General features: G+C 43.1%; 3 protein-coding genes and 1 pseudogene across 8 annotated transcripts; 2 read left to right on the forward strand and 2 right to left on the reverse strand.

Moving 5' to 3' along the window:
- Positions 1-9038: 9038 nt before the first annotated feature.
- Positions 9039-24054, forward strand: LOC129014290 (golgin subfamily A member 6C-like). The gene is made up of 17 exons (XM_054451545.2): positions 9039-9241; positions 10926-11045; positions 12960-13040; positions 13895-13933; positions 14221-14454; positions 14551-14657; positions 15701-15787; positions 15895-16002; positions 16196-16283; positions 16678-17207; positions 17483-17551; positions 19399-19490; positions 19646-19961; positions 20050-20146; positions 20235-20338; positions 20428-20581; positions 20644-24054. The coding sequence occupies exons 5-17, from the start codon at positions 14313-14315 to the stop codon at positions 20862-20864; spliced, it is 2115 nt and encodes a 704-aa protein (XP_054307520.1). The 5' UTR covers positions 9039-9241; positions 10926-11045; positions 12960-13040; positions 13895-13933; positions 14221-14312; the 3' UTR covers positions 20865-24054.
- A 6391-nt stretch (positions 24055-30445) lies between these two features.
- Positions 30446-30765, reverse strand: HIGD2B (HIG1 hypoxia inducible domain family member 2B). The gene is given in 2 exon segments (XM_054451546.1): positions 30446-30519; positions 30522-30765. Coding segments are annotated over 2 exon segments (318 nt in total).
- Positions 30766-32479: 1714 nt separating this feature from the next.
- Positions 32480-40480, reverse strand: LOC129013865 (small nuclear ribonucleoprotein F-like; annotated as a pseudogene).
- A 131-nt stretch (positions 40481-40611) lies between these two features.
- Positions 40612-92482, forward strand: BBS4 (Bardet-Biedl syndrome 4). 6 transcript variants are annotated; one of them, XM_054451548.2, is made up of 16 exons: positions 40613-40696; positions 49294-49345; positions 63500-63579; positions 66030-66093; positions 69058-69169; positions 70562-70634; positions 76560-76613; positions 78294-78421; positions 81989-82043; positions 83650-83718; positions 85344-85496; positions 85594-85765; positions 89146-89215; positions 89860-90001; positions 90781-90982; positions 91502-92482. In XM_054451548.2, the coding sequence occupies exons 1-16, from the start codon at positions 40673-40675 to the stop codon at positions 91609-91611; spliced, it is 1560 nt and encodes a 519-aa protein (XP_054307523.1). In that variant the 5' UTR covers positions 40613-40672; the 3' UTR covers positions 91612-92482. The 6 variants fall into 6 exon arrangements, with proteins under 6 accessions (XP_054307525.1, XP_054307523.1, XP_054307522.1 ...); XM_054451547.2 differs by having other exon boundaries at positions 40654-41009; XM_054451550.2 differs by lacking the exon at positions 90781-90982 and having other exon boundaries at positions 40612-40696.
- Positions 92483-105562: the final 13080 nt, after the last annotated feature.

Raw genomic sequence — 105562 nt, forward strand, 5'->3', positions numbered from 1 at the left:
GAGCACCTGGAGCCCAAGAAGCTGCCCCTCACCTTTGTGATCCCAGGGACCCACTCCCTGATCATGATGAAAGCAGACCCAAACCCACTGAGGTGCCTGAAGGAGCAAAGGTCAGCCTCTGCCTCCCACAGCCTCTCTGATGGGGAGGATGTTATCCCAGCAGCATGAGCTGAGAGCAGAATTGGGAGGATGGGGGGTTTTCTCTGTGGGTAGCTCCTGGCTCCAGGGTGGAGCCCTCTTAACCTGGCTCCTCCCCTGTGACTCTCCTTGGCCCCAGGCAAAGAAAGCAGCTTGCCAGAGGTCACCTGTCAGGTAGGGACAGAGTGGACCCGGGTTCTTTCTCACCCAGCTGCAGCCCCCCTCCCTGCTGCCCCTTCTAAGAGGTGATAGAGAACCTGGCAGGCTGTGCCCCATAGAAGAGTTCACTTTCCTTCTGGTGAGGGATGGGAACCAGCTTGAGGCAGGAGGGATGAGGGGTCTGGGGGCTCTCCCAGCCCTGCCTCACATTTCAATGATGGCACCTGGGCGGCAGCATGGTTTAGGCTAGACAAGGCAGTCCCTAGGTTTATAGCCTGGCCTCGGGCAGAATGCTGCCTTGCCACCTTCTCTTCTGCGTATCCTGATCGGGCACCCTACCTAGTTAAAGGTCCTTAGGCCTCCTGCCCGCTGGGCGTTGTCCCCACTCCCTGCCCAGGCACAGCCTTGTCCTGGACTAATCTTCAGAGATTCTTGTCCAGCCCACAGCTTTGCTAGACATCACAGGCTGGCCCAGGCCCTCTGCCCAGCACTAACATCGCTTTTGTGAGTCTCAACCAGACTGAGCTGCAGCTTCAGGGTCAGGGTAGGCTCTGACTTAATTGATGTGACCCAGGACAAGGGGGTTTATTGATGGTGTCACATCTGCTTAAGTTCTCGACCTCTATGGTCTTTTTGGGGCACGATACCCCTCTGTCCCATGCTTAGGTGTGCACATGTGGCCACAAGTGCCTTTCCTACCACCATCCCTACTTGAGGCCAGTGTCCAGGCACCTGTGGCTCCAGGCAGAAGGCTGAGTGCAGAGCCAGGTCTGGGCGGACGTTCTGCAGGGGCTGCAGGAGCTGACAGCCCTGACCACCCAGCCTGTGGCCATCCATTCCCCTTCACCATGGCTGGCCCTTCGTCCACCAGCCTTCCAGGGGCCAGGCCTGGGCCCAAACTGACTTTTACCTGCCCCTGGTCCCCCTTGTGCCTGCCAGGTTCTTGGCTGAGTATTATGGTCTTGCCCATTTCCTTGACTATCCTCAATAAGAGGTTTATAGAGCCACTCGGGAACATCACATCTCCTGTCTACCAGGTCCCCACCAGAGACAGGACTGCCTTGGCCCGGGCCTGGGATAGTCAGGAGTCACACTCACCTGCTGGGACCTAGCTTCAGCGGCTTCAATCTGGGCAATGGCCTGATGGGTGGCTGCCCCTTCCCCTCTGCTTGGGGGAGGCAGGAGAGGAAGGTCAGGCAGGAGATCTGCTTCCTGCCCACCTGAGGCTGGTTAGAAGCAGGGCGCCCACCTGTGCCTGTCTCACCTTGCTGCAAGGGCATCGGAGGCTGAACTCCTCTCCTGATCTCCTGCAGGTGTGGATTCCAGGTTTCCAATGGGTGTCGGCGTGGGCTCCAGTGCTCTCCTGGCCCTAGGGAACCCTGGGCTCCATGAGACCTTGGCCTAGCCGGATTGTTTCCCACACTGTCACCTCCCCACACTGTCACCTCCTCAAACATGAGGCTGCATGCTCTGTGCCCTGGGTGGGATATTGGAAGGAGTGCTACCTTCCAGGTTTGGATCACAGTAAAGCCTCTGCCATGGGGATGTGCTGGCGGAGACAGATGGGGTTGAACCAGCCCTGTCACTTTGGCCTTGGGCAAGTCACTTGTGCCTGTCTTCCCTTTCCCCAGCAGCCAGATGGGAATAATAGCACCTATTTCACCTGTACTCAAGTGCTCACTTGTTAGCGGGAACTGAGTCCCGGAGGAGCTGCAGGCAGAGCCATCGAGGCAGCACTGCAGCTGGACCTGGGTCTGAGTCCCATCTCCTGGCTGTGAGATGCATCTCTCCCTCTGTTTATTCATCTGAAGGATAGGGCTGTGCTGTTCTGGGGTCACTGTGGCAATTCAGCTGGCCTGTGTGAGTTGGTGGTGGCCTCCTGAGGTGGTTTGAGGTGGGCTGGAGGTGTGACTTGAATGCCCCCTCGCCCCCACGGTGAAGACCCACTTAGGGAAGACTCATGTGTCTGTATGGAAGAACCCACGTTCCCTGCCCCTCAGCTGTCCTCTGTCTCTTTCCAGCCCCTTCTGCTGTCCTGCAGGCTCTGGCAGTGGCCATCCAGCTTGGTGGCCATCTGGCTGATCCACTCTTCCAGGTGGACCCTCTCTCCTCACATGGTGAAGGTCCCATTGCACCACCTCCAGAGAGGCCATGCTACCCCGAGAGCCTCCTTTCCCTGTTACCCAGCCCCCACCCCCAGGTAGTGCCACCTCCCTAAAGCCCGCTGTGTCCACCAGCTGTGTTTGAACTCTGTCTCTGCGCAAGGCCTCATGCAAAGCCTGAAACAGCCTGGCTTGTAGAGGGCCAGGAGACCAAAGCTTGAAGAGAGAGTGACGGTCTCCCAGAGCCCACTTAGCCCCTCAGCCCCAGGGCTGTGTCCACGCTGGTCCTGGCTCCAGTGAGCCAATTCTCTCCCGTGATGCCTGTAAGGGCTCTTGTGGTGATGGAGGTAGTTGGAGGGAAGAAGGCTGCCTTAACCCTCCCTCCCTGAGAAGGCCCAACAGGGAACGTTTTAGGCATCAGGGCATTCTGGGGAGCATCTTCCAGGGACCCCTCCTACACCCTGCCCTGCTCTGGCTCTCTAGTCAGAAATTATAGTTGCTTGGACAGTGGGGCTGACCCAGGACAAATGCATATATTAGGCTGGTCTTTGGGGTGCTGGGGTGGGGACAGGGGTGCTTCAGGGATAGGAAGGAAAGGCCTGTGTGTTCCAGAATACAGAGGAACCTGTTGCCGGCTGCAGTCAACCCCGATGTGATGATCTTTCTACCCGCCTTCTTTGATGTCTTGGTGCTGGCTGCTGTCTTTGGCCAGGTAAGCTCATGGTCTGGGCTCCTGGGGTCCCCTCATTGGGCCTGCCTGCTGCCTGCTGGTAGGGGAGACTTTGGGCCAGGATTATCCTTGGCTCCCTCTTCCAGGTCATGTGTTCAGAGACCATTCCTGGGTTCCGCCACCGCCAAGCCTCAATGGTGTCCTGATGGGCACAGGAGCTGCTGGGGCTTTCTAGATTAATATCCTTGAGTATCCCTGTGTTCCTCCCTACAGTGGGGCTGCAGGGGTCGGCCTCAGTCTCTGTCCTGGGAGCCTGCCTTACCTTTCACTGATGGCCCCACACCTGCCCTGGAAGACCCCCCACACCCAGTGGCTCTGATCCACTGTAGAGCAGCCAGGGCCCCCGTTGCTCACACCCTCTGGCCTGAGGCTGACTGGCTCTATGGCTGGGTTCGGGGGGTCAGGGAGGGGGGTGGGCCTTGCCCTCAGCAGCCTCCATTCCCACTCTTCCTCCTCTTGTGGGCTCTACCCTGGGGCCCTCCCAGCTCCTCACACCATATGACTGTCTAAGTATCTAGAAATCAATATTTTAAATACCAACTTTGGATTGCTTCATGACTTTTTCATACCCTCAAAGGGCCAGCATTTCTCTTAGGACTGACAGTCTCTCTAGCCCTGGGCTGGATGAGGCAGGCATAAGGGTGCCCCTGCCCCAGCCCTCTTTGAGGAGGGCTTCCGTCCCCTTCCTGCCACCTGGCAGCAGGACCACGCTTTGGTGGCAGGAGGGGCAGCAGAGACTGCAGATCCCTCAGCTGTGCCTAAGTCCTCTGTGTGGTTTAGCTGTGTGTGCTGGGGGAGGCTCTTGGTCACCATTTCCCCCTCTGTAAATGAGACCGATACCTGTGACATGGAGGGCGGGAGGCTGGTGTGAGTGCCAAGCACTTGGAGCAGGGCCCTGAGTGAGCATGGACGTGGGAACAGGGGTGTTCCTCGACTTTATGCACCTTGGGGATGGAAGCGGGGCTCCCTGCGTGGGTTGACAAGGCATTGCTTTCCCCCACCCCACCTCTGTCCCAGCCCTGCAAGTCCAGTCCTTGGGGGTTTCGGAGGGAAGAAGCCCTGGCTGTGTGACCTCCGGCTGGACCCTGGCCCTCTCTGGCTCTGAGCTCCGGGGAAAGTCAGTGGTGTTGGAACTCTGGATTCATTCCTCAGGGTTGAGGCACTGTCTGTGGAAGCCGTGGGGCAAGGTGAAGGCGGGGAGAGGAGAGGTTTGGAGTTCGGGTTTCAGCAGAGGGAACAGCAGCGTGAGGGGTCACCTGTGTGTAGAGGAAAGGGAATGAAGGCCAGGAGTGAGGAATGAGTGTGAGTGCGCCCAGGACGGTGCTGCGTCTCCTCCCACATCCACCTGGCCCTGGGGGAGGGAGAAGAGAGGCCACGAGACAAAGGGGAAACTGAGTTGGGTCCACACATGTCCTTCCAGGACCTGGAGGCGCCACTGTCTGGCCCTCATGCAGTGGGAAGTGGGGGAAGGAAGATTCCCTCCCCACCCCTCCTGTTCTCTGTCCCAGGTCTCCTGGCCTCCCGTGCTCCTAAGTTCAGTCTCTGTCGGCCCCCAGCATCATTTCTAGGGTTGGTGGGAGGCAGCTGGGAACAGGCTAGGGGTAGGTGGGGCCTGCTTGGGGGAGTCTGATTGACTGCCTGGGCCACTGCCCACAGTAGTGGGGAGCTTTTCTGGCTCACTGACTGCACCACCCAGGCGCTGCCAATGACAGCCCCCGGGGAGTGTTTGCAGAAGGCCTTGGCAGGGGGTGTGGTGGACCCCACCCAGAGCAAACAATTGGGGTGGGGTCAGGGAGAACTGCCCTCCACTTACCTGTCTGGAGAGAGTCCTCTGTACCGCACTGTGCGCATCTAAGCTCCCAGGCTGAACACCCCGAGGGAGACCCTCCACTTTAGCACCTTGACAAGAAGGGCGGGGACACTGGGATCAGGCCCAGCCCCCTGGCCCCAAACCCTGCAGCCCCAGCTGGAGGATGAGGAGATGCTGGGCTTGGGTCGGGGAATCAGGGGTGTAAAGGGGCCTGCTCACTCCTCAGCTTGGCTCAAAGGCTCAAGGCGTCAAAGGCTCAACCTGCCCCTCAGGAAGGAGCCCAGGCCCAGCCAGACACTTACCAGGACAAGGGCGAATGTGACGTGCAGGAGGCCTAGAATGAGGAGAGCCATGGCATAGCCGGGGATGGAGGTGTCCAGGGGGCTGGAGGCTTTGGGGCTAGGAGTGCCTGGAGCAGAGCAAGAAGGCTATGGCCAGGCGGGGCCCTGCCTCCCAGACTTCTGAGAAGGCACAATCTGGGCCCAGAAGGTGCTGCGGTACCTGTTATATGTCATGGACCAACCTCAAAAACATTAGCTAAGTAAAAAAGCCAGACACAAGACCACATATTGTATAATTCCACTGATTTGAAATGTCCAAAAAAGGCAAACTGATAGAGACAGAAATGGGCTGATTTACCTCAAGAGGCAGGGATTCAAGCTCTCTAGACTACATGTGATACATCCATGAGAAAAAATAAGGAAAAGAAAAGAAATTTAAATAGAAATAAATGAAAGTAATACTTCTCCCTGATTATAAAGAAAATCACATTCTTTTTGTAATAATTCGGAAGACAAAATATGAAGAAAAGTATTGAATTTTGCCACTCAAAACATTCTTGTTTGTTGCTTTTTATACTTTTTTAATGCACATAAACACTTTAAAAAGTAGAATCATAATATATAGTCTTTTGTCACCATGTTTTGGGCATATTTCTATGGCAGTAAATATATCCTTGGCATCATCATTTTTAAAAGCTTGATGTATATTAAGCTAATCATTTCCACCCCTGAAGTAAATGTTCTTATATATATATTTTAATGGACTCAAGCAAGCATTTTTGGACTGAATTCATAGAAGTAGGATTTCTGGAGGACAATAACAAACAGTTTGAGGATTTTTAATAAAATTTTCAAATTATCCTGCAGAAAAAAAAGGTTCAGTTTATACTCTCACCAACAGGGGCAGAGCTCCAGTTTCCGCCTTTGCTTTGCCCTCTTTCCTGGTATTTAAGCAGAACATCTCATTGTTTTCATTACATTTCTTTGGTTTCTAGTGCTTTTGAATTTTTTTTTTTTTTTTTTTTTTTTTGAGATGGAGTCTTGCTCTATCACCCAGGCTGATGTGCAACAGTGCGATCTGAGCTAACTGCAACCTCTGCCTCCTGGGTTCAAGCAATTCTCCTGCCTCAGCCTCCTGAGTAGGTGAAATTACAGGTGCCTGCCACCATGCCTGGCTAACTTTTGTGTTTTTTAGTAGAGACGGGGTTTCACCATGTTGGTCAGGCCAGTCTCAAATTCCTGACCTCAGGTCATCCACCTGCCTTGGCCTCCTAAAGTGCTGGGATTGCAGGTGTGAGCCACCAGGCCCGGCCCTGAATCTTTTTTATATGCTTATTGGCCATTTTTGTTCTTGTGGGAAGTGCCTGTTTCTCCATTGCCTATTTTCTGGCCAACCTCCAAAGTCACATTTCACTTAATTTTTATCCTGCTGATTGAAAGCATTTTAACTTAGTGATTTTAATGTAAATAGGAGCAGGACAGACTGTAATTACCTATGTCTTGCTCTGCCACCCAGGCTGGAGTGCAGTGGCATGGTCATAGCTACTGCAGCCTTGTACTCCTGAGCTGAAGCAATTTTCCTACCCCAGCCGCCCAAGTAGCCCAGCTAATTTTTAAAACTTTTTATAGAGATGTGAATTCACTATGCTGCCCAGGCTGGTCTTGAACTCCTGACTTCAAGTGATCCTCCCACCTTGGCTTGCCAAAGTTCTGGGATTACAGGCGTGAACTACTGCTCCCGGCCGAGAGCTCATTTTGTTTGCTAGTGGTGTGTTCTTGGTATCTTTTCATATTTGAGGCTTTGGTGCTAGTGCTGAAGTATTACATTCACTATCCAGGGTTTACAGGACTTTTGTTTTAATATTGAACAGGTGGAACTGTTTAGTTCTGCATCTTTGCATGTATACAAAATGTGCCTACCAGGACTCTGCTTTATACCCATTGAAAGTGAGAAGTAATACAGTGAAACTGCCTGGCTAGAGGTTTTGAAAGAATGGAGTATTCTGGTTTAATTCTATTAACTTGGAAGCATGAAGGTGAAAAAAATTCAAAACTTACATTTCCTGTTAAATGCAATTTGAAAATACAGCCAATGATTCCACTTTTCTTCTCTGGTAAGTTTGGACATTCCGATCTACTTGGTGTTTTATTATAGAACTGCTAGTGTGCCTGAGACTTACATTGGGAAGATACGTTTTTAAAACTTGAGAGGTAAGAGGGTGTAAATGGTACTGTATGAGATCAGGCTGGATGACAACTGACACTTGTAAATATACTTTTTAGACTAAATCTCTGATTGCCACTTGTTTTCTTATTTAACTCATAAAAATAGAACACATTGGACGGAGGGTGGGAGCAGGAAGGAGATTTATGTCTTTTAATTGCATGTCATTGTTTCATATCAAGACAGAACATGTGGTATCCCTGGCTTTGGACCTACAGAAGGAAACACATTTTTCTACCTGCTGTATGCCAGAGGTTCTTGAACACCTGGAGGGATTACTGCAGCACAGATTGCTGAGCCCTACTCCAGAGTTTCTGATTCACCAGGTCCAGGGTGGGGCCTGAGAATTTGCACTTATAAAAAGTTCTCAGGTTCTGCTGGTGCTGCTAGTCCAGAGACTACATTACTGAGAACCACTCTTGTCTACTAACTGTAAATTGTAGAACTCTAGAAAAAAGCTTAGTTTGGTGTGGGATAAGAAGCTCACAGGTTATGGAGCAAATCATGAAAAATTCAACCCTTGATCCCAGCCTAGTGTGGAATTCAGGTAACAAGCAATGCACAGTGACATAACACAATTCTTGGTTTTCGTGATTGCAAGTCATAGCCAAGTATCAAGTGAGAAATTCAGTTTCATTTGCAAGGCTTAGAGAGGCCAGGTGATTCTAGAAAAATAGGCCTTGTATTTGCTTTAAACCGGTAAAGAGCTTTGAGTGCTTATTAAATAGAAAGTTTTGTGTTTTTATTTTATTTTATTATTATTATTATTTTTGAGATGGAGTCTCACTCTGTCACCCAGGCTGGAGTGCAGTGGCGTGATCTTGGCTCACTGCAACTTCTGCCTCCCAGGTTCAAGTGATTCTCCTGCCTCAGCCTCCTGAATAGCTGGGATTAGAGGTACCCACCACCACACCTGGATAGTTTTTGTATTTTTAGTAGACACAGGGTTTCATCATGTTGGCCAGTCTGGTCTTGAACTCCTGACCTAAGGTGAGCCGCCACACCTGGCCCAAAAGCTTTGTGTTTTTAAAGATATTAGACATGTTTCTTGTTTTAAAAAAATCTTAATAATGTAGGAGAGTAAGAGAAATGTTTTTCCAAAAGAGAGAAATCCTTGTGATTATTTTACCTTATTGGAATGTTGGATAATATAGTCTGCTTCATTAATCATCAAACATACTATGGATTTTCCATTTTTATACGATTTGTGTCTCAATTGAGGTAATACTGGTAATTCTTGGACTCCATCTGAAGATGAAAAATGTAGGCCAAAATCACAGACCATGCATAGAAGCTGGATAATGAAGACAGCTCTGGAGGAACACGTAGACACACACACACTGATACACATATATATAAAGTATAAACACATGTATATTTTAAAGTTTATTTTTAAAGTTTTAAAGCAAAAGCCAGCCCCTCCCCTCTCCTGGAGTGGGCGGCCCCTCCCCTCTCCCAGAGTAAGCAGGCCACACCCCTCGCCCCAAGTGGGCAGGGACAGCAATTGCATGGACAGCTTCCCTTGTGATGCCACAGGTTCCTCTGGACACACTGCTGCCTGGCCACACCTCCTTTCCCTTTCATCTTTCTCATTGACCAATGGGCTTGGAGCATTAAGGCCACGCCCCTATTCTGTGTTCTAGTGGGGTCCTGGTTACGCCTCCTCTGGCTCAGTCACACAGCTGCCCAGTAAGTGACTGGAGGTGTTCGCTGATGTGGCCCCAACCCTGCCTCCCTCCCCACCCCATGATGTTAGAAGAAACTCGACAGAGCAAATTGGCAGCAGCCAAGAAAAAGGTAAAACACACCAGGTCATGGTGCCCCAACCGAACCAGAGACCCCTCTGATGACAAGGCCACTGCCAGAGTCCATATCACTCTTGAGGCACACCAGGCTGGGCCCCCCGAGCCTGGTGCCTCTGGGCTCCCCCCACCAAAGTCTTGGCAGTCAGCCCCACCCCTTCAGCAAGCAGCCCAGCCCCTGTCCTCACCAGTCACCCCAGGGTGACTTTGGGTGGGCAACTCCTGGGGATCACCGCTCCATACTTGGCCCTCACATCCTGCCGCCCCAAGCCCGACCTCCCTGGGTTCTTTGGGCATACCTCTCCAAGGACCTGGGTCCCCCAGCTGCAGCCCCAGCCCCTACATTGCCAGTCATCCCTCGGTGACTTTGGGCTGGTGATTCCTGGGGCTCCCTGCTGCAGACTCTACTCTCTCCTCCTGCTGACTCAAGCCTGACCTCCCTGGCCTCTTTGGGCTGGCATCTCCAAGGACCTGGGTCTCGGCCCTACATCCCCCTCCACCATCGTGGATCGGCAACTCAGCCATCACACTGATGTGGTTCCCCCAACACCCAGGAGGAGTGGAATGTAGTGATGTCACAGTCCCCCTAGGAACTGTCATTACTGCTGCAAGACCAGACTTTGATCTTACGACCCAGTGCCCTTGGCATTCTCACCCCATTTCTAGTTCCTCTGGTCACAGCACAAATTTCCAGCTGGAAGGGGAATGGGGACCATGGGACCTACAAGCAAGAGGTTTCAGGCTGCCTTACTCCCTTCACATAGACATTGGCAGTGTGAAAAGCCTACACTTCGCCCATGAGCTCAAAATGTTGACAGTTTCTCTGGATGGCAATGGGAGAACGGGTTTGGTTTGGTTTTCTCCCAGGCTTCTACTCTCCAGAGAGACTTTAACATTTTTTTCTGAGTTCTCTACCTCATATTCTAATTCTCCATGGTTCTGGGACCAGACTGCCCTTTAGTCAGTGGTCTCTGAAGTGAGATTTGCTCATCTTCTGTGGAATAGATCTTGGGAAACTGAACTTGACAGCTTGAATCTTCCTCATATCATCTCAACCTGGGGCACTTTGTGTGCCACAGGATAAATGTAGGAGATCTTTCTGAAGCATCAGTTTCCCTTGATTCTCTTGAGAGACAGAAAACATTAATGTACTTAGGGATGACAGTCACATAGGTTTCTAAGAGTATACCAGACTTCTCTCTGAAATGAGGCTTGGGTTGTCCTCTTTCTGATAAATTCCTAGATTTAACAAAAAAAGCTGCCTTCTGTCATGAGGACACATTGATATAAAAGTTTGAGAGGTACTGGTGCACTTCTTCACACTAACAGATGTGTGAGGATGTATGACTCTAAACCACACAGTATAGAGTTCCTGCCTACTTAATGTTTACTTTTCTACCTCTGCCTCTGATTTCGGTCCCTGGCAGCTACTGATTTGTGGCAAAACCCCAGAACTTGGAGTCAGAAGACTGAGTTTAAGTTCCATTATTGCCCCCCTACTTTTTTTAGCCATATCGTCAATCCCTCTCAGTCACTAAGTGATTGCGACAACACTTTGTACAGTTGTTGGTGGCATTAAATCAGATGATGTATAAGAGTATTTTGTGAAAACTGTAAAGGAGGGTGTGGCTGTAGGGGCTGGTAGTTCTCATGAGTATTACTGCTCTTCCTTCTCACAGTTAAAAGACTATCAGCAGAGGAACAGCCCTGGTGTTCCGGCAGGAGCGAAGATGAAAAAGAAAAAAACTGGCGGTGGCCCTCAGACAACCACTTCTGGTGGTTGCCACTCACCTGGGGATGTGAGTATTGGCTGGCCAGGCTCCTGGGGACAGGGGGCCCAAGGGGCAGTAGAGGGTAATTGTTAAGGTTGCTGGGTACTGGTTAAGAATTCTGGGTTTGAGTCCTGCCTCTCCATCTGCTAGGGATCTGATTTATGGCAAATTGCTTGAGCTCTTTGGGCCTCTCTTTTCACATCTGTAAAATAGGGGTAGTATGGTTTGACTTCCATTTGTGAAGTTTAAATGAGACTTCTTATTGTCGTTGTTTTTATGTGAATCCCTAGTACATGCCTGCTGTAAACACCCAAGACACCCAGGAAATGGTCATTGCTGCTTGATTTTCCTCATCCCCAGTCTCAAGGGACTGCTGGGCCAATGAGTACTGTCACTTACCATCAAGCTGTCCCTTTAGGAGTCACTGAAAGGGCCCCAGGTTGTGGTGAGGAGAGTCCCAGGCACTAGGAGTAAGAGAAGATCTAGCTTGCCACCAGCTTGGTGGGTGACCACAGAAAAATCACTTCTTCCCCTGGGCCTCAGTTTCCTCCTCTGTAAGATGATACTGGATAAGATCAGTGTCTTTCAAACTTGTTTTTTAGCTGGAGCCCCCTTAGTTCAAGTGAACCCTTACTCAGAAGTCTGTTTTTTATTTTAATGGAATGGAGGTCTGGAGCTCTACCAGATTCATCGCCCATGTCCTGGGCCTGAGGAGAGGGGTCCAGTGAGCATATTAAGAGCTGCATTGGTCAGCTGACTCCACTCTGTGACTGCATCACTCAGGGGACTTTTCCATCTATTTGTTCCTGCCCCTGGCAAGGCAGCAGGTGGCCATTTGGAAGAATGGCACAGGCCATGGTTTTAATCTCCTCTGCTCTTCTTCAGTGTTTCCTTTTCCTGAACCCACATCTTCCTCCTACCCTGACTTTCTTGCTTCTCTCTAAGTCACTTCTGTCTTTCGCCCCCTGCCCTTGTTTTTCCCTTGTCACCTCCTGTAGATTCAGGACATTCTGAAGGTGCTGGTGTCCAACCTTAACCATTCCAATGGGGTAGCGCTCCACCACTGAACAAGTGGAAGGTGAGGCAGTGCCGAGACCCCTCTCTGGCTTGCTGCCTGCAGCTGTGCATGCCCCTGAGGCTTCTCTGGTTTGGGGGATACTTTGCCTCTGGCTTATTTTATGTTGCTGCCATTAACCTTCAGCCTGTTTATGTCCACTTCTTCACCTGCTTGATTGATAGGGTTTTTTCCTTCCCTGCATCTTTTGTCATCTTCAAAATGATGAGACATACCTTAAAGTTTAAAAATAATTTGGGAATAATGTACAGAGCAGGCATGTGGGATTTAGGGCTTTCTTCCCCCCTTTTTTTGTGACAAAGTCTCACTCTGTCACCCAGACTGGAGTGCAGTGGTGAAGTCTCGGCTCACTACAACCTCTGCCTCCCGGGTTCAAGCGATTCTCTTGCCTTAGCCTCCTGAGTAGCTGGATTACAGGCACCTGCCACTATGCCCAGCTAATCTTTGTATTTTTAGTAGAGATGGGGTTTCACCATGTTGGCCAGGCTGGTCTCGAACTTCTGACCTCAAGTGATCCACCGTCTCTGCCTCCCAAAGTGCTGGGATTACATGTGCGAGCCACCATGCCTGGTCCCTTGCTGTTTTTATACTTTATGTCCATAACTGTTTCCCATGTAAGTTTTTGTTTTTTTGAATTTCTCATTTTTATTACCCCTGCATCATCTGCCACCCTGAAGGATCTGGAAGTAAGAGGCCCTGGGCCGAGGTGCAGTGACTCTGCAGACCAGCCCTCCAACCTCCTCTCACAGCGGGGGCTGGGTGCCCCTCTGCCAGCTGAGACAGCCCACACACACCCCAGCCCTAATGATTGTTCTCTCTACCTTTCCCTGCAATTGTCCTCCAACTCCTCTCTGCATGCGCCTCAGAGCCGGTACCAAGAACTGGAAGTAGCCCTGGACTCAAGCTCCGCAACAATCAATCAACTAAATAAAAACATAGAATCATTGGTAAGAGTCCAGTGGGGTCCCCTGATTCCATGCTGCCAATCCTGGGCCTTAGTTTCCCCTTGGGGCCCTGAAGAAAGGGGCTGAGGGCCCCTGGTGCAAAGGGCAAATGGGGAGCTGGAGTACTCAGGTCTCACCTGGGGGGACCCCAGAGCAAGGAGCATGCAACATGGCTCTTCTGTTGCTGCCCTCTTTGCTGACTCTCTCTTCTTCAGACATCTCTGCTCCAGTCCTTGCTACACACACCCTGGGGTTGTCGCCTCTCAGGGAAGTGAGGATTGTCAGGGGCCCCATATTTCTGCCCTGACTCAATCCCTAATTTGCTCTTTGAGTCTGCACAAGCCACCTCTCCTCCTTGGGCTCATGTTTCTGGAAGAGGTAGAGAGTATCAAAGGTCTCTGTTAGCTCTGAGAGTCCAAGATTTAAAGGCCCCTAGAATGGAAACCTCAGGGCCAAGGGCTCCTGTCTGTCCTTTTCTGTCCTGTATCTCTGCCGTGAAGAACCGTACCTGGCCTGTATGTGCTCAGTAAATGTTCCTTGAATGAATGCACCTTTCTAAATCACAAGCTGGCAGAAGGGTGGGCCTTTCTCAGACTCCGTCTCTAGAGGTTTATGTTCCTGTACTTTTGAGAGAATCCAGATTCAGACTTTGAGTTCTGTGGCTGTGGGCAAAAACCAACAAAGACCCACACCCTCTGTCCTTGGGAGCTTGAGGAGGGTTGACCAGTTCATGTTGCCATTGGGTCTGAGAACTTTGCCTTTAAAATCCATTTCTGGCCCCTGCCTACCGCTTCCTGGTCTGGGGAATAGAGTTGAGGGGGCCACCCTCAGTCACCTGAATTTGACTCTCCCCACAGAAACAACAGAAGAAACAAGTGGAACATCAGCTGGAAGAAGTAACGTGATTTCTTTGTTTGCTCACAACATGACTGCTGGGTTTGGGGGGCACTCAAATGTAGAGGCACCAGTCTCGTCTCACCCACCCCCAGCCTGGGAAAGAAGGCTCACCCCTCAGATTCCACCCCATGCCCACAGGGTCCCTGATAACCTGGTCCCATGGGTGGGCCTGTCCTGGGGCATTGGTGGCCCTGTCCTGGGGCATTGGTGGCATTCTGGGGGCATGTCTCTTGCTGTGCCATCTCTGCCTCCCCCTGGTAAGAGCTCTGTCTTCCTCTTCCTATAGGAAAAGAAAACCAACAGTGAAATACACAAAGCACAAACGGAGCAGTTAGAGGTGAGTGGGAAGGTGGGGAGTTTTCTCCTGTCCTTCAGAGAATGTTTCTTTCCTTCTCTTTCAGAGCTTGCTTGGCTTTTCTCCCAAACATGCAATTCCAGACAATCAACATTCTCACGTTGGAAAAGGCAGACTTGAAGACCACCCTTTACCATACTAAACGTGCTGCCCGACACTTCGAAGGTGGGAATCTGGGCACCCTGTCATCCTTCAACCTGGCACTTTGACAGGTCTTTAAGGGGAGTCCTTTGGGTCCCATCTCAACCTCTGTCATTACAGAAGAGTCCAAGGATCTGGCTGGCCACCTGCAACATTCTTTGTGGCATATTAAAGAATTGGAGTGGGCTCTCTCTGCTGTGTCTACACAGCAGCAGGAAGAGGACAGGGTGAGTCCAACCAGCAGCCCCATCCCCTGGCAGCCTGGCTTCCCAGATGGAGGAGTGAGCCTAAAGGTCCCTTCTGCAGGTTGGAGTGTCCTGCCCAGAAGGCAGCATGCTCATTTCTCACTGCTTTTGTGTATGGTTGTTAGAGGTAGCCTGGGGCTGAGTCAGCTGCTGTGGGTGAGTTGGGGGGCACTGTGGGGAGCGAGCACTGAACGCAGAGCTTGGAGGCCAAGTGCCTGCCCTGCCCTTACCTGGTTGTGGCCTTGGCCAAGTCCTAGGTGGGGTATTGGGTACTTGTACTGTGAAGGTATAGTAGAGTACCTTTAGTATGTTACCATTTCTGTAGAGAGAGGTAAGGGGTGTGTGTGTGTAGTGTGTGTGTGTGTGTGTGTCTGTACATACTATGATAATATACATAAAACATGTCTGCAAGTGTTCGTAAAAAACTCAGGAGAGAGTAACAGGGTGGCTGGGAGACACTTCCCTTCTGTACCTACTGAGTTTTGGACTATGCAAATGTATCATCCTTTCAAAAAGTGAACAAAAGATTAATTTCCCCCTTTCTATCTGTGCCCACACCCCCAGCAAGAAAAAATGGGCTTAGAGAATTGGATAGACCTGGGTGTTCAAATCCCAGCTCTGTCTAAGTGATCTTAGGTAAGCACTTGACCTTGAATACTCCATGTTTTTCATCTACACAATAGAGGTAATCCTAGTAACTGTCTCACATGGTGTTTGTGAGGATGAAATGGGATTGTAGCATGGAACCTGGTGAAGCACTCCATGACAGTTCAAACAGTGGTAGTAATAACAGTAATAACAACAGCAATATTATCTGATCTCTTTGGGCCTCTGTTAGCCAGCTGTAAATTCAATTTCTTTCCCTGTCCCTTCCAACTTTACTGAGTTCTTTTGAAAACCAGACCATGGGCTTGGAAATGCCTTGATCTTTACTGACCGAGTTGTATATTAAGCCTAGCATTAGCCCTTTTAAGGGGCACTGCCCGGGCTCCCCAGATCGAAACTTCTCACTCTTCACCATCCAGTCCTCGAGCTGCAGTGAAGCAGTTCTCCAGCGGCAGTTACATCAGTCCATAAAGGAGCGGGCACTGCTGAACGCACACGTGACACAGGTGAGACTTTGCAGAGGGAAGGATGTGGAAGGAAGATGACTCCAGGTGGCCAGGAGCAGCTGAAGACTAGTGACAGCCCTTCCTAACTTCTGTGCCCATTCTTGCAGGTGACAGAGTCACTCAAACAAGTCCAGCTAGAGAGAGATGAATATGCTCAACATATAAAAGGAGAGAGGGCCCGATGGCAGGAGAGGATGTGGAAAATGTCGGTGGAGGTGAGACCTGACCCTTCAGCCCCCACTTTAGATAGGTCACTGGATCTTTCTGGGCATCTGTAAAATGGGAATAGTACAGCCAGAGGTGGTCATGGGTCTGGGCTTTGTGGAGGTGGGGGCAGAGAGGGAGATGGTAGCCTGTCCAGCCACCAGCCCCTCTCTCCAGGGCCCTTTCCCCCTGTGCTTTGGGCAGGCTCACACATTGAAGGAGGAGAAGAAGCGTGACACACATCGGATACAGGAGCTGGAGAGGAGCTTGTCTGAACTCAAAAACCAGATGGGTAAGATGGGGCTGTTGTGACCTGGGAGCAGGACTGGCATCAGAGGGCTGTGGGGTGCCTTAGAATGCCCCAGAGAGGTGGGTGGATGGAAGGGCTTTGAGACAGAGGGAAAGAGGTCTGTGCCAGGAGACAGCAAGTCTTGTCATCCCCATGAGCCTCAGGGTCCCCATCAGCAAAGAGGGAGGAGTGCCCGTTGTCAGCCACCCACAGTGCTCTCTATCTGAAAGTGGCTTGGAAATTGGCTACCATCGGGTGCGAGGAATCATTAGCAGTGAGGCCAAGTTTGGGAAGCCTGAGAGGAGCTGTGCATCAAGAGAACGGTTGGTTTTTTTTTGGGGGGGGGAAGGTGGTGGTGGGGAATCCAGAGGCCCTTATTGTCTGCTTCCTTTCTCAGCTGAGCCCCCATCCTCAGTGCCTCCAGGAGGGCCCTCTGAGGTGGAGCAACTACAAGATGAGGCCAAACATCTGAGGAAGGAGGTGGAGAGTTTGATGGGAAATCTTCAATCCCAGGGGGAAAACAATCAGGCTTTGAGTCTCCTGAGCAAGGAACAAAGGGAGAGGCTTCGGAAACAGGAGTGGAGGCTCCAGGAGCAGGAGGAGAGGAGGCTCCGGGAGCAGGAAGGGCTGTGTGAGCAAAAGGAGAGGCTTCGGGGGCAGCAGGAGAGGCTGCGGGGGCAGGGTGAGAGGCTGCAAAAGCAGGAGGTGAGGCTGCGAAAGCAGGAGGAGAGACTGCGAAAGGAGGAGGAGAGGCTGCGAAAGCAGGAGGAGAGGCTGCAGGAGAAGGAAGAGAGGCTGTGGGAGAAGGAGGAGAGGCTACAAAAGCAAGAGGAGAGGCTGCGAAAGCAGGAGGAGAGGCTCGCGCTCTCCCGGAACCAGAAGCTCAACAAGCAGCTGGCCGAGCCACAGTGCAGCTTCGAGGATCTGGTGGGTTGCCCCACCTGGGGAGCCTGCCCTCATCCCTAGCCCTCCAGGCCTTTGTTTCCCCACCTGTAAAATGGGGCAGTGTAGCCCTCACATGAAATGGTACTTCTAAAGGTACCTGTGAGCCAGAGCTCATCAGGCCCTGCTCTGATGGCTGTCGGGGAGAGGGGATGATTTTTCTAAGCTGCCTCTACCTCCCCGGGGACATGGGAGGCAGACACCAAGTTCAGGGGTCTCCAGCTGCAGTGAATGGCCACTGATTGCTTCTTTCTGTCCAGAACAACAAGAACAAGAGCACACTGCAGTTGGAGCAGCAAGTAAAGGAGTTGCAGGAGAAGCTGAGCAAGGTGAAGGAGACGGTAACCTCCACCCAATCCAAGAAGGGCTGGGAGGCAGGCACCAGCCTCTGGGGAGGGGAGGTGCCAGGCCAAAGGCAGCTCTAGCTGGGGGGCAGGTGACCCCAGCATCCTCCAGGGCAGCCCTATAACAGTTTCTTGCTTCCTGCCTTCTGACTTTTAGAGGTGGGTAGCCCTGGACTCCTCCCAGGTCTGGACATCATTATCCCAGCTAGAGGCAGGGAGCCCCCAATCATAGGGGAAGAGACAGTGGTATAAGAGGCTCCTTATGCTGGGGGCGGTGGCTCACACCTGTAATCCCAGCAATTTGGGAGGCTGAGGCAGGAGAATCACTAGAGATCAGGAGTTTGAGATCAGCCTGGCCAACATGGCGAAACCTCATCTCTACTAAAATTACAACAACAACAAAAACTTAGCCAGGCACGGTTGTGCATGCCTGTAATCCCAGCTACTCAGGAGGCTGAGGCATGAGAATCGCTTGAGCCCGGGAGGTGGAGGTTGCAGTGAGCTGAGATTGCACCACTGCACTCCAGCCTGGGCCACAGAGTGACACTGTCTCAAAACAAAACAAAACAAAACAAAACAAAACAAAAAAGCCTCCTTAGATTCAAACTGGATTCCGGCCTCGGTTCCACTGGTCACCATTCAACTACTTTTCATCTCTAAGTCTCTGTTTCTTTAACTTCAAAAGGAAGTTAGCATTTTCCTTGCAGAGGTGCTGAGGATTGAATGAGAGAATACATGGAAAGCATTAGGCATGTAGCACACTTAGCAGATGGTGGTTGGCTCCCTCTGCTTTTCCACCAGTCTGTGGCCTACAGTTTAAATGGTGGGAAGAAGGATGTGAGATTTGATGCTGAGGAAGGAGGCATGGGGTTCGAGGCAAGGGAGGAATTCTCTAAGGCCTGCAGCAAGGGGCCAGGGGCCTGGGCAGGTGACAGAACCCCACGGTGCCCTCGCTACCCTATTAATGGGCCCAGAATCTGGAAGCCAGCCACCACATGTCCTCATGCCCAGGGTCTTCCTGCAGGTGGAGCTGAAGAGCCAAGAGTCTCAGAGTCTGCAGCAGCAGCGAGATTAGTACCTGGGTCACCTGTAGCAGTACGTGGCCACCTGTCAGCAGCTGACCTCTGAGAAGGAGGCGCTGCACAGGCAGTTACTGCTGCAGACCCAGCTTGTGAACCAGCAACAGCAGCAGGAAGCTCGGGGCAACGCGGTGGCTGAGATGGGCCGCCAAAAGTTGCAGGAGACCCAGGGGAGGGAGTTGCTGAGGACGGGGCCCTGAGGGGGATGACTTGGCAACCTCTGTGCCTTCTCACTCTGTTTCCCGTCCCCTTAGGAGCACCTAGAAGCTGGCAGCCAGCAGAACCAAGAGCTAGAGGCCTAGTTGAGCCTCATGGCTCTCCCTGGAGAAGGTACAGGAGACCACTCAGAGGAAGAGGAGAGAGCCCCAGGAGGAAGGAGGGGGGACTGTTAGCAGCATAGGATTGAGGAGTTGGAAGAGACCTTTAGAACAACTGGTCATTATGCTGACCAGGTGTCTGCACTGTGTTCAGCATCAATATGGTGATCTCCTGGGAGCAGGGGGCCACTGGGTTGCCTAAGGATGAGTGAACTGGCCCAGATCAGAAAGGTAGTCGATCAGAACTCCCGCACCGATGGGTAATGGGACTATGCCTGGGCAATATAGCAAGATCAGGAAAAATAAAGAACAGCCGCTCATTCCCCTCTGGGGAGGGGCTGGCTCAGGGTTACACAATGAGGTAGGCGACAGAGGTGGCCCCACAGTACCTTCCTTGTTGGGTTGTCTGAGGACCCCTCTGGCCACCTCCCCATAGGAGATGGAGGAGGACATCTGGACAGTGAGGAGGAGGAGGCACCTCAGCCTGTGCCAAGCATCCCAGAGGACCTGGAGAGCCAGGAGGCCATGGTGAGCCTGACTTTTCCTGCCCCCCTTTGCCACTTTCATCTGTGGTCCTTCCCAGACCCCCTTATGCTTTTGGCTTTCCCCGCCTTCTGATTTCTGTGGACCCTCACCCCTTCCGGGAGCCAGTAGTCAGACACCATTTCTCCTGTGACTAACAGGTGCACTCTGAGACCCCAAGTGAAGGGGCTGTGCCCCACCTCCCTGCCCCATTTGTTCTGGGTATGCCCCTACAAGAATACTCAGCTCTTGCCTTCAGGTGGCATTTTTCAACTCCCTGGAGCCAGTGCCCAGGAGAAGCAGGCATGGCTATGTGGGCAGCGGAAGGTGCGAAGGCTGTGCTGCCAGCACCTGGCTCACCTGGTGGCCTCGGCCTGGAAGGAGCCAGAGGCAGAGGCCCTGGTCCCAGGGACCGGGGGTGAGTTTGTGTGTAGGGAGATCTACCGGGCCCTGCAGGGGGCCATGGAGAAGCTGAAGGTGAGTGAGTCCTGGCATGGGCCAAGAAAAGTGGGGGCGGGGCAGCACAGGTCACTCCCGAGATGTGACCCCATTATTTTGGCTCCAGAGCGGGTTTATGGACTTCCTGGAGGAGAAGGCGGACAGGAAGGAGCAGGTCGAGAAACCAGAGCTTGGATTCATCAAGCTCTCTGGAGCAACAGAAGGCATGAGTGAGCGGGAGGCCAGGGCACGGCAGGGGGAGCTACAGGGCCGTCGGAGGGGCCCCAGCATCTGAGCCTTGTCCTCTCGCAGGAGAGTACCTCACCATATATGAGAGCCAGGGGGTGGTGCCAAACAGGCGGCACCGGGAGAAGGAGGATGTCATCAGGCTGGCCCAGAATGAGGAGGAGATGAAGGTAGGGTGTGCAACATCTCTGCGCGGATGGGGGTGGGTGTGGGCACTGGCGCCGGCTCCGGCGTGGCAGCTGAGCACTTCTCCCTTCAGGTGAAGCTGCTGGAGCTGCAGGAGCTGGTATTGCCGCTTGTGGGCGACCACAAGGGGCATGACAAATTCATCGCTGCTGCCCAGAACCCTGCTGATGAGCCCCCTCCAGGGGCCCCAGCCCCCCAGGAGCTTGGGGCTGCCGATGAGCAGGGTGGTGAGTAGAGCCCTCAGGCAGGGTGGGCAGGCAGGAGCAGGGGATGCTCAAACTACGCTCAGATCCCTGCCTCCCCTTCTCCAAAGATCTTTGTGAAGTGAGCCTGGATGACAGCGTGGAGCCTGCACCAGGAGCGGCCAGGGAGGGTTCTCCCGATGACAACCCCACTGCACAGCAGATCTTGCAGCTGCCTCCTGTAATGCAGGACACCCAGGAGCACCCAGGCTTGCCCAGCAAACCCTGCATGCCATTCTTTTACCGGGCAGCCAAGAACAGGAGATAAACATCATCATCATCTAAGAGCTGGTCAAGAAATTTAAAAACAAAAACAACAAAAAGTTATGGGGTTAATCTCCTACACAATTCATCTACCTCATTTGAATGTTAGAGCCATTCATGTTTATTTGTGTTTCTAATTTAGTTTAAATTTATTTGTAAAAAGTTAACGGAGAGTGGATCTTTCCCTGATGTTAACTCTAGCATCCTTTAGCATTTTTATTTTTTACTTGATAATTTTAGGTCATTAGCATGCATATCGAGTTTGCCCTTAGGTGGTGGGAGTTCAAACATACAAAGACCCACTATTTGCACAAAACTATTCTTGCTGGTTTGGAATAGACTGCCATGCTTTTTTAATGTTATTGCAGCATGTATATTCATTATGGAATTCAGATAAAATTTGCTTATGTTCTGCTATTGTGTTTGATCGAATCCTAATCACAGTGAGCCCTTCATTAGCTCAATATGTGGTTTGCCCTCAAGTGCGCACTGTTTATTACTTTGTAATATGCCACTGTGAGTACTGACATTTAGAGTTGTTTAAAGGCTGAGAACTGGAAACAGCCTTTCCCCTATTTTCTGTGTATTGGGGATGGGCGTAAAAACATTTTGTGGAGTTTTTTAAAATCTCACAGAAGAGGAAAGTGGCCTGCTCTGGCAGGTGTGTGTAGGATAGAGTGTGTTTCATTTGTTCTGGTGCCAAGAATGAGCGCTGTACTATGGTAGTTCCCTTAGGATTTGTATGTGCTCTGGGCTCATGAAGATATTGCATCATGAGCTGCAGCAGTTGTACTCTTTCTCAGTGACCTAAAAAGGGATTATTTCTGAGAAATGAAAGGCTCCCATCTTTGACTGTGGATGTGGAAAACCTTTTCTAGCTTAGAGCATTTATATCTACAATACATTTTAAAGTCAGAGTTCATGTTCCCTGTTTTAATCACATGACTACATGTCCCAGTACACAAAAGGGCACTGGTTGGCATTCTTCTTAATGTATTTAGTAAAGATCATAAGAAATCCTTTAAGAGTTTAAATGTCCCTGAAACAGGCATACAGGTTCTAGTCAAGAATGAATTGGAGTGAAGGAAAGCTGTGTGACACCTGGCATTCTTCTATGTTCATGGAGCTTCTTTGAGGCTAGAAGATTGGTTTTACCATCTAGACTTCTCTGGCTAATACGTATTCTTCAACCACATTGGTTATTCTGACATAGGAATTACTTATTTTCCTTGAATGGAAAACACTGTAAAAATAATAACCACCATTATTAAAACCAATATATGTGAGAGTACTTAGTTGAAACAAAAAGGAGTTTTAGTAGACAGTATTATACTACATTTGAAAATCAAGGAGAAGTTTATGCAACTTAAAATGTTTACAAGCTGCCATGCAATCTACTGTTTGTGAATGTCAAAGTATTATGAGGAAAAGTGTCTATACAATCACAGAGTTATATTTCCTCACAAAGTTCTTTACGAAGAGTGAAATATGTTTTTATACCTCTCGGTTTCAGTTAGAGGCATATTTTGTGCCATATTTATGTTAATGTGCCTATACATGATGAATGAATTATTTCAGTCATACATTGCCTAAATCATAACTTTATGATGCTTGGGAAAGAATCAACAGCTAAAACTTCATGAAGTCCTAATGTCTGTGTTCCAAATACGTCACATTATTAGGATGTAGGGAGAGATATGTGTGTGCTTCCTGGGGTGGGCATTTCTAGTTACTAGACCATCTCCATTTTTAGCATTTGGCATCCTCATGATACTTTTATACATATGACATTAATAGGAGAGCAATAATATGATTTTACAGATGGAATAACAGATTTGCCTGCATTCACTGAAAGGGTCCAAATATTAATCCCTGTGACTTCAACTGACTCTTCCAAATTGTATGAATTTATCAATGTATTAGATAAACTCAGTTTCAGAATTATAAAGAAAAAATGTTAGACCAACTAATGTGGCTAATTAACAGTAGTATGATTTCTAGCCGGAGAGTTTAAAATGGACTTAAAGTCCTGTTCTTGCCTTTTATTTTCTGAACTTGCTGCTTTTGCATTCTTTGAGTTCAGTTTAAAGACAGTTACTTTAAGTCTATTTTAGACCCTTGGGCTAGAAATCGTACCACTGTTAATTAGCCACCTTGTTTGGTCTAACAGTTTGTCTTTATAATTCTGAAACTGAGTTTACCTAATACATTGATAAATTATTTCAAAGGTATTTTTATAGTTCAATTCACTTCACTTTTACCGTGATACATATAAATGACTAGGAATGACCTTCAGATAGCGTTTAGCATCTGTAACCAATCTGACAATAATGTGTTCATCAGGTACCTATGGATTAAATCACACACTGGCATATTTAAGCTGAATGTCAGTCTGGAAAATAAACGTACTATATTAACTGAAATACCACTCTTTGTGTAGATATTTTGTCATTTATTTTAGAAAAAGCTAAAAAGAATAGAAATTGTATGATAATAACTTAAGTCTTTCTTCAAAGTGCATGCGGTCCTTTGCAATACCTCATTCAGTCAAGTATTTGTTCTCTTCCTCATTCAGTGTAAGGCAGCTTTCAATTTGCTTAGAAGGCAACATTAGAAGGTTAGAGTTTATCAGAAACAAAGAATTTTAAAGTGTGAGTTCAACTGAATAAATTTGAATTTCTGTAGGAAGTAAAGAATTAAAATACCTATTTAAAGATTGCAATATATAAACGTTTTTAAAGTATTTGATTAAACCTGATAGGTTTTCCAGAAATGAAAAAAAAAATCGGTTCTAAAACCAAAGCTTACATTTAGAAAATGTGAAAATATAAATCAGCCCTATCCATAATATAGTTTCTCTAAAACTTTATCTTAAAGAGTCATTTTAAAAGAATATAACTTTTCATAAATGTAACTGCTATCTTAATGTTTTGAAATAAGTTAAAACACTTTAAAATATGAATACTGTAATTTGAAAGAAAGAAACTGAGGGAAGGAAAAGTAGAGAAAGGAATGCCAATTCCAGTGCAAAGCTGTATTTGCCAAGTTTTCTTAGAATGACTTTTACCGATTTATGAATTCTTGTAAACAGAGTGTATAATGGAAATACTGAAACACTGTTGCTTAAAGTGGCACTATTGACTGCTACTGTGATGCTACTGTAATGTAATAAATTATTAAATTGTTGCAAAGTACTGTTTTTGCCTTAAAATTTTATGTCTTGAAAACTATAGTATTAGAGGTATTGAGACTGTGCAAATGCTGGGCACGCTTGGCATGAGATAATCAGTTTTTATTTTTACAAAATTGTAATGTAACTATGCAAGTGTGTTTATTAAAAGAATACAAACTAAAAAGAAGTTATGGGATTTAGAAAACATTGTAGGATGAAAAAGTTATGGGATAAAAAATGTAGAAAAGTCATAGCAAAAAATGTTGTGAAAAAAGTATTTAAAGTTTTATGAAAAGTTTAAAAAAGTATTATGAAAAAGAAGTTATGGAATTAAAAAATAAGTCATGAGATATAAATAAAAATAAATAAAAGCAGGCCTCTGTCAGCATAAGCCTGGAGAAGTGGGGCTGGAGTCTCTGCCCCCACCATGTCCCTACCATCCCTTCCTAGTCACCCCTTCACCATTAGGGTAGCAACACAAGACCCCTGTCTAATGGGGAGAGACAAACAGACCCTTTGCCACCTTAACCAGGACTGAGTCCTTAAATTTCTGAATGATGATGATTGTTATTGAAGAGCCAGAGGCTGGTGGAGTTGGTTTGTTTGGAGGAGGCCTCATGGCCTCCTACTCTCACCAAAGCAACTTTTCCCTCAGGGGGCTCCCATCTTTTTATTCAGAGAGGCAACTGAGGCGGGGACAGTGGGGCTAACTGTAGAGCAGGAGAGGGCATGGGCTGCTGGGGTGGCCCCAGTGTACATATAGTATCTGTGTATCATTTTGTATATTCCGGGGGATAGGGCCACCCCCTGTATCGAACCTAGTGGAGGTTGGAGCTGGCATATGGGGAGGAGGCTCTGATCATTATTTGTGGCTGGGAAACTTATTTATTGATAGCATAGGACAGAGGAAGGAGGCGGGGATGGGATTGTGGCTCCCTGTGGATGCGACTCCTGTTTATTTTGCTTTTCATTTTGGAATAAATGGATTTAGCCATACTGCTCGGGCTGGTGTGTTCCTTTTTCCCTCACTGGGTCCTGGAGTTTGTGCCACTGAACAAGGAGCCCCAGAGTGTCTGAGCATGTCCAGCTGGGCTGTTGGGGACCTTCCAGGCCTGTTACCTGTATGCTGCCTAGTGACACCTGGTGGATTTCATGGGGACTGCCATGGCACCTATAGGGCACAGTCTGGCCCTGACAGCCATCAGGCTCAGAAGCCTGATCTAGCGGTGGCCGGAAAGACAGATACCAGCACCCAAGGGCACTGACTTCCATCCACCCCAGGCGTCTTCCGTTCCATCCCCCTGCCTCCTTCTCTCTCTGTCCCTCCAGTGCACCTGGTGACCTGTTCTGTCTGTCCCTCCAGAGTGCCAGCTGCCCTGCAGGCTCCTCGAGGCTGAGTTCATGGCCCTGCCCCTAGTGGCCAGAGCCGGCTTCACAGGATAACAGCCAGCTAAGCTCCAGGGGCTTTCCAGGAAAAGTGTCCCTTGAAAAGGGTGTGGCCTTTTCACTGCTCCCAACAGCACCCTAGAAATGGCTTGGCCTTTTCCCTCCCCTGAGCTCCACAGAGAACACAGCCAGCAGAGGACACATTCCCTGTCATACAAGGGACAGGAAGACTGGTAGAGATGTCAGGCCACAGGCTGCCAGCACAGCACCCCCATGCTTGGCCACAGGAGTGCTGGAGGAATGGTGGGGGCTGGCTGTCCACTGGCTGGACATGACAGGGAGACTCACTGGAGGTGGTGCACTTTGGAGGGGCGATGTCAGGGGACATATTTGGGTCTCAGTAAAGAGATCTGTTCTTTTTAAATTTCTGCATCTAGTTGCCTATACCCGATGATGACACATAGCAACTTATTTTTTACTTTCTAAAGACAGGATATCATGCAAAGAGATCAAGCTGCCCTTCTATAAATATAACTCAATTGCCTTCCAGCCATAGGCTGCATGCTTCAAGTTGTTTTCAGAAATAAGAAATGGGTTGATCTGAACCACTTATAGCCTTACATGGAGAGTTCCCACTGTGACCTGTAGCACATGTGAATTGACTTGCTTAATGTATGAAACGAATGGAAATGAGATGAAAAATCCTATTCTCATGCAAGCCCGTTGGGTTATGCAGAGACACAGTAGCACAGACACAGCCCTAACTACAGCCTGCCCTCCAGAAAACATGTATCTGTTCATATGGAAATGACACAAGTCTAGTGCTTGTCTGAAAGTCATGCAGCAAAACAAAAATGTCTCTGCAAAACCGGGGAGAGTTTTTTACAATGACTTTAACTTTGAGGGTGCTCTTTAGCAGAGGCTTTTGATAAAGGAAGAATCCTATCAACCAGGATCACTGAGGAGGAATGAATTTATAACTACTTTTTTTAAGGCTAGAAGAGACCTTAATTAAATTCCTTCTATTTACAAAGGAGGGAACTGAAGTCCAGAAATGACAAAAGGTTTGGCAGCTTTAAAGAATCCATCCAGCCCCTCCATGAAAAGGAAATAAGCCAACATTGAGTTTCAGTATTCTAAACTTTTGGAAAGTGGTAAAAATGAAGGATATTGAACAAAAATACTAGTTTTTTTCTGTCTTGTTCAGTTAGTGTCAACATGCTGTAAGTTTTCATAATTTTTTTTTTTTGAGACGGAGTTTGACTCTTGTTGCCGAGGCTGGAGTGCAATGGTGCAATCTCAGCTCACTGCAACCTCCGCCTCCTGGGTTCAAGTGATTCTCATGCCTCAGCCTCCTGAGTAGCTAGGATTACAGGCATGCACCACCACGCCTGGCTAATTTTGTATTTTTTAAATAGACAGGGTTTCTTCATGTTGGTCAGGCTGGTCTTGAACTCCCAACCTCAGGCAATCCACCTGCCTCAGCCTCCCAAAGTGCTGGGATTACTGGCGTGAGCCACTGTGCCCAGCCTATTTTTTTTTTTTTTTTTTTTTTTTTGAGACGGAGTCTTGCTCTGTCGCCCAGGCTAGAGTACAGTGACGCAATCTTGGCTCACTGCAACCTCTGCCTCCCAGGTTCAAGAAATTCTCCTGCCTCAGCCTCCCGAGTAGCTGGGACTACAGGCGTACACTGCCATGCCCGGCTAATTTTTTTTTGTATTTCAGTAGAGACAGGGTTTGACTGTGTGGCCCAGGCTGGTCTCGAACTCCTGAGTTTAGGCAATCCACCCACCTCAGCCTCCCAAAGTGCTAGGATTACAGGCGTGAGCCACCGCACCCTGCCTGGTTAATTTTTATGATAATAAAAATATTCTCATAAAATTTGGGAAATTCCAAAACCTATGGAGAAGAAAATTTAAATTAGTCATAATCCCACAATTTATTCATTTGCTTATTTGAGCAACAAATAAAAGTGCACACCTTATTAAGAGCAGGGCATGTTCCAAGACTGACTATCCAGAAATGATAGCCTCTAACTGATTCCCTTCCAACCCGTTTCTCAGTGCACTACTAATAATAATTTTAAAATCAGATTATTTAGTTTTGAAATCTCCTTTTCACCTAATATATCATAAGTCTTTTCCCAGGTTATCAAATAATATTCCAAGCTATGATTTTAACAGCTGCATAACATCACATCATATAAATTTACACTGATTTATTAAACCATTCTACTTGGGACATAATAAGATGATCTATTTTTCAATATTATAAATAATGTTGCATGTAATATTCTTTGGCCACATACCTGACTATCTTCGAAAACTTCCCTAGAATTCAGATTGTTAGGTCAAAGCCTTAAATATTTTTAAGGTTTTAAATACACAATACTCAACTGCTTTCTTGAAAGACTGTAATAGTTTTACTTCTACCAGCTACAAGAGTGTCTTTCAGTCATACAGCAAAGCCCACACCTCAAAACAATGAGTATTAGCTTAAAAAAAAGTCATTGTCAACTGAGTTCAAATGGTTTTTCCTTTAATTTGCAGTTCTTACTTGGCAATGGTAAGTCAAACTTTCCAAAAAAAACTTTGTTCTCTTTTTTCATAAATTATATATGCACGCTTTTTGTCATTTTCTATGGAACTGTTAACATTTCTTCTTAGCATTCTAGTCTTAATATTTCTCAGTGAGGGATTTTTCTAACTGCATTCTGAGATCTAGCCTCCTGGCTGGGGAAGCAAGAGGTGGGATGGAGAAAGGGCGGGGAGTCAGAGCCAGGCTTGTTCTCTTAGTCCTTCCACAATCACCAAGGTGTGACCTGGGCCAACTCTTGGTATGTCTGGGCTTCAGTTTCCTCCTCTGTAAATAGAAGGGTCTTAATTAAGGTCCCTTCCAGTCCTATAAAAGGGAGTTAGAGATCCGTAGTTTCAAAGCTTCTTTCGCTATCATGATTTGTGATCAGCTTTGAAGGAGGTAGTGCTAGTGGGTAAACATCAAACCGTAAGCTTGTTTCCCCAGTTCTAACCTACCACTACCACCTACCACTGAGAAAATCATTTCAAGGCTCTTAGTTTCCTGATCTGTAAATGGAACCCTCGTTTTACAGATTTGTTGTAAAAATTATGTGAAATAATAGAAATCAGGCCAGGTGCGGTGGCTCACGCCTGTAATCCCAGCACTTTGGGAGGCTGAGGCAGGCGGATCACCTGAGGTTGGGAGTTTGAGACCAGCCTGACCAACAGGGAGAAACCGTACGTCTACTAAAAATGCAAAATTAGCCAGGCGTGGTGGCGCATGCCTGTAATTCCATCTATTCGGGAGGCTGAGGCAGGAGAATTGCTTGAACTCAGAAGGCGGAGGTTGCAGTGAGCCGAGATCACGCCATTGCACTCCATCCTGGGCAATAAAAGTAAACTCCATCTCAAAAATAATAATAATAATAATAGAAATCAAAGTGTATAGAGTATAATATACCACAGACAGGCGGGATGCAGTGGCTCATGCCTGTAATCCCAGCACTTTGGGAGGCTGAGGCGGGTGGATCACCTGAGGTCAGCAGTTCGAGACCATCCTGGCCAACATGGTGAAACCCCGTCTCTACTAAAAATACAAAAATTAGCCAGGCATGGTGGTGAGTGACTGTAATCCCAGCTACTTGGGAGGCTGAGGCAGGAGAATAGCTTGAACCTGAGAGGTGGAGGTTGCAGTGAGCTGAGATCGTGCCATTGCACTCCAGCCTGGGCGACAAGAACAAAACTCTGTCTGAAAAAGGAAGAAAGGAAGGAAGGAAGGAAGAGAGAGAGAGAGAAATAAAGAAAGGAAAGAAACAAACAAACAAACAAACAAAGAGGGAAGGAAGGAAGGAGACCATATTCATACTAGTAGCTGCTTATGACTAATAGAAGTAAGGATGAGGATTAGAAGGGATGTCAACTTTATAATACATTCTTTCCTTTATATAATAATAATGAAAAAGACAGCCAGGCACAGTAGCTCATGCCTGTAACCCTAGTGCTTTGGGAGGCTGAGGTGGGAGGATCATTTGAGCCCAGGAATTTGAGACCAGCCTGGGCCACAGAGCAAGACTCCATCTCTACAAAAACTTTAAAACAATTAGCCAGGTATGGTAGCCTGTGCCTCTAGTCCCAGCTATTAGGGAGGCTAAGGCAAGAAAATCATGTGAGCCCAGGATGTCGAGGCTGCAGTGAGCTATGATAGTGCTACTGCACCTGCACTCCAGCCTGGGTGACAGAGTGAGACCTTGTCTCTCTTTTTTAAAAAAATGAAGCAAATATAACAAAATATTAACAATAGTCAGTGTTGATTCTGTGGTAGGAACATAGTTGTTTGCAAGATCATGCTCTGTACTTTTCTGTATCTTAAAAAATTTCCTGGCCAGGTGCGGTGGCTCATGCCTGTAATCCCAGCAGTTTGGGAGGACAAGGCAGGCGAATCACGAGGTCAGGAGTTTGAGACCAGCCTGGCCAACATGGTGAAACCCCATCTCTACTAAAGATACAAAAAATTAGCCGGGCGTGATGGCGCGTATCTGTAATCCCAGCTACTCGGGAGACTGAGGCAGGAGAATTGCTTGAATCTGGGAGGCAGAGGTTGCAGTGAGCCGACACTGTGCCATTGCACTTCAGCCTGGGTGACAGGGCGAGACTCCATCTCAAAAAAGAAAAAAAAAATTCCCCCTTCCCATACAAATATGCCTAGTTCATAAAAGCAATCCTAAAAGATTACATACAGTATGTGTGTACTTTTTTACTTTTTTTATTTTTAGAGTTTATTAAGCAGGGGAGTGGAGGGGAGATGTGGCACAAATAGACATATGTAACATTCAAACAACAGAATCTGGGATTTTTGAAAAAACCTTCCAGTTATGGTTACAGGAAGGGTCACTTCCTCCCGCAACGACACAGGGACCTCTCAAAGGAGAGGAAAGAGTAAGTCCCATGTTAGGGCCATTGGTTGCTCCTGGGTTTTGGAATGATTTCTGCAGAGTTTTCAAGACCCTGGGCTCAGGGTGGAGACTTTATAGAGGTGGCAGCTAGACCCAGCATGATGGCTGCGATGGTGAAGGCCTGGGCGGCGTCCGGGTGTGCATCATGAGCTGTGAACACTGGCTGTTGCCCTGGTGGAAGCAGTAGAGGCTGCTGGTGAGGACGGCTGCCGTGCACAGGCAACCTATGGGTACCACCGGGTTCTTGCAGGTCTTGCGAAGGAAGTTTTCCTTGAAACCCTCTGGATTGCTGTAAACAGTGGCGCTAAACCCCTCAAAGATGGGAGGCTTCAATGATTCAAAGGGGGCCTCCGGAGTCACAAAGCCGGGAGTCGCCATGCCCAGGCCACAGCTGCAGGAGAAAATCCTTTTTTTTTTTTTTTTTTTTTGAGACGGAGTCTCGCTCTGTAGCCCAGGCTGGAGTGCAGTGGTGCAACCTTAGCTCACTGAAACCTCTGCCTCCCTGGTCCCAGTTAAAGCAATTCTCCTGCTTCAGCCTTCCAAGTAGCTGGGATTACAGGGACATGCCACCACGCCAGGCTAATTTTCGGATTTGTATTTTTAGTAGAGATGGGGTTTCACCATGTTGGCCAGGCTGGTCTCAAACTCCTGACCTTATGATCTGCCTGCCTTAGCCTGCCAAAGTGCTGGGATTACAGGTGTGAGCCACCATGCCCAGCCTACATGTTTTATATAATGTTATTTGATATAACAACTTGGAAAGGACAAAATTATAGAAATGGAGAATAGATTAGTGGCTGCAGGGGTTAGGAATGGGGAGGTGGTGGAAGGAGGTATATGTTTATTAAAGGGTAATGACAGGGAGGCTTACGGTGATGGAACTCTTTGTATCTTGACTATGGTGACAGATACACAAAACCTACACGTGTGACAAAACTGCACAGAACTAAATACACACAAATGAAGTAAAAGTGGGGAAGTCTAAATCAGATTGGTGGACTGTATCAATGTTAACATTCTGGCTGTGATATTACACAATAGTTTTGGAAGATGTTACCATGGGATAACTGTAGAAAGGGTACATGTAATCTGTCTATTATTTCTTCCGACTGCAGGTGAATCTACAATTATCTCATAAGAAAAAGTAAGAAGAGGCCAGGCGTGGTGGCTCACACCTATAATCCCAGCACTTTGGGAGGCCGAGGCAAGCAGATCACTTGAGGCCAGGAGTTTGAGACCAGCCCGCCAACATGGTGAAAGCCCATCTCTACTAAAAATACAAAAATTAGCCGGGCATGGTGGCACACTACTCAGGAGCTACACAAGAGGCTGAGGCAGGAGAATCGCTTGAACCCGGGAGGCGCAGGTTGCAGTGAGCTGAGATCACACCACTGCCCTCCAGCCTGGGTGGGCAACAACAACAAGACTGCAAGGGAATAATGTTCTGTTTGGGAAAGAGATTGCATGTAAATAGGGGGTCTGGTAGCTGGGCGTGGTGGCTAACACCTATAATCCCAGCACCTTGGAAAGCTGAGGCAAGAAGATCACTTGAACCTAGGAGTTCGAGACCAGCCTGGGCAATATAGCGAAATTCTGTATCTATAAAAAATGAAAAAATTAGCCAGGCATGGTAATGCATGCCTGTGGTCTCAACGACTCAAAAGGCTGAGGCAAGAGGATCAATTGAGCATCCAGAAGTTGAGGCTGCAGTGAGCCATGACCATGCCACTGCACTCCAGCCTGGGCGACAGGGCAAGACTGTATCTCTAAAAATTAAAAAAAATAAAATAATAAATTGAATATATAAAAGTAAATAAAAATTAAAAATAGGGATCTGGAGCTGGTAGGGAAGAAACAGAGCTCTATGGGAGAAAAGAATACTTTCCCTTGTTGATATATGGTCTGTGTCCCCTTTTTCTCCTCTTACTTTCTTTCGCATTCTTGCTCTGATTGACTTCTTTCTCAAGTGCCTCTTCTCTCTGACTTTCCTTGTGTGATTATTTTCCTCAACTCATTATTTTCCCTCTTTGCTTTGCTAAAAGACTCTATCCCTGCATCTTATTCAGAGCACACTGACTGCACTGGACAGGAGTTACAAGAGGGAAGAGGTACTCACAGAATCCTGGGTTTCTAAAACACTTAAGCTACAAAAGAGTCCAATAGTCACATATTACACAGAGGAAAACTGAAGTACTGAGAAGGGAAATAACTTGTGTCACTCACAGAGGGAATTTTTGGTAAAGTTGGAATATGAGCCTGGGACCCACTAGGACAGCTTCCCTAATTTTCTTTTCTTTTTTTTTAGACAGGTTCTCACTCTGTCACCCAGGCTGCAGTTTGGTGGCATGATCAAAACTCACTGTGGTCTTGACGTCCTGGGCTCAAGTGATCCTCCTGCCTTAGCCTCCCAAGTAGATAGGAATGCAGGAGTGTGCCACCATGCCTGGCTAATTTTTTTGTATTTTAATTTTGTAGAGATGAGGTCTGGATATATTGCCCATGCTGGTCTCAAACTCCTGGACTCAAGTGATCCTCCTACCTTGTGCTCCCAAAGTGCTGGGATTAGAGGTGTGAGCCACTGCGCCTAGCCCTAGTTTCTATAATTTTCAACAGACAGAGCTCACTAGTTGGAGAAAAAGAGATTCCTGGGGGCAGCCAATTAAAACACAGAGAAATTAGAGCAACACGGTAAGAGAAATAATATGATCAGGTGCAGTGGTTTGCGCCTGTAATCCCAACACTTTGGGAGGTCAAGGCAGGAGGATCACTTAAGTCTCGGAGTTTGAGACCAGCCTGGGCAATATGGCAAAACCCCATCTCTACAAAAAATAAGAAATTAGCTGAGCATGGTGGCACATGCCTGTAGTCCCAGCTACTCAGCAGTCTGAGGTAGGAGGATCACTTGAGCCTAGGAATTCGAGGCTACAATGAGCCATGATTGTGCCACTGCATTTCAGCCTGGGTGACAGAGCAAGAGACTCTGTCTCAAAAATAGAAAAGAAAAGAAAGAAAAAGGAAAGGAAGGAAGGAAGAAAAAAAAAGAAAAAGAAAAAAGAAAGAAGGAAAGAAAGAGGGCAGCCAGGCACAGTGGCTCACGCCTGTAATCCCAGCACTTTGGGAGGCCGAGGTGGGTGGATCACCTAAGATCAGGAGTTTGAGAGCAGCCTCGCTAACATGGTGAAACTTCATCTTTACTAAAAATACAAAAAATTAGCCGGGCGTGCTGGCACACTCCTGTAGCCCCAGCTACTAGGAAGGCTGAGGCAGGAGAATCGCTTGAACCAAGGAGGCAGAGGTTGCAGTGAGCTGAGATTGTGCCATTGCACTCCAGCCTGGGCAACAAGAGCAAAACTGTGTCTCAAAAAAAAAAAAAAAGAGAGAGAAAGAAAGAAGAAAGAAAGGTGGAGGGAGGGGGGAAGAGGAAAGAAGGAAGGGAAGGAAGGATATAGTTATTAAGTAGTTATGAGCCAGAGTTATAAACTAGCCAGATGGTTTTGTGATAGGATTTGGGTAGAATGAAAATCTCAAGAGGTTAAATTCCTAAGAGGCAACTCTTCTCTCTTACTAACTATGGATTATTTTAAATGCACCAGATACCCCTCCTCAAGATGTAATGTTATACCGTAAATGTTATGGGGAGAAACTGCCCAAATGAACAGACCAGCGCTCACACTGAGAACAGGAATAGGGAGTAGCCTATTTTGAGCCTACCTTTTTAAAAAACACTTGCATTTTGGGAAAATATAAAAAAAAATGTCCAACAGGGTTGTCCTGTTGGTACCAAAAACCTTCAGAAATTTCAGAGTATAGGATGTTGGTAAGAAGCACCAAAGCAGAAAGTACCTCTTTCTGCATGCGAGAAACCATCATTTATGTGAGAGTGATGTTCCCTAACACAAGGAAGGGTCTCTGCTAAGCAAGTGAGGGGTGGAAGGAGCTGTTGCCAGAGCTCGCCAGAAGCATCCTGGTAACCAACTGCTGGTCCAAACATTTCCTACTTACATGGAACAGTGGAAAGTGCCAACAGAGTTCTCCCAACGAATGTCTTCATATTCCTCATAGATTCCCTGCTTTTGCCTGGGCAAAATAGTCTATCAACCAAAGTTTAGGTTTTCTGATCTTCTTCCCATTCTTACCCAGCCGGTGGAGTCTACAGCCTAATTCAGGTTTGACCTCAGTAGCTAGAGGAAAAGTGGTTAAACAAAATAAAGAAGTTAGAAAGGGTTAAACAAAATAAAGAAGTTAGAAGCTGATTTACCTTTAAAAATAACAAACTTAAGTTCTTGTCTACAGTAAGTTTTATGGATCAAAAACTATTCTGACTTCTTATCTCAACAGATATCCTACACATATCACACATCAGCATACATATATGCCTTTTAGAAAATTATCTTATTAAAACTTGAAGGAAAAATGAGATCATGAATAAACTGGACATTTTAAAAAATTTATCTTTCATAACTTTTCAATCTAATATCTGTGTATTATAATCATTTATTGTTTCATGTACTAATTCATCTATGTATTTACCAATCAATAAATATAATCTGATATGCACTATGATAAATGAGGTCAAAAAAAAGGAGATACCCTGATCCACACAAGATATAAAGATGAAAGGCTGGGGGCTGGGTGCGGTGGCTCACGCCTGTAATTCCAGCACTTTGGGAGGCTGAGGCGGGCAGACCACCTGAGCTCAGGAGTTCAAGACCAGCCAGGCAAACATGGCGAAAACCCGTCTCTACTAAAAATACAAAAAATTAGCTGGCCGTGGTGGCAGATGCCTGTAATTCCAGCTACTCAGGAGGCTGAGCCTGAGGCACGAGAATTGCTTGAACTCAGGTGGTGGAGGTTGCAGTGAGATTGTGCACTCCAGCCTGGGTGACAGAGTGAAATTCTGTTTCAAAAAAAACAAAAGTGCTGTATTGAGGACTGAGACCTGAGATAGTGAGAGACAGGGATGTACAACTTGAGTCATACTGTGGACTGACAGGATGGGAATAGCTAAGGGACTGTCTGAGGTGGGGATGCCTGTCTGATTCACTGGTTACTGCCTTGTTTATGTGACTTTGATAGCACTTAGCTTCTGCTGTTGATACTCAGTGGGAGATACACCTAAACCACACTGACAGCATTATTCTGAAAAGGAGAAGTTGCCAGGGAGTGTGGACCAGTAGTCTCAGTGGCCCTGTACTCTCCAATCAGAAGTGTAGACTTCTTAGTTCTTCTTCCCTGTGACTAGCCTTCAGGTGTAATTTCCAGTATATAGTTCCTTATAAATTCTATAGCTCAGGAGAATAAATAAGAGGCTCCTTTTCCAGAAAATCCAGTATTGGTTTTCCTCCTTTGGAGGCTTAGAGTCAGAACTCTCATGTAGGCATGGCAGGATCCATGGAGGTGGCCACATCTCGCTTTTTTCAGTGACTATTAGATTCCACAAGACAACCGCACAGCTAAACATAATTAAAACTTAGGTTTTATGATATTTGTTCCTTTCCTAAAACCCTCAGTGACTCCTTATTATCCATAGGGAACAGATAAGCTAAATAAACATGAACTTTTTTCTCCAAGCAAAACATTCTCCCCAGTGAATAGAAAATATTGTTTTCCTGTGTTACCTTGAACCAAAAAAAAATTTTTTTTTTGAGGCAAAGTCTTGCTCTGTCGCCCAGGCTGGAGTCCAGTGGCGGCGCGATCTCATCTCACTGCAACCTCCACCTCCTGGGTTCAAGTGATTCTCCTGCCTCAGCCTCCCGAGTAGATGGGATTACAGGTGCCTGCCACTACACCTTGCTAATTATTGTATTTTTAGCAGACATGAGGTTTTGCCAGGTTGGCCAGGCTGGTCTCAAACTCCGGACCTCAAGGGATCCATCTGCCTGCCTTGGCCTCTCAAAGTGCTGGGATTACAGGCATGAGCCACTGCACTTGGACTCCTTTAAAATTATTATTATTATTATTATTATTATTATTATTGAGACAGAGTTTCATGCTGTTGCCCAGGCAGGAGTGTGGCAGTACCTTGATTATAGACGCAAGTCACTGGGCCTTGGGATTATAGACGCGAGTCACTGGGCCCGGGTTTCTTTCCAGTTTTAAAGTATTATTTTTAATTATCCAAAATAAATGTATAGTAAATACTCTTCTTATAAATCTTTGTTTTCTTGATTGCTTCCTTAGCATATAATTTCAGAAATAGAACTGATCAAAGGGTATGCACATTTTTAAGGATTTATAATGCCAGATGCTTTCCAAAAGATGTTAACAACTTATTGAACTGACAGTATATAAGGGTGCTATAGAGTAATTTATTTATTTGAAAAACAAATCTTTATTGTGTAGAAATATGTATTTTAAAAATCCCCCAGAAAAGATGCTCTTCTCTCATTTCCCCATCCTCTTCCTCTACTTCCACACCTCTGATATAAAGGACATTATTATATCTTATTAAAACTTTATCCACACTAGGCATGGTGGCTCATGCCTGTAATCCTGGCATTTTGGGAGGCCAAGGCAGGCAGATCACTTGAGGTCAGGAGTTTGAGACCAGCCTGGCCAACATGGTGAAATCCTGTCTCTACTAAAAATACAACAATTAGCCGGGTGTGGTGGTTGATGCTTGTAATCCCAGCTACTTGGGAGGCCAAGGCATGAGAATCACTTGAACCTGGAGGTTGCAGTGAGCTGAGATCACACCACTGCACTCCAGCCTGGGTGACAGAGCGAGACTGTCTAAAAATAAGATAAAATAAAATAAAATGAAAACTTCATCCAGATGTCTAGACAACACTTTAACTATGTATTCTTCTGTATTTGCAAGTTACATGTTCATATAGCCATCTACAGATACCAGTTAGCCTTTGTAATCCATTCCCCACTTAAGTTTCACCATCTACTGGCTTTTCTGTTAATCCCTTGAGGAAAGGTTTGGAATTGAGGTGCAAATCCTTTATAAGGAGAATGCTGCAGTCTATTCGCTATTCACCGCTGACCAAGCTGCCGCCTGACCCTCCTGACTGCAGCAGGCACCCCCAGACAGTCATGTAAATGGACTAGGCCTGAGTCTGTAGTTCTTTGCTCTGAAAAAGGAGACGTAATGGCTTCTACTTTCTATTTATCATTTGGTGGAAATAATAGAAGAGTTTCTCTAGAATGTTTTTTGATCTGGTGGTTAAAGGGACCTTGGACATTTAGTCCCTGAAATAAATTGTTGCATCTCTGAAGGAAAAGATGAAAGTAGTTTCTTACACTTTAGTGAAGAAGCCTTTGGAAAATTTTGTTCTAGATGTTGTACATTCTCTGTAGAGGAGTTTTGGGGATTCCCCAAATCAGTAGAACTAAAGGATAACTGAAGAGAACAGGGAGTGACATGTCAGATTGAGAATCAGTCTTTTGAAAGTGGCAAAAAGAATATGTATTAAAAGAAAAAATAGAAGATAAAAAGAATAGGGCAGAAGATATTAGCTTCAATTCCTCTTTTTTTTTTTGATCCTTGGGAATGATTTCTTCCTAGACTGCCAGTGTTGCATAGTAACCCTGCCCATGAAGAGGACTGGAATACTGAAAAACTGCATGAAACTAAGCGCTGTGGGTTGGGCAGGGTGGCTCACGCCTGTAATTCCACACTTTGGGAGACCAAGGTGGCTGGATTGCTTGAACTCAGGAGCTTGAGATCAGCCTAGGTAACATGATGAAACCCCATCTCTACAAAAGATACAAAAATTAGCTGGGTGTGGTGGCATGAAGCTGTAGTCCCAGCTAGCTACTTGGGAGGCTGAGGTGGGAGGATCACTTGAGCCTGGGAGGTGGAGGCTGCAGTGAGCCGTGATTGTCCCACTGCACTTCCACCTGGGCAACAGAGCGAGATCCTGTCCCCAAAACAAAAAAACTAAGCACTGTGGATTAGAAATGAATAATTTTTCATCTTTATATCTTTTTTTTTTTTGAGACAGTCTTGCTCTGTCTCCCAGGCTGGAGTGCAGTGGCACGATCTCGGCTCACTTAGGCACGGTGTTTAATTAATCTCTGAAAAGTGGAGAATTTAGCACCAGGCATGGTGACTGTTGCCTATAATCCTAGCTACTTGAGAGGATGAGGTGGAAGTGTTAAAGGTGGAGGGTGTCCAGGTTCTTGGTGTCTTGAAAAAAGAATTGGACAAAATGCACAAACAAAGCAAGGAAGGGACAAAGGAATTTACTGAACATGAAAGTACACTCCAGTGTGGGAGCGGGCCTGAGCTTAGAAGTTCAATGGCTCAGTTACAGAATTTTGGGGAGTTTAAATACCCCCAGGTGATTCCATGGTTACTTCGGGTATGCCTTATGTAAATGGAGAAGATGAAGTAAAGTTACAAAGACACCTATGGCCTATGCCCTATGGCCAGAATATTACCTATTACAGCTGAAGTGTGAATTGGCCTTATGTTCCCTACCTCCAAACCCTATTTTCCTGCCTCAGGAGGATTACTTGAGCCTAGGAGTTCAAGTCCAGTCTGGACATCATAGTGAGACCCCTGCCTCTGAAAAAAAATTTTTTTGAGACAGAGTTTTGCTCTTGTTGCCCAGGCTGGAGTGCAATGGCATGATCTCGGCTCACTGCAACCTCCACCTCTTGGGTTCAAGCAATTCTCCTGCCTCAGCCTCCCGAGTAGCTGGGATTACAGGAGCCGGCCACCACGCCCGGATAATTTTTTGTATTTTTAGTACAGACAGGGTTACACCATGTTGGCCAGGCTGGTCTTGAACTCCTGACCTCAGGTGATCTGCCCACCTCAGCCTCACAAAGTCCTGGGATTACAGGCGTGAGCCACCGAGCCCAACAAATTTTTGTTTTTTAGACGGAGTCTCCCTCTATCGCCCAGGCTGGAGTGCAGAAATGCGATCTTGGCTCACTGCAACCTCTGCTGCTTGGGTTCAAGTGATTCTCCTGACTCAGCCTCCAGAGTAGCTGCGATTACAGGCGGGCACCACTATGCCTGACTAATTTTTTGTATTTTTAGTAGAGACGGGGTTTCACCATGCTGGCCAAGTTGGAAATTTTTTTTTTTAGTAAATGAAAGGCAGAGTATTTATCTGAAAAAAGTGAGAGACCAATAGTCTCATGGGATTGTTATAAAGATTAAAAGAGAGAGTGTTACTGAAATACTTAGAAGAGCTGTTCTTCTATTGCTGTCTTTCCCCTTGTATTTGGATAGATTACCGTACTTGTTTCTTCTATGTAACTCTAATTGTCAATGGGGTTCTCCTTCTCTTAGAGACCTGAAGAAACTTGTCTTAAATGCTTTCCCAGTTAATGAATTGGGAGAGGCAGACCATATGTCTAAATTACAAGGGCGAGACTTAAAAGTATGAATTGGGGCTAATGTCAGTGCTCAGGTGCAGGGATCCTCCGTTTTGTTCATCACACAGCTCCCGGCACTTTAATAAATGAGGCTCAAAGAAACGACGGGCTTAGGTCTTGCAGCAGTCAAATTCAGAACTCATGTTTGATTCCAAAGCCCACACGTTTTCCTAGTTTAGAAACACTAAACATTTAATTCACCGCACCGGCGGCCAGACAGGTAATGGAAAACGCCTTAAGTATGTTAGGAAGGGAAGACTGTGGTAAAAAGGCGAAGAAATGTTTATCTACAGTCGCAGCCGCTATTCAGATCTATTTCACTGCCTTGCAGAAAAGGCCGACTGTCGTCTCTTTATCCCATGGCCGATTTCTTGTGAAATCTCCTAACTTTTAAATATTTCCAACCAAAAGACTGCGGTTCAAATGCAGCCCACCGGGAGCGTGTTTGCAAACTCTGGAGTAAACAAGAGTGGGAAGCTGATAAGGTGAGTACCTCAGTTCGATAGTGATAGCCAAGAAACAGGGAGTTTTGTACCTAAGGCGAGAATGAAATTCTCCGCCGGAGGGTCCCGGAAGGAGGACTGAATTAAATGCAGATTAGAGTCAGGGCAGGGCAAGGTGGCCGGAGAACTAGACTGCCATCCCAGGTGACTGGCCCTATCCAGCCAGCGCGGCCGGAGGTATAGACCATGTACAGACCACGGCGAGGGGTGTTAGGGGCTTCTCGGGATAAAGGCAGCGAGTGGCTGCGCATTCCCTCCCCGACTCTTTCAGAGGTAAGCCTTCTGTGGAGCAGACCCTAATCCTCCCCCCGATTCCTTAGGTCACTCGGCGATTTACTTCCTTCCCCGGCTCCTCACAGTCCTCGGCAGCCCTACGACTTCCGCTTGCCTCGTCGTCTGGGAAACCGCCGACTTCCGGCCGCGTAGCAGTGGGCTGAGCCAAAATGGCTGAGGAGAGAGTCGCGACGGTGAGCGCCGAGATTCTCTTTAGCTGCCCGGCCGCAGGGCAAGGCAGCCTGGCGGGTGGCTTCTGTCCCATGCAGCGGTTCCTGGAGAGAGGCGGAGCTGGGTGCCGAGCGGCTCAGGGTGGGCGGGGCGACACGGTCCCCTTTCTACTGTCCCGGGAACTGGTCGCCTGGGGCAAGTCTGGATACTTAGCAGCAGAGGTCCTGTTCTAGGACTGTAGTTCCTCTTGGGGTGCGCTGGACGGAGAAGGGAGACTTTTCAGCAGTAATGGCTCTTACCCTAGTCCCATCTTTTTCTCTCTCGGGGGTTTGGAAGGTAATAACTAGCATTTGTGTAGACCGTTTCTGTTAATCCCGTGAATTGGGAATTTAACATGAGGACAGCCTGGAAGCTTGCAGCGTCACTGCCTTCTGCCAGTGGAGCAGGACTATGTTTTTTCTGTGGTGATTAAGTTTAGGAAAGTACGGTTTTGGAATTCAGCTGAAGGCTGAGTTGGGCGTTAATTCCGCAGAACTGCTAATATAGAGGAACCTGATGAATTCAGGATGACCTAGTCGCTATTTTTTGAGGCATATATCCATAATTGGATCTAATTTCGGTAAAGTGCCAAGTGTGAAGTCTTGTTTACCTTGCTTTAGTGTTGGGTTTGAAAGCCTGTTCTGTCCATTTGTTAGAATGATTTTAGGTATTCGGAATTTATTGTCTTTGGAAAAACGCCCTGGAAAACAGTACAATAGCAGCCTTTGGCTGTTTTACAATTTAGTTTTGGCTAAGCAGCAAGGTTAGTGTTATTGTTAGAGGGCCTTTTGTTTGTTTTCTACTCTCATTTGCAGAGTAGTCATATTATTCTAGTCTAATTAGAAAACTCTGAAGACAGAAACTTTTTTTTTTCTTTTTTGAGGAGGAGTGTCGCTGTTGTCGGCCCGGGCTGGAGTGCAATGGCGAGATCTCGGCTCACTGCAACCTCCGCCTCCCAGGTTCCACAATTCTCCTGCCTCAGCCTCCGGATTAGCTGAGAATACAGGCGCTTGCCACAACGCCCGGCCGAAACATTTTTGTTAAGCTAAGAAATTTAAAATAGCTAGGCTGGACTTGGTGCATCACGCCTGTAATCCCAGCACTTTGGGAGGCCGAGGTGAGTGGATCACTTGAGGTCAGGCGTTTGAGACCATCTTGGCCAACATGGTGAAACCCCGTCTCTACTAAAAATACAAAAATTAGCGGGGCATCGTGGCGCTCGCCTGTAATCCCAGGTACCTGGAAGGCTGAGGCAGGAGAATCGCTTGAACCCCGGAGGCGGAGGTTGCAGTGAGCCGAGATCGTGTCATTGCACTCCAGCCTGAGCGACAGAGACAGACTCCTCCTTAAAAAGAAAGAAAAAACAGATTTTAAAATAATTAAATAGGCCAGGCTCAGTGGCTCACGCCTGTAATCCTAGCACCTTGGGAGGCTGAGGTAGGTGGATCGCCTGAGGTCAGGAGTTCGAGACCAACCTGGCCAACTTAGTGAAACCCCGTCTCTACTAAAAAAATACAAAAAATTAGCTGGACGTGGTGGCGGGCGCCTGTAATCCCAGCTACTAGGGAGGCTGAGGCAGGAGAATCTCTTGAACCCAGGAGGCAGAGGTTGCAGTGAGCCGAGATCGTGCCATTTCACTGCAGCCTGGGCATCAAGAGGGAAACTCCGTCTCAGAAAAAAAAAAAAAAAAGTAAATAGCATGGTTAATGTTACTGGGTTTTAAATATTAAAAAACATAGGAAAGAAAATACTTCCACTCCAGCCTGGGTGACAGAGCGAGACTCCATCTCAAAAAAAAAAAAAAAAAAAAAAGAAAAGAAAACACTTCTACATAATCTTAAAGTGTAAAAGATAACGGGTAGCATAACATTGCTACAAATATAGCTTATTCTCTAGTGCTCATCACAGGTGTTTGTGTAATAGAATATGAACTTGAGTCTGTGACGGCAGAATTGTCCTGTACATTTGAATGTCTAATACTGTTTTAAAGAGAATAGCTTTTGTTTTGATATGACTTTAGCAATTAAGCCTGAAGTTAACTGTTTTCATTGTTGTCAAATTTATTGCTAGTAGTGTTATGTTTATAGTAATTTTCATCTTTTCAAGTTACCAATGCATGGAAATTTGAATTTCTGTCCTTTTTGGAAGTGGTATTTTATCTTTTTTTGAGACGGAGTCTCACTCTGTCGCCCTGTCTGGAGTGCAGTGGCGTGATCTCGGCTCAGTGGAACCTCCACCTCCCGGGTTCAAGTGATTTTTCTGCCTCAGCCTCCCGAGTAGCTGGGGTTACAGGCCCTCACCACCACGCCCGGCTAATTTTTGTATTTTTGTTGAGACGGGGTTTCACCATGTTGGCCAGGCTGGAAGAATGTTACAACTAATTGCTTTTCCTCTCAGAAGCCCCTCTCTCTTACTAGAGAAAGCTGTTGTCCTTTGTTTCTTCTGCCTATTAAACCTCCGCTCCTAAACTCAGGAAAAGAAAAAAAAAAAAAAAGAATGTTACGACTAATTGACTTGGAGGGACTTCCATGGTGTACATTTAAATAAAAGGTAGATGTGAAGTGGGGTATATTATGTGATCTTAATTTCATAACACAAAGGAAAACATATATAGATCTGTAGATAGGGATATATGCATATGGAGGAGAGAAAAGGAAAGGACTCAAAACTCACAGAGAATTTTTGAAGAAATGTATAGGTAAAAATCTAAGAAGGCTACAGTCAAGGCCTTGAGGCCAGAAGACACCCCATCAAAACTGAGTAAAACTAGCCCAGTGTGGGACACAGAAATTCTAATATGCTACCAAAATTACTTACGGATTGCTACCAGTTCCTTAGAAGGAAAACTGAGGACTGATATTTGTATTTTCAGTATAGTTTAGAATTCGTAAAAAATGAACAAACAGGCTGTACTTGGTGGCTCATGCCTGTAATGCCAGGACTTGTGGAAACTGAGGCGAGAGGATAACTTGAGTCCAGAGGTTCAAGACCAGTCTGGGCAGCATGTTGGAGCCCCATTTCTACAAAAAACACAAAAATTAGCCAGACGTGGTGGCACGCGCCTGTATTCCCAGCTACTGGGGATGATCATCTGAGTCTGGGGGAAGTTGAGGCTCCAGTGAGCCATGATCATGCCACTGGACTCCAGCAGGGGCGGAGTGAGACCTTGTCTGAAAAAAACAAAAACAAAAAATGAATGAACAACTAGCTCTGGCTTTCATGATTTGTGCTTATAAATCTTTATTTATTTATTTATTTATTTATTTATTTATTTAGAGATGGAGTCTCACTCTGTCACCCAGGCTGGAGTGCAGTGGTGCGATCTTGGCTCACTGCAACCTCCGCCTCCCGGGTTCACGCCATTCTCCTGCCTCAGCCTCCCGAGTAGCTGGGACTGCAGGCGCCCGCCACCACGCCCAGCTAATTTTTTGTATTTTTAGTAGAGATGGGGTTTCACCGTCTTAGCCAGGATGGTCTCGATCTCCTGACCTCGTGATCCGCCTGCCTCAGCCTCCCAAAGTGCTGGGATTACAGGCGAGCCACCGCACCCAGCCTATAAATTTTTTTTATAATGCCCTGGTTCCCATTATTTGATGTATTTGGATAAATACCTGTCATCCTGTAAATTAAAGGATTAAACTGATAAGAGCAGAAAATGGAAATTAGTAGACTAGTTGATCTGGCTCAGATACAGTGCCTGTGTATCAGGTGCTCCATGAATATTTGTTGGATGAATAAATGATCATAAAACTATATAAAAATGAAGAAATAACAGAATAAAATAATTTGTTCTATATAAATCCTATGAAAGAGGTTGAGTGGGCTAATAGAATCCTTTCCATCTCAAAATGTTCTGGAAAGTCTTGAGTAAAAGACTCATCAAAAAAATAATTCTACTTTGTGCAGAAAGAAGGGTTGCTGACCTTTGAAGGTGCTTTTTGAGTCTTTAACATTCTTTAGTAATATATTCCCCAAAGTTAAGAAATTCTAGTTAGATTTTAAAAAATTGAGTTCTTTAACATTGTTGAGGTATAATACACATACCATAAAATTTACTCAATTTAAGTACATAGTTAGATCAGTTTTAGTAAATTTATATAGTTGCACAACTGTCATCAGAGACTGCTTTTAAAACATGTCCATCACTCCAAAAGGGTTCCTTGTGTCAATGGAATTGCTGGGTTGTATTGTTTAAGTATTTGTTTAAAAAAACAGAAACAAGTCTGCCTAACTTTTCTGCAGGCTATATAGGAGTTAACATTTCCATGAGCAATGCATGAGGGTTGTGATTTTTCCACATCCCTGTCAACACTTGGTTTGTCAGTTTGTTTTTATTTAGCTATTGTAGTGGATGGGTAGTGATGGTGTATGGTGGTTTTAATTTGTATTTCCTTTATGAATAATGATATTGAAGATTTTTTATATGTTTATTTTCCACCCATATCTCTTTGGTGAAATGTCTCTATAAATTTTTGTGCATTTTAAAATCAAGATCATTAACCCTCATTTGGGCTCAAGTGATCCTTCCACCTCAACCTCCCGAGTAGCTGGGACCACAGGTGCAGGCCATGCTTGGCTAATTTTTGTATATTTTGTAGAGGCGGGGTTTCGCCATGTTGCCCAGGCTGGTCTTAAACTCCTGAACTCAAGCAATCGGCCTGCCTCACATAAGTATTCTCTTTTATTTTGAGGATTAATTTTTGTTGTTGTGAAATATATCCTACCTGTAAAAGAGTGGTTAAAATGTCGTATGTATGCTTTAAAGGATAATATAATGAAAACTTGTGTTCCTACTGCACAGGTTAGGAAATGGGTCATTAAAAACTTCCTAAATGCCTCTCTCCTACTGCATTTTCCTTCATCCAAATCAGATGTAGTGTTTCTTCAATTTTATATTAATATTTTGTATTTTTTATAGTTTTACCATATATTTTTATATATATCCTTAATATATTAGTTTTTAAAATTTGTTATTAACCTTCAGTTTATTCATTATTTCAACACTGTATAGTATCCTCTTGTAGTAAAGTATGTCAATTAACTTATCCATTCCCCTAGATGGAGATCGGGATTATTTCTGGTTTTTAGTTATTAAAAACAATGCTGCTGCTGGGTGCAGTGGCTTACGCCTGTAATCCCAGCACTTTGGGAGGCCGAGGCTGCAGATCACGAGGTCAAGAGATCGAGACCATCCTGGCCAACATGGTGAAACCCCGTCTCTACTAAAAATACAAAAATTAGCTGGATGCGGTGGTGCGTGCCTGTAGTCCCTGCTACTCGGGAGGCTGAGGCGGGAGAATCACTTGAACCCAGGAGGCGGAGGTTGCAGTGAGCCAAGATTGCGCCACTGCACTTCAGCTTGGCAGAGTGAGACTTCGTCTCAAAAAAAAAAAAAAAAGCTGCTATAAATAGGGCCAGGACTAAGGAAAGGTAAGTGAGGTGCTTAGGGTTCACATTTTATGGAGTAAGAGTAAGTACTTTCTTAAGGTTTGTACCCTAGGTTCTTTACATGCCTCACTTTAGTCCTAGCCCTGGGCATTATTATGTAGGTCTTCTGATGCAATATCTAAGAGTTTCTGTAAGGTATACCTAGAAATAGATTGCTAGGTAATGGAGTAACTTTATTACTTATAGGAAACTATATGGTGGTTGTAACAATTTATGCTTCTACCACCAGTCATTATGGTGGATGTAAAATTATGTCTTAATGTGATAATTTACATTGCAATTTTTTTTTTTTTTTTTTTGAGACAGAGTCTCGCTCTGTCACCCAGGCTGGAGTGCAGTGGCGTGATCTTGGCTCACTGCAACCTCTGCCTCCTGGGCTCAAGTGATCTTTCCACCTCAGCCTCCCGAGTAGCTGGGACCACAGGTGCAAGCCACACTTGGCTAATTTTTGTATATTTTGTAGAGGCAGGGTTTCGTCATGTTGCCCAGGCTGGTCTTAAACTCCTGAACTCAAGCAATCGGCCTACCTCAGCCTACCGAAGTGCTGGGATTAGAGGTGTGAGCCACCACACCTGGCTGTTTGTTTTGAGCCTGTTCCTCAGGCTGGAGTGCAGTGGTCCAATCATGGCTTGCTGCAACTCAGCCTCCTGGGCTTAAGAGATCCTCCCACCTCAGCCTCCTGAGTAGCTAGGACTAAGGGCACCTGCCACTATGCCTGGCTAATTTCTAAAGTTTTTTTATAGAGGCAGGGTCTCGCTATTTTGCCCAGGCTAGTCTCAAATTTCTAGGCTTATGTGATCCTCCTGCCTCGGCCTCCAAAGTGCTGGGATTATAGATCTGAGCCACCACACCTGGCTGATCTATCTGTCTTAAACTGGAGAATTTCATTTTTTTCTACCTCCTTTCTTTTTTTAAAAAAACTGAATTTCCATCAGTTCCCCCTCCCTTTCTGCTCCTCTTATTTCATTCCTTGGAAGTTATACTTTGCCTTCCTTTAATGAGTACCAAAGAAATTAAAAAATACATGTTTACTGTAAGTCCAGACCTAAATGTTGCTAATACAGGGACCATCAAATGCTTTACTACCATCTGTTGCCATCTGCAAATGTATGCCATTGTTGTTTAGTTTTGTAGTTCTTAATGTATTTTAATTAAACACCACAAATTATGCTTCTTGTTTTATTCAGTCAGTAGATGCTTAGAATACTTGCTTATTTTACCAGTTCGTTTGCTTATTCCACTCCTTCGTTCTGGGATTATTTTTCTTTTTCCTAATATATATTTTCATTAAAAGTTTACTTGGTGAGAATCTAAAAACTCTGAAATTCTGAAAGTTTTAAAAATTTGCCTTTGTTGTTGAAAATTAGTTTTGATGGATGAGAGAATCTAGATCAGGTGTTGGCAAACCTTTTTCTGTAAAGGGCCAGATAGTAAATATCGCGGGCTTTGTGGGCCATAGAGTCTCTGTGACAACTACTCAACAATGCTGTTGTAGGACAAAAGCAACCATAGACATTATGTAAACATGAGTGTGGGTATGTTCCAACAAAATTTTGTTTATAGACACTGAAATTTGACTCAGAATTTTCAGTGTTAAAATATTATTTTTTGAATTTTTTTAACCATTTAAAAATGTAAAAATCATTCTTAGCTTGTAGACCAAATAAACAGGATGGATTTGACCTGTGGGCCATAGTTTGCTGATCTCTGGTCTAAATTAACATTCATTTTACTTAGTACCTGACACTGGAGTAATTATTCTTATGATGTCTTATTGTGATATTGTCTTCCATTTTTAATTGTTGAAGAGCCAGCTGTCAGTCTGTCTTTTTTGTTTTTCTTTTCTTCTTCTTTTTTTTTTTTTTTTGAAATGGAGTTGTGCTCTTATCACCCAAGCTGGAGTGCAGTGGCGTAATCTTGGCCCACTGCAACCTCTGCCTCCTGGGTTCAAGCGATTTTCCTGCCTCAGCCTCCCAAGTAGCTGGGATTACAGGTGCCTGCCACCACACCCAGCTAATTTTTGTATTTTTAGTAGAAATGGGGTTTTACCATGTTGGCCAGGCTGGTGTTGAACTCCTAACCTCAGGTGATCCACCTGCCTTGGCCTCCCAAAGTGCTGCAATTACAGGCGCCAGGCATGGCATCTAGCCTTTCTTTTTTCTTTTGAGACGGAGTCTTGCTCTGTCGCCCAGGCTGGGGGGCGATGGTACGATCTCGGCTCATTGCAACCTCTGCTTCCCAAGTTCAAACCATTCTCCTGCCTCAGCCTCCCAAGTAGCTGGGACTATAGGCATGTGCCACCATGCCAAGCTAATTTTTATATATTTAGTAGAGACGGGGTTTCACCGTGTTGGCCAGGCTGGTCTTGAACTCCTGACCTCAAGTGATCCTCTTGCCTTGGCCTCCCAAATAACTGACCTTTCTTTGTTGGAAATCTAGTGATATATTTTCTTGTTTGGCTGCTTTTAAGAGCTGCTTCTTGTCTCTGGTGCAGTTCGTTATGATGTATCTAAGTATGTATTTATTTTCATTTAACCTGGTCAGGATTTGTTGAGTATCCAGAAACTAAGGATTGGTGTTTCTCATTACATCTGGAAAAATTTGAGCCATTATTTTTGCTTATATTGTGGTTATGTCATAGGAAGTTGATAAAAGAAAAATTCATTTGATGTTTTCTATGAGGTTATAGTGTAAAATAACTATCTCCCTTTTAGAATTGAGTGCTAGACAGTTTCTGTGTAGATGATCTCATAAGCTTCCTTTTATCAAACAGTGATCACTTTTTTGGTTTGGCTGCTGAGAAGTATGGTATCAAGTATAATACTCATATGAGGTGTTTAAGAACTTAGTATATTTCTTATGCACATTTTACTATATACTATAATTATACATTAAAAATGCACATTGTAAATATTATAAATATGCATTATACATTGTTAATAGTTTGGATAGCAAAAGTATGACTTGACATTTGTTTTTTAAACCATATTTAAAATAATTCTATCAGAATATGGATTTAATGGATTAATTGCATAATTGATGAGCTACTGATTATTCTTGTTATTTGGATGCTTCTTTAAGTTAGCAAGTTTATATTGTGGTGCTTCAATATAGACTACTTATTTTATTTCAGAGAACTCAATTTCCTGTATCTACTGAGTCTCAAAAACCCCGGCAGAAAAAAGGTCTGTATGCAATTTCATTGTATGTGTATATTTGCACAGATTTCTCTCTCTCTCTTTTTTTTTTTTTTTTTTTGGAGGCAGAGTCTCACTGTTGCCCAGGCTGGAGTGCAGTAGTGCAATCTCGGCTCACTGCAACCTTTGCCTCTGGGGCTCAAGCAGTTCTCCTGCCTCAGCCTCCCGAGTAGCTGGGATTACAGGCTCATGCCACCACACCTGGCTAACTTTTGTGTTTTAGTAGAGATGAGGTTTCACTGTGTTTGCCAGGCTGGTGTCGAACTCCTGACCTCAGGTGTTCACCTGAGGTGATCTGCCCACCTTGGCCTCCCAAAGTGTTGGGATTACAGGCGTGAGCCACTGCGCCCGGCAGATTTCTCTCTCTTGTTGATTCTTTTATCTATTCTATATGATTTCAAAATGAGTGTTGGGGAAAGAAATAATAGTCTAAATGTTCTGTCACATCTAGCTTTTATTTAATAGAGTTATTAGATATTAGGAGGTTGGTCTGACCTGGAAATTATTTAAATGGGGTTTGATTATTATGTAAGTGTGTACTAATTTTCTGCTTCTGGAAAAACCACTCTATGAAGTTCCAGATATCTTTTTGCTTTGTTGGTTTCTAGTTTAATTCTATTGTGGGTAGAGAACATTCTTTATATGGTTTGTTTTACGGCCCACAGTGTGGCCTGTGTTGGTGAATGTCTCATGTGCACTTGGAAAGAATGTGTATTCTGCTCTTGTTGGAGGTAGCATTCTGTAAATGTCAATTAGGTCAAGTTGGTTGATAGTGTTCTGTATATACTTACAATTACAGATATTCATATTCTTACTGATGTAGTTACTGATTGGAAGGGTGATAGAAGAGTGTTGAAGTGTGCAAATGTAATTGTGGATTTGTTTCTACTTTCAGTTCTATCAATTTTTGATTTGTGTATTTTGAAGATCTGTTGTTGGATGCATATACATTTAGGATTGTCTGATTTCTTGGTAAATTGACCCGTTTGTCATTATGTAATATTCCTCTTCAATTTCTGATAATATTCCTTGTTTGAAGTCTACTTTGCCTGATAATATTTTAGTTTTAGTCATTTTAGTTTTGTTTTGGCCAGTATTTGAATGGTATCAACGTATAATTTTCGTAGAGTAAAATTCCCTTTTTTTAGTACAAATTCTGAGTTTCGACAAATGAAACTAGCCATGTAACCACTACTAGCACCATAATCAAGTTATAAAAGTTTAATTACTCCCCCAAAAGTCACCTTTACTTTGTAGTAAACCACTTCTTCCATTCCCAATTGCTGGCAGCCATTAATCTGTTTCTTTCTTCCTAGTTTTGCCTTTCTTGGAATGCCAAATAAATGGAATCATACATTATTATTATTTTGAGAGAGAGAGGGTCTCGCTCTGTCACCCAAGCTAGAGTGCAGTGGTGTGATTATAGCTCACTGCAACCTGAAACTCTTGGGTTCAAATGGTCTTCCCCAGTAGCTGGGTCTATAGGTGCATGCCACCATGCCTGGCTAATTTTTAAAATTTTTTTTATAGAAACGGGTGTCTGGCTCTGTTGCCCAGGCTGGTTTTGAACTTCTGACTTCAAGTGATACTCCATCTTCGGCCTCCTGAAGTACTGGAATTACAGGCATGGGCTATTGCAACTGGGTTATGTAAATTTTTCAGTGGCTTTTAAACCTCATATAATGTTTGTTGGTTTGTTTGTTTTTGAGGCGGAGGCTGGCTCTGTCACCCAGGCTGGAGTGCAGTGGTGGGATCTCGGCTCACTGCAACCTCCACCTCCTGGGTTCAAGTGATTCTGCTGTTTCAGCCTCCCAAGTAGCTGGGATTATTGGCATGAACCACCATGCCTGGCTAATTTTTTTATTTTTAGTACAGATGGGGTTTCACCACGTTGGCCAGGCTGGTCTTGAACTCCTGACCTCAAGTGATCCACCTGCTTTGGCCCCCCAAAGTACTGGGATTACAGGCATGAGCCACTGCATCCAGCCCAATATAGGGAAGTATTAACAGAAGAACTATCATCCTTAAGGATTAACGGGACTTCAACAAATTAAAAAAGTAGTACTTTGAATAAAAAGCTGTCACATTTTACTGTGAAATCCTTAGACTTTTTTCTAAACCTCTAGTTCAGGTTTTTTCAGCTTTGGCATGAATGATATTTTGAGCAAGATAAATCTTTGTTGAAGTTGTCCTGTATATTGTAGGATGGTTAACAACATCCCTGGCTTCTACCTGGTAGATGACAGTAGCACTTAATTGTAACAACCAAAAGTGTCTCCAGATGTTGTCAGTTATTCCTTCTGGGGCAAAATTGTTCCCACTTGAGAACCACTCCTCTGGTTAAGTAGTATAATACTTGGAAATAGAAGGCAGGAAGTTGGTAAGTGCATAAAGAATTCACACAGAAGTTGGATTAGCAAGCTGAGGGACGTTATTTGAACAAGTAGCAATTGGAGGCATTTTGACTGAGAATGGATATTGTGCCTCTCCCTCACCCTTTCCTCCTCAGCTTGAGAGGTCCATATTCCTAGTTTGACTCTTTAGTTTTGAGGGTGATGACTGCCAACTGTGGAAGGGATAAACAGATTTCTATTTGGTATTTTTGTCCAAATATATCAGGACTTTTTCAAGAACAGGCAATGAAATTGTTGATCAGAACTACTTGGTGGTTCTGAGAAAATAATATCCTACATGAGGCTACTGAAGTCCTCTTCCTTTTGCCCCATGATGTGACCTTAGGTGACTTTCTTCTTGGCTTTCAGCTGAAGATCTTACCCATCATTGAGGTGAGTGAACTGATTTACTGCTTGAGTCTATTTCCTTCCTTAAAGGAGTCTTCATTGAAAACTTTACCCATTTTAGGGTGGCCATAGCTGAGGATGAGTTTTGTCCACAACCTGAGACAACATACTCACTATGTAAGAAACCTGATCTTAGCTTGATATCTGGTTTTAGAGTAATTGTTTAATAGAATAATTTATTATTGTAAAATATACATAAAATTTGCCATTTTTAAGTGTGTAAGTCAGTGGCATTAAGTACATTTACAAAGTTGTGCAGCCATCACCACTGTCCATTTCTAGAAGTGTTTCATCATTCCAGACAGAAACACTGTACCCATTAAACAATAAATCTCCACATCCCCTTGTCTCCCCAGATCCTGGTAATCTCCATTCTGTTTTCTGTATCTATGAATTTGACTATTCTAGGTTTTTCATATAAGGTGAATCATACAATATTTGCCCTTTTCTGTCTGGCTTATTCCACTCAGCATTTTCAAGATTCATTCATGTTGTAGCATGTGTCAGAATTTCATTCCTTTTTAAGGTTGAATAATATTCTAGTGTATGTATATATCACATTTTGTTTATCTGTCTGTTGATGGGCATTTGTGTTGTTTTCCTTAGAGTCTTTATATGTCAATAATTCTTAAAGAATTTAAAAGTTGTAGAAACTAGGAATTTTGTAGATATTCTAGAAATATGTCATTTCCTGTACTGTATATAATAATTTATTCTACAGACTAATTACTGTGTATATATTTGGTTCTCAGACGTGATTTTGATTTTTAGATGCTGTACATGCTCTTCATTAATCTTTTCCTTTTGCTAATTTTGGTTGTTGTATATATAGAATTGTAGAGTTACAAGGTAATTTAGTTGTTACCTAATTCACCCTAAAGTCTACATGAAACCAGTCTCACAGTCTTTGATAAGTAGTTATCAAATCTCACTATTTCTACTGTGATAGTGAATGACTTATATTGATTAGCTTTTTGAAAGAATAGTTTATCTTACTTGTCTTGGTATCCTCACCTCTGAGTCTATTTGTCTATTGTAATCTGGCTTTTGCCCCACCGCTCCACTAATTAAATTGATGAGCTAAGCATTGTTTTTTTTTTTTTTTTTTCCACTGCAACCTCTGCCTCCCGGGTTCAAGTGATTCTCTTGCCTCAGCTTCCCGTGTAGCTGGTATTACAGGCGCCCACCACCAAGCCTGGCTAATTTTTTGTATTTTTAGTAGAAACGGGGTTTCAATATGTTGGCCAGACTGGCATCGAACTCCTGACCTCATGATCCACCCCAAAGCCTCCCAAAGTTCTGGGATTACAGGTGTGAGCCACCGTGCCTGGCCCAATTCTGTTTAATTTTTGAGGAACAATGTTAACTTCTAATTTAAATGGAAGGTAGTATATATCTAATTTTTCCCTATTATTTTTAATTTCAATGCTAGTAAATCTTTAAATCTGAAGTACACATATCTTGAATTTTGACAGATATGTATACTCGTGTACATATTTATATTCCTGTAATCATCAGATCAAATTAAATGTTTTTATCACCTAGAAAGTTTCCTCATGCCTTTTTCCAGTTAAGTCTTCTGCTTCACTTCGCCAGATGCAACCACCATTCTGATTTCTGCCTGTATAAATTGATTTTGAACTTTCCTATAAGTTGTGCTTGAACTTCACACAAAGGGAGCCATACAGTATCTACTATTTAGCTTTTGGCAACTTTCATACAACATGTTGTTTTGGAAATTCATCCATGTTGTTATATGTATCAGTAGTTCTTTTATTTAAAAAATGCTGTTTAGTATTCAGTTGCATGAATATATCACTGTTTGTCCATTCTCCTGTTAATGAATATTTGCAATGTTTCTAGTTTTTGAGTACTGTGAAAGTTTCTATGAACATCTATTTATTTAGAGATGGAGTCTCGCTTTATTGCCCAGGCTGGAGTGCAGTGGTGCGATCTCAGCTCACTGTAACCTCCATCTCCCAGGTTCAATAGATTCTTCAGCTTCAGCCTCCTGAGTAGCTGGGACTACAGGTGCGTGCCACCATGCCCGGCTAATTTTTGTATTTTTAGTAGAGACGGGGTTTCACCATATTGGCCAGGCTGGTCTTGAATTCCTGACCTCATGATCCGCCCACCTCTGCCTCCCAAAGTGCTGGAATTACAGGCATGAGCCACCACACCCGGCCTGAACGTTTATTTACTGGTCTTTTTTTGTGTGTGCATGTGGCATGTGTTTTCACTTGAATAAGGAGTGGAATTGCTGGGTCATATGTGAACTGTTTGTTTTAACTTTATAATAAACTGCCAAAGTATTTTCCAAAGTGGTTGTACAATTTTACCCTACCACCAGCAACGTGTGAGGATTCTGTTTGCCTACATTCTTGCCAACATTTGTTACTATCAGTCTTTTTCATATTAGACTTGCTGGTGGGCGTATTGTGTTTTATTGTGATTTTAATTTGCATTACACTAATGACTAGTGATGTTGAACACCTTTTCATATACTTATTGGTCATATCTTTTGTGTAGTGCCTGCTCAAGTTTTTTGCCTATTTTTAAATTTCTTTTTTCCTTATTATTGATTTGTGAGACTTCTTTATATATTCTGAATGTAAGTCCTTTGTCTGTTATATGTGTGGTAAATATTTCCCCCCAGCCTGTGTTTTACTACTTTCGTTTTATTAAGGTATCTTTTAATGATCAAAAGTTTTAATTTTGATGAAGGCCAATTTACTATTATTTTTCTTTTGTGATTAATGCCTTCTCTGTCTTGTCTAGGAAATCTTGATCCTTACCCCAGACTGAGTTGTGTGTCCCCTCCCTTTTCTGCATTAATATTGCAGAAGTTAATTTTTTGGTTTTAGAAAATGTCTAATTTGGCTCAATCAGTAATTTTTGATATCTTTCTATTGAAATATATATACAGGAAAGTACATACATAAATCATAATTGTACTGTGCAGTGAATTTTTCAAAGTAAACATACCCATGTAATCACCACCTAGATTAAGGTATAGAATATTATCAGTGCCCTCCAGGCCGCCTCCTTATTCCCTACCAGTCATTAACCACCCCTCCCGAAGGTAGTAACTTGTATTTAACTTCCATCTTCTAGATCAGTTTTGCCTGCTTTTGAATTTAATGTAAATGGAATTGTGCAGTGTGTACTTTTTAATATCTGGCTTCTTTGCTCAGAATTGTGTTTGTGAGATTCATCTATGTTGTTGCATGTAGTAGTGGTTGGTTGTTTTCTTCCTTGTTATATATATGCTATTATGGGGCTCTACCTAAGTCTATTGATTTTATACTTGATGAACATTTGGGATATTTTGATTGTGATGTATTATGAATAATGCCACCATGAAGAGTCTTGTACATGTTTTTTGGTACACATACATACTTAGGAGTAGGATTTTCAGGGTCACCAAGAAGGATATTTTTAGGCTTAGTAAATATTAGCAAGTAATTTTTAAAATGCGGTTAATATAATCACCATGTGTAAAATAAAGGTGTACAAACACACACATACACTTGCTCATATGCTTATATGTGCATAGAAATTCCTTGAAAATACTCAAGAAATGCTTCACCTCTGGTGAGGGATAGGAATGGAATGGGTCTTTTGTTTAGTATCCTATGTGCCCTTTGAATTTTGTTTTACTGTAAGTATGTATTTTTAAGAAAACCAACTATTTATTTTTAAAAATCATTTGAAAGTCTTCCTACTTTGGTATATGAAAAGCGCTGTTTAAAAAAAAAAAACAGAAAAGCTTTAAAATCATTATTTTCTTGAGACGGAGTCTTGCTCTGTCGCCAGGCTGGAGTGCAGTGGTGCGATCTCTGCTCACCACAACCTTTGCCTCCCGGATTCAAGCAATTCTCCTGCCTCAGCCTCCCAAGTAGCTGGGACTACAGGTGTGTGCCACCAGGCCCAGCTAATTTTTTTTTTTTTTTTGTATTTTTAATAGAGACGGGGTTTCACCATGTTGTCCAGGATGGTCTCGATCTCTTGACCTCGTGATCTGCCTGCCTCGGCCTCCCAAAGTGCTGGGATTACAGGCATGAGCCACTGTGCCTGGCCGCTTTAAAATCATTAATGTTGTATTGCTCAGTTATGTCTAATTGACAGCCCAAACATTTACATTGTAATATTAGAAAATCCTTTATGATTGGGCAGAAACTTGGTTTAATGGGTTACCTTGGAGACCTGGGTTATAGTCCTGCCTCTTCCATTAACTACTTGTTGAATGTGGACAATTTACTTAACCTTTAGGGCCTTAATTTCCTCCTTTGTAATGTGAGAATGTTCTCTGAATTGCATAACTCACTGGCCTTATGTGAATATTCAGTGGAATAATAAGAGAGAAAAACTTTGAGATACATACACACACCCTTAACAAGGATATAATTGTTAAATTTTGATTTGAGGAAATAAGCTATAAAGTAAAACCATAATTAGCTAATCTTTTATATGACTTTTTTTCTTCCTCATTTCAAGCTAATGAGAAGCAAACAAACTGGATAGCAGCAGTATAATTAAAAAATTAAAGGCCAGCTTCTAGCATGTATTCTTGAGTCAATACTGATTCAGCCTAGTCTCTTCCTCTTCCTTCATCGTCATTTATGTCCCTGAACAGAGTAGATGTTTCTCTTGATCCTGGGCCTGTTTGCCCTCAGATCCAGTCCTTGCCTTCTCTTCTCTTTTTGGTATAGTGAGGAGCTGACTCTTGCAGCCTCCTTTTCTTTCCAGGCTTCTGTGTCAGCAGTTTCTGGCTGGATTAGCAAGTGGAGGAACTGGCAGGAGATTAGAAGGCAAGAGGAAGGAGAAGACAGGGCTTGCCTACCCGACCTTCAGGCTTCAGAGTCATAGTGGCTTTTTGCTCATGCAGACTTCTGATTTGTCTCACCATTCCCTGTTGGGCCTCTCATTTCTTCCATTGCCTGTTCTCTGCATTAAAGTCCTTGTGTTTCAAATCCTCAAGTGGTTTTTTGTTAGGCTTTGACTGATACAGGGCTCAAAATGATAGTAATGAAAATGTCTTACATTTATATTCTTGTCAAGATTTGTTATCTCTTTTGATACCGCAAATATCCTATTGAGGTAGAAAAGTGTTATAATTCCTGTTTGGCATGAGGAAATTAACATTTATTGAATGACCATTTTCAGATTCTTTGGATTTTCGGGTGAAAATTATAGGGGGGATAAATGGAGGCCCAGAGAAGTGAAATAACTTGCCCTAGGCCCCATAGAAGGCTGGTATTGAATCAAGATTGAAATTCTACATGTGAAAACTTTTATGTGCTACATGTCTGCTAGTCCTGGAAGAAATCCTTTCTTTGATGAATATTTTTTTTTTTAAAAAGGCTTTAGTTGCAATGTATTTACAAAAGCCTTATTTAGTAAATTTTGCAACGAAAAATCTGAACCATAATAGTTTTCTGCTTAGTACTTATATAGCTAGCATACTATCCCTAGCATTAATCAAAGTGTCATGTAAAGGTTTGATTTTTGAGCCTAAGCAGAATTTGAAATTCTTCTGAGAGAATTTAGCACCTAGGGCAAACTACAGGGGAGAATTCTTGAGGTGTCATGTTTATTCACTTCCGGAATTGTTTAAAATATGTCAGGTGCATCCTTAAAGGGAGAAAGAAGGGGAAGAGATGTTACAAAAGAGTAGAATGGGGCAAGAGAAGTGGCAAGGGAGTATTGTTGCTAGGTTGCCAGCCTTCTGCCCCCACTGTCTTGGTGATGGTGGAGGGGTAGTGTGGTAGCTGGGATATGAATGAGGTCTTTTTTATAACTCACTAAAAGCCATTACCTTGTCTTCATCTCGTCAGCTGGCTACCTGACTTCTGTGGTAACACAGGCTCCTGAAATGTAGCATTGGAGATGATCACTCTGCTTTATTGCAAAATAGGGGAGACTGCTCTGCATTTACATGCTTATGTTTTGTGGAGGATCTTTCAACTAGTAATTCTCATAATACCTGTGAAAGCATGTAAGAATCAGCATCTCCATTTTTAGGGGGAGTTGGAGTGAGCAATGATTTGGAATACCAGAAATTCAACTTATATATTTACAGGTAAAATTCGAATTGTAAGTTCAGGATTCATTGATTCTAGGGATTTCTGAGGTATCCAGAATTCCTTCATCTTTGATGATAAGTAGATAATAATGGTAATAAAAATAACAGCAACAGGCCCAGTACAGTGGCCCACACCTGTAATCCCAGCACTTTGGGAGACTGAGGCAGGTGGATCACTTGAGGTCAGGAGTTCAAGACCAGCCTGGCGGACATGGCAAAACCCCATTTCTACTAAAAATGCAAAAATTAGCTGAGCATAGTGGCGTGTGCCTGTAATCCCAGCTACTCAGTAGGTTGAGTCATAAGAATCGTTTGAATCTGGGAGGTGGAGATTGCAGTGAGCTAAGATCGCGCCACTGCACTCCGGCCTTTATGACAGAACTCGACTCCATCTCAAAAAAAAAACAAAAAAGAAAGCAAAAAAACAGCAACAATAATAGGTAACATTTCTTTAAGGCTTACTATGTACCAGGCACTATTTGAACCTCTTTATATATTAGGTAATTTGATACTCACAACTCTATGAGGATGAGTATTTTATTTCCTGGCCCTTCTATTTAAAAGTAAAACACCCCACCCGGCACTGTTTCTCTTCCCTGCTTTATTTTTCTCCATAGAAAAATATCACTCATAAGTGTCACATACTTTATTATCTATCCTGTGTGGTAGCAGCCCCTGCCCTCAATTATAAGCTCCATGAAATCAGGGAGTCAGTTTTGTTCACTGCTGTATTCCCAGTGCCTAGAACAGTGCCTGGAACATGGTAGGTGCCCAGCAAATATTGGTTGAGTGAATGAGTCTTGGTTTTACAGATGAGAAAACTATAAATTTCCCAGGTCACACATTTGGTAATAGGACAGTTGTGTACACTGAAATGTTCTCTAAAATATTTGATGGAACGAAAATTCTTTTAGCTTTTGGACAGCTACATCTCCAAGAGTGTGAAATGACCTTCAGCACTGGATTTGGTGGATTTTCCTTTTTCTAATCCCTAGGGTTCCATTTAATGAGCGTTTGGGTTCTTGAGCTACCTTACAAATTGAACACTTTTTTCTCCAGCTTTCACTCAGGAAACACAAAACGTGGTTTGTCCTTTTTTTTTTTCTTTGAGACTGGGTCTCACTCTGTCACCCAGGTTGGAGTGCAGTGCACGATCATGGTTCATTGCAACCTCTGCCTCCCAGGCTCAAGCAGTCCTCCTAACTCAGCCTCCGGAGTAGCTGGGATTACAGGCTTGTGCCTACACTCCTGGCTAATTTTTTTGTATCTTTTGTAGAGATGGGGTTTGTCCAGGCTGGCCTCGAACTGCTGGACTCGAGTAATCCGTCCACCTGGGCCTCCCAAAGTGCTGGGGTTACAGGCGTGAGCCACTGTGGCTAGCCCTGATTGTCTTTTATTGTGAGATTTTAATACAGCTAAGACTTGAAAATTAACATTTTATAAATTTTCTTTTAGGCTACTTAGTGATATTATACTAAGTATCTAAGGTTTGTAATACTTAGTATAAACTCAAAAGGATTCAGTGCCTCATTCTCTTTTACTCTTTCCCTTTAGTAGGTAGGTGACAGAGGACTGGGTCATGCAGTTGAGACTTGGTCCAAGATTACTTAGTAAGCTACTTGTCTCAGAACTATTTATTTATTTATTTACTTATTTTTGAGATGGAGTCTCTCTCTGTTGACCAGGCTGGAGTGCAGTGGTGTGATCTCGGCTCACTGCAACCCCCGCCTCCTGGGTTCAAGCGATTCTCCTGCCTCAGCCTCCCGAGTAGCTGGGATTATAGGCGCCTGCCACCACGCCCGGCTAATTTTTTGTATTTTTAGTAGAGACTTGGTTTCACTGTGTTAACCAGGATTGTCTCGATGATCTGACCTCATGATCCACCTGCCTGGACCTCCCAAAATGCTAGGATTACAGGCGTGAGCGACCGCCCCCAGACCCTGGAACTATTTATGACGGTGCACTTTATGCACTTAACACACTCACATGTCTTTAAGCTTGGTGACTCGTGTGGCTTTTTCAAAGGAGATTTGCTTCTGGAAGTGGTTAAGTAGAATGTGAATGGCCAAGGTCTGGTCATTGGTGAGGCCTAGGGGAAGAAAAGAAAGGAAACACAAGTCTTAGAAGAATTTCAGATAGGCCCCAACGACTAGAAGGGCGGTTCTACTAAGAAAATGTGTGTAGTCAGAAAATGAAGAGTCAGTTGCTTAAAATTTTACTTTTTTTCTTGTTCCTGGCATGTAAAGTCATATCCATACTTTCTGTTGTAATTTCTTCTTACAAATTCCATTGATAATCCCTATTCTTGGATAGCAATGAGCAGCATTACTTCTTTTTTATTTTTTAAAAAAATTTAAATTTTTTGTTGAAATGAGGGTCCTGCTATATTGCTCAGGCTGGTATCAAATTTCTGGGCTCAACTGATCCTCCTGCCACAGCCTCCCAAAGTGCTGGGATTACAGTTGTGAGCCAGTGTGTCTGGTTGTACCTTTTAATTTTTGTTTTCAGGCAACATTAACTCTGAGTCACAGTAAGCTTTTTTTTTCTTCCTGTCATATTATGGACATAGAAGTTTTTTGGTTTTCTTTAGGTTGTTTCTCCTTAGGTTGCAGAACATCAAGAAATGGATTGCAGTCATTTTCCTCTCTTCCCCCTGCTCTTCCCTTTCTTTTCCTTTTTTCTTTTTTTTTTTTTTTGGAGACAGAATCTTGCTCTGTGGCCCAGGTTGGAGTACAGTGTCACAATCTCGGCTCACTGCAACCTCCCTGCACCAGGTTCAAGTGATTCTGGTGCCTCAGCCTCCCTAGTAGCTGGGATGACAGGCATGCGCCACCACACCCTGCTAATTTTTGTATTTTTTGTAGAGATGGGGTTTCACCATGTTGTCCAGGCTGACCTCAAACTCCTGGACTCAAATGATCTGCCCCCCTCGGTCTCCCAAAGTGCTGGAATTATAGGCATGAGCCACCACATCTGGCTTCTTTTCCATTTTTAAAAAGGACTGTCTCCAACATGTTAAAATTCACAAAAAATAATATAAACACACATGTACTCACTGGCTAGGCTTAATAAAAAACATTTAGTCATGTTTACTTTAAAGCTTTTTATTTTTTTGAGAAATAAGCATTAAAGAGTTGAAGTCTCCTGTCTTTTCATAATTCTGTTCTTCGCTCTTCCTTCCTTGAGATCTTCACTATTCTTAGGTTAATTTGGATCTTTCTACTCCTTGTTACCACAGAAAAGTAATTTCTTAATGAATTTGACCATATTTTAAACTTCTGATTTCAGTGGGCAGTTAACTCATTTTATGGTGTCTGTATTGTGAGCCATTTTCAATGACTCAACTAGATTTTTTTCATCGTTGACTTCTCATTTCTGGGCAACAGCATAATGTTCTCATTTAAGCTATTTCTAAAGATTGTGTTTAACTATTTAAAATATTTTTGGTACTCTGATCATCAGATGTGATTTTTTTTTTTTTTTTTTTTTTGAGACGGAGTCTTGCTCTTTCACCAGGCTGGAGTGCAGTGGCGCGATCTCGGCTCACTGTAACCTCCTTCTCCCAGGTTCAAGTGATTCTCCTGCCTCAGCCTCCCAAGTAGCTGGCACTACAGGTGTGTGCTACCATGCCCAGCTAATTTTTTGTATTTTTAGTAGAGACAGGGTTTCACCGTGTTTGCTAGGATGGTCTCTATCTCCTGACCTTGTGATCCGCCCACCTTGGCCTCCCAAAGTGCTGGGATTACAGGCGTGAGCCACTGCACCTGGCCACATGTGATATTAACTATCTTATATATATATTTCTGTTGCGGGAAGTCAGGGGCCCCAAACGGAGGGACTGGCTGGAGCCGTGGCAGAGGAACATAAATTGTGAAGATTTCATGGACATTTGTCAGTTCCCAAATAATATTATAATTTCTTACACCTGTCTTACTTTAATCTCTTAATCCTGTTATCTCCGTAAGCTGAGGATGTACGTCACCTCAGGGCCACTATGATAATTGTGTTAACTGTACAAATTGATTGTAAAACGTGTGTTTGAACAATATGAAATCAGTGCACCTTGAAAAAGAACAGAATAACAGCAATTTTAGGGAACAAGGGAAGACAACCATAAGGTCTGACTGCCTGTGGGGTTGGGCAAAATAGAGCCATATTTTTCTTCTTGCAGAGAGCCTATAAATGGACATGCAAGTAGGGAAGATATCGCTAAATACTTTTCCTAGCAAGGAATTTTAATAATTAATACTCTGGAGAAGGAATGCATTCCTGGGGGGGGAGGGCGGGGAGGTCTATAAACGGCCACTCTGGGAGTGTCTGTCTTATGCTGTTGAGATAAGGACTGAAATACACCCTGGTCTCCTGAAGTACCCTCAGGCTTATTAGGGTGGAGAAAAAAACCCCACTCTGGTAAATTTGAGGTCAGATCAGTTCTCTGTTCTCAAACACTGTGTTCTGTTGTTTAAGATGTTTATCAAGACAATTTGTGCACCACTGAACATAGACTCTTATCAGTAATTTTGCTTTTGCCCTTTGCCTTGTGATCTTTGTTGGACCCTTATCAGGAGTTTCTGATTTTGCCCTTGTCCTGTTTCCTCAGAAGCATGTGATCTTTGTTCTCCTTTTTGCCCTTTGAGGCATGTGATCTTTGTGACCTACTCGCTGTTCTTAGGCCCCCTCCCCTTTTGAAATCCTTAATAAACACTTGATTGTTTTGCAGCTCAGGTGGGCATCACGGTCCTACCGATGATATGTGATGTCATCCCTGGAGGCCCAGCTGTAAAATTCCTATCTTTGTACTCTTTATTTCTCAGCTGGCCAATGCTTATGGAAAATAGAAAGAACCTACGTTGAAATATTGGGGGCAGATTCCCCTGATATATTTCCTTAGTGACATTCCTGCAATCTCCTTTAGAAAGTCTTTCTATTCACCTTCTATAACCAGGGAAGGAGAGATTGAGAAGAAGAGACAAAGGATGATTTTATGTTTTTCAGTCCCAGTCATTATTTGATGAGAAACTGATATTACAAGCTTCAAAAGCTCAAGATATGTATTCAACATGTAGTAGTAGAACAAGTATCTTAGTTTAATAGTCTATACATTTTTGATGCACTATAATATATTCTTGTAGTCAGTAGCATCAAAATTTTAATGTGATATTGCAGTATGTTTATGGTTAGTTTAGACATGAGGACAGTGCTAAAGGAGAAAATCTAATGACTGTGTTGTTTGTTTTGTCAAAATATGCTACCTAGCTCCAGAGTTTCCTATTTTGGAGAAGCAGAACTGGTTGATTCATCTTCATTATATCCGGAAAGATTATGAAGCCTGCAAGGTAAGAGATTGCCATGATAATAAAAATGAGAGGCAGGATGTTGGGTGGGCAACTAACAGTGCCTGCTGAATAGAGTGTGGCAGTTTATATCTCAGTGATAAAACATGAATTCCTTCTTACCCATACTTCATACACTGGTTATCTTTTGCTATGGTAGTGATGTTGAACATACAACCTCAATGTTTCAGTGGCCCTCAACAAACAGATATTTATTAATTGCTCATGGGCTTTCAGATCAGCTGTGGGTTGGCTGGGTTTGACTGCAGGCTGTGGGTCAGGTTCAGGTGTGTTCCATGTGTCTTCTTTTGTCAAGAGCAAACAACTCTCTTGGACATGTTGGTCTTCTGGTGGAGGCAGATGTTCAACTCAGCATATTAACTTTTTTATCTTTGGATAGATGAAAAATGGTATTTTGTCGAGTTTTTTTTTTTTGAGGTGGAGTCTCACTGTCACCTAGGCTGGAGTGCAATGGCGTGATGTTGGCTCATTGCAGCCTCGCCTCCCAGGTTCAAGTGATTCTTCTGCCTCAGCCTCCCGAGTAGCTGGGACTACAGATGAGTGTCAGCACGCCCGGCTAATTTTTTGTATTTTTAGTGGAGATGGGGTTTCACCATATTGGCCAGGCTGGTCTCAAACTCCTGACCTTGTGATCTGCCTGTCTTGGCCTCCCAAAGTGCTGGCATTACAGGCGTGAGCCACTGTGCCCAGCCCTGAGTTTTATTTTTTAATTTCCCTCTTATTGCAAGGTTGATCATCATTTGTATATTTAAAAACCATTTGTATTTCCCTTTCTCTGTATCTTTGGTAACATACCATATATGTTACAAACTTGCAGGCAGACAGTGGTAGTACTGACATGCAGAATGTATCCTTGGTGTCATCTTTTTTGGCATCCAGAGCTTTGTGACCCATCTAAGGTTTTTAATTTATACCTATGGCATTTATACCTATGGCAATGCACAGAACTAATTCATACTGGTATGACAAAGATTGATACCAGTTTTTTTTTTTTTTTTAAAATGGAGTTTTGCTCTTATTGCCCAGGCTAGAGTGCAGTGGCGCAATCTCGGCTCACTGCAATCTCTGCCTTTCGGTTTCAAGCAATTCTCCTGCCTCAGCCTCCCAAGTCGCTGGGATTACAGGCGCCTGCCACCACGCCCAGCTAATTTTTTTTATATTTTGTATTTGTAGTAGAGATGGAGTTTCACCATGTTGGTCAGGCTGGTCTCAAACTGCTGACCTCGTGATCCACCCGCCTCGGCCTCCCAAAGTGCTGGGATTACAGGCATGAGCCACTGCACCCGGCCCATACCAGTTTTTTTTTTTGACACCACTGATCTGAAGGCAGATACCAGTATGAATCTTTTTTTTGAGATGGAGTTTTGCTCTTGTCGCCAAGGGTGGAGTGCAGTGGCGTGACCTCGGCTCACCACAACCTCCACCTCCTGAGTTCAAGTGATTTTCCTGCCTCAGCCTCTTGAGTAGCTGGGATTACAGGCATGTGCCACCACGCCTGGCTAATTTTTTATGTTTTTAGTAGAGATGGGGTTTTTGCATGTTGGTTAGGCTGGTCTCAAACTCCCGACCTCAGGTGATCTGCCCGCCTCGGCCAACCAAAGTGCTGGGATTACATGCGTGAGCCACCGCGCCCGGCCACCAGTATGAATCTTGAAAGGTTCTCTTTCTTTTTCATCTGTGATAATACTTGGAAATCTTTTCACACTTTTCTTAGCTTGCCTAGTTAGATTTTAGACAGGGGTTGGCAAACTTTTTCTGTAATGGGCCAACAATATTTTAGGGTTTGTAGGCCACATACAGTCTCTACATCATATTTGTTATCTTATTTTTTATAACCCTTTAGAAATATAAAAACCACTGTTAGCTTGAGAGCTGTACAAAAATATACAGGGCCTGTAAGCCCTGTAGTTTGCAAATCCCTGTTCTAGAAGAAGTAATCATAACAAGGGAGTTGACATTTTAAGAAACTGAATGAACTAGTACTTTACTAGGCATTATTAATACTCTTGGTTTTTTTACATATGATTCTTGTCCATGTCTACTTTTTCATTACTATTTGTTTTTTTTTTTTTCCAGACAGAGTCTCACTCTGTTGCCCAGGCTGGAGTGCAGTGGCGTGATCTTGGCTCACTGCAACCTCTGCCTCCTGGGTTCAAGTTGATTCTCCTGCCTCAGCCTCCTGAGTAGCTGGGATTACAGGCACGCGCCACTACCGCCTGGCTAATTTTTGTATTTTTAGTAGAGATGGGGTTTCACCATATTGGTTAGGCTGATCTTGAACTCCTGACCTCGTAATCTGCCTGCCTTGGTCTCCCCAAGTGTTGGGATTACAGGCATGAGCCACCGCACCTGGCCTGTCCATGTCCACTTTTTCTTAAAGACACCTGAAGAAACTTAACCACTGCTCAGAAGCATTTTTCTTCCTCTTTCAGGCTGTTATCAAAGAACAGCTTCAGGAGACTCAGGGATTGTGTGAATATGCTATCTATGTCCAAGGTAAGACACATACTTCTTATCTTCTTGCTAGAGAAATACACTTTTCCTAGGTTCTTGAAAAAGAGCAGGCAATTGAAGAAACAAGTTCAAGTACAGTCATGCACCACTTAACAATGGAGATATGTTCTAAGAAATGTGTTAGGCAATTTTGTCATTGTGTGAACATTACATAGAGTGTACTTACACAAACGTAGATGGATGATATAGTGTACTATACACATAGGCATAGATATAGTGTACTATACACATGATATAGTCTGTTGCTCCCAGGCTACAAACCTATATGAGCAGGTGTTATACTGAATACCGTAGGCAGTTGTAAAACAGTGGTAAGTGTATCTAAACATAGAAAACGTACTGTAAAAATATGGTATAAAAGATAAAAAATAGTATACCTGTATAGAGTACTTACCATGGATGGACTGGAAGTTGCTCTGGGTGAGTTAGTGGTGAGTGAATATGAAGGTCTAGGACATTATTGTATACTAATGTAGACTTTATAAACACTGTACACTTAGCCTACACTAAATTTATTTAAAAATATTTTTTCTACAATGATAAATTAGCTTACTGTAACTTTTTACTTTATAAACTTTAAAACTTTTTGGCTCTTTTGAGGTAATACTTAAAACACACAACAACATTGTACATTTGTACAAAAATAGTTTCTTTAGGTCCTTATTCTATAAGCTTTTTTCTTTTTCTTTCTTTTTTTTTTTTTTCTCAGTAGAGAGAGAGAGTCTCACTTTATTGCCCAGGCTGGTCTTGAACTCCTGGGCTCAAGCAGTCCTCCTGCCTCAGCCTCTCAAAGTGCTGGGATTATAGGCATGAGCCACGACACCCGGCCCTTTATACTATTCTTAAAACTTTTTATTTTTTTACGTTTAAACTTTTTTGTTAAAAACTAAGACACACACACTACTACAGTGGTAGTACTAACATGCAGAATGTGTCCTTGTCTTTTTTGGCATTCAGAGCTTTGTAACCCATCTAAGGTCTTTGTGACACACACACACACATACACACACACACACACGCACTGGTCTAGGCCTACACAGAGTCAAGATATAAATATCACTGTCTTCCACCTCCTAATGGAAGGTCTTCAGTGGCAATAACATACATGGAGCTGTCATCTCCTATAACAATAGGAATACCTTCTGGAATATCTCCTGAAGCATCTGCCTGAGGCGGTTATACTTTTTTTTAGTAAGTGGAAGGAGTACACTCTAAAAATAAAGATTAAAATGTATAGCTCAGTAAATACATAAACCAGTAATGTAGTCATTTATCATCATTATCAAGTATTAAGTTCTATATATACGTAATTGTATATGCTGTACTTTTATGTGACTGGCAGCACAGTAGATTTGTTTATACCAGCATCACTACAGATAGGTAAGTAATGCATTGCACTGTTTTGATTGCTATGACGTCACTGGGCAATAGGAATTTTTCCTCTTCATTATAATCTTAAGTGATCATCATCATTTATACAGCTGTCGACCAAAATGTCATTACAGGTGCATGAGTTTAAATGTTCCAGAAAGGTTTTATTCAGTATTAATCTTTTTATGGAATCTGAATATAATTACTGTGTTGGATTTGACTTCAGAAATGACTAGTAATGTTAAAAAATTGCTATGATTACCCATTTTTTAGTTTCTGGCTAGTGTTTTTTGGAATGGATGCTTAGGATTCCTGCCTAATACAGTGATTTCAGGGCCAGAAGATGCTTTTGGAAGGATTCCTTGTAATCAAGCTAAAAGAGATGAAGAAGAGCTTAAGGATTTCTGTAAGGTGAATCAGGATGAGGGGAAGAAGCCTAGAAATAAACAAGATAAAGCAGAGCATAAATTCAGCTCATTAGAAACCAAAGATAAGGACCACTCACTTACTTTTTTTTTTTTTTTTTTGAGACAGAGTCTTGCTCTGTTGCCCAGGCTGGAGTGCAGTGGCATGATCTCAGCTCACTGCAACCTCTGCCTCCCAGGTTCAAGCGATCCTCCTGCCTCAGCCCCCCTAGTAGCTGGGATTACAGGCACATGCCACCACGTCCGGCTAGTTTTTGTATTTTTAGTAGAGACGAGGTTTCGTCATGTTGGCCAGGCTGGTCTCGAACTCCTGACTTCAGGCGATCCACCTGCCTCAGCCTCCCAAAGTGCTGGGATTACAGGCATGAACCACTGCACCTGGTCCACTGACTTAAATTTTCCTCTTTAGTGGCATTAGTAGCATTCTTAGTTTTTCCAGGAACTTTCTTTTTGACTCTTGGATGTAAATGAATGGTTTTGTTTACCATTCATTGCATTTGTAGTCTTCAGACTAACATATAATTTTCTGACATAATTGTTAAGATATTGACAAATTTAGGACATCATGGCAAAAAATGCTCTTATTCCCAGTGTCACAAATATCAGACTTTCAGTGCCTGGTGAATTCTTCTGAAAACATAGGCCTAGGAAAAACCTCTGGTTCTAATTGGTTGTTACACTGACAACCGAAGTCTTAAATGTTACTGTATTCTTTGCCAGAATCTCTGTGTTGAATTTGAGGTATTGATTCCATTTGCCCCATTTGGAGGTTTGCTCTGAAAACTGTCAATTGGAAGTCAATTATGATAAATGAAGCATCTGATGGGGAAGCCCCAAAATGTTCTTAATGTGAAGAGTTTGTGTGATAATTTGCAAAGGAACTGATTATCTATGTGATGGATCCTGGGAGTAGAAAGAGAAGTAGGTAGGTTTGAGCTACCTTACTAAAAGAGAGTTGAGCTTGTCAGCAGTTTTGGTTGTTGTTTCAACCTGTCCAAAGCCATATCTGATTGTTTTAAGGATACAGTTGCCCAAAGGATTTACTCGATGTGGTTTCCCAGTTTTCTCTTCTCCAATTTTTCTGACCCCAGGCTCCATTCTTCCCAGAACATGATTTTACTTTTTTTTTGTATTTTCTGTTTCTTGGCAGCATTGATATTTCGCCTGGAAGGAAATATCCAAGAATCCCTAGAACTCTTCCAGACATGTGCAGTTCTTAGCCCTCAGAGTGCTGATAACCTCAAGCAGGTGGCCAGATCTTTGTGAGTATTGGCAACCTGGGGGCCCTAGGGCACTCACAGAGAACAGTGCAAAATGCATTCCTAGGTACAGCCTGCTGCTGGCAGCCGCATCAGCCTGATACACAAGCGGGGAATGGTTTAATAGGTATAATGGAATTCACTCTGAAGAGCACGGATTAAGTTTGAAATTTGAGAAAACGAGATAACTAGTGTTAAGGAACTAAGCATTTTAAACACTGTGCATTCTAGTTTGATCGGGGACCGATATTGTTTATCATGTAAATAGAGACACCTTGTACCCTAAGTCTTCTAAACTTATTGGCAATCCTTGGAATTTTTCTCATCTACTCTTCTAACACTTAATATTTGTCACACAGTAAGTTTTTAGTAAGAACAGAGAGTTCCTGACTTCTGATGGTTCAACTTATATAATTTTTCAACTTTACGATGATGTAAAATTGTTATGTATTCAGTAGAAACTGTACTTCAAGTATCCATACAGCCATTCTGTTTTTCATTTTCAGTATAGTGTTCAGTAAATTACATGAGATAGTTAGCATTTTATTATAAAATTGGCATTGTGTTAGATGATTTTGCCTGTCAGCAAATGTAGTTAAGAAAGTGGAGATAGGAACTCCATGGAGCAGAGTAAGTGTTCTGAGCATGCTTAAGATAGGCTAGGCTATCTATGATGTCTGGTAGAGTAGATGTATTACATGCATTTTTGAATTACAGTATTTTCAATTTACAGTGGGTTTACTGGGATGTAAACCCATCACAAGTTGAGGAGCATCTCTATTTGTTGAGTGAATGTCCTAAAGATTCCTAAATGGAAAGAATCTCAAGTCTTTATAAACTATTAGGTACTCCCTTTTCAGTCTTTTGTTCCATGGAGTTCCTATCTCCCCTTTCTTAGCCACATTGCCATTCATACCTGTGTTGTTTTTGCATAGAGCTTGGCTTTCCCTGTTTCTCTCTAAACTCAGGATCCAATATCAAGGAAAGAGACTTAGTCTTGGAAGGAAAGGACATGTCCCTAATGGGTGATGATAAATGATGGTAGTTACTGCTTAACATGGTATATCATTAGGCTTATTTCTTTTTTCGTCTGCATTGTAGACGAAATATTAGTCTATACATAGTACATTGTAGAAGAAAAATTCCACAAGACTCTCACTAAAATTGGTATAGAATGAGACCAAGGCCTTGGAACAGGTGCCAGTGCAATCCCTACTAAGAGAGCTTCCACTGTTAGTGTATAGCAGCTTCACTGACCAAACCAGCACAACCAGCTCATGGAGAAAAGGCTTCTAGAATTCTCTGCTGGATGAAATATGAGTAAAATGTGGGACTAGTAGGGTTAGTCTTCTAAGAATTTTGAGGTAATAATTATGGAAAATATATCTTTTACAGATTTCTTTTGGGAAAACATAAAGCTGCCATTGAAGTATATAATGAAGCAGCTAAACTCAACCAGAAAGATTGGGTAAGTAGAGAACTTTCAGTTCTTTCTTATTAGTAAACATGCTAATGGTTCCATTTATCATATGGCTGTCTTATTTCTGAATTCTTACATTCCAAAAATGTCTTGATTTTAACCTCATACTTAATTCATGATTTGTGTAAGTATAGGATCAAAAACCATGTTTCCTCATAACTTTGCAGGCATTGCTGCATGATTTTCTAGCGGTTTGCTGACGAGCAGTCTCTTACCAGTCTGATTCTTGTTGATGACCCCTAGAAGCTTTGGGTATTTTTTTATCATTGGAATTCCACAATATCAGCAATAGGCATCTAGTTGTGTTTCATGTCTTTTTCTCATCCCCATCTGTGTGACATTCACTTGACTCTTTCATTCTGAAGACCCTTGCCTTTCTTTGGGTCAGGGCCTTTGAGTAGTTCTTTATCTTTCCCCTTCCCTTCTCTTTGTATCAATTGAAGATTGTGTGTAAATGCAACAGAAAATTTGACTAAACATTGGTTTTACAAATTAGGTTTTTTTTTTTAATTCTCATGAAACAAGATGTCCAGGTAAGTGGTTGCTGGCGTTGATTTGGTGGTCCTAGGATGTCAAGACTGAGAGTTTTTCTCCATGGTTACAAGAAGACTGCTGCATCCAACATCACATCTGCATTCTAGGGAGGGAGAAAGAGAAAGCAACAAGGAGAAAAGGACAGAGCCTATACTGGGAAAGCACAACTTTTCCAGCAGTCCCCCACAGACTTCCACTTATGTCATATCAGCTCCCCTTCTATAAGGAAGGCTGGTTAAATGTAGTTTTTAATCTGGTCACATTGCCACTCTAAACAAAATTAGGGTTCTTTTAGTAAGGAAAAAGAGAAGAGGTAGCAGGTAGGCAAGTAGATAACTAGCAGCATCTGCCACACTGTTTCCATTCTCTGTGAGACATGTTCTCTAACTATTCTCTACAACTCTTAACTTGCTTCTCATTTTATACCTCCTTGTCCTTTTTTTTTGGGGGGGTGGGTACCGAGGCTCATTCTGTCGCCCAGGCTGGAGTGCAGTGGCGTGATCTCGGCTCACTGCAACCTCTTTCTCCCAGGTTCAAGTGATTCTCCTGCCTCAGCCTCCCGAGTAGCTGGGATTACAGGCGCCTGCCACCATGCCTGGCTAATTTTTGTATTTTTGGTAGAGACGTGGTTTCACCATGTTGGCTAGGCTGGTCTCCAACTCCTGACCTCAGGTGATTCACCCGCCTTGGCCTCCGAAAGTGCTGGGATTATAGGTGTGAGCCACCATGCGTGACCCTCCTTGTCCTTTTATTATATGTTCAGGACATGTATTCAGTCTTATCTTCCATATCATCATTTTTGTTTTTAGCTATTTGTATTCTGTTATATACCCTATCCATCCAATATTTTTTATTTTATTTCCTTTTATTGTATTTTTAATTTCCAAAAATCTTGTCTTGTCTTCAAAGACTGATTCTTGAAGTTCTTTTCTGCTTCTCAGAATTATCTTTTTCTTCCTCTCTGCATTTTGGTTCTTCTATTTTATGCTGTTGGTATTTTTCAAGTATTTGGTGATTCTCAGAGAGACATTCATATCTGTGAGTGAAGGACTAGATTTATTGGTACAGAGAATTAGCATGGATTTCCTTTGCAGTTTTTACAGGGCACTATTATTTTTGAAGTGTGTTTAATTTGTCAGTCGCTTTTCTTCTGTACGTTGGAAGATTGAGTTGAGTCTTTATGCCATGGAGTATGTTATAGCTAACAGCCAGAGTGAAGCTACAGATGAAGAAAAATTCATGTACTTTTCATTCAGTCGGTTTTTCAAAAAATGAGTATGTCTGCTATATGCCAAGCACTGATCTATGCCCTGGAGATGCAAAGACGGACTGTTGGATTATAAGATACTCAACTAGAATAGGAAATGAAGGAAGAAGAGCTAGTTTTGGAAGAAGGTGATGGTAAGAAATCAGAGTTAAATCCTGTCTTTCAGAGGATTTTGGATATGGTAAGTTTTAGGTTCTGAGGGGATATCTAAATTGAGATGTGTCCAGTATGGTTGGATATAGAAATCTGAAACTCAAGTGTTTTGGAGTAGAGATGTAAATTCTGGAGTCAACAACATAAAGGTGGTAATTGAAACCATTAGATTGGTTGACATTACCCTGCAATGAGCTGAGGATGGGACCCTGGAAAAAAAGAGTTTTTTACTTTTTTTTTGTTTGTTTGAGACAGCACAGGAAAAGTTACTGCTTTAATGCAGGGAGGAAGCCCTGCACTCTCTATGGGGGCCAGGACCATGGGGGTGGCCAGCACCACAGATGGTCACCATACAGGCCAGGGAGGAGCCAGAGCCCACCAGTAATCCCTGGAACATCCCTGGATGCTAGCAGTTTTTTACTTTCTAAACTTTTTTTTTTTTTTTTTTTTAAGAGACAAGGTTACCTAGGCTGGAGTATAGTGGGGTGATCATAGCTTACATAACCTCCAACTCCTGGGCTCAAGTGATCCTCCTGCCTCTGCCTCCTGAGTAGCTGGGGCTACAGGTGCGTGCCACCATGCCTGGCTAAATTTATTTTGTGGAAATGAGGTCTCATGTTGCCCAGGCTGGTCTCAAGCTCCTGTCCTCAAGTGATCCTCCTGCTTTAGCTTCCCAGAGTGCTGGGATTACAGGTGTGAGCCATCAAAAAGCAATTTTTGAAGGACTGAGCAGAAGAAGAGAACCCATAGAGGGAGACAGGGAAGAGGAAAGCAGGAGCGCTCAGGGTCACAGGAGGAATGGAACGTATTTCTTAATCTATCCAGTTGGTTGAAAGAGCTCATTTGGTATTACTGACTCACTTGGGATAACCATCCCATTGTTACTAGTAGATGTGGTCATTCACAAAACAGCTATTCTTTTTTTTTTTTTTTTTTTTTTTTGAGACAGAGTCTCATTCTGTCACCTAGGCTAGAGTGCAGTGGCTCAATCTTGGCTCACTGCAACCTCTGCCTCCCGGGTTCAAGCGATTCTCCTCCCTCAGCCTCCTGAGTAGCTGGGATTTACAGGCACCTGCCACCATGCCCAGCTAATTTTTGTATTTTTAGTAGAGATGGGGTTTCACCATGTTGGTCGGGCTGGTCTTGAACTCCTGACGTCGTGATCCACCCACCTTGGCCTCCCAAAATGCTGAGATTACAGGTGTGAGCCACCACCTTTTTTTTTTTAACTTTAAAATTTTTCTTTAAAATTTTCCCCTTCATGGCATTTTAATTTTCTTTTTAGAATATTTTAATGATTTTTAATTTTACTTTTATTAACAGCCCTTCTCTACCCTACATATTTCATAAGTACCTGTAGAAAACCTTATAGTAGCTGGAGCATGGTGGCTCATACCTGTAATACCAGCACTTTAAAAGGATGCTGAGTGGGGAGGATCACTTGAGCCCAGGAGTCTGAGACCAGCCTGGGCAACATAGAGACCCAGTCTCTAGAAAAAAAAATAAAAATTAGTGGTTTCGTGCACCTGTAGTCCTAGCTGTTCTAGAGGCTGAGGTAGGAGGATCACGTTAGCCTGGGAGGTTGAGGCTGCAGTGATGCAGTGAACTGTGATTGTGTCACTGCACTTCAGCATGGAAAGCAGAGCAAGACCCTGCTTGTAGCCTTGTAGCCCTATTTTCTTGGACTCATCAGGGTATTCCATAGTCTTGCTGCAACAGGGGAATAGTAATTACTCCTGCCATTATCTTATTTGACTTTTGGAACAGTTCTGTTAAGTAGGGAGAATTTCCCCCATTGACAAGTGAGGAAGCTAAGGCTTTGGAAGATGGAATGTCTTGCTGAAGGGTAGGAAGTTGCTACAGTCAGGTAGTTGCTGAGCCAGAACTGGAATTCAGACCTGTGATCTAGGATGATCTAAGATTCCTCGTCTTAAGACTGTGATCTTTTCCACTGTACAACTGCCTTTGCAGGATGTCTGCTGGATTCCTTTACCTCCTGAAAGATAGGATTTGAGTCTGATGTGTTCTATTGCCCTTTCCACATTTCTTTTGCAGTTAGTTTGTTAAAGATATATTGCTGCCTTCTCAACTATCTATATCAAAGATTTTAAAAGGTCAGAGGTTAGCCTTCAGGACATCTGTTTACCTACTTACCTTGACAGTTCCTACTGCAGAGCAGGACATTTAAAGGACAAGAAAGGCTTTATTTCTGTCTTGTCTGTCTCCATGCATGCATTCTTATAGCATGACAAAGTTGGAAGTACACAAGTTTTGGAAGCAGGCCTGAGTTCAAATCCCAATGTTCTATAATATGGACATGATTTGTGATTGAATAAAAAAAATTTTAAATGTGAGGCATTTGTGAGATAATTGGAAATTTTAACATAATTGAATATCTAATATCAAGCAGTCACTGCTTTTTTTTGAGTATGACGATGTGGGTAGGTTTAAAAAAAAAGGCCTTATCTTTTAGAAATACATATGGAAACATTTGTGGATAAAACGTTGGGCTGTTATTTGCTTACAAAAGTTGTGGGAGTAGATGGGGTGTGGATTGGATGGTTGTTGGGACAGGATGATGAGTACATGATTCTGTCTGCACTTATGTACGATTGAAATTCTCCCTAGGATATACAACTAAAAAAGAAAAAAAAATCCCAATACTGTCTGTCTTAAGTTAGGTAATCTACTCAACCTCTCTGAGCTTCAATTTCCTTATCTGTAAAATTGGAAAGATTATAACTATGTTGCAGGTTTGCTGAAAATTAAAGTAACATATATGAAAACATCTGGCATAAAGCCTGATGTTAGTAGGTGCTCAACCAATGGTTGCTGTTTTGTTGTTTTTATTTTAGGAGACTTGGAAAACATTAAATCAGTTGTTAGCTCTGAGCCTGGGGGTCCATGTTTCCTCAGACAGGGACACATCTCTGCTACTAATAGGGTAGTTCTTACTATGTTTCCCAAGAGCATTTTCCTTACCCTTGCTTTCTCCTTTTCCAAAGCTACCTTAAATAAAGGGAGGTTTATTATAAAGGATTTTGAGAGTCCATAAAACAGTATCAAGAGATGCAGGTTGGTCTTTTAGTGAAGCAGAACTGGAACGCTTCAGCATCCAAGGTACCTACTCTGCCTTTTCTGCTTCATCTTTTCTTTCTGTAGATCAAAGTTTGGCAAACTTTTTTTGTAAAGGGCCAGTTAATAAATATTTTAATTTGTATAGCTTCATACAGACTCTGTTGCAACGACTTAACTCTGCCGTTCTAATGCAAAAGAGCCATACAAAAACAATAGTTGTGTCTGTGTTCCAATGAATCTGTACTTATAAAAAAGGGCAGGGAATGGATTTGTCCCATGGACCATAGTTTTCCCATGTCAGCTCTAGACTTCTGCAGATGGCTCCAATTACATGTATTCCATCACAGCAGACTCCAGGTGGCACTGTCAGTCCTCAAGTCCACATCACCTAGTAAATTTAGTACTTGTAACTATCTAGCTCTCTTCCAGTTCCAGATTCCTAGGGAGAGGACTTCAATTGAGTCAGGTGTCACTATCAGCTGTGTTGCCTTAAGGGTGGAAATGTGTGGCTAGCAGCCCTCTCAGCAGGGGCTGTGGGTAGTCTCTCCTGAGAAGAAGGAGCAAAGGGTATGGGTGATGGGCAACTCTTAAAGTAAAAAGGTATGGGGATGGGCTGGGTATGTGCCCCAGGGTTCCCCATAGATCCAGGAAGATCACCTGTTTATTCTGCTTTTATTTCTTATAATCTGTATTTTTTTATATTGAGGAACTCATTTTTAACAAATATATTTGAGTATGAACTCTAATAAAAAGCTGACTGTAATGCATGGTTTAAAGTTTAAACCTTGCTGAGCAATAACAATCTCTAGATGTCTATTGTTTCACTCTAATACTTACTGTGGAATTACACCTGAGTTGTTTTCCTTTTTTTATGAGCCTAGGAGATCAGCCATAACCTAGGAGTTTGCTACATATACCTGAAGCAGTTCAACAAGGTAATTTATAGAAGTGGTGATAGATATCACTGAGGGTGCACTTGTTGCAGAAGTTGTTATATTGCTCATTTGGTATCATTCCTAGTGCTTGCAGAGGTTTTTGGAACTGAAAATTGAAAGTACCTTTATACATTTTTTTCTGTTTTAATTCTCACTTGCCATTATTCATCTGTTGTTTTCTGCTTGTAATAAGAACATGGAAAGTTCTAGAAATATGAGGGAATGGCAGTTTTTCTCCTTTCTTTTTTTTCTCTACCTCCAGTTAAATTTCCCAGTTTAGAAACAGATGCTTAATAAAACATAAATATCAAAAAGTGGACCCTTAAGTCTTAAAGGTGTGATCATGACCATGTGAGCTATCTCCATGCCCTGACAGCAACTTAGTTTTTAGGGTCATTGAAAATAAATTTTAAATTTTAAGTGGATCTGATTTCTGAGTTTTCAGTTTTAATTTTATAGTTATTTTCCATGATGAGAATTTATATTTCACTGTGATTAAGCTATAGACTCCTATATCAGAGAAGACAAGTTGAGCTTACCTCAAATTTGATACTCAGGTAAGAAAAAGTATATATCATAATTGAGGAGTAGACAAAATTACTGAGAGCTCTAAAACTTAGTGATGAGAGCGTTGGGTAGTTTCCTTCATAGAGCTCACAGTTAGTGATTGTAAAGTTTTATTCTCCTTTCTCCAATGCCACCAGGACTGAGAATCTGAATTGGTTAGTACCCATTTGACAATGTTTAGTTTGTGTCAATTTGCAGACTGGTGTAACTAGTATCCCACACTGGTGTGAAAAAAAATATGCACATTAGCAGTTGGGGTGTAAAAGTAACTTTTCTCCTGAGATAACAATACATGTACATAAAATACATTTAGTGGGCCCCTTAGGTTTTGTAGATGGATCTATAGTTTTATATACTTGGTTAGGAGATTTTTCTCTTCAGAGACAATTTCAAACAGGCACATTTCTATTCACAGGATTATTCTGAGTCAGGGGAGAAGAAGGATTAGTCTTTGGTTGGATCTGTGCTGAGAAGAAATATATTTAGATTTTACTGTACAGCTAACAGGCTAGGCAAATACAATACCTGGCATTTATATAAATACTTGTTGAATCTGTGAATGACTAAACAAAGCCCTTTTGTTTACCAGGAGAAGGTAAGCTCCTCCAGAGCAAGGAGTTGGTTTTATTAACTCAAATATACTTAGCATCTAGAACAGCAAGCAGTTGGGTGAATAAATGAGGACAATCTATTTATTCATTTATCATCACATTGGTGGGGAAATCTGGGCCCACCATAGGGAAGGTTGTGCACTTGGTCAGTGTTACAGCTGGGATTTAGTTTAGTGTAGTACTCTATACTGTACTATGATGGCCCTTTTGACTTATGAAGTATGAGTCATAGGTGTGAATATCAGGCAGCAAACATTCAGAAAGATTAATCGTCTTGTATAAATTCTTCCAAGTGGCTCCAGAAGCAGATATCCCAGTTGCCAGCTGTCTTTTCAACAAGGACAGTTTTGGTATGTTTTGGTGTTTGGGTAGTGGGGGCTGTTTGCCGAAATGTGATGTTCCTATGTCAATACAGCAGAAAGTGTCTTTACATTAGCCATATAAAGGTATAGTTTGTTCAGTGGTAGTGATTTGGTTTTCTTTACTTTGTCAAACTTGTCAGGCACAAGACCAGTTGCACAATGCCCTGAATCTTAATAGGCACGATCTGACTTATATAATGCTGGGGAAGATCCACTTGCTGGAGGGAGACTTGGACAAGGCCATTGAAATCTACAAGAAAGCAGTAGAGTAAGTGTATCTGTTTCCTTTAAAACAATGAGAAACTAAAAAAATTGAGTGGATATGTGAACTCCCAAGCCTAAAAGAGTGAATATGTTTGATTAATTACTTACTGTATGAGTTAAAGTTTAAGCTGAAGTTTAAGAGCTCCCAATGGCTTCAATAAGGTAGACTGTGTTTCTTTCTTACCTATAAGGATGACTGCTGCTTTAGGTTAGCTGGGCAGCTCTATTCTACAAGGTCAGCCAAGGATCCAGGTTTCTTCCTTATTAACTCACCATTCCTTAGGCTGTTGTCTTTACCTGCATGGTTGATGCTGAATGTAACATCCACATCCAGGCTGTGGTGGAAGGAGATGGTTGGGGAAGCTAAGCATGGAATAAGCATCTGGCAATATATATATATATATATATATATAGAGAGAGAGAGAGAGAGAGAGAGAGACATGATCTTACTCCGTCACTCAGGCTGGAGTGCAGTGGAGAACGCAGCTCACTGCAGCCTCAACCTCTTGGGCTCAAGCGATCTTCCTACCTCAGCCTCCCAAGTAGTTGGGACTACAGGCATGTGCCACCATGCCCAGCTAATTTAAAAAAAACTTTTTGTGTTGATAGGGTCTTGCTATGTTGCCCAGGCTGGTCTTAAACTTCTGGGCTCAAGCGATCCTCCTGCCTCAGCCTTCCAGAGTGCTGGGATTACAGGTGTGAGCCACTGCACCTGGCCTTGGTAATAAGTTTTAAATGACCCAGAAATTGCACACATCGTTCCTGTTTACATTCCATGGTTCAAAACTACATGATAGTTACAAGGGAAGTGGGCAGACATGCACTCAAGAAGAAGGAAATAACAGATTTAAGAGTTGGCTGACAGTCTGCCATTTTGGTATCATATGTTAATAACAGATCTTCTGTTTTCAGAGATATTATTAGGGACAGAAATCTCCTGATTCAGTTAAAAAAAAAAAAAAAAAAACCGAAACAAAACATTTAGCCTTATTAGCATGAGACCAGTATCTTTTTTCCCCCTTCCCCCTTCCCCTTCCCCTTCCCCCTTCCCCTTCCCCTTCGCCCTTTTCCCTTCCCCTTCGCCCTTTTCCCTTCCCCTTCGCCCTTTTCCCTTCCCCTTCGCCCTTTTCCCTTCCCCTTCGCCCTTTTCCCTTCCCCTTCGCCCTTTTCCCTTCCCCTTCGCCCTTTTCCCTTCCCCTTCGCCCTTCCCCCTTCCCCTTCCCCGTTTTCCCTTCCCCCTTCCCCTTCCCCGTTTTCCCTTCCCTCTTCCCCCTTCCTCCTTTCCCCTTCCCCCTTCCTCCTTTCCCCTTCCCCCTTTCCCCATCTCCCTTCCCCCTTTCCCCATCTCCCTATCTCCCTTCCCCCTTCCCCTCCCTCCCTCCCTTCCTTTTTCTCTTTCTTTTCTTTCCTTCCTTCCCCTCCCTCCCATTCCCCTCTCTTTTTCTTTCTTTTCTTTCTCTTTCTTTCTTTCTTTCTTTTTCTTTTTCTTTCTTTCTTTTCCTTTCCTTTCCTTTCCATTCCGTTCCGTTCCTTTCCTTTTTCCTTTCCTTTTTCCGTTCCTTTTTCCTTTCCTTTTTCCGTTCCGTTCCTTTCCGTTCCGTTCCGTTCCATTCCTTTCCGTTCCTTTCCTTTCCTTTCCTTTCCTTTTTCCTTTCCTTTCCTTTCCTTTCCTTTCCTTTTTCCTTTCCTTTCCTTTCCTTTCCTTTTTCCTTTCCTTTCCTTTCCTTTTTCCTTTCCTTTCCTTTTTCCTTTCCTTTCCTTTCTTTTGGCAGTCTCGCTCTGTTGCCCAGGCTTGAGTGCAGTGGCATGATCTCGGCTCACCGCAACCTCTGCCTCCTGGGTTCAAGCGATTCTCATGCCTCAGCCTCCTGAGTAGCTGGACCTGCACGAGCACGTCACCACGCCTGGCTAATTTTTGTATTTTTAGCAGAGACAGGGTTTCACCATGTTGGTCAGGCTGGTCTTGAACTCCTGGCCTCAAGTGATCTGCCTGCCTTGGTCTCCCATAGTGCTGGGATTGCAGGCGTGAACCACTGCGCCTGGCCTTGTGTTATTTCTTTTAAATGGGATAGCTGTAGCAAAATGCTTTGTCTCATTTGTTTGGTCCCTTAATAGAATGTCTGGTCTGTGTTTCAAGGCTTATTATTCCTAATAATTAGATTCTGAACTAAACTTAGATTTCTATTAATTTGTTAATCATCTTTTTCTTCTACCATGGTAGTAAATTTTCTGGTTATATCAGTCACAGCACTGCTTTCTGAATTTTCTTTGACCATATTTTGTGTCTAAAACAGAAAAATCACTTGGTTTGTTAAGCTGCAGAAGAGATTTTTGTCATCAAGAGGCTGTATATATGGGCAAGTAGTAAGGAGCCATGTAACATGTTAAGTGCCTCTGTGGTGCTAGGTAGTAGCCCTGATCCCTGACCCCTGCCTTCTAGAGGTTAGCTCTTTGAGAATAGCATACATAAATCCCAAGGGGAACGTTCTTCCAGTAACTGATCAAGGACTTGGGTCACTAAATTTCCCAAGGGAGAAATGTGGACAGCTAAAATCTGAAGCCTTACTGAGAAGACAGAGACCATTATTCATGACCTACGGCTTTGAAGAGAGTAGTCATGTTGTAGTGGGGAAGCCGATAATGCTAGAATTACAGAAGTTACCTGGCTTTGGGGAGGGAAGTGATCAAAATGGATGTTTATTATGGCAGAAAGTGAAAAGCAGATTCCCAGTTGAATTGAGAAAGCTCTCTTTGGTCAGCTCAGGCCTCCCCTGGCTGGGGCCTTGGATCTTCTGGTTCAGGTCTTCCTGTAGGTAACCAGTGCCCTATATCATTCCTTAGAAGCAGAAGACATTGTTCATAGCCCTTTGGTGTTTTACTGTTGAAACTGTCTGATGATCCTATAGTCAGATCATCTCAACTCAGTGTTGCCTTGGTTTTGTGACAAAGACAAATATTGGTGAGGGATTGAGCAGGCAATCCCTGATGTGAGTATTTTACTTACATCAGTGTTTACTCCCAAAGGTCAGTAGCACCTTCTTTCCTAGGATTGGTATGTATCTTCCTTCTTTTGTTTAGTTTGGCCACTTGTTATAGCTCTTTGTTTAAGTGGAGAGAACAGCATTAGGGGCCTTGGGATCCTAAATTACATAGAAAATTATGCTGCCTGGGATGTGAGCACAATGAGAATAGAAAAAAATCGCACAAGAGAGGACTGGTGAAACTGTGTGTGTTCTAGACTGACTTGGTTTATAAAGCATTGTTCTTTAATTTTATCAGTGTGACCAAGACAGTCATGCAAAACATTCTATAGGTTCTTTCTTAGGACTTTTACCCTAAGAAAGGAATCTGAATTCTAAGCCCCATTTTTCTTGCTGAGCAGTTCTCCTTATCACCAAGGTTGAGATGACCTACTTTTGATAGCAATTCCCAAATTGGCTTCAGGTATTTCCACGGGGAGGAAGAGGCTCAGTGGGGTCTGTCAAGTATTGCACGAGGGCATATTACGGTGCATTTATCTCCATGTTTCTCATCTACATCTTGTTTCCCTCTGAGCATCTCTATGTTGCAGGTTCTCACCAGAAAATACAGAGCTTCTTACAACTTTAGGATTACTCTACTTACAGGTAATGAAAACTCTGTACTCATTCTTGCACTGATGTTAGAAATGGTTTTGGGTTTGTGTGTATGGTGGTTTTCCTGCATTCTGATATTTATTTTACTAAAGGTCATATAAAGTTCATGAACTACACTCTACTTGATACTCTTTGCTAAAGGAATTAATTTTCTGCATTTAAATTGGAAGCAATTTCTATTTTAGCCTAGTGCAATTATAATTCTTATCTAGGCTGGGTGTGGTCTCATGCCTGTAATCCCAGCACTTTGGGAGGCTGAGGCTGGTGGATCACTTGAGCTCAGGAGTTGGAGACCAGCCTGGGCAACATAGTGAGACCCTGTCTCTACAAAAAATACAAAAATTAGCCAGGCATGGTGGCATACGTCTGTAGTCCCAGCTACTTGGGAGGCTGCGATGGGAAGATTGCTTGAACTCGGAAGGCAGAGGTTGCAGTGAGCTGAGATTGAGTCACTGCACTCCATCGTGGGTGACAGAGCCAGATCCTGTCTCAGAAAAAAAAAAAAAATTCTTATGCTATCCAGGAAAGAGCATATATGAGAAATAACTCTGGTCTTGGAGGCTGTTATTTTGTTGTGAGGAGAGAAACAGATACAAGTGAGCACTTAGGGCTTTGGGGCAAAGCCATTTCTTTTGATCTTTCTTCCCAGCCAGAGTCTTACTGGAAAGAGAGAAGGCAAAGTATACTTTTATCTAGAATAAGAAGTTTCCTGTCCCCTCCACTTTCCTGAATGTGAATGGGATTCTTTTAGCTCCATTGATTCTCTGGCTGAGGACCCAGGGCCCAGGTATCCAAGGGGCTTTTCCCCCTTCCCCAATAAACACATTTGCCAAGTTCCTTGTTCAGCTGATTCTGCCTCCAGCCCTACCTCTATGGTGGCCTTTGTGTCTATTTCATTTTTCTTTAAAAGGAATCAGGAGCTTAACCCTGGGTCTTCCTGGGCTTTGACTTGGGAGGTTGGCTCCACGGGAGATGAGGATACCCAGCTCATTTCCTGCCAAGAGGCATTAACGTGGAACAGTACTAGTGTGGCAGAGATGGTTCTTATCAAATAGATACTTTGACCTTATCAGGGGAAAAATTAACAAAAATAGAAGGAAAACCATGACTGTGGGGATTTTTAGTTTTCTTTCTTTATTATCTGGTAACTGTAGCTGCTTTTTTTTTTTTTTTTTTTTTTTTTTGTCAAAAGAACTCAAAAAAGCCAGAGCATTTCTGGGTGAGGTTGCCAGACCTTTTTTTTTTTTTTTTTTTTGAGACGGAGTTTCACTCTTTTTGCCTAGGCTGGAGTGCAATGGCGTGATCTCAGCTCACCGCAGCCTCTGCCTCCTGGGTTCAGGTGATTCTCCTGCCTCAGCCTAGCTGGGATTACAGGCATGTGCCACCATGCCTGGGTAATTTTGTATTTTTAGTAGAGATGGGGTTTCTCCATGTTGGTCAGGCTGGTCTTGAACTCCTGACCTCAGGTGATCCACCCACCTTAGCCTCCCAAAGTGCTGGGATTATAGGCGTCAGCCACCACGCCCGGTCTGGCCAGACTCTTTTAACTGCCATCTCCTTGCTGATGTAAATTGTCTTTGTTTGCTTTTTTTCCAAGCTCGGCATTTACCAGAAGGCATTTGAACATCTTGGCAATGCACTGACTTATGACCCTACCAACTACAAGGTATTACAGACTGTGAAGGCTCTGGCCTTCATATAGATGGTCCCACTGCTCCTAGAGGTGATCTGACCCTGGAAAGCAAAGGAATAGCTTCTTAAATTTGGATACCTGAGAAATAGAAAAAATATAAATAAAAGGTGGCTTTTCTTATTTGAAAATATTGTCAAGTATGCTCTACTTATCTTCTAAAAGTGCACATTTGTTATAATAGACGTGTAACCCCTGCAGAAGGCAGATCATAGTGCTAGTAAAGCTTATGTGTTACTTAGGAAATTAGCAATGCCTCCACAACTATTGTCAAAAGTAAACCTGCGGCCGGGCGTGGTAGCTCACGCGTGTAATCCCAGCACTTTGGGAGGCCGAGGCGGGCGGATCACGAGGTCAGGAGATGGAGATCATCCTGGCTAACACAGTGAAACCCCGTCTCTACTAAAAATACAAAAAATTTAGCCAGGCGTGGTGGCGGGGGCCTGTAGTCCCAGCTCCTCGAGAGGCCGAGGCAGGAGAATGGCGTGAACCCGGGAGGCGGAGCTTGCAGTGAGCCGAGATCGCGCGCCACTGCACTCCAGCCTGGGCGACAGAGCGAGACTCCGTCTCTAAATAAATAAATAAATAAATTAAATAAATAAATAAATAAATCTGCTGGGCATGGTGGCTTATGCCTGTAATCCCAGCACTTTGGAATGCTGAGGCAGGAGGATCACTTGAGGCCAGGAGTTCAAGACCAGGCTGGGCAACATAGTGAGACCCCCATTTCTACAAAAAAAAATTATTATCCAGGCATGGTGGCACACACCTGTAGTCCTAGCCACTCGGAAGGTGGAAGAGGGAGGATCACTTGAGCCCAGGAGTTTGAGGCTACAGTGGGCTATGATGGCACCACTGTACTCCAGCCTGGGTGACAGAGTGAGACCCTGTCTCTAAAAAGAAATAATAATTATGTTGAAATGACTTCAAGAGTCCTAATGATTTGATATTACAACTTTTTTCTAGATGTGACTTTGGGAATGAGAAGGAATAGCATCACATGGATGAATATCATTGAGGAGATGCAGCAAGACAAGCTGTTTATTAAAGGATATAAACTGAATTCTGATTTAGGAAGTAACATTAGCCTGTCAGCTCCCACCTTTGATACCTTTCCTTAGAGAAATGAAAGGGCTGGGCTGATGAAGCCTAAGCTGACTCACCCTCTGTTCTATGGTAGAAAGAAATTTACCTTAAGTAGCCACGTACAGGTATTTCAGGTATCTAGAACACTTGGTGTACCAAATAGGGGCTGCAGAGAACAGATTAAAGGAAGTTTTTACTTAAAGGGCTCTGGTATTCATTCTGAAATACTGACTTTCCTGGCTAGAAGTAGGAAACAGATGGGTAAAGCAAGTAACATTTTATCTTTTTTTTTTTTTTTTTTTTTTTTGTGCTATGCCAGAGAGCCACAGTGTAGGGTGCAAGGACATTCCTCAGGAACATTTGTCCCAATAGCTTGGATATATTTATGTCCCTGGAAGAAATTTTCCAGTCCCATCTATGCTGATGGGCCTGCTGAGTATAGACTCAGGAAGGCTGCCTCACTGCTACAGCCTTTTGGGAATCACTGAATGACTTTCTGTGTGCCATGTTTTCAGGCCATCTTGGCAGCAGGCAGCATGATGCAGACCCATGGGGACTTTGATGTCGCCCTCACCAAATACAGAGTTGTGGCTTGTGCTGTTCCAGAAAGTCCTCCACTCTGGAATAACATTGGAATGTGTTTCTTTGGCAAGAAGAAATATGTGGCGGTGAGTGTCCCCTCATCTTCTTTGTTTGCATTCCTACATGGGGTTATTGGGTCTGTTTAGCTTGCCCCTCTCATTGAGTGCCCCTTCTCTCTCATAGGCCATCAGCTGCCTGAAACGAGCCAACTACTTGGCACCCTTTGATTGGAAGATTCTGTATAATTTGGGCCTTGTCCATTTGACCATGCAGCAGTATGCATCAGCTTTTCATTTTCTCAGTGCGGCCATCAACTTCCAGCCAAAGATGGGGGAGCTCTACATGCTCTTGGCAGGTAAGAAACATTTATGTGGAAAACTCTCTGCCATCTGTAATGAGGGAAAAATGGATTAGAATCATAGAAGATCAGTGGCTGTCTCATAGGAGCCATTCCCTTAGAGATCCTATAGGAATCTGGATTACTGTCCTGGAGCTTGAAGAAATAGAAAAAGATGACAAAGGAACTTGGTTGTTTCTAACTTGGGGGAGTTTCACTCAGAGACCAACAGGTTAAATAAAGATCATCCCTAGTTCACCTTTTACCAATTTTTTCCTCTTGCCTTGACAATTCATTTATGTATATATTGAGTCCAGCTAAGTTCCAGACAGCGAGTGTTAAGAGCTTGGGTTTTAGGTGGGGTCCTGCCTCTACTACTTATTATATGTACCTAGGGCTGATGTGAGGATTGCATGATTAAGCACTCAATTAATAATACTGGTTTTGTTGAAATACTGATTTTTGAAAACTGTTGGTTTTACTGTGGTTATATAATTGGTCTATTATTATCAATATTGTTGTTACTATAATTGGCCCCTAGGTGATACTTCCAAGTCAAGCTACCTTATGTTGAAACCCTTATCTCTTCTGAGCATGTTATATAGAATGCCATTCTCTTCCTGAAACTCCATTTTATGCCATGCAAATACTAAAATTGATCATAAAAATAAATCAAACACTTTAAAAATTATGCACAACCATTTTAATTTTAAAGTACTGACTAAATAGTCTTCCTAGGAATTTTTTTCTCCATATACATTTACTTACTAAATGTAAGACCCAAAGCAGATTTCCATGTCCTCATTTGGCAGTCGTCTTCCAGTGGCTTTTTGTTCATTACTGTGGGTTCTTATTTAAAAGAGAAAGCTTGCAAAAGCAGTTGTGGTTATTTGAGGGTTGCCTGAATACAAAGATAACTTAAAAAAAAATAGGTTTTATTATTATTCAGATATGGTATGGGCAACAGATCAGAAGACATCTGCCACTGGAAAGATAGTCTGTTACAATTCCTGAGAAGGAGGGCATGCTACACCATGCAAGGCCACATGGGGAAGTACCAGGTCAATCAGGAGGTAGAGGGAGCAAGGGGTAAATGTGGGCACGATTCTTTATTGTAGTTTTCATGGGTAGAAATGCCCTCCCTGGGGCAAGACCAGGAAAGCAGGTTAACCAGGTTGAGGATTGGCCAGTTTGAATAATTTCAGTGGGCTCTGGGCTATAGGGCTGTCTCTAGGTGTCTGGTAGCTGACCCTTGGGTGACTAGAACTAGGGAATATTGGCCCAGTGTCAGAGCCCAATAAAGAAGGCAGTTAAGAGTATGAACACTGGATTGGTTGGTCTGCATACAGAAGGCACTCTTGTAGGGGTTATATCTAGGAATTAACTAACCCTGGGAGGGACAGTCTCCCTAGGGTCAGTAAGGCCCCAGATGTCAAACATCAGAATAAAAAGGCTAAAGTGGGGTGTGATGGTACATACCTGTAGTGCTAGTTACTTGGGAGGCTAAAGCAGGCAGTTTGCTTAAGCCCAGGAGTTGGGAGTCCAGCCTGGGCAACACAGTGAGACTCCATCCCTCTCTTTTAAAATTTTATTTTAGGTTCAGGGGTACATGTGCATCCTGTTACACAGGCACATGTGTGTCATGGGGATTTGTTGTACAGATTATTTCATCACCCAGGTACTAAGCCTAGTACCCAATAGTTATTTTTTTCTGGCCCTCCTCCTCCTCCAGTAAGCTCCAGTGTCTGTTTCCCTCTATGTCTCCATGTGTTCTCATCATTTAGCTCTTACTTATAGTGAGAACATGCAGGATTTGGTTTTCTGTCCTGCATTAATTTGCTAAGGATGGTGGCCTCAAGCTCCATCTATGTTGCTGCAAAGGACATGATCTTGTTCTTTTGTATGGCTGTGTCGTATTCCATGGTATACATTTACATTTTGTTTATCCAGTCTACCATTGATGGGCATTTAGGTTGATTTCACATCTTTGCTATTGTGAATAGTGCTGCATTGAACACACACATGCATGTGTCTTTATGGCAGAACGATTTATATTCCTTTGGGCATATACCCAGTAATGGGATTGCTGGGTCGAATGGTAGTTCTGTTTTTAGCTCTTTGGGGAGTTGCCACATTGCTTTCCACAATGGTTGAACTAATTTACACTCCCATCAACAGTGTATAAGCATTACCTTTTCTCTGCAGCCTCACCAGGATGTTATATTTTGAGTTTTTAATAATAGCCATTTTGACTGGTGTGAGATGGTTATCTCACTGTGGTTTCAATTTGCATTTCTCTAATCAGTGATACTGAGCTTTTCATATGCTTGTTGGCTGCGTGTATGTCTTCTTTTGAACAGTGTCTGTTTATGTCCTTTGCCCACTTTAACGGGCTTGTGTTCTTGTAAATTTGCTTAAGTTCCTTATAGATCTTGGATATTATACCTGCATGGTTTGCAAATAGCTTCTGCCATTTTGTGGGTTGTCTTTTTACTGTGTTGATAGTTTCTTTTAGATAGCTGGGTTCTAATGGGACATAGAAATGTAAACAGCCAATGATGTAAGACATAACGGCGATGCTAACTTTACAAAGTAGAGATGGCATTCAAACTGGATCCTGAAAAACAAGCTAGCATGGAATAGCACAGAATGGCTGAGGAGCCACTGTGAAGAAAGGCATGCAGCCATGAAACTGCAGTGTCCCTTGCTGTTAAGTGGGGGGTAGTGTTAGAGAATATGATGGGAGATGAGTCAGGAAAGATATTCTGGGGTCAGATTATGGAGGTCATGCACACAGTGCAAGGACTTTATCTTAGAGGCCATGTTTGTCCAGCTGTCTTCCTAGATCTCTTACGTGCCTGGTAGGAGTGAGTGCATAGCTGGTAGGGAGGTGGAATGGGCAGGGCTTCCAGAGCAGCTGTTTTTGTTTTATATATTAGGTGTCAAGGAAATACTGATTTTAAAAAGTGGGGGGAGTGTTTTACTGCTAAATGAAAGTGTAAAGATCATGGTTATAGATGTGGGGAGCCAGTGAGGATTCCTAAGTAGGATGGTAATGTGGTCAGATTTGTAAGTCAGTGAGATACCTGGCAGCGCTGTGGAAAGTAGAATGGAGGCAGGTGGGGACTTTGACACTGGGGAATAAATGGAAAGCCTGAAACTACTTGGGTCTGAACAAGGGCAGTGTCAGAAAAGAAACTGCAAAAAAAGGATGCATAGAACCTGGCAACTGATTGACTGTGGAAGAGATTGGTGAAGATAGCACCAGGTATCTAAACTGACTTAGTAAACTCTGGTGCCATGAGCTGAGAGGGTGAAGTTTACTTTGGGGGCAGTCTTTAATATTCCTTTTGTCTTCTAAGCTGAGCTCTCCATCTGCAGTGTTTTCTTTGTTGCAGTGGCTCTGACCAATCTGGAAGATATAGAGAATGCCAAGAGAGCCTACGCAGAAGCAGTCCACCTGGATAAGTATGCGCTTTGTTGAGAGTGGTACTGGGGGCGGGGGGGGGGGGTGTTGGACTCTCCAAAGCCATGAGGTGGTGCCATAGCATTGGTGCTGCCTGAGTCAGCCCAGCTGTTCCTCTATGGCATTAGTACACAGCAGACCTCGGTGTGGAGGGATGTATCTCCTAAGTATGTGGTGGCTCAGCAGGAATTGACACTCTGAGAAAATGTTTCCAGTCCTAAACTGAGTAATCAGGAGGCTAGAGAATGTCAGAACTGGCAGTGGGCCTGGGTTGCTGATAGCTATGGGCTAGCTGGAATATCAGATGGGACTCTGGGCTGTTTAATTGAAGATAAAACCTGACTCTTCCAGGATTTACTCCACTGGCATCTTCTAGACAGCAGGGTAGAGATCCCTTTTTCAACCCTGGCCTAGGTAGTCTCTGTTGAGGGCTGAGATGCCAGATTTGGTCCCAATACCAGCTTTGCTTGTTAGGCCATTAATTCCTTGATTCTTCTCCACAGGTCTGCTTAGCATGTATGTACCTACCTTGCTGCATAATGGAGAAATCTCTACTTAACCAGTTTTGTTTTTGTGTAATGAGAAGGATCTCTAAATGACCATTTGTTGCAGAGCTCCAGCTCCATAGAATCTCTGTCTGCCACAGGTGTAACCCTTTAGTAAACCTGAACTATGCTGTGCTGCTGTACAATCAGGGCGAGAAGAAGAATGCCCTGGCCCAATATCAGGAGATGGAGAAGAAAGTCAACCTACTCAAGGACAATAGCTCTCTGGAATTTGACTCTGAGGTATGTCTTTTATTAGCTCCCAAGAGTCATAAGTAAGCTCTCAGGAAACTTTCAAAAATCAAGCCCAAATCATCCAAATCCAAGGTATTACACGTTCATGGCTGTTCTGGCTTTGATGTTCCAAGCAGCATGAGTTCATCAATTAATAACAGCCTGAGAAAAACTTTCCTAGAATAATAAAAGGAAATTCAGGCTTACTGAGTTGTTATTGCTAATTCAACTCATCAAAGTTGAGGTCTGTGTCTGTCTGTAGCTTCCTTCTATTTCATTTTTTTTTTGAGATGGAATCTTGCTCTGTTGCCCAGGCTGGAGTGCAATGGCGCGATCTCAGTTCACTGCAACCTCCACCTCCTGGGTTCAAGAATTCTCCTGCCTCAGCCTTCCAAGTAGCTGGGACTACAGGCACGTGCCACCACGCCCAGCTAATTTTTGTATTTTTAGTAGAGACAGGGTTTCACCATGTTGGCCAGGATGGTCTCAATCTCTTGACCTCGTGATCCACGTGCCCAGCCCTATTTCAATTCTTGTAGGAAATGCACTGTTTGGCCCAGTAATGCACCAGGCTTGAATTGTTGGGTTTTGAGATCCTATGTGAACCACCGTGCCATCCAGTAAAGGCAATCTATATTCTCTACTGTTTGATAAGTACTTCCTGCCTCAACTGCTAGTACGACCAGACACTATTTCAGCTAAAACCTCAGCTGGAAGACCAAAGAAGTGGGTTGGCTTGTCTCTGACAGTCACGCTTTTGATTCTTTTACTTCCTTTACGGACACAAGATGGTGGAGATGGCTCAGAAGTTGGGAGCTGCTCTCCAGGTTGGGGAGGCACTGGTCTGGACTAAACCAGTTAAAGATCCCAAATCAAAGCACCAGATCACTTCAACCAGCAAACCTGCCAGTTTCCAGCAGCCTCTGGGCTCTAATCAAGCTCTAGGACAGGCAATGTCTTCAGCAGCTGCATACAGGACGCTCCCCTCAGGTAGGATCATACAGAGCTCCATGAAGACCTGGCAGGTACAAGCCACATGTGTCAGCAAAGAGATTATAGCTTTCAGTGAGGTTCTCTTCAGACTCATATGTCCAATGTAGTATTGGCCACAAGGGGAGGAAAAAAAAACACAGGGTGGCTAAATTGGCACTTGTTTCCTTAAGGCGAGCTATGTAGTAGGTAACAGCTACTCACAGACTTAGTTGGATGGTCAATACACTGGTCTTTCCAATTTTACCAATATGTTATTAAGTATATCCTGTTATGCAATGTTTAATTTTTACTGCTTTATCAGAACTTGACATGTAACTAAATATTTTTCAGTGACTCATTGAAGGCAAACTTGACTGTTGCTTTATTTCTCAGTTATAGTCTTCCCTCATAGCTAATGGATCAGTCCCATTGGTTCCAGAAAATATGGGGTTTCCTCTTGAACTCTTAACAGCAAAAAAGAATGATTTCTTCTGAAATTGTGGAACATGAGGATTCAAGTTTTTATTTTGTTACTAGGTGCTGGAGGAACATCCCAGTTCACAAAGCCCCCATCTCTTCCTCTGGAGCCAGAGCCTGCGGTGGAATCAAGTCCAACTGAAACATCAGAACAAATAAGAGAGAAATAAGAATAGAATGAATGACCCCAAAATAGGGTTTTCTTGGGTGAGGATGTGCTGGATTAGGAAAGGTGACATGACACAGGCATAGTGGCACCCACCACAGAATACAGTGTGTGTTATGATTACGAGGAGCCAGCAGTTGAGCCTAAGGTCCTTCTACCTACCTGGTATTGGCATTTGAGGTCGGAAACCCTCTATTGCCCCATAAGCCAGGAACAGTGAAAAGACAACACAGTTCCTTTAAGAACTGGCAGCAAGGCTTGAGGCTCTATGTATGTAGCTGAGTCAGCAAGGTACATGTTGCTGTCTGCTTTCAAAACTTTTCTCTCCTAGCTGACTGACTCCTTCCTTAGTTCAAGGAACAGCTGAGACAGACCTCTGCTGAGTAGCCCTGTGATGACAAAGCCTTGGTTTAACTGAGGTAATCCTCAGGTTGTGAGGTTTATTAGTCCCCAAGGCAAACACAAATATTAGATTAATAATCCAACTTTAAAAGTATACATTTAAAAGAAAAAAAAAAAGCCCTGTAAGTTGAGGCCCAGCCTGCTGAGTATTGCAGCTGCATTTGCCCAAAGGGAATCCAGAACAAGTCCCTCCCTGTATTTTGTTCTTGAGAGGGGTCAGTCTAGAAGCTAGATCCTATCAGTATGAGGAGGAGCAGCCCAGGGCTTATCTGGATCAGCACCAACGATTTTAAAGAAAAAAGGAAGAGTTTCTTAGATGAGTAATTGTTATTGAAGATAGTGATAACCACTGACCAGATGCTATGAATACACTATGTGTCCTTTTTAGAATAAAGATTACATATCATTATTATTTTGGGGAAAATTGTTATTCAGGTATAGAAACGAGATCACAATAAAAACCTAAAAGAACCTATGATCACAGTCTTCCCTTACCTGTGTCTAAGCCTATTTTGAAATTGGAGGAACCTCAAGGCCAAGTTCCTGCTTGGTACAGGCATGGCCTCTGCAGCAACCCTGATGCATGATAAGCCAGCAGTTTTCTTACTGAGGGCCAGTCCCCATTTTGCACTGAAAGTTTAAAGATAGAAAACTGACCTACTACCAAACCGTTTGGAGTTATTTTATTACAGGGTCTGTTTTGGCATTGAAGCAGCACTAACTGAGCAGGACCCCCTCCATTTCTTGTATCTCAAAAAGTATCAGAAGTGATGCCTTTGTCATTCAGCTGGTGGTATGTGGCAAACTTGGATTCGTACCCTGAACAATTGAGAACACTCCTACATCAGCATGGAGTCTAGTATATTAGAATGAAATGGTCTAGTTACTTTCTGAAACTGGAAAAGTCTTGGTGAAAAAAGAGGGAGAGAGAAATATGAGAGATTTAGGAGCTAATATCAACAGGAATTGGGGATTGATTGGATGTGGCAGGTTAATAATTGGATACCCATTTCGGGGCTTAGATAACCAGGGAGAGTAAAGGAATATTGGACTAGGGTCGAGGGTTGGTTGTGGAATCTAGTTTTAGATGTTTAAGATACCCGATGATGATATCCATCAGACACCTGAATAGCTGGATTTCAGGAATGAAACCTGGTTTCAAGATAAAGATTCATGAGTAGGCCAGATATGGTGGCTCACACATGTAATCCCAGCACTTTGGGAGGCCAAAGCCAGAGGATCACTTGAACCCAGGAGTTGGAGACCAGCCTGGGCAAGATGGCTCAGACCTCATGTCTACAAAAAATTAAAAAGTTAGCCAGGCGTGGTTGTGCGCACCTGTAGTTTCAGCTATTTGGGAGACTGAGGCAAGAGGATCACTTGAGCCTAGGAATTTGAGGTGGCAGAAAGCTATGATCATGCCCCTGCACTCCAGCCTGGGAAAGAAAGCAAGAACCCATCTCAAAAAAAAGAAAAATTTTTTTTAAGATTCAGTAGTAATTTAGATTTGAGGAATTATCAAAACCATAGTTTTGAAAGGAGTCATCCATGGAAAGCTAGGAATAAGACGACAGGCAACCAAAGAAAGAAAATAAGTATTTAAAGGGAGAAGCAGAAGAGCCCACAAAAAAGAAGCATATGATACAAGAAAAAACCCAGGAGAGTGGTATTATGGGAAGCCAACGAAGAAAGGTTTGGGAAGGGAATGGTCAGCCTCACTGAACACTTCCAACAGAGAGGTACTGTTATCCCCATTTTATAGAAGAGAAAGTTGAGGTTAGGAGAGACGAAACAAATTTTCAAACGTAAGTGGCAGGACCAGGATTTTAATCCAGGTCTGGATGCAGAGCTCTTGCTCTTAACCATAAATAATCAAGCAGTGATGTATCTTTGATGAAGCAGTGGTGGCAACAGAAACTTAAGGACTTGAAGACTGAATGAGTAGATATTGGACTACTTTTATTTCAGAAAGCTTTGATGTAGAGGGAAGAGGTTTTCAGAGGACAGAACTGTATTCATTACTCTGATCTGAGAAACTTAATATTTGGGGACAGAAGGGTAAAAAGGTAGTCTTTTTTAAGTATAGCATGGTGGAAACTGAGAGAATGCAAGAGCAGGGCTTTTGAGTTTTTCCACATTTGGGGGCAAGATGGTGCTTTGCTTCCACGGATAGCAGTAAAGAAGCAATGCTTTCCACATTAATTTGGCTTAGATTTTCTTTTAAAAATAAATTCTACTAGGGTGTGCAGGGTCAGTCTTTTGGGCATGTGAATTTGCAATTTTTCATTCATTCTGGTGAGATAGGAGCTATTCTAACTTCTAGTATGGGGGTTGGTTGCTCACGTCATCAGAATTTGTAACAGAATTAGGAAAATGAAACCAAGAACATAATCACAGCTACGGATGTGGTTTTAGAAAACTGAAAGAGAGAGGCAGGAAGGTAGAAGTATGAACTAGCAATGAGAAAAAAGTATCCTTCTTGCTGAATAATATTGGGCAAAACTGTGCATTCCAAAGACAGTAAACCACTTTGGAGTGTGTCACTACAATGATTATTTTGTTTTCAAGGAAAACTCATTATTGTCTGATAATGGCTTAGTAGTTCATGTTGGATCAATCCTTCCACAAATAACAAATGTAAACAAGTGGGTAAATATAAAATACTCTCTAGGTTTAACTTTTAAAAAATACATATGATTGTTCAAAGAAAAAATATCACAGTGTATTGTGAGGCTGAACATACATAAATAACATGACAACTATAAAGCATATATGGTTGCAAGGTTTCAATATTTTATGTAGTGGGACACAAAACTAATCCTAAATAATTTGTGAAAAGCTGAACATGGTACTAGCCAGAGCAATCAGACAAGAGAAAGAAATAAAGGGCATCCAGATCAGTAAAGAGGAAGTAAAACTGTTGCTGTTTGCTGATGACATGATCATATACCTCAAACACCTTAAAGACTCATCCAAAAAGCTCCTAGAACTGGTAAATCAATTCAGCAAAGTTTCAGGATACAAAATTAAAGTACATAAATCAGTAGCCCTGCTATATACCAACAGCAACCAAGCTGAGAAATCAAGAACCCAACCCCTTTTACAATAGCTGCAAAAAAAAAAAACCAACTTAGGAATATACTGAACCAAGGAGGTAAAAGACCTCTACAAGGAAAACTACAAAACATCACTGAAAGAAATCATAGATGACACAAACAAATGGAAATAAATCCCATGCTCGTGTATGGGTAGAATCAATGTTGTGAAAATGACCATACTGCCAAAAGCAATCTACAGGTTCAATGCAATTCCCATCAAAATACCAAAATCATTCTTCACAGAATTAGAAAAAACAATCCTAAAATTCATATGAAATCAAAAAAGGGCCCACATAGCCAAAGCAAGACTAAGTAAAAAGAACAAATCTGCAAAGCCAAAGTGAGACTAAGTAAAAAGAACAAATCTGGAGGCATCACATTATCTGACTTCAAACTATACTACAAGGCCATAGTCGCCAAAACAGTGTGGTACTGGTATAAAATCAGGCATACAGACCAATGGAACAGAATAGAGAACCCATAAATAAAACCAAATACTTACAGTCAACTGATCTTCGGCAAGCAAACAAAAAAGTGGGGAAAGGACACCCTATTCAACAAATGGTGCTGGGATAATTGGCAAGCCACAAATAGAAGAATGAAACTGGATCCTCGATTCATTAATTTTTTGAAGGTTTTTTTTTGGTCTCTATTTCCTTCAATTCTGCTCTGATTTTAGTTATTTCTTGCCTTCTGCTAGCTTTTGAATGTGTTTGCTCTTTTCTAGTTCTTTTAATTGTGATGTTAGGGTGTCAATTTTGGATCTTTCCTGCTTTCTCTTGTGGGCATTTAGTGCTATAAATTTCCCTCTACACACTGCTTTGAATGTGTCCCAGAGATTCTGGTATGTTGTGTCTTTGTTCTTGTTGAATCCAGGAGCTGGTTTTTTGAAAGGATCAACAAAAGTGATAGACCGCTAGCAAGACTAATAAAGAAAAAAAGAAGAATCAAATAGATGCAATAAAAAATGATAAAGGGGATATCACCACTGATCCCACAGAAATACAAACTACCATCAGAGAATACTACAAACACCTCTATGCAAATAAACTAGAAAATCTAGAAGAAATGGATAAATTCCTTGACACATACACTCTCCCAAGACTAAACCAGGAAGAAGTTGAATCTCTGAATAGGCCAATAACAGGATCTGAAATTGTGGCAATAATCAATAGCTTACCAACCAAAAAGAGTCCAGGACCAGATGGATTCACAGCCGAATTCTACCAGAGGTACAAGGAGGAACTGGTACCATTCCTTCTGAAACTATTCCAATCAATAGAAGAAGAGGGAATCCTCCCTAACTCATTTTATGAGGCCAGCATCATCCTGATACCAAAGCCGGGCAGAGACACAACCAAAAAAGAGAATTTTAGACCAATATCCTTGATGAACATTGATGCAAAAATCCTCAGTAAAATACTGGCAAACCGAATCCAGCAGCACATCAAAAAGCTTATCCACTATGATCAAGTGGGCTTCATTCCTGGGATGCAAGGCTGGTTCAATATATGCAAATCAATAAATGTAATCCAGCATATGAACAGAACCAAAGACAAAAACCACATGATTATCTCAATAGATACAGAAAAGGCCTTTGACAAAATTCAACAACCTTCATGCTAAAAACTCTCAATAAATTAGGTATTGATGGGAAGTATCTCAAAATAAGAGCTATCTATGACAAACCCACAGCCAATATCATACTGAATGGGCAAAAACTGGAAGCATTCCCTTTGAAAACTGGCACAAGACAGGGATGCCCTCTCTCACCACTCCTATTCAACATAGTGTTGGAAGTTCTGGCCAGGGCAATTAGGCAGGAGAAGGAAATAAAGGGTATTCAATTAGGAAAAGACAAAGTCAAATTGTCCCTGTTTGCAGATGACATGATTGTATATCTAGAAAACCCCACTGTCTCAGCCCAAAATCTCCTTAAGCTGATAAGCAACTTCAGCAGTCTCAGGATACAAAATCAGTGTACAAAAATCACAAGCATTCTTATACACCAACAACAGACAAACAGAGAGCCAAATCATGAGTGAACTCCCATTCACATTGCTTCAAAGGGAATAAAATACTTAGGAATCCAACTTACAAGGGACGTGAAGGACCTCTTCAAGGAGAACTACAAACCACTGCTCAGTGAAATAAAAGAGGATACAAACAAATGGAAGAACATTCCATGCTCATGGGTAGGAAGAATCAATATTGTGAAAATGGCCATACTACCCAAGGTAAATTTATAGATTCAATGCCATCCCCATCAAGCTACCAATGACTTTCTTCACAGAATTGGAAAAAACTACTTGAAAGTTCATATGGAACCAAAAAAGAGCCTGCATTGCCAAGTCAATCCTAAGCCAAAAGAACAAAGCTGGAGGCATCACACTACCTGACTTCAAACTATACTACAAGGCTACAGTAACCAAAACAGCATGGTACTGGTACCAAAACAGACATAGATCAATGGAACAGAACAGAGCCCTCAGAAATAATGCCACACATCTACAACTATCTGATCTTTGACAAACCTGAGAAAAACAAGCAATGGGGAAAGGATTCCCTATTTAATAAATGGTGCTGGGAAAACTGGCTAGCCATATGTAGAAAGCTGAAACTGGATCCCTTCCTTACACCTTATACAAAAATTAATTCAAGATGGATTCAAGACTTAAATGTTAGACCTAAAGCCATAAAAACCCTAGAAGAAAACCTAGGCATTACCATTCAGGGCATAGGCATGGGCAAGGGACTTCATGTCTAAAACACCAAAAGCAATGGCAACAAAAGCCAAAATTGACAAATGGGATCTAATTAAACTAAAGAGCTTCTGCACAGCAAAAGAAACTACCATCAGAGTGAACAGGCAACCTACAAAATGGGAGAAAATTTTCACAACCTACTCATCTGACAAAGGGCTAATATCCAGAATCTACAATGAACTTCAACAAATTTACAAGAAAAAAACAACCCCATCACAAAGTGGGCAAAGGATATGAACAGACACTTCTCAAAAGAAGACATTTATGCTGCCAAAAGACACATGAAAAAATGCTCATCATCACTGGCCATCAGAGAAATGCAAATCAAAACCACAATGAGATACCATCTCCACCAGTTAGAATGGTGATCATTAAAAAGTCAGGAAACAACAGGTGCTGGAGAGGATGTGGAGAAATAGGAACACTTTTACACTGTTGGTGGGACTGTAAACTAGTTCAACCATTGTGGAAGTCAGTGTGGCAATTCCTCAGGGATCTAGAACTAGAAATACCATTTGACCCAGCCATCCCATTACTGGGTATATATACCCAAAGGACTGTAAATCAGGCTGCTATAAAGACACATGCACACGTATGTTTATTGTGGCATTATTCACAATAGCAAAGACTTGGAACCAACCCAAATGTTCAACAATGATAGACTGGATTAAGAAAATGTGGCACATATACACCATGGAATACTATGCAGCCATAAAAAATGATGAGTTCATGTCCTTTGTAGGGACATGGATGAAATTGGAAATCATTCTCAGTAAACTATCGCAAGAACAAAAAACCAAACACCACATATTCTCACTCATAGGTGGGAATTGAACAATGAGAACACATGGACACAGGAAGGGGAACATCACACTCTGGGGACTGTTGTGGGGTGGTGGGAGAGGGGAGGGATAGCATTGGGAGATATACCTAAAGTATAATAATAATAAATAAAAATAAAAAAAATGCAAAAAAAAATGCATACCCCCCAAAAAAATAATAAATAAATAAGGTCTCACTGTTGCCCAGCCTGGAGTGCAGTGGTTCAAACAGCTCACTGCACCCTCGAACTCCTGGGCTCAAGTGTTCCTCCTGCCTCAGACTCCCAAGTAGCTGGGACCACAGGCATGCACTACCATGCCCAGCTAATTTTGTTTAAGAGATGGGGTCTCACTTTGTTGCTCAAGCTAGAAAAAAATAAATTTTTAAAAAGCCAGCATAGCCAGGCATGGTGGCTCACACCTGTATTCCCAGTACTTTGAGGGGTGGAGGCAGAAGAATCACTTGAAGCCAGGAGTTCAAAACCAGCCCAGGCAACATGGTGAGACCCCATCCCTACAAAAAAAATTTAAAAGAAAAATTAGCTGGGCATGGTGGCACATCTTGTGGTCCTAGTTACTTGAGAGGCTGAGGCAGGAGGCTCACTTGAGCCTGAGAGGTTGAGGCTGCACTGAGCTATGATCTGTGATCATGTCACTGCACTCCAGCCTGGATGATGGAGCGAGAGCCTGTCTTAAAACACACAAACACAAAAAACCCATTATGTTTCTTAAATGATAAAGGACTGTTACATAAAATATACAAATAACTTCAAAAACTCTACATTAAGAATACAACCTGAAGCCCGGCATGATGGCTCACGCCTGCAGTCCCAGCACTTTGGGAGGCTAAGGCGGGCGGATCACTTGAGGTCAGGAGTTGGAGACCAGCCTGGCCAACATGGTGAAACCACGTCTCTACTAAAAATGCAAAAATTAGCCGGGCATGGTGGTGTGTGCCTGTAATCCCAGCTACTTGGGAGGCTGAGGCAGAAGAATCGCTGGAACCCGGGAAGCAGAGGTTGCAGTGAGTGGAGATCGCACCACTGCACACCAGTCTGGGCAACAGCAAAACTGACTCAAAAGCAAAAAAAACAACCTGACTAGAAAATGGACCAAAACCCCTCACCTCACCAAAGACACACAGATGGCAAATAAACATGTTTAAAAATGCTCCACATCATATGTCATCAGAGAAATGCAAATTAAAATGAGATACCACTACATACCTATTAGAATGCCCAAATCCAGAACACTGACACCACCAGATGCTGGTGAGGATATTGAGCAATGGACTGTCATTCACCAATATTGGGAATGCAAAATAGTATAACCACTTTGGAAGACAGTTTGGCAGCTTCTTACAAAACTAAACATACTTTTAATGTTAGAACTCAGCAATCACACTCCTGTTTACCCAAAGGAGTTAGAAATGTATGTCCACGGGTGGGGGGAGGGGGGAGGGATAGCTTTAGGAGATATACCTAATGCTAAATGACGAGTTAATGGGTGCAGCACACCAGCATGACACATGTATACATATGTAACTAACCTGCACACTGTGCATATGTACCCTAAAACTTAGTATAATAATAAAAATAAAATAAAAAAAAGAAATGTATGTCCACACAAAAACCTGCACATGGATGTTTACAGCAGCTTTATTCACAGTTGCCAAAACATGGAGGCAACCAAAATGTCCTTCAATAGGTGAATAAATGAATAAACTGTGGTACATCCAGATAAAAGACTACTACTCAATTCTAAAAAGAAATGAGCCAAATGAGCCATGAAAAGACATGTAGGAAACTGAAGTGCATATTACTATAGAAAGGAACCAATTTGAAATGGCTGCATCCCACATGATTCCAACAATATGGCCTTCTGGAAAAGGCAAAACTATAAGACAGCAAACGGATCAGTGGTTGCCAGGGGTTAGTAGGCAGGGAAGGATGAACAGAGCACAGAGGGTTGTTAGGGCAGTGAAATTACCTTGTATGATACCATAGTGGTGGATGCATGTTGTTATATTAATATATTTGTCCAGGCCAGGTGTGGTGGCTCATGCCTGTAATCCCAGCACTTTGGGAGGCTGAGGGGGGCAGATCACCTGAGGTCAGGAGTTTGAGACCAGCCAGGCCAACATGGCAAAACCCCGTCTCTACTAAAAATACAAAAATTAGCTGGGCATGGTGGTGCACGCCTGTAATTCCAGTTACGCAGGAGGCTGAGGCAGGAGAATGGCTTGAACCTGGGAGGTGGAAGTTGCAGTGAGTCAAGATTGTGCCACTGTGCTCCAGCTTGGGTGACAGAGTGAGACTCTGTCCAAAGCCATAGAATGTACAAGACTGAAGCCTAAAGTAAATTATGGACTTTGGGTGATAAAGATGTATCCGTATATATTCATCAGTTGTAACAAATGTGCCACTCTCGTGGGAGATGTTGATAGGGAGGGAGGAGGTTATGCATGTGTTGGGGCAGCTGGTATATGGCAAGTGTCTGTATTTCCTCTCAATTTTGCTATGAACCTAAAACTTCAATACCCTTTCTCAGCCCCTGAGAAAGTAAAAACAAAACAAAATCATAAAAATTCTCAGCAAATAAAGAATAGATGGGAACATCTTCAACCTGATGAAGGGCATCCATGAGGAAAAAATGCAATGGATATTATCATATTTAGTGAAATATTGACTACTTTGCCTCTAAGATCAGGACCAAGGCAAAGATGTTTGCTCTTACCACTTCTATTCAGCATTATACTGGACTAGAGTTCTGGCCAGTGCAATAAGGCAAGAAATAAAAAGGCATAAAGACTAGAAAGGAAGAAATAAAACTCTTTACAGATGACATGATTATGTAGAAGATCCTAAGGAATCCTAAAAATAAATTATTAAAAGTGACTACACCCAAGTGGATTTGGCAAGGTCACAAGATACAGTCAATGTACAAAAATCAATTGTATTTTTATATACAAGCAAGGAACAATTTTGAAAATAAAAAAACATCACAAAAGTGTCAAATACTATTGATATGAAATAGTTAGGAATTTAACAGACTACATGTAAGACCTCTACTCTGAAAACGGCAAAAGCACTGGTGTGAAACAGAAGGCCATTATAGAAATATATATCATGTTCATGCATTGTACAACTAAACACTGTTAAGATAAAACTTCTTCCGAAATTCATCTATAGATCCTATCATATTCCCAGCAGGTTTTGGGGTAGAAATGGACTTGACAAGCTGGCTCTAAAATGTTATGGAAATACAAAGGACCAAGAACATGTAAAGCAATCATGGAAAAAAACCAAAATTGGAAGACTTACACTGCCTTACTTCAAGACTTACTATAATAGTGCTCATGTAGCACTGGCATAACGATAGACAAATAGAGCAATAAAACAGAAGTGACTGCATACACAGACCTTACAGTTATACAGTCATTTGATTTTTGATAAAGTTACCAAAGCAATGCAATGGGAAAATCTTTTCAACCAATGTTACTGGAACGACTGTATAGCTGTATGGAAAAGCAATCTGGGGGCAGGGGTTGGGGAGATGTACAACACGGTGACTCTACTTAATAATGTATTATTGAAAATTTGCTAGTATATAAAAATACAATACAAAAGAATTAAAAAAAAAAAATAAATTATTGAAAATTGCCAACAGAAGATTTCAAGTGTTCTCACCACAAAAAAGTAACTGAAACAATGCATAATTAGCTCAATATAGCTATATACCTATAGCTAATGTAAATATATACATATTTCAAAACATGCTGTACATGATAAAAACTTATACATTTTATATACAAAGTGAGACTATATTTGTGACATAGGCATGGTCCAATACTTCTTTCGGCATAGAGAAGAACATTAAGACATTAAGAAAAAGGATATCAAGCCACAGACTTGGAGAAAGTACAAAACATATCTGACAAAGGACTTGTATCCAAAATATTTTGGATACAACTCTTATTACTCAAAAAAACCTAACAACCCAAACAACAACATACACAAAGCAAACAACTCAACTGGGGGAGAAAAAGGCAAAAGATTTGGACACTTCACAAAGAAAGATATATGAATAGTCAATAAGCACATGAAAAAGTGCTCATATGTCATTAGGGAAATACAAATTGAAACCATGCTGAAATACCACTGTATACCTATCAAAATGGGTAAAATTAAACATTGACAACTCCAGATGGTTGTGGGGAAAAAAAGCAACCACAACTGTTATATGCTGTTTTAGGGAGCGTAAATGGTCCAACCATTTTGGAAAAAAGGCCTTTCACCCAGCAATTTCCCTCCTATAGGCCCTTACCCAAGAAAAATGACAGTACATCTACACAAACACTTGTTGACAGCAGCTTTATTCATAATAATTCCAAAGTGGAATGCTCTGTACTCACAGTGGAGTACTATCTAGCTATAAAAAGCAACCAACTACATGCAACATGGATTACTCTAAAAAATACTATGTTAAATGGAAGAAGCTCTATACAAAGGACTAAATACTGAATGACTCCATTTTTAAGTTGCATTCTGAAAACAGGCAAAACTAATTTATGGTGGAAAAAAATAACTGGTTGTTCTGGGGCTTGAGGTATGGGGTGGGGATGACTTGGAAGTGGCATGAAGGAACTATCTAGGGTGATGGAGACTTCATTTTTGCTGCTCCTTGCAGATCAAGACTAACTCAGGCAATGTGCTTGGGGCTGTCCATTCTGAATCTTTTTTTTTTTTTTTTTTTTTGAGACAGAGTTGGCTGTGTTGCCCAGGCAGAAGTACGTGATCTTGGCTCACTCCAACCCCCGCCCCATGGGCTCAAGCAGTTCTCTTGTCTCAGCCTCCCCAGTAGCTGGGATCACAGGCACCCACCACCACACCCAGCTAATTTTTGTATTTTTAGAGACCGCACCTGGCCCATTTTGAATCTTGATAGCCACTTGGGTTAGGTAAGTGTATGCATTTGTCAAAACTTACCTGGCTGGGCGTGGTGGCTCACGCCTGTAATCCCAACACTTTGGGAGGCCAAGGCGGTCCGATCACCTGAGGTCAGGAGTTCAAGACCAGCCTGGCCAACATGGTAAAACCCCATCTCTACAAAAAATACAAAAATTAGCCGGGTCTAGTGGCAGGCACCTGTAATCCCAGCTACTTGGGCGGCTGAGGCAGGAGAATCGCTTGAACCTGGGAGGTGGAATTTACAGTGAGCCGAGACTCAGCCACTGCACTCCAGCCTGGGTGACACAGCGAGACTCTGTCTCAGAAACAAAAAGGCCGGGCGTGGTGGCTCATGCCTGTAATCCCAGCACTTTGGGAGGCCGAGGTGGGTGGATCACCTGAGATCAGGAGTTTAAGACCAGCCTGGGTAACCTGGTGAAACCCCATCTCTATTAATAATACAAAACTTAGCTGGGCATGGTGGCGGGTGCGTGTAATCCCAGCTACTCCAGAGGCTGAGGCAGTTGAATCACTTGAACCCAGGAGGTGGAAGTTGCAATGTTCCGGGATTGCACCGTTTTACTCCAGTCTGGGCGATAGAGCGAGACTGTCTCAAAAACAAAAACACAAAAACAAATTTACCAAATGGCACACTTAAAATTTGTGCAGTTTCACTATATAAACATTTTTACCTTAAAAAAAAAAAAGACCAGAAAACAAAATGTTAAATTATTACAAGTAGCTTTTCAGTGATTTAAAATAGTTCTAAAGAGACCAAGGAAATTGTCTGTTCGGCTTAGTTATAACTGACAATTATTTAACTCTTAAATATGTGCCCCATACTGTGCTAAATATTCCACACGGCAGTCTCCTTTAATCAACAGCCCTATGAAGGTAGATACCGTCATTAACCCCATTTTACAGATGAGCAAGTAAGGCCCAGTAAGGGTAACTTGTCCAACATCATTTACTACTCACCACCTCAAAACCTTTTGTAGAATTTGGATTTCTTCTCAAACTTGCCAGGAGAGAATACAATGCAGACTGTACCTGCATGATAAGATGACGGATTTTTGGCTGTACTCTTACTTCTTGGTAGTGCTTGGTATGCTGCAGCTTTTCTTTTCCCTGAAACTAAAATCAGTTTCAAATGAAAGCCAGAGGAAGTGTACCAACGGTTTTTCAGGAAGACTCACTCTTCACCAGGCATCCTTTTTAGGCCAATGGATTTTCAAACATTTCTTCATATAAAATCATATGTAAAATACCTTTGTAAAACACCAAAGCAAATGGTTGAGAAACCTGAAGCCCCCACCTGTTCAGCTTATCCTACCCTTCCAACTCACCTCTGCATAATCTGTCTTGTGTGATAAATACCTATCACTTCTATTGCTTAGCTGCTTCACAAAAAAGGTGGACATTCTGCAGGGGGATGTATGTATGTTCAAATCTATATACACTCAGTCACTGACATTTTACAAAACAATACTTATACTTACCCTTATAATGTATGATGTTTTTATACTTTTTGTGATAACCACCAAATGGATTTAGTGGCTATTAGTTCAAGATCCATTATTTGAAAAACACTGCTCTAGGGTATGTGTAGTCTATACTCCCTGAACTAGTCTTTATTGGCATCACCAACCAAAAAATGGAGAATCAGTTCAGAATATACACTCAGGACCAGGGGCTTAGTCAACTTAGACATTAGAAAAGATCATGTGAACACTTCAGGACTCCTAATAAAGTCTTCTTAGGTTTAGAATATAAATGTTTCAATTCTTGAGAAAATAAAAATTTCATGTGAGCCTTTCTAATAAAAATAGGCTAGAAGGTTGGTAGTTATTTTTAACTTATCTGGGAAACAGAAGGAAGAGGTAGCAGCCAGAGATTTCCTTAATTTAAGCCTAGAATGCA

The sequence above is a fragment of the Pongo pygmaeus genome, chromosome 16 (genome assembly GCF_028885625.2).
Source record: "Pongo pygmaeus isolate AG05252 chromosome 16, NHGRI_mPonPyg2-v2.0_pri, whole genome shotgun sequence".
In the NCBI taxonomy this organism is placed as follows: domain Eukaryota; kingdom Metazoa; phylum Chordata; class Mammalia; order Primates; family Hominidae; genus Pongo; species Pongo pygmaeus.

What these genes read in the sequence shown, in the direction of transcription:
- LOC129014290 (XM_054451545.2), top strand. Translation starts at nt 14,313, where the DNA reads ATGTTTCTTTCCTTCTCTTTCAGAGCTTGCTTGGCTTTTCTCCCAAAC. An exon ending in AGCAGCAGGAAGAGGACAGG is followed by an intron (nt 14,658 to 15,700) that starts GTGAGTCCAACC and finishes TTCACCATCCAG; the next exon opens with TCCTCGAGCTGCAGTGAAGC. An exon ending in TGGAGAGCCAGGAGGCCATG is followed by an intron (nt 19,491 to 19,645) that starts GTGAGCCTGACT and finishes TGTGACTAACAG; the next exon opens with GTGCACTCTGAGACCCCAAG.
- BBS4 (XM_054451547.2), top strand. Translation starts at nt 40,962, where the DNA reads ATGGCTCTTACCCTAGTCCCATCTTTTTCTCTCTCGGGGGTTTGGAAG. An exon ending in ATATGCTATCTATGTCCAAG is followed by an intron (nt 66,094 to 69,057) that starts GTAAGACACATA and finishes GTTTCTTGGCAG; the next exon opens with CATTGATATTTCGCCTGGAA. An exon ending in ATCTACAAGAAAGCAGTAGA is followed by an intron (nt 78,422 to 81,988) that starts GTAAGTGTATCT and finishes TCTATGTTGCAG; the next exon opens with GTTCTCACCAGAAAATACAG.